At 39.9% G+C, this 144,179-nt stretch overlaps 7 protein-coding genes across 16 annotated transcripts in view; 5 read left to right on the top strand and 2 right to left on the bottom strand.

Moving 5' to 3' along the window:
- The window catches only part of LOC105429542 (uncharacterized), a 32,697-nt gene extending 10,828 nt beyond the window's left edge, over nt 1-21,869 (top strand). Inside the window, exons 6-7 of one of the 6 annotated variants that reach the window (XM_089071297.1) lie at nt 1,121-1,287; nt 4,831-5,088. In XM_089071297.1, the coding sequence (XP_088927423.1) occupies nt 1,121-1,287; nt 4,831-4,941 (278 nt within the window). In that variant the 3' untranslated portion in view covers nt 4,942-5,088. The other 5 variants (XM_089071296.1, XM_011642582.3, XM_011642583.3 and 2 more) reach the window with 5 other exon arrangements.
- An 88-nt stretch (nt 21,870-21,957) lies between these two features.
- On the top strand, nt 21,958-23,944 carry LOC148937735 (broad-complex core protein-like). The gene is made up of 2 exons (XM_089071298.1): nt 21,958-22,240; nt 22,894-23,944. The coding sequence occupies exons 1-2, from the start codon at nt 22,198-22,200 to the stop codon at nt 23,103-23,105; spliced, it is 255 nt and encodes an 84-aa protein (XP_088927424.1). The 5' UTR covers nt 21,958-22,197; the 3' UTR covers nt 23,106-23,944.
- On the bottom strand, nt 23,907-25,759 carry Nedd8 (Nedd8 ubiquitin like modifier). The gene is made up of 4 exons (XM_011642590.3): nt 25,616-25,759; nt 25,520-25,537; nt 24,788-24,900; nt 23,907-24,191 (listed from the first exon to the last, which is right to left on the bottom strand). Exons 1-4 carry the CDS (start codon nt 25,631-25,633, stop codon nt 24,086-24,088), a joined length of 255 nt encoding a protein of 84 aa, XP_011640892.1. The 5' UTR covers nt 25,634-25,759; the 3' UTR covers nt 23,907-24,085.
- Nucleotides 25,760-25,906: 147 nt separating this feature from the next.
- On the bottom strand, nt 25,907-26,834 carry e(y)2 (enhancer of yellow 2). The gene is made up of 2 exons (XM_011642591.3): nt 26,651-26,834; nt 25,907-26,404 (listed from the first exon to the last, which is right to left on the bottom strand). The coding sequence occupies exons 1-2, from the start codon at nt 26,695-26,697 to the stop codon at nt 26,164-26,166; spliced, it is 288 nt and encodes a 95-aa protein (XP_011640893.1). The 5' UTR covers nt 26,698-26,834; the 3' UTR covers nt 25,907-26,163.
- A 270-nt stretch (nt 26,835-27,104) lies between these two features.
- LOC105429545 (mitochondrial import inner membrane translocase subunit Tim21) lies at nt 27,105-28,489 on the top strand. The gene is made up of 5 exons (XM_011642592.2): nt 27,105-27,282; nt 27,401-27,596; nt 27,666-27,900; nt 28,067-28,166; nt 28,237-28,489. The coding sequence occupies exons 2-5, from the start codon at nt 27,404-27,406 to the stop codon at nt 28,384-28,386; spliced, it is 678 nt and encodes a 225-aa protein (XP_011640894.1). The 5' UTR covers nt 27,105-27,282; nt 27,401-27,403; the 3' UTR covers nt 28,387-28,489.
- Nucleotides 28,490-29,499: 1,010 nt separating this feature from the next.
- On the top strand, nt 29,500-39,750 carry Tg (transglutaminase). 4 transcript variants are annotated; one of them, XM_089071293.1, is made up of 11 exons: nt 29,500-29,684; nt 30,065-30,194; nt 36,032-36,381; nt 36,692-36,824; nt 37,032-37,261; nt 37,393-37,706; nt 37,898-38,167; nt 38,251-38,330; nt 38,423-38,567; nt 38,814-39,120; nt 39,236-39,750. In XM_089071293.1, the coding sequence occupies exons 2-11, from the start codon at nt 30,086-30,088 to the stop codon at nt 39,539-39,541; spliced, it is 2,244 nt and encodes a 747-aa protein (XP_088927419.1). In that variant the 5' UTR covers nt 29,500-29,684; nt 30,065-30,085; the 3' UTR covers nt 39,542-39,750. The 4 variants fall into 4 exon arrangements, with proteins under 4 accessions (XP_088927419.1, XP_011640898.2, XP_088927420.1 ...); XM_011642596.3 differs by having other exon boundaries at nt 29,500-29,688; XM_089071294.1 differs by lacking the exons at nt 29,500-29,684; nt 30,065-30,194 and adding an exon at nt 32,017-32,409.
- Nucleotides 39,751-58,233: 18,483 nt separating this feature from the next.
- Nucleotides 58,234-112,019, top strand: LOC105432025 (uncharacterized). 2 transcript variants are annotated; one of them, XM_011646606.3, is made up of 6 exons: nt 58,234-59,164; nt 69,893-70,295; nt 81,599-81,872; nt 93,536-93,703; nt 94,030-94,106; nt 109,510-112,019. In XM_011646606.3, the coding sequence occupies exons 1-6, from the start codon at nt 58,981-58,983 to the stop codon at nt 109,991-109,993; spliced, it is 1,590 nt and encodes a 529-aa protein (XP_011644908.2). In that variant the 5' UTR covers nt 58,234-58,980; the 3' UTR covers nt 109,994-112,019. The 2 variants fall into 2 exon arrangements, with proteins under 2 accessions (XP_011644908.2, XP_088927027.1); XM_089070901.1 differs by lacking the exon at nt 58,234-59,164 and adding an exon at nt 69,165-69,281.
- The last annotated feature ends 32,160 nt before the right edge of the window (nt 112,020-144,179 follow it).

Below are 144,179 nucleotides of genomic sequence, written 5' to 3'. Positions count from 1 at the left end.
ACAGTATTAACTCTCGAGATGCGACTTCGGATTGAGGAAAAAAAAAACGCGGATATTCGCCGGCGTTGTGTAGCTAACAATGCATGGTGACGTTGTGTGTTTGTTGTTTTCTTTGTAGAACGTGGCGCGGATGGCGACGACGACGACGCCGACGCCGTTTCTGCCAGCGGCGTCGCCGAGCTCGTCCCGGATGACGATTACGGTCAGTCCGGCGCTGCGGCGGACGCCGGCCTCTTGTTTCGCTGTAGAATTTGTTGGAAGGGTTTCAAGCACCCGATGTCGTTGACACTGCACAAGGACTTGCACACGGGCCAGACCAGATGCCCGATTTGCCAGCGCATCTTCAGTCGAAGTTACGACATGAAGGCACATTTGCTGCGCATCCACAAGCGTCAGCACACATTCAGTGTGTTCGACGTCCAGTCAAACTTTCGAAAGTGATGACGTGACACTTTCCTTGCCTCTTCCGGCTTTTCTTCCGGGTTCTTCCGCCGTTTCTCTCGCAACGGTTTTGCACAAGGTTGATCGTTACGCGAAATATCTTGTTATCGCGAGAAAGATATCTATTTTTAACAGCAGATTTCTCGTGATATTTGTAGCCAAGTGTACTAATCGACACGTTATAAGAGGCTTAAGTACTTATAATGAAATAATGAAAAAGTCAACTGTAACGTAATTAAGCTTTAGCTTAGATGCAAATAACAGGAATTTATTTCCCAAATATTTCTCAAGTTTAACAAAACGAGTTTAATTTTTAAATTAAATTTGAAAATATGTTCGCTGTCAGACGAAAATTTCGCACCGACGATATCGTACAAAACTAAATTACAACGTATACAGTCTAGTGTATAACGTTAGTATTTGAAAATGAAAGAACAAGCGAGATAGATTCTTTTGAAAGAAAAATTATACGCTTTAAAAAGAAAAATGATAAATGAATTCATTAAAAGCTGTCACAGATTACAACGAACAGCGATTCTTTCTTTCGATATACTCAGGCCAAGTGACAATATTTCATTCCGATTGAGTCGTACAAAAATCAACTTCCAAATTATTACATATAACATTCTAAATTATCATACACATAGTATAATGGTACGAAATCGTATGTCTGTTGTAGAGTCTCTAAAAGAATTGGTAATCTACCTGACTAGATGTCTACCCACTAGATCCTACCTAGATACCTACTATCTAGAAGATGAGCATCATGATAGATCTCCAAGTCCGAGTGTAACACGGAACATGTCACGTCATAAGATTCAAAGAAAGAAGGGACCGGCTAGACGAGTAAGGAAACCTTGTAAGAGGTGTTACGAAAATAACATTACGGTATTTAAAAATAATAAGACCGTCGAAGTAACAACCTTCTGTAATGATTGCCTTGACAAGCCCCACTTTTGCCTGCGTTGCTTCAACATAGTACATCACATTATGCCCGATTAAAGTTTCCTTCAAATTCTCTCTGAGCAAATAATATTCCATCATTTTGCTCCGACATATTTTTAAGATCGCACTCTTTATTTTGACACTTGATTATCTTGAGTATCTTCTCTTATTTTTAGATATTAGTTTTACAAAAAATATATCTGTTGTACTCATGCGTGAATATTTTAATTTTATCCAATGAGATGATTTATCATGGCAGCGAACATGTTAATATCGGAAATTAAGATATCTCGCTGAACAATAGCTTTTCAATATGCGCGAGAGAAGAGTTTATCCACCAAACTGATCGAAAAATATTTAACACTAAAATACGGGGTGTTCCAGAGCTTCCGTGACAACGGCAAATTCTTGAAATTATCTTAAAATAATATCGAAATAATATCGAAATATCGAACTTTAAACGCCGTTAGTTTAATAGTTTTTTAATTAGAAATGTTAAAAAAAGTTGACCGATTAAATTGTCTCATATTCACATTCTCAGACATTGTAGTGTGAAAATATAAAAGATGCCATTCATTTATAATTTCTAAACTAACTTTGATAGCTATGTGATGAGCCAATATTTGTATGCGCCAATTTTAAAGAGTTTGGTCAACTTTAAATATTTATTATTTAAAAACTATAGTCTCGGCATTTTGATATTAGAATTTTGATATTAAATTTTCATTTTGAGAATTTATTTTTTTTTTGCTATTAAAACGGTTGTCACAAAAGATTTAAAATACTCCGTTTATGTTGATATACTGAAATATTCTCTGTAGAAATAAACAAAAACAAACAGAAAATTACTATCAGGATTTAAAGGAAATCTTGCGCTTATACTATGTATAACGCAAAGGTGTTGAAAAAAGTACTTTGAAATTTTAAGAGAAATTTATATCATTTAATATAAATTTATATTGTTATAATATAAATTTATATTGTTAAATTAATATTGTAAACTATTTATCTTTTCAATATTAATTTCCAACATCAGGAAGGAAGGATTAGACTTATTTTATCTTATTATTTGTTTAACTAAAATGTATATTTATTTTTATATTTCGACACATGAACGCTTAAAAGATCTTGCCACATTAGCTCTATCGTTGAAGCATTTTACATTACCTCTTTTGAAATATTCTTTATGAAAAAATTTGATTTAAACTGATTTAAACAACGTGCCATGAGATAAAAATCTAGCGTTAAGAATTTAAAGAAAAGAATGTATATATAATTATTCCTGTATTATTCTTTTAATATTTAGGGAAATCTAGTGTTTAAAGCTGCATATACAATACTATTAAATATCCGTAAAAAATACTTTGGCTTCCGTCATTATCGATATTCTTGATTCTTTATTAATTGTATTTTATTTTATTTTTGATTTATATTCTCATTATACATTTAATTCTAAACGCGATTGTTGTGAAATTTGTCGTAGCTCACAAAGTAACATATTTAATATGATATATAACACGTATACGTATACGTATCACGTTTAGTTCTCTAAATGTGTAATGAAAATATGAGCCAATGTATTATTCAAAATTTTTGATTGAAAAATTTTGGACAAAAGTATCGGATATATTTTCTAGATTTTACAAGCAGCTTAGAATATGAACATATAACGTGTAAATTCACTGAAATGTTGCTGTGTCATATATCATCTCACGTGTGTCTATAATGATCTTGCGTCGTATATTTCGAATTTTTTTGTACGTTTGCTAAGTATACTTGTTTAAATAATGTTTAATAAATTGTGTACAATTGCGTACAATTTTGCGTATTATTGGAAATGCGATTATTTTTGGCGACACTACATCGAGTATTGCTACGAGTTTCTAATAAAAATAAATGAAACAGAAATAATTGTATTTCTTATATCAGCATCATGCGCCATCTAATGCATTAATGAACAATTGGAATAATAGCGCACAACGAACGATAAAATAGGAATAAAATAAATTAATAATATCCTGACTGTTTAAAATGACATCGACTCTGTTGTTAAAATTATAACGTACAGAGAAGAGTTTATTTCTTTATTAATGTACAGGAGATAGGATTTCGCATGTCTCGATATCCAAGCTTTTTGACATTACGGCACTCCCAAAGAATTCTCCTTTTCGTTTCTGGCTGGAAGCTTCATTGAATATGCTTATGGGGACTGTACCTACTTACATTGGTTACGAGCTCTTAACACAAAATCCCGATAGTATCAATAAACGGTACACATACTCGACACAGAATGCGTTGGCGAGTACGATGTATGAAAAGGATCGACCCATCAACTACAATTAACACAATAACAATTAGGACTAGAAAAAAATTACACATTAATAATTTTCCATCATTCATTAGTAATTAATGTTTAGTTCAAAACATAAACACGCACACTTATACGTATTACAAATGACCTATTATTATTGGTTCTTTATTAAAATATTTGAATTTTTAAAATCGTTATTGAACAATGAACAAATTGTATAATTTAATTATTGCTAAAGTAATTTGTTACAAAGAACATACTTAAAATATTCTATCATCCATTATAAATGACTTTTGATATGTTATATTGTTATTTTGACATTTTTACGATGGGTCGTTCCCCGTCTATTTTGTCGAAAATGTCCCTGACGGCCTGAGACCAAACTTTCACTCATCCACACTAAAGGGAAGCACGATTTAGTGTGCTGTAATGTACAGTTAATTATCTAAATTCAATATTTATATTTAATTGTTCATTCTTATAAGCACACATCCCATGTGCGACTTAAATGTCTTAAATAAACTAAAGAATTTATTTCTTTTTTTTTTGGACTTTGTAATTTTTTTAGATTTTTTTTTATACGCTTAGCAAAATTTTTTTGGAGACAAGAAACCTCTCTCTGAGAAATCTCATCTTTTAAATTTCTCGAAATTCTACACTCTAATATCTTATTATTTTATATTATTACCTGCTATCATATTGTTGCAATGATTTAAACAGTATTTTAGATTATCATATAAAATTATTCAGGAATCTTTAATCTTTTTTCTAGTTTTAAATTTATTTTGTATTGTTTAATTATGTAATTATTACTGATCACATTAGTATTCTCAGTCTTTAACATCTAGCATTTTGCACTTCATATATCGATGTTCCAATTATAAAAAAAAAAAAATCTATCGATATCTATGTGTGCTTATTGAGATTATCTCATTATTATATTTCCGAGAAAAAAAAAAAAAACAACAACAACTCGACATATCAAAACAACTGAAATCGCGAAATTGATGAGGCACAAAAAAGACGAGACAAGAAAAGTCCAGAGAAAAGCATCTCTTCGCGCACGACGAAATTATTACAATAGAAATATGAGATCGTGTGTGTATGGGAAACACTTTGGATTGTGTGCGCAGAATCAGAGCACAATTACGGGAAGCATCAACCGCAACTGCAACAACAACAACAACAACAACAACAACCACCACCATCATCACAACAACAACAACCACCATCGCAGCAAATGAGCCTCGTTCTTGATGGGGTCAGGCGCAGATCTAAGCTGCACTACGTGGTGGAAAGCGGTCGTTGGGTGTGCGACGTCTGTGGCCGAACCTACAATCGTGGCGATTCCCTAGCCCATCATCGCAGTATACACAGAGGCGACACGGTCTGTCCGATCTGTCAGACCGTCTTCACGCGAAAGTACACCATGCGCTGCCACATGGTGAATGTGCACGGGGTCAAGTAATAACATTCGAGCAACCGCGAATGAGGGGATGACGAGGGCACAATAGAGAAACCCGAGGGACACAGCGAGGGGGGGGGGTGTCCTTGTGCGGAAGGGATTGCACAGGACACTTTAGCGTTGTATCCGCGAAAAATTAGAGCGCCCTAAAAAGATTTAGGATGCATCTCCTGCAAAGATAGTCCATATAGACGTACTTAGATCGTCATACACGAATGTACGATCGTCGTCGATAGACGTAGCATACATTGATTTCGATTTTGAGGAAACATGACTAGTCTTTCGCGGATGGCGAATCGATTACGTAGATCGTCTGGAAGACGGAGATTGAAATTTTTGGATGATTGAACTGTATAAAAAGATCTTTCTCGATGTTGAAAAATCGCAAATTTTAGAATCTTGGTTGTAAAAGATTCTGGAGATTTGAGATTCAGCGCGAATGGAATTGATTTTTTTATTAAATATTGATTTATACAGGTTCGGATCATCTCAACACGTTGAATGTTGCATTGAAATTGTTTTTAAGTTTTTATATATTTTATAAAGATTTTTCAAAAATACATAGTATTATAAAGTTTTTTGTAGTTGAAACTAATATTGCATCGAATCAAATATATTCTGATTGATATATTAAAATAATATATAATTTTATATATATATATATATATATATATATATACATACAGGGTGTCCCATAACTCTTAATTAATATTTTAAGGGGTAAAAGAGGATGGAATTTTGAACTAAAAATTCCTTTCCCAATTTTGACTCAGACCATTATTTACCGAGTTATTAAAAAACATTATCAAAATAAATTGTTTCTAAATAAATTATTTTTTAACGACCTCTTCAAACATTGTTTTGACACGTGTCATGATTCTTACGTATAAATATTATAAAAAAATTAATATTGTTATAAATAAATTAATTAATAAATTAATTACGTAGATTAAATTATTTACGTATTCGTTAATTTCGGATTTTAAAACGATAACGCCATCGAATTGTAAGAATCGAATTGTAAGAAAAAATACGTAAGAATCATACATGCCATGTTATGAAATAATCATGAAATAAAATAAATTTTTCACAAGCAATTTGTTTAAACAATTTCTTAAAAAAATAATTTTAATTGGAAACTGATGGAAGTTCCATCGATTTCTAAAAAAAAAATACGTAAGAACCATAAATGATACATGTCAAAACAATTTTTGAAGAAATCGTTTAAATAATTTATTTACAAACAATTTATTTTGATAATATTTTTCGCGAGTCTTTTTTTTGTACCCATAAAATTTTGTAACAATAAAATTTTAATCGAAATGTACAGAAAGCGCGAGGGATCTCAAAGCATGCTACGCTTCTGCGTACTCCGGCTGGGCACAATCTGATTAATCAACTTTAATCGTTAATAATTCGGTAAATAATGGTCTGAGCCAAAATTGGAAAAGGAATTTTTAATTCCATTTTCTTTCATTCCTTGAAATATTAATTAAGAGTTATGGAACCTTCTATATATATATATATATATATATATATATATATATATATATATAAAATACATAAAATTATATCTAAATCGTGGACACTCAAGAAAAATGTATCATTGGCATAGCATAATGTGTTAAAAGTTTTTATTTTATCGTAACAAAAGCGCAGCAATAAAAAAAATTAAAATGTATAGGTGTTTAAACCTCAACCACAGAATTATTTTCTTCTACAAATCGATTGTATACAGAATCATTTTTCACGTGGGATTTTCGTTGTTTAATTTTTTCATTGATGCGTTTCGATATCTATAAATGTAACGAAATACGATATTCTTCATTCCAAAGGTAATAATTTTGACGTGTTTGATCATTTAGTCGCTGTATGGCTATTATATTAATGGTTTATACCATTCTCACGTATGTTTTGCATCGAAAAGACTTACAAGTAAACCTGTCAAGTGGGAATACTCCGATTTCTTTCAAACTTTGCACAAATCTAGCATTATGAAAAATATATTTTAGATCATATCTTTTCATTTTTATTTCTTCAATAATCGATACAGATCGTAATTCATTTTTTGCAAAGTTGTATCCGCGTTTTTCCACACTCGCGAGAAGAATTCAAGATACGTATATGTATATATGCATAATGAGTGTAAGATAAGATAAAAATATACTTCCTTTTCTTCGGCGAACGAAGCTTGCGATATACGGTACTTAAGTGTCATAGGAACATTATATTCTATGCAGCTAGACTGATCGTATTAAGTATTATCGAGCGATCTCGATTAACTGCACAAAGGAGGTTATCGTGTTACGTTGCTACACCACTACTTGGCGAAATCAGAACATCGCGAGTATCCCTAAACTCGTGTCAGCAGCAATCTTGTCTGAAGCTTCGTTAGTCTGTCAATCGTGCACAATTTATCTAGGACGACAGTTTTCTCCGAGCAGTACGAGAGTCCTTCGTCGTCGTTTAAATATAATAATGTACATTTACGGTTACACCACATTGACATCATATACATGAGGCTGTCATTTATGTGAATGTCACGTTTCCATCTCAGCGCAAAACTTAGACAATCGTCGATCGGCAGTTGGATCGATTGATTTCATTATTGTTTATTTAATTGATGTGGTTAGTTTATTGAGAAGTTATAAAGCCATCGATACAAAATAGATCGGTATATATGAGAATCAAACGTTTGTAATGTTTACTTTTGACAATCGTTATTTACAATTGGAAAACTCGTGTGACGTAATCCTCTCAAAATGTACGCAATGATAAGCAGTGACGTGCGTATTAAATTTTTGAGGATCTACCCTCTAAAATCATTTCTTATTATTCATTTTCATCTCATTGTTTTATCGTTTTGTAAGACTATAACATAATTTGATAGCAGAGATAAAAAGCAATGACATATTTTGAATATGCAGAAACGATTGTTCTAGTAAAAATTAATATCGGGTAAATCCTGTAAATGATTCAAATTAGACAAAGAAATTTGGAGAAATAGATAGGTAGCCTTTGAGTCAACATCTTGTTTTCCATCTTTTTAGAAAGAATGATTTACAACATACTTTTTAGAAAGAATGCTTTACAACATATTTTAAATGGAATTTTTTCACCAGCTTACAATGTGATAATTTTTGCTGTAACCGATATAACGTATTATGCGCAAGATAGTAGATTATATAAAAAAGCGCGGGATTATACATTTTTTTGTACCTTCCATCCTGAAAATAAAGTCATAATATGGAAATCTTACATAATCTTTTGCACCATTGGAGTGCGTTATTTTCTTACTGCATGAAATAATTGAATATTTTGTTGAGATTATCTTAGGATAATTTTCAATCAGCGACATGAATGCAAAATGAAATTTCGTATAACGAATGTCCGATAGAATGCAGCTTTTATAGCTATAGAGCTTAATGAGAAGATTTTTAATAATAAAAAAGATTTTACTTCAAAATCGAAAGATATTCAAACATTAACATAATTGGAATTAATATTAAAGTGAAAAATTCGTTATAACGAAATTTTATATAACGCTTTTAACGGTAAACCGTCTATAACTGTCTAGAATATATTGAAGATATTTTTTTTATTCCCTTCCACATTAGAAATTTGGTGAATATAGATACTTCTTTAGACATGCGAACGCCGTAAATCATCGGATTGTCGACTCCTGGCACATGACACGTCCGTTCCACGTGTGCTAAAGTATAGCATGCGACCCACGTTCGATTAATAGCGACCTAAAGAAATACATGATTGTCGGTTCACTACACACAACATGCGATTGGCAGTATATATCTCGTGACACGAATCCCTTGGGCCTGATGCTCGGCTTTCGATCACGACTCACGGATTTGGTCCTGTTCCGAACTATGTTGTGCATGAATATTGAACATTTTATATACGTGTATATTCGTTCTGTATTTTTCCGTTTTTCTTTTCGCTGTTGTTCATTATTATGCCGTTGTACATTCATAGTTTACAGTAGCATGACTGCTCCGAGAGCAATTACTGCCATTTTGTGTGTCGCCATTCTCGTGATTATTATCTCTTTCTCTCTCTCTCTCTCTCTCTCTCTCTCTCTCTCTCTCTCTCTCTTTCTCCCTCTCTCTCTCTCTTTTTCTCTTCCTTTCTGTTTGTAAGTCTCACCGTGTGCGTTGCCTTTTTTTTTCTTTTTTTTTTTGTTACTGCTGCTGCTGTTGTTTCTCAGAATCGAATGAACGAGTGGAAAAGTAGGTAGAGAAACGAGAGTGAGACGAGATTTTTTTTCGAGTGTACGAGTAGCTTGCTACTGACATGCGATTTTTCTCGATGTTCCTTCTATTTTCTCTTAACGTCGAAAGCATTTTTGTACTCGCAGCGTCACGTGCCGTGATCCACAGCGAGACATCTGTCGTAATCCTTTAATTATATTTGTGACAAGAGAATTTTAATTGTTGAGTTTAAACCAAAATGGGAAAATATTAAAGTCTGACAAAGTGCATTAGTGCACCTTTGTTTTAATCTTAATTAATTTAAAAAAATAATAGGAATATATATAGCACAACCTATATTCGTTCATTACATAAATGATTTTTATTTAATATTTCATACATATGAAGCGAGTGAGAATAGTTTTTTCATAAAAGATATAAAATTGTATCGTGGAATTTGAAAAAGGATGAAAAATGTCGCGTCGTGGATCGCGGGGAATGCTCTCGGTATTCGAGTACTCGAGTACAGATCCGGTAGCGCGTCTCGCGAACACGAGATCCGGAAAGTAGGAAGGGAGAGGGTGAAACCCGAGAGGGTGAAACCTCGTGCGTAATCGGCACGTGCGCGCGCGCGCGCGCGCGCGCGGCCACGACGTAGCATGAACGTTTGTGTCTGATTTAGATTCATACACGTTGGTCATCGAACAGCCGTCGCACACGTGCAAACTCTGCGGTAAATCGTTTTGGAATCGGGACTCGATGTATAAACACATGAATATGCACAAGGGTACGACTCAGTGCCCGGTGTGCCACAAAGTGCTCAGCCGCACCACGCACATGAAGCGCCATTTGAAGAACCGCCACGGCTGGCTCGGTGGGACACCCTCATCCGCCGCGGCGGCGGCGGCGGCGGCGGCGGCGGCGGTGGCCGCCGTTGGGATGGCCTCGGCCAGCGGCGCCGAGACGCCGACGCCGATCTCCGTGTCGTCGACCGGCCAGACGATCGCCCAGCAAAATGCCGACAGTCCGACGAGCATGGACGCGAACGCGACCTACACGACGATACGCATTAGGGAGAGCAGCGTGGAAAGAATCACCTCTAGTCCTATTCCTTAGTGCGAAGACGCCCTACCAAAGAAAGAATCCCGTCGACGCAAAGGAGGATAGACCGGTGATACCCTCGCTATCGTTTACTATCTGACGCGGTTTTATTGTACGATCACATACGATTCTTATGCGACCGTGCTAAATATAATTCGACCGTGTTTTGGTTCCCCTCGGTCGCGGTCATCAACCTGCTCTTTGAAAGCAGTAGTAGCTTGCTGGATTTGAAAGTAAACGAGAGTAAGGAATTGTATACTTTATTTATTTATTTATATCGAAATTAAATCTATTTGATTGCATGCAAAGTTAAACAGTCTTGTTTTTGAAAAATGAGAGCGTTAAAATTTTTTTATTTAATAATCAAAAGTAATTTGGAATACATAAGAAAGTATCGTAATATTTTTATCTTTCTCTGCATTTCTTTCGGATTCTTATTGTATAATTTTTATGTTGCTCAATATTCTATCAATGTTTGATAATTATACGTTAGTTGTGGTCGCGGTTGTTCAGACCATAGTGAAATAATCACGATTGAATGAAATAGTAAAAAGAGCAAATTGAGCCAGATAAGTGGAAAACGAGAAGCTGCGATCAGCCATAAAAGAGCCATTATGATTTAATTGCCAGAAGAGTAGAATTTTCGTTATATCAACATTATATTTTGGTTAACATTTAAATAAGCACAAGTGCAATTTATATACATCAAACCAATATTATGCGGAAGAATTGATGTACGATAATTTGCTAGAGAAAACCAAAGATTTTATTTCCATTTTTAGAGTAGAGTAAATTCGATTATTGTTTATCGTATTCGATAATTATTCATCGTAATTGTAATAAGATTATATATCCGGGATATAATCAGTCATTAGTTTTAATAAACAAATTCGATTTGCGTGCCATATTTTTCGCAAGTTTAATTGTTCCTTATTTTTTTTTTTTTTTTTATCGAAGGAGGAAACACTAGCAAAGATCGTAGTAATATTATTTGTTGTAACGTTAACGATGCGTTGTCAGGCCTATCCTGCTTTAGTCGTCGACGAGAAATTTATATTATGCCTGTCTTAAACTTCACAACCTAGTCATTCGTACACGTACGTATATATGTATATATATATGTATCTATATGTGTATAATGCACATAAGAAGGAACACGAAATATTTACATATGTGCAACATACATACACATACACACATATACATTCACGCACACATATAGACACTATATTCGTGTACACAGACATACATTTTTGTAACCAAAGACACGAAAGAAGAACAGGAACGATTTATTTTATCTAGTCAAATTTTTTTCAAAGTTCAGTACTTAATAGCATAAGGAGGAATGTGCATTTTTTTCGTGTGATCTATGCGATTTATCTCTGTTATCCTTCAGTTATCAATTCGAGAATGATCGACGAGAACTAATGGTCCGTGTGTAATCGTGGTAAAATTGCTGAAATAATGGAATCTATTATCTTATATTATGACAAAAATTGAATTGATAAATTTAATTGAAGTAGCAGATACAAATTTTTTTTATACATCTACTACAATATATGATTTCAAAATTATTATTATAAGTGTGTTATATTTTATTGTGTTTTATATTTTTTTTTATTTGATATATATATATATATATATATATCAAATAATACACACACATTTTCTTACAGATGCATTTTTACCATGATCGATAATTAATGCGCTGAAATAACATTCGATTTTATTGCCTTGTGCCATTATTCTTTTAGTTGAATGTATCAATGTGTCGAATTTCGATGTTTTATGACGTTTTGGCAATTGGCTGAATTTCTTGCCGTTGGTCAATACGTTTTAATATTTTTCGGAATCTATTATTGATTCCGCAGCGCGATTATATGTTTATGATATTATGCATACTCACATGCACTAGTTTTTAAGGAGACTTGCCAAATATCTAATATATTTAACTCTATATATATCTATATATATATATATATATATATATATATATACATATAGTGCATTCTCTGACTTTTTATCTTAGTTTCACAAAGTTAGTTTTATCGTACATATTATATTTCGTTTGTTTATTTTGTTGTCGTTATTGTTTGTTCTATTTTTTTATTAGCTCCGATTTCGCAAGCGTTATGCAACGAACGGAGCAATGAGCTCATTCATTTGCCATTATAGAATCTCGCAGCTCATCGATAGTCACGCTTGTGTACCTTTGCAATTTTTACATTAAATATATAATTTGACATTCTTAATAAGAAGATATAGATACCTACCTAGATATGTTTATAATGATAGCTTTAAATTATTTTATTTATGTACACATTACTCTACTGTTCATAAGTGAAATTAAAATTGACTAAAATTATTTGAAAAAAATTACATATATTCTTAAATATTTGTAATTTATTTATATAAAAGATATAAATAATATATTTACCACTTTAGAAAAAAATATAATTAAAATTATATTTGTATTAATATAATACTAAGTATATTATATAATAATACATATATGTTATATGAAACTAATATAATAAATGTAATAATATAATGCTAAATCTAAGAAAATATATTTATAAATCAATAATATATACAATAATAATAAATTATTTTTATCGATTTGTGGACAGTATTGTATGTGTTGGTTTAACTATACTATTTTGTATAGTATATTAGAAGAAAGATCGAATGCGCATATTTTCGAATGCATATTTTTGATTACAATGTGACTACCGATAAGTACAAGAGGTTCTACCGTCGTAGAGAGGCTATTATATTATTTTTCGTTTTAGAATTATTATATTTACTATTACTTTTTCGAAAACACGATATTTACCGACGACCAAATCGTCAGAATCGCTGAATGAAATGGGCATGTACAAATTGACGCTAGTTTACGAATGGGGATGCAATTCAGTGCAATTTTATCTAGTTCAAATGCTATGAATTAAGTTTTTTCTCCTTTTTCACGTCTTAGTGCAATGAGACGAACAGAATAGATTCATGTTTCGTAATTGTTTTAAGTGATTTAAGAACAATTTTCGAATTATACAAAATATTTTTAGATGCACTAAGTCATCTTTCAAGTTCCACGCGTACGAACGCGAAAGATGAATTTATAATTAATTCTTTAAGGAATATAGCATTGAAAAACTATTTATTTCAATTTTTTATTTTCAATATTAAAGTTTTTATAATAATTTGTAATAAATACAAAGAATTAAGAGAAAAAGGAGGTAGGAAGTGTAAAAAGAAATAAATTTCGTGCGAATAAATTATCCGCTGTCCCTTAATATATATTCTTATAAATTTATGAATCGACTTATCTGTCGTCTTATTTGATTGCATAATTTTCGTATATGTTTTATAATATCCGAACGTTTCAGAATTGTTTCGGATACTGTTAATTTACGTAAATAATTTTGTGTTTTTACGTAAAATTTTCTTTAAGTTACTCTACGCTGCGTCATTCGTTTTAAATCCTTTTGACAAACTATATACATATACATGTGTATATAATTATCCGTTTTTTATTTATACATTTACATATGATATAATCGTGCGTACATGTAATTAACTGAACTGCGCACGCAAACACGAAATATTATTTTTGTTATAAATGAGAAAGCGAATGTGCACATTCCTCGGAAAGCCATGAATGCGAAATAAGTACAACACCGCCAATTAATATTTGTCCTAGATGAATTGATATTCCCTTAGTTGATTATTTATAAAAGAAGAAAGAGATGAGACATATATATGTATACATAAAATATGAAAAAAAAAAAATATATATATATATAATATATCATTACGTAATTCTATGTTTGGCTTATGCAGGCTAAATAATGTAAGTGGACATATGTGTGAATAAAGTTGGAAAAACTATCAACTCACATAAGCGAGACTCTCCTCTTTCCTTCTCGAGAAACGTCCGTACTTGCGACGTCCGTACGATCGCGCGATTTCGGGATTCACCGCTTGAAAATTATTCTCGGTTTATTTCATTTTTTTCTTTTTTTTCTTTTAATTGAGCACAATTTGCACAGACTGCGCGTGAAATAACAGCGACTGAATGGAAACCGCTTTGCGCTTTCGTTCACGCAACACACACACACACACATACACACACGTGTCGAAGTGACACAGTCGGCTAGACGACAAGCTGCAGCACTGCACCACGTCACCATCTAATTCACCTAATCCATCACAACTGTGAATTTGAGGCGAGTTTAACGTGCTACTTACACGTGCTAATTTGTGCCGGCGCGCTTCAGTCAGTAATGCATCGGCATAACAATCTCGTTGTTTCACGATGTGAGGATGTGTAACTATAATCAATATCTATTAGTATGTTTGCGGTACATTATGATAATAATGTTTATTGTAATTAAGTGGTGTTGGTGTATTTTTATATGTTTTAAGCAAGATTGGGCAGAAAGTAGTCGAATTAATGATAATTCGTTATATTATGACGATAAAGTGATCAGTAATCGCAATGCAACCAATCCGAAAATATAAATATATATATTGAAAATTGTAATTAATTGGACACTTTTGGTACAAACAAAAACTTTGAACTTAATCGTGTATAGAAATATTGTATAATTCATATAATTTATAATTCGTCTATTATTTTAATCTATAATAATTTTATACCAGAGAAAATGGATGCTTTTTTGAATTATATATTTTTAGTGAATACTGATTACTTCGATCGATTCGAGGTAATTTATTTTAATTTATTAATTTTTATTTGCGAACACAATTGGTTATTTGCCCAAAATGCTTTGAATCAGAGTGAAAAAACTGAGGAGAAAGGCGATATTATGCATGGCAGTTTAGTTACTGTTGTATTGTGTATAGTGGCCGAATTCGACGTTCAGGATTCGATCGGCAGTGGGTCCGATTAATTAAGCTCGGTGAGAGCCGATTGAAGGGAGTAATTTACACATACACAAATACACACTTCGAGGAGGATCATCAGTCGATCGCGCGCTCTTCGGGGGCGTCCTACCTGGCGCCTGCTAACACATCGGCTAATACAGTGCACGTTGACCCCACACGTATATGGACCAATGACTATCAAACGTGCGTTCCTCGACACTTTGGAGCAGCTTGATCGCGCGATTTTAACCCTTTACCTGCGGCAGTAATTTCACCCACGATTCCCCACGAGACCAACAAATTGAGAAGAGCACGGCAAAATACACGGTTTACGTGACTCTATTTGATGGCTAAGGGCATTGAGATATAATCGAAACGTTCATATGTGATTAGCGAAAGGAAGCTTCTTCTCTTATGGTAAAATTTGGATGATAAATTTTAGATAACTCAATGTTACGATCAACTCCCGCGATAGTGGTGGCTTGTAAGAAAAATGTCTAGAGTCTAGAGTCGTGAGATAAAGGGTTAATGTTCGCGCCCGAGGTCTCTACACGTTGTCATCCGAGTTTCACCAGTAATCGACTGACGATCCCCTCGCAGTAGATGGCCTGTGTTAACGTGTCATCGTGTCCCCTCTCCCTCCCACCCCCAAGCTCCACCGTCCTCTCTTCCCGCTCTTCCTCCACCTGTGATCTCTCCCCTGACTGTGATCTCGTTGATAATTGATGATGAGGAACCGGCGGGTCACGTGGCTGTGTTAATGTGTTGCAGGGGGGGTGGGACGCAATCGGAAGCACGTTGGCGATACAACTGGTCAGGTGGTGATGCAGGGCCCGGGGCGTTTTCCGTGCCGACTCTGCGGAAACGTTTACAGGCACCTTGCCTCGCTGACCCAGCACCTCGAAGTGCATCGCAACCAGACTACCTGCATCGTCTGCCACACCACTCTCAGTCGTAGAACCGACCTGCGGCGTCACATGCGCCTGAAACACCAAATACCCTCGCAAAAAACGATCCACAGGCGGCGCAGCCCGAAAAGCGAATTGGACTCGTAGATCACACGCACCGCACTACCTATCTCTCTATATCTATCTCTCTTTCTCTCTCTCTCTCTCTCTCTCTGTCTGAGATAATAGATATCGATCGTCGTGGCGATTCACTATTATTATTGAACGCCCGAACGACATCGCTTCTTGCTCCGCTCTCAATCGCGGGTATCTTGTGCGTTTACTGATGCGAGATCTCGCTCTCGGTGCCGATCACGGCAGCATTTCGTCACCTTAATACTGCATTTTTCGAATCCTTTTCGCGATCGTGAATTTTAGTAACAAAATTTGATTTAAGTTTCACTCTATTAATAGAAATTTATCAATCAACTCAAAGTTAAAAATATTCATTTTTTTTTTTTTTTTCTATAAAAAGGAGAGGTGCCTATATCTTTCAACGATAGATTTGACATTGTTTTGTACTACAACTGCGAAGAACATTACACTGGGATATTTGAAAGTAGTATTAAGCTGATGATCATATCTGCAATTATTTGAAATATAATTCTTGAGGACGAGACTCTCGCAAATTAAAAATTACGCGCCTCTTTGTTCGCGAATTTCTCGCGATACATACAAGCGAATAACATTGAACCTTGGACCTGGAGAATGTGCTCTCCATGGAAGATGTATTAATTGATTCTTTTTTATTTGAAACAATTGTTATTGCTAAGCAAGGTTTACTTCTCAAGATGGAAATGAAATTTCATGATCGGACGTGATAAATACAATGCGGGATATCAATCTTGCATTCTCTTCTTCTTCAAACATTATATATTTTGAAGCAGAGATTTTTTTTTTTATAATTTTTACATTTCAACGGCACTTGATTGCACGAGAGCAGTTCAGCGGTGTATGATCATGTGCTTTGTCTGAATGTGTACACCTTAATTTAGTTAAAAATTTAGATCTGACTAATACAACGGATTTCTACTGGAGTATTAAATATTTATATAGCTGTGCGAAAAACTACGCATCTTTGTTAATGACACATTTGAACAATTGCTGAGATCCATGAAATCGTCGGCGATTCGCGTACTCGTTTATGTCTTTTGACGAGTACGAAACGATGGATGAACGAAATCGGAGGGCGAATAAGGTCAAAATTAAAATTTCGTGTTTTAGGAAAAAAAGATACTAGTTTCAGTAAAGTAGAATGATGAGATCTAAATGAGAATAATTTGGCGAGTGAATTTCTTAAATTTAAACATTCTGATCTTAATTTCGAGTTCACCGATCTTGTTCATCCACCATAAATATATGGAGTGTATCCGATCAACGATGTTATGTTGATACAAAATTTGTGAAGAACACCGTGAAGAACAATGCTTTTAGTCTGCGATATTGCTATTCGTTCTAAGATACGCTCCGTACGCCACGACTTGCTGAAAGTTAGTGGATAGTTGCTTTTTCGACATTTGATTTTTGCGAGGGGCGATCGCGGAACGCCTCGCCTTTTCTTTCGCCCCCGCTGTGAATTATTCAGCACGCGGCTGAACGGCCCCGTTTAGATGCGTTTCCGCGGAAAAAAATTGATATGTCTAGCTTCGCCGCGCATTGCGCGTATTTATCTTCGCTAAGTGTGCAGTTAACGCGGATTGGCGATTGTGTTACATTAGCGGACTGCGCGGGCTCGCGCTTTAGGCGTGTTAAGAGGCGAGGATTAAGTGATACATGTTTTAAGGATCTGAGTACCGTATACGTCACAGATGAAACGCGGAGGCGACTCTACCGGACGGCGCAAACGCGAGGACCTAAGGGGGTAGACCTTGTGCGAAATTAAGTACGGGAACGTTACGCCATTTAAGAATGCAAGAAAATCCTCACACTCAACACACAAATCCATTTTATAAAAGGATTTTCTTAAGACATAAAGTCCTACGAGGATTTCTTATCTCGCGCGGGAAAAGATTTATACTTAAAAATTGAGTTCTCGCGTTTTCGAGGATCTCTTCAGTAGAGCGAAAGGCCTTGTATTTTCATGTAGAGCCCGTAGCTAGTTGTAGAGTCGCCTTTTCTCCGGATTAACGAGAATCAGCGGTCTTGAAGAATTCTAGTCATTATATTACGGGACATTAGATTGTCGAGATCTCTATCGCTCGTTCACACAGGTCTCTATAACGGATTGAAGTTATTTTTTTATACTCCTCGACGCACCCAGGGACTGTCTCTCTCTTTCTCTCTCTCTCTCTCTCTCTCTCTCTCTCTCTCTCTCTCTCTCTCTCTCTCTCTCTCTCTCTCTTGTGGCAGTTGTGTCTTTGCAAGACATCGCTCCGCAATGTCATCCTCTCTCTTTCTCTCTCTCTCTCTCTCTCTCTCTCTCTCTCTCTCTCTCTCTTTCTCTTTCTGTCTCTGCAGCCGCAATTCCCGACACGTTACACGGACTTTGTTTACACGTTTACGTACACCACGTGCCGAAGCGAGTTTCTTTGCGAACGATTCTTGGGCTCGGTGTATACCTAAAAAGCTTACGTCTATTTCTGCATTGTCTACTAATCTTAATCTCCATTTAATTTTATCCCTTTATCTTTTTCTGATTCCTAACTAAAAAGAAAAAAATAAGTTAAACCGAGTTTAAACTACATTGATTAAAAAATAGACATTAGTCGACTGTTCTTATTTCCCTTATATCCCTTTTTCCTATCATTACAAATAATTCCATTGTCTCTCTACTGCAGTCATATGCAAGATCTATAATTGAAGAAATTTAAGATGAGATTTTGACATAGAAGGACCGAATGTAAAGAATAATTCTCAAAATACATAGCGAAGCTTTTAAGTGTACATCGAGCCTCAGCTTCAGCTGTCGAGACAGCGCATAGACAGTGCCTTATACACAAATACCTGGTTTTACATTTTACGCATTGACTTCTCCAGATGTTTACCATAGACAAGAATATATCTAGTGGTGCGAAGCATCCGGAAAGTAGCTGTTAATTCTGTTACCGGCCTCGTGTAAACATTGTCTTTGTATAAAAGCGCGAAAGCAGTGTTTCTCAATTAAACTTCGCGGGAAATCTCGTTCTTTTTAATTCTCGTATTTTTTAAGAAGAATAAAAATATAGATTTAAAAATTGATATTCACTAGACTCGATTATCCGTATTATAATTTAATTATAATTATGATCTCATTTAATTTGTTCTTTGCTTATTATTGATTTTTTGACATTTTTTTTTTCGAGAAAATTCTTAATCTAATTTACATCTTAATTACTCAGTGTGAGAATCTCTGAAATCAAACTTTCATACACTAAAATACTAAAATACATACATATATTTTTTTTTTTTCAAAAATTGCAAAATATTAACATGTGTGTCATATTTTGTCGTATTATTTGTAGCTATTATTTCGTTGCTATAATCTTTAAAAGATTAATATGGGAAACGCTGATTTCGAACGTCTGCAAACTGTGCGTCAATATACATATATCCAAAGACAGATCTGAATATAAGATGTCATCGTTACCGTTGTTGTTGTTATTAAATAAATAATATCTACATACACGGGAGCGATAGCGCAAGCGGGGATACTTTATTTTAACGAGCGCATTCAAGAGTATTATGCAACAAGTAGTACAATAACCGAATACGGCGCACAACGTGCGTTTGCATTTCGTTTCGTTTTCGAGAGTGACATTGCACTTGTGCACCTGACTATTTACTCGTAGGTATAAGTGGTCGTAATCATAATTGTTGATTGTAGCAAAAATCCGTGTCGTCGCGTCTAAAAAGTGGATGCCTCATTTAACTCATTAATTGCCATTTAGAGAAAATCGCACTGCGGAACGCAGTTAAATATGTTTTTAACGCCCTAAACCAGAACGACGTGATAATGGTTGGCACTTAATGGGTTAATGCAAAGCTAGTTGGAAGCACACAAATATCTCTACGACCATACGTGACTATCGCGAAAACTGTCAAGGATCCTGAAACTTTGAGAAATCCAACTGACTTTATGTCTAGAAGTATTATTCAACAAAGTTTTTATGTACAATAAATTTAATTTTTTTTTCTATTATTTTCTTATATTAAGAATTATTGTGTTAATTTTTTTTACGTTTTTTTGTAAAAGTCAATCTGTATCAATCTATATTATATAAAAATATCAATTTTTTACGTGTACAAAAGATATTATTTTAATTTTTTTGTATACTTTTTATTATTTTCAAGATAATATTATTTTTATGACAATAGAAGAAATATTGGATATAAAAGAAAAATTAAATTATGTATTTTATCAATATTATTATATGTACAGATATAAATTTTGAACATATTTTATGAAGATGAAATCAATTAGAAGTGAAGAAATTTTGTGTAATAAGATTTTGTGAAGTTTAAGTATCTCTGCGACAGAAATCGTGATAAATATTGCGATAGGATAAGAAAAGTTGTACAACTCGACAACGCATGAGAACAATAAAAGATGCATAAAAGATCAAGACAAATGAACTTCAGCAGAAAATTTTGGCCAACGGAGAAAAGCGTCGTACTTTTGGTAATGTGAGGCATGCAAAAATAAACGGAAATAAAAATAAAATGATCGATGGGGATAAAGTCATCGGGGCACCTAAGATACAATTTGCATAAATTGCAGTAAAATAAACATGCAACTCTTCGGTTTTAATAAGAACATACCATAATCGTGGCTCTGTCTGTGTATAGACGTGTTCGAAGTTGAAGTTTTGATGCAAAGATTCAGGTAATTAGTAATATCATAGAAAAAGAGATGTAACAATTTACAGAATTTAGTTCTGATAAAGAATATGTAGACGTGGATATACTTATATATAGCGTACAGGATACAAAATTTTCCACTCATACATTTTTAGGATCAATAAAGGTATACGAGATAAATAGTTTTTCAAAGAAAATTAATATTAATACTGGAATATCGGACGCTCATATTTTATTACTATGATTTAATATAATTTAATAAATTTTTGAACATGAAGGAGCGAATTTTACATTTTGTTTTCTCTTACAAAGTTCATTCGTCTTTATTGATTCTAAAAAGTTATTAGTAGAATATGTTCTGTATGCTGCGGTACGAAATCGAAAACGCGTTGTCGTAAAAAGCTGTTTAATCCTTCGAGGCGCATTTTTAACATACAATTTCAAAATTTCCGGTCGACCGAATCTACCGTAGTGTTCAAACGAGGATCGCAAAAAAGTGGTTTCAAAGTAACGAAACAAAAGTAATCCGTCTCGGCCCGGAAGGGTTAATTGAAGGGTTAATTAAATTTCTACAGGATACAGCGGATGTGCGTAGAATCTCGCAGCGAGTTTAGAAATTAACTGTAGATATCGTGAGACACTATTGGTAGCACGAAATTATTGCGTTCTCTATTCAGGTACGTGTTATGTTCGGTATCATAATTGTGAGCTTGTAACTTAATTAAAAGATCATGTAAGACTACGCTTTCAAATGTTATCGCAGTAATGTAAATAAAAGAATTTCTGATGGATACTCGTGTACCGTAAAATTAATACTTGATAGTTTTCATTGCGTTGCGTTTCCCTAATGTGTTAATTGATTATTTTCAGAAGAACCATAATGACCTCCTCCTCCATTATTTTCCCCCTCAAATTTTTCAATTATCAGTTTCACTTTGTTTAATTGCAATAAATAAAGTTATTTTATGATTTTAATTTATTATTTAATCGCATTATCTTCCCTTTTCTTGATGGAAAATAGTAATCGATTTCTTTAGTTCTTTGGTCCACTTTTTAATTTATGATTTTAAATGATGGCGTCGAAAAAGTTGTCATAAGTTCGAGTCGGCGAAGATAACGATGATCAGCTGGGACTTTTATGGAATCTTTTTATGGCCAGCAGGTAATAGAAATTGCTTCTTATTTTACATTATTAAATTAGCACACAGAATGAGTTATGGATTACTAAGACATTTGTAAGTGCGCGATAAAATTTCCAAACGAACTGTTGATGAAACGATACAACTTACAAAAAGAAGCAAGCGTGACTAGCAAAACTAATTATTAATCTGCAGGAATATACGCCGATATTTCCTGTTGTATTTCATTAACAGAGACGTTACCTAATCCTCGTGCAAGCTAATATCGCTATTTGTATAACATCCATTCAGAGAAATCAATTGATATTAATTGATCCATCATTCCTTCCCATTAAATGTAATATCTACCGCGCAGTTCTAACATTATCGAGGAAAAAAAAAATATATCTCTTCAATTCTCTCACATTAATTATTACAGAATTTTCGCTTATTAGTCTTTTCTTTATCGAAAGCTCACTTGAAGCTAATGAAGGAACAAGGTTCTGATATTTTGTTCGGCATTCAGCTTGCCGAAACTCTCAGAGTTTCCTGCGATTCAACGGAGGGCTCGTTCGTAGACGCGTTTTGCCGATATCGTTATCTTGGGTCCGATGTTTATAGAGTACCTAAGGATAGCGGCCGGACGCTGGTCTAGAGTAGAGGCTGCAGTTGGGTAAATTGAGGAATGCATTTGTAGAGTCAAAGACGGCGATGGCGAGCGTCAGGAGCGTCCACACGTACTGCGACAAGTGCGGCGTCACGTTCACGACGCAGCACGCCCTTCTGCGACACATCACGTCCAAACACGAGGACTCGCCCAACTCCGCGGTCTACTGTCACATCTGCCAACGTGTCTTCAAGACCAAGTGGAGTCGGGCGACGCACAACAGCAGATATCACAGAAACTGATCTCCACGAGGGTCGCGAGATGCGCCTGTAATCATGCAATAACGTGCCTCGCATAATACGTGTAGTATTAATAATAAATCGGCAGCGATTCCATAAGTTCCATCGATAAGATTAATAAAGCGTTTTGTTTCTCCGGTCCTTACGTCCCTCTCTTTATCCAGTTTTTCCTAAACTGTTAGACAAAACTTTATTAGAAAGATTTGATAGAATAATCATAAAATTTATTGTATTATTATTATTATTATGTATTATTACGATTAATAAATTATGAAATTATCTTAAGCTTTATTGAGTTATTAAAGTGAAAAAGGAATACCGAGAAAGGAAGGAGAATTTATCCTTATGCGAAATGATAATGATTTAATTTATTGTTTCTTTTTTAATTTTTTTAAAAATATACATAAATTGCCCATTTATAATTGTGATTTACATAATTATTTATAAAGATGAGACTGAATTGCAGAAATTGTAATTAATGTGTTAGTTTTCAAACATAACGTAGACATTTATTGAAATATGAATTATACATAAAAATCCTTATTTTTAATTTTCCAGAGTTCAGATCCGCAGCTTTTTTTTACTAAAAAATTATTTTTTTATATTTTTCAGATGTAATTTGCATGCTATAATTTGTATTTATTCTATTATATTTTAAATAGATTAGTTTGAACATGACGCTTTTCTTTTTAAATGTAAAATTATTTGTTTTTTATTTTTTATTTGATTTTATTATAATGAAAATTAATACATAAATTTCCTTCATAAATGAGAAATTATTTCTAAATAAAGACACATCTGTCATACTCATGATTAAATTACTTTATTAAATATTTATTTAGGTTGTAGATCACATGACTATGTTATTTCATCTAAAATAACATAGACTTTGTTCTCCTTGAGCGCATATGCATGATGATAAAAATTTATTTTATTTCTTTCTTATGCTCTCACAATTCTTCAATATCCTCTCCGGCCATTGTTTATAAATGAGGAATGTTATATCTACAGCCTCCTCTCAATGCAAGTACCAAATGCAACACCGAACCACCCTGGACTTTATAATCTTGTGCTGTTTTCTCGTCATTCCTGAAACAAAAATCATAAATTCACATCGTCTTCGATATTCTATATTTTATCATTAATCGATCATGTATCAATAATTACATAAAGACACTTTTTTTCCCAAATTTATTTTTTTATTTCTATTTCAAATCTTATATCCTATCTTTTGTTTAAAAAATTAATGAGGGTGATTTTTAATATATAATTATTTATTTATATTTTTATTCAACAGAAATTCAATCACATGTACGCATTGAGAATAATGCATAGATGTTACTGTTAAAAAAAAACACAAAAGAAAGAATGAATCATAATATATTTACTATCCAGAATATATACTTTCAATCTAGGGAGTTAAGACCTCTGCCATGAAAAAATACAATGTATGCGTATTAAAGGATTTTAGGAAAGAGACGTGTCACCATTGCATTAATTATAATGTCGGATTATGCATAACACTGTGTTTTAAAGAGTTTCACATAAAAGTGAATATATGATAAAATTAAAATATTAAAACTGCAATTAATGCAAACAAATCTAGAATTTTTGAGTTATAAAAACTTTGTCTCATGCAACTTTGTGATTACGTTTCATACAATTACAATAATGCTTATACATACATCTGCTTGCCAGAAAATATTAATCGCTGTTGCTGTGGTGGTATTCCTTCCTTCTCTTCCACTCTTTCTTTAATTCTCTCTACCTTGTCTGTAGGTTCTATATCTATTTCAATCTAAAGAAATTATGTGATATACATATTATATTAACTGATAATATATATATATATATATATATATATATATATATATATACGTTTATTTTATTTAGATATGTTTAATAGGTAAGTTAATATTAAATTCATGAGTAAGATGTTTATAAAATATTGATATCGAATAATAATTAAGAATCTTAATTATCAATAATGTAATATTATTTTTCTAATTTTAATAAAACTAAAAACTGAATAATAATCAGTGCATGATGAAATGTAGAAAAACGAAATACACAAGATTTAGAAAAATTATCATTAGGAACAAAATCTTATCAGACTGAAAGCATTAATTTATTTATTTTCGATAAAAGTTGTCTCAGTACGAAGGTTAATTTCTACTTTATTTGTTTTTATATAGCGATACCACTTTATACTTCTCGAAATATATTTTAAATCTAAAAGTCTTCAAGATGATGATTAATAGTTCCAAAATATGAGTTCAAATGTCAGCTCGTTTTCTTTTTTTCATTTTTAATCGGCGCGAGTCAAAAAATCGGCCTTTGTGATAAAAAGACTAATGTCATCTCTCAGTCATGTGTATTTTACTTGATTCTATAAAACTAATTTCCTAGATACTTGCCTCCTTCCCTGTAAGGGTCTAAAACAAAATAAAAATCAATTATTGCGACAAACCGGCGTGAGACTCGAGATGGATTGCTCGAAGTAACATAATTACCTTCACTTTTATCAACATTTTTCAGTTTCACTAACGATTATACTAAATTGTTACAGTAATATCACTGGCCGAAGTTCGCCGACGCCACAGAAAAAAATAGGACGAGCGAAAAGATCAGAGATCGTAAAACAGTCACTACTGCACGGATGACTTAACCTAGCTTTTTTTTGGAATAGCGGTGTGTCGCCGTCTACTGGCGACAAGCATAACGATTAAAATGTTGTTTACATTCGCGTACTCGTGTTGACCTTTTTATCTTTTTGATGCCAGTTGTAATAATATAAAATTAAATTTACTTAGGAAATTAATCATATTTTATTAAGTTATTTGTACATTATTGAATATATGTATTTTAATTATTAGATATAAATATCACATTTTGCGCTTTACAAAGAGTTATCTTTCTGTTAATTATCATGTACTAAACAATTATACTGCGTCAATAAACCGTTAGAAGAATGTAAGTCGCAAGAGATATAGTCATAACTTTTACAAATGTCATTATTTCAATGAAAAACTGCTGGTGATTAATGATTCGAATAAGGTTCCTAACGATCTGTCACAATTTTCAGCTTCTCTTCTTGAGCCATCAATTGATTCTTTATTTTCTGTAATAGTTCTTTCTTCACTGAGTCTGGTACAAGCGTGCGAGCTCTAGTGGTCACCGTGGACAGCAACATATCGTAAGTAATGTCATTGCCATGCTCTTTTATCAGTTCTTTTGATATCAGCTTCACCTGATCCCGCCAGCCACACTCAACTAGTCTACGTCTTAATAATTCCTTCAGTCTGCAAAGAATTTTCATAAGATATATTATTCTGTTTCAGTTATTCAAAACTAAATCAGTTTATGAATTTTGTTATAGATCAATCTTAATAATGTTAATTGTTTTATCTTATATATATATATATATTGTGTGTGTGTGTGTGTGTGTGTGTGTGTGTGTGTAGATAGGTATATATGTGTGTATTAAAATAAAAAATTGTTTTATATTATGTGTAACTTAAATATAAAATTGGCAATTTTGTGCTTACCCATCGCGATCACCAACCATAACTAATCTTTGATGTGGTGTCTTCATTAATAATTTGAATGAAGCGATATAATTAAAAATATTATTGTTCTGCCATTAATCTTTAAATTAACAATTCAAAGCAGTTGTTTCAATACAAGATACTGAGATCTGATCACACATGAATTTCATAGATGGTGCAACGGTTGCTCAACTTTAAACCGGTATTTCAATCTTTTCATTTGTCCAGAAATGGACAGTTTTTCTAAAGCTCGTATCAAACTATATTACAATTGAGATTGGATTGGAATTTGACCAATCAGAATGAAATTCGCTAGATTTGGTTCTTTTATAATGGCTGAGTTCAATAGAGAAAGTAGCTTTGTAATTGTTGTAAAAATCTTTGATATGATTGGTTTTCGCTCTTAGTTTCTGATGAATCTAAATGTATAAACCAATCATATTGAAGAATCTTACACACTTGCAAAGCTACTTTTTCTGCTAAACGCAGCCATTGGATATAATCAGATATGATCAAACTGTTATGATAATTTATTTTTAATACTATTTTGTATGTACGTTACAATGTGTGATATTGTCAAGTGTTAACAATGATAATGATGATTTAAAGAAAACAAATCAAGATCAATTACCGTACATATTTACTTTGACTTAAATTTCTTTTTTTTGTTAAAGGACCTAACCTTAACAAATATAAAATTAAATATATATTTCATAGTTTGTATTATTTTAATACATATTTATGTTTTAGAATATGGCTTCGGTGAGAATATTAAATCATATTCTCCAGAGAAGGCACTTGATTACTTATATGCAAGGTACTTCCTATTATCTTAGTATTCCTAAACACAATGCTTGGTACTCGACAAAGAAAGTGACCAAGACTGTGACCAAGACTGAATCCAATGAAGACAATAATCAGGTACAGATTGGCACTGCAGAAGTAGGTAAATTTCATATGATCTATGTTATATATTATTTTAAGCAACAATTGTATCTTTTTCTTTTTATTTTAGTTAAAGAAAACCTAAAATCTGCTGGATATCTTGGAGTAATAATAGGTGGTATTGGAATCACAGCTTTAATCTTGTATACCTTATTTTCGGAATTGTTTTCTAGTAAAAGCCCATATGGGGTTTACAGCGAGGCTCGTGTACGCTGCATGGAACATCCAAAGGTCATAGATATTCTTGGAGCACCTTTAAAAGCTTATGGAGAGGAAACTCGACGTGGACGTAGAAGACATATCGGGTACAGCCAGATAATTATTTTTAGAGTGAAATATCAATATGTTTTGTACAAATATAGATTTTGCTGTTAATAAATTATGACGATATTTTAATATTAAAATTAAAATTTTAATTATTTATTTTTAATATATAAATAATATTTACACTATCTTTGCATTTGTTTTTAGTCATATGTATTACATTAAAGAAGGCGTTAAGTATATGAGAATACAATTTTATATACAAGGAACAAGAAGGAAAGGAACTGCATATGCAGAAGTGAAGGAAGTGAGTAAATTTTCAAGCACAGCCAATAGTCGGGAATAATATGTATTTACATATTCAATTGTAATTACAGAACGCATCTGGCAATTATGAATATACATATATATATGTTATGGTGAATTATGTTGGAACGATCATAGTGAAGGATAATCGCGATACTACTAAAATGCAACAAAATCAAGAGTCCACGTTGGATCTCAACTTATTATTGGATAATCAATAATTGTGTTATATATTGATATGTAAATAATGTTTTATATCTATGTATATGTCTACTTCCTATGTTGTGTATGAAATTTTATATACAATATAATGTTTCTTATTTATTTTTTGAATTTTTATGTATTTACATCTTATTGATAAGGAAGATCGCTAAATATTATTATATCTTAAGCAAAGTGTGAGAGTTAATGAAATCTTTTTGGATACAAGCCGTAATTTATTAACATCAGGAGTTTATTTTTCTTTTTTATCTCACAATCTGTTAATTGTGTACACATTTTTTGTATTATCTAGAAAATCTTTTTCTCAGTCCTCGTAAAACTATTTAAGAACACATTTTATATTTCTAGTTTATATTTGACAGAGTACTAAGAGAAAGATATATAGACATCTTGCTATGGAAGCAGAACTGACTTACGAAATTCGAAGAACAAATTCCTACGTGATGTATTACGCGAGTGCTAAAAATATGTATTATCCTCGCTATCATTGACTTGATGTCATAACACGTCTGCGTTAAACTGCAGCTTATCAGATGCCAATGTTAATACTCGTATAACATAGCATTTCATATATTAAATTATTCGCTTCCTTTTCATGTTTATTATTTTTTATAATAATTAAATTTCATTAATGTGATATTATAATAATTTAATTATATACATATATATTAATTTAATTATATATATATATATTAAATAATAATTTTGTTGTGCAAAGAAAAGTTTAATGAATTTATATCAATTTATATCAAACTTCTAATTAATTTTTGTTGAACAAGCAATTTAAATTAATATCTTGTTTTACAAAACGATTGTTAATGTATCCACTTTTCATTATTCATTAATGATAAAGTTTTCTGCATGACCCAATTTCTGGAGACGAAGATTGATGTAACAACGCATTGCAATGTCTAATGATCGCGATTAAAACACGTAAGCAAAAAACACCTAGGAACTATGCAACAGAATCATTAACGAGCACATCATCTACTTTACTATTTACAGAGGCGTGTCTCGCAATGTTGCATAAGAGTACAAGATACTTATGTTAGCATATCATTACCGTTAACCGTTTCTTTTAAAAGTTAACTGGCGGGAGATACTATCGTACGCTATGCTGCCAATGGCAGCTGATTTTCACTGACAGTCGTTCGAGACACGGCGTGGAGACCAACACGCTGTTTTCAATCATTTCGCACGCACGCGGTCGAGATGTGCATTGCGACGTGATATCGTGCAAAGTCTCATTTATATAAAAAAAAAAAAAAAAAAAAAAAAAACATTTTTAGATTATCTTGTAGGTACGAAATTATTTCGAAAGAAATTTTTCTCATTACTGAAAAGTTATTATTTATTCAATGAGTATTGAAAAAAATCGGTGTTTTTAAAAATATTTTGTTTCACACAGTATCGAAAATTTTGTATATATTTATTTTTGATCATACATTACGATTTGCAAAAACATGATTCTCAATTTAAAAATCTAAATTAAGAAAATTAATAATTTATACAAACTATTTCATAAATTTTGCAGAATTTAAAAAAAAATGCTATTATAAAATAAAACTTATGACATTTAATAAATGATAAATTAATAAACATATTTTATGATGTAATAATTATGAATTTACAGTCAATGAATGATATATTGAAGATTTATTTTTTATACAAATCTAGCATTTGCATCCGCTGTTAATTATGAAAAAAAGGTGTTGCTCGTGCTCGTGCCTCTCCAGATTTAGGGCCGTATTCAGGCCCCATGACATCGAACCTTCAGAGAGACCACGACCGCCTACCACTGCCACAGGTAAGTTGATTTTATATTTTAATTACTAATCAATTTAATAATCAATGATAAGTTAAATGCTAATCAATTAAAAAAAGTATATATAGATATTTAAATTTGTTATATCCAGAGATATAATTTATGTATTAATGTTAATATTGTTATACATATATTTGTACATGGAACGTAAGAAGAAATTCTAATTATAATGCTATTATTAATGTTGATTAAAAAGTTCGAAGAAAGAATAACTTTTCCTGTAGATTACGTTCTTAATGTTTTCCCCGGGCGAGCTAAATATTCTTGCGGGATTACGATTATCCGCATATCTACTGAAAGTTTGGACCGCATTAAGAGAAGAGCTAAAAAATCAAGAGAGATAAGAATATCATCTTTCTTGTTTCCAAATGGTTCTTGCTCGCTTCCGGTACGTGAGTCAATAAATTTTTCTCGGTCTCTTTATGACCTTTCATCTCGTGTTACCGAGAAGTGACAAGTGATATATTTACAGATATCAAAAGGGAAGTGATCGCTCATCTGCTATTATTAATATATATCTAATAATACATAGTAATTACTGAAAGCTATATAATTATTTGCTCGGCTGTTCTTAATCGGCTTTCTTATTGTATGTACACTTTATGTGAATCGACGTATAAAATAAACTATATCTCTATGCCGCTTAGAAAACTGCAGAGTAACATAAGAATTTAATATTCCTGCAGGAATGTGATATTTTCGGGCAAATGCGATTTTGCTCTGCAAAATCTGCGATCAAACGAGTCCCGATAATGAAGGGTATTTCCAGACATATCTGACACGTAGCCAATTGACCTCTCTGAGGATGGAATTCGCGTGCGTGGGCGGGGTGAAATCAATTAATAAAGATAAGATAGACGAGTATGAATCACGAGTGCGTAAAATAATGCGGCCTGTATTTTGCATGCTTAAAAGTAAATCATCGTAAATCGGGCCGAGATGCAGATAATGCAATGAACCGCAACATTTAACGTGAGCTCCTCGTTTTCCCACGAACGATGCAAATTATCGCGAGGCGATTTTTTAACCGCTTTTTTGTCGGGATTCTTTCATTTTACGTTTTTTATGGAATTCCAAACTTTCATCTGTTAAAAAATCTTCTAAATTATTAATACATTCAAATTTGTTTTATTTGTTTACATTTATAAAAATATAAAGTCGTTAATCATTGTACGTGTAAATTAAATGAATTTTTATTTGCATGGTGATTGCGCTGCAGTCAATATGCAAAACAATTTGAATACGGCAAAGAGTTGAATAACCGTATCGTACCACATCAATATTAACATTTTAGCCAAGAAGCGAAGTACCATTTCCGGTATGCCCTAAAAATCTATTTTCAGAATATTGGTCAAGGACGATATACTGCGCTTGTAAGTTATGCTACACGTGCCGAGAAAACGTGCCTTTAGTTAACGATTTTGGCACGATAATATATTTTATTTGTAAAGTATGATATCACCACTCCGGAAGAAAAAAAAAAATCGCAATGCCGGTAATTCAATGCGTGGGTAGCGATTTTATTATCACAGATTTTATTATGATAGAATTGAACAACGAAAACGATTGATGAGATGACAATTGACGTAAGAGTAGGTGTAAAAGTAGGTCCTTATTCATTTGTCATCGTATGCTCGAGTCAAGTAAGTAAATCAGCTATGCATTTTGTTATATAACATTGATTCCTAATCTATATTCAATATGTTGAAGCAAGACATTCAATATATTTTTTTCATTTGCAGAAATTTTTTTTTCTTGAATCAATATGGGAAATTTTTTATTCGCTTCGATGTTTGAAAAATTTGGTAAAAAAAATTTTTTCAAGAAACATGAAAGAAAATATTTTTTCGCGCGTTATTTTTCAGCGCAGAATTAGCTTCTATCTTCCGACGAGTAGACTTGTAAATAAACGCGGATTCCATCATTCCATCGATACAATGTGCGATGTGTTCCCTCCTTTCAGCTGGCACGCTCGATTTATCGCGCATTCTTTCTGTTTGAGAAAATATACTCAGCCAAATGGGAAGTGTCAGCTTCCGCGTGTCTCGCGAGGCGCCGGCCTTCATTATAATTATGTGCATTTAAATGTGCAGTATTGTTCATTAGTAAAGACTGTATCGGTATTTGTACTGTGGTGTCATTTATTACGTGCCGAAGTCTGTTAATTTTTTTTTTCAGAAAGGAAAGAAATATACGTGTATGTATATTGCAATACTCACAAATCAATGTTTCTCACATTAAAAGACTTTATATATCGTTTAAAACTTGATTTGTCAAGATCGGGTCTTGAACTTGTGCATCAGCGATTGCGCATCCAAGTCTTGCGGCACGTGGAATGAAAGTGGAATTACGCAAGGAACGCGACACCATGACCGCTAAAACGGTGATGTCACTTTCGCCGATGTCAAGTCGCGTTATTCTCGGCTTTTATTTAAATAAATTTAATGTATTTGCATTATCGACTGAAAATTAATTTTATTTAAAGAAAAATTTATATATTTCAATACACAAAACTTCAGATTTCTTTCAAACTCGATAATTAATGAAAATGAGCGAATTTATAAATATTGCTGACTCATCATATTTTGAGAGAGATAATCAATTTATTTATATTCTCTTACATCAAATGCCGCGCGAGGTACTATTTTAATGAATTCTTCAGAGCTTTCCCTCATGGAACCAGAAGATTAGTCACGAAAGCTTCGTCGAATCGTGCTTTCGTAATTTTTCGTGAATTTATCAAGTCACGCTCTTTCAGATAATTTTCTTCATTGACTCATTCTCTTTTATATAAATCGTGCGAAGTTCGACGCATATATATATATATATTGTTGGACGTACATCCTTCTGCTTTTCACTCAGTCTGACAGTAAATTGATTTACATATCGTTATCGCGCTTGTAAGAGGCGTTCCTTCATTCTGTACGCGATGATTAAGATACCCAGACGTGTATCTATAACAGAAGCATCAACAAGTTTCTCGTAAATGAACATTTTACTCGCACGTGTTCTCATTACGAGATATTTCCAGCTTGATATCGATGAGCTTTAAACATTTCTATTTAAGAATAAGAAGAGAAAGAAGACATTTAACAATAGCTAATAAAATTTCATTTTTCATTTAAATAAATTTTATCAAATCAATTTTAGCTTGTTGCTAAAAAAGTTTTATTTTAAAATAATTCAGAAGAAAAGTCGATTAAAAGCAAGTCAATTTCAATTCTTCTAGTTGATTGATTTCTTGTTATTCTTGTTATTCTTATGCGAGTATAATACTTGCGCACATAGTCGTGATATATGTATATCCCGTTACTGAATCATTTGAACACCATCATTTTCATATTAAGACCGATGAAGTCAACTAATTACAATGACAAATGGAGCGCGTATTGTTATTTGTGGATTGAATAACGTATTAATGGTGATTTCGTCTGACATAGTCATTTCATTATTAAAATCAATGCCTGATAATGTGACATTTCTATTGAAAATATTTTAAAATAATTTTACTTCCTCTTTATTAAAATATTTTTTGTTTCTTTTCTAATAGATTTTATTATTTTTAAAATAATTTGCATATTAATATAATTCAAATCTTAAGCAATATTTTGCAATCGATTAACGAAAATAAGCATAAAGCCAATTACTTTCAATATGTCGGTGCGAAAAAAAGTATAAACTATTGTTGTCAGAAATTAATTAAAATCTGAGTGAAAAGCTATGATATATCACGTATTGGAAACTGTCAGTCATAAGAAGAGCATTTTTTCAAATCGTGCGTACTTAACACAAGTCCCTAATATGGAACATGTCTTGTCTTTCCGTAAATGGTAAAACTGAATCTCTCTAGTTGACCTAAAATTCTACAAATTGTTTGTTCTATCGTATCGAATTGTATTGCAACTGAAATGGCAATTGCAGGTTGGCGGTGATAAAGTGATCTCTTCTTTCTTAGATGTGTTCTCGAGGTAAAATAAGCCGTTTCATTAAAATAAGTCAAACGAATTGAATCAAGATCTGATAAGGAATGTGCGATTTTACAGAAATAGTACTTAATCGATGTTTATATTACTGTGGCAATTGAAATGCAAGAATCTCTTACGATCGTATGTTGCAACGTACATTCTAGACTAATGATCCAAGTTTTTTTCTAATCGATAATTAGAGATTCTAAGAGATTCTAATTTGTGGGATATTTCTGTGTAAAGAATCGATTATTTTACATGATTTTCAAAAACGGCATTCCTTTAAATTACAGTGAGTTTTAATGACTTCTTTTTAATAGGTGTAATTTAAATTAATGAATATAGGTTTCGCGTGCATTATTAAATTATTTGCGTAGGTGCGAATCCATAAATTAACTATTTACATCTTTGAAAACGTAATTAATGTTTGGAATATAATATTGTCTGTTGAGATGAATTCGTTGAAAATAATTTAAATGAAAGCTTACGAAATTTTATTTAGAAAAATATTTATAAATTCTAAATAAAAAATTTATAAAATTTAAGGAAAATGTAATTTCTGTGAAATTTAAGATTATAAAATAATAGAAAATTAAATAAAAGCATGCGTTGTTTAACTGACATAATATTTAAAGTTATATATTGTTGGATCAAATGCGATTATTGTTATTGTTTTAAAAGGGAATCATTACTTTGGCATTTGCAACTCATAAGTTACAAATATATCTCTGGACTAGTTATGAGAACAATAGATGTTAAGAATGACGACAGCTATGACTTTTTAAAACTGCATCTCATTATGATATTCTGGAATATTAAAGATCAGGGTGTGTCATTTTTTATTAGAATCTCTAGATCTGTGCAATTATTATAAAATTTGTATAAATACCTATTAACCAGAATTTTCAATTTGTTAAATAAAATGTCACTTATATCCCTATTGTTATAAATTTCAATATATTATTAAATTATAACGTATCATGTAAACACTCTAAAATTGATATTCAAAGAAGAATAGATGTCCAAGCTTTTATGAAAAACATTTTCCGTCGTAATTAACCGTTATTCAAGAAATTCAAGAAAATAGGCTTTAATCGAGATGTACGAGAAATCGATCGTGATTATAAATCGCCGATTAATTTATGGGAACGAAAAGTGGGTGACTCCTACTGACGCGGGTGTCACCGATGACGCCATGTATGGCTGCACTCGGCGTTGCAGCACGTTCGTCCTTGAGATCGCTCCTAGAGAACGCAGCAGCCCACCTCAGCTCCGTGTTCTTCCTTCCTCTTTGTCGTCGGCGAGCGCTTCAGTCAATCGGCGAACTCGCGTCCGACGCGTTCCTCCCCCATGTATCCAGCCTATCGTTCGTATCCGCAGCCGGTGCAGCCACTGCATCCGGACCGTCGCGGGATGTTTTACAGATTCTACGATCGCTATCGGATATTCAATGATCGGCGTGTCCGACCGTTTCCGTTCAGATTCTACTGTGAGTCCCTCGCGTTCTCCATGGATCACGATATAATTGTATAAAAAAAGACAAGACATGAGACTGAGAATTTGTGTTTATGGCATTACATTTAATTCATATATTTAGAAGAAAATTGATTAAATTATATGTATATATAATTAAAGTAACAGCGCGAATGATATAATTTAATCGTCGATTATTTAGGAAGCTTTTTTGTGCATAATTTTAATCTAAATCCCCTTCACAGATGTTTATCATTTAATTATTATCTAATACACTATTCTTTATGTCAGAACAGAATATATTTATAATATTTATTTTATTAATATTTATCTAATTTTTATCGTGATAGTTTTTAAAGATATATGCCGTCACATTTGTAGGGGAGGATTTCGGCGTTCCGGTATTGACAATCCACAATGTGGATCCTTGCATCGAAGAAAACGGCGAGAATCATCGGACATCCAGATACGAGCTGATGACCCGTCAGGATGACAGAGCGAGACTCGTCGTGAGACGTGGCCAGGAATTTTATCTGCACCTGAGTCTATCTCGAGACTATAATTCTTCCATCGACGGTATTTCTATGGTCTTTACTTTGGACGGCATCGAGAAGCCGCAATATGGACACGGGACACTGGTGGCAACCGCTCTTCTCTATCCCGGAGAGATTTCCGAAGCTGCTTGGCAGACCACCATAGACGCCAGAGGACCGCATTTCTTAAGAATAAAGGCGAGTCGTTGATGAAATATAATCGATCTTGTTAAATTTTTATGAGAATTTAACTTTGCTTAAATTTACTTGACAAATTTGTAATTTTAAAACACTTTTATATATAATTAGACTTATAGCTTTTCTGTAAGTAAAACAAAGTTAAAATGACTGAATTTGCATTTAGAATCACTGATATCTCGCGAAATATAATATTAAAACCGTCGACATTTGTCTTAATTAATTTGGAAATATGTATATATGCAAAACAAGAGAAGAATTAAGATATTAAAATGAAGGACTTCATGTTAACGAGGTACGTCATCTCCAGGTTGTGACGTCCCCAAACGCAATTATAGGCAGATGGAAAATAGATATCGATACCAAAAACAAGGAATCCGAAGGTGCTGTCAGTTACACGATGGATCATCCGTTTTACCTGATCTGTAATCCATGGTGCATAGGTACATATTCGCAAATACCAATCTTTTGTTTCCCAGCAAAGCGCCTCGATCAGCACCACGATTTTTCGAATTTTTACTGTTTTACAATAGCAACAATAGAAATTTTTCCAAAAAAACAAAGAATTTTCGCACGCATTAGGAATCTAAAAAGAAGATTATATTTGATCTTTAATATCATAATTTCAAATTTTACAATTTTCTTTTCAGATGACGTGGTATATTTGGATGATGAGGCCGAACGTCAAGAGTATGTAATGGCGGAGGACGGTTTAATCTGGCGCGGCAGTCACAATCGTTTACGACCCACTGTGTGGAAATACGCGCAATTCGAACGTGATATTTTGGATTGTGCCTTGCACCTGATGAATTACGTTGGCAAGGTCCGCGTCTCCGGCAGGAATGATCCGGTCATCATAACGCGCTGTTTATCCGCCGCGGTAAGTTTTTTGCGAGACCTTTCCTTGTAAAAGCAAACTTATTTTCAGAATTGATATTCAAAGTGCGCTTTTTTTTTTTTAACATAAGAATGAGATTCCAAAATTTTCGAACTGACATCTGTTTTCATCAGGTGAACTCCCCTGACGACAATGGGGCGCTGATGGGAAATTGGTCGGACGATTACGGGGGCGGCACACCACCTACCAGATGGATGGGCTCGCAGAAAATACTCCAGCAATATTACAAGACGAAGAAGCCGGTCAAATACGGACAGTGCTGGGTTTTCTCCGGTGTACTGGCGACGATTTGTCGTACTCTTGGTATACCTTGTCGAGTAGTGACCAACTATTCGAGCGCGCATGATACTCAGAGCAGCTTGACCGTGGATTATTTTGTGAATGCCGAAGGCAAGCTTATGGAGGAGCTCAACAGCGATTCTATATGGTAATTTGAGGACGGAAAATATTCTTCAGCTTTTGATTGCAAGTCGAGCGTAAAGAAAACAGAAAATAATAAATGTGAAATAATAAAATAGCGAAACACACAATTGGCGCGAATGGATACTTTTAAATAGAAACTAGGAAATACCGATCAACGGTGTCAGATAGCAAATTATTTGATTTTCGTCGCGAAAGGAATTTCCACGTCTGGAACGAAGTGTGGATGAAGCGGTTGGATTTGTCGCCGGATTGTTCGGGATGGCAGGCTATCGATGCGACTCCTCAAGAACTGAGCGAAGGCGCGTATCGTTGCGGACCGGCATCGGTGGCTGCCGTAAAAAAGGGAGAAGTCCTGCGTCCGTACGACAACGCGTTCCTCTTCGCCGAGGTGAACGCCGATAAAGTCTTTTGGCGTTACAATGGGCCCACGCAACCCTTGAAATTAGTTCGCAAGGATATGCATGGGTACGTACGAATTGCCTGGTATTGTCAATAATGTCGATCTTTCTCACGATCATTAAGACTGTTTGTGATGATAATTTTCACAGCATCGGCCAGCTGATCAGCACGAAAGCAGTTGGGAGATGGACGAGAGAGGACATCACGCATACCTACAAGTATCCAGAAAGTAAGTGGAATTTATATTGATATTAATGTAATATGATTTCGACTGATAATGAATATTAAATATAATGTGATAATCATTTTGAATGTTAACAGAGTCTGATGAAGAACGTGCTGCCATGTTGAAAGCATTGCGCCAGAGCGAATCTTTATTTAGCCGTTATTATCTCAACGAAGAGTTCAACGATGTCATGTTCACTTTCGAACTGCGCGATGACATTATAATTGGACAGCCATTTAGGTATTTTTATATTAATTATATTAATTTACTATTTCCAAGTGCTCTTTAAACGATATAATAATTTTCTTAACTCAATTACATGCAAGTCTCAAAGATAATACATACATGATAACATATAATAATATAATTTCGATTATCCTTCAAATTCATTTTATTATTTTTTTTTTTTTTAATTTAATGCTTTTATTTTCAGCATGTTTTATTTTATTGTAATATCTATCTAGAACCTTTTTTATTTTTCGATAGCGTTGTATTATTGATAAAAAATCGACATTCAACGATGGAGTATCACGTATCCGCAATTCTGAGAGTGGAAACAGTATTATATACTGGCCGGGTAGGTGATCCGGTGAAAAGATTGCACGTCAATAGACTAGTTCGACCTGGTGTGCTCGAGGAAATTCGCATGGACGTTTCCTGGGAGGAATACGGTCCGAGATTATTGGATCAATGTGCTTTCAATATCTCCTGTCTCGCTACCGTGAAGGACACGAACTTCGAGTATTTTGCACAGGACGATTTTCGCGTCAGGAAACCGGATATTAAAATTACGGTAATTATTAGAGTGCGTTAGTGTAAGCGAAGGTAAAATCGAGGAAAGAAATAGAAAGAAATAGAAGTGTATAATAAATAATGTTTTTATAAAAATTAAATTTTATGATTTACAGTTACATAATGAAGCAGTCGTCGATCAAACCCTCAATGCTTCGGCCAAATTTCGCAATCCACTACCTATTCCTTTGAGGAAGGGTAGGTTTCTTATCGAGGGGCCTGGTCTGGACGAGCAGTTGAAGTTAAAGTTGTCGGAGCCTGTCGAAGTGGATGCAGACGCGGAATGTACTTTTTCCATGATGCCAAAATTGGAAGGTCGTGCTAGGATAGCGGCAAAGTTTTATTCCAGAGAACTGGAAGACGTCGATGGACATTCGGATAATTTTATAGTCAAACCGGCGAAAATAGTCAATTCTGAGTGACTCGCAATGCTTTCCATGATACTTTAGTAAATAGTAATTCGGCCTATCATTTTTTTATTTTTGATTTATATTTACATTTAGATTCTTATTAATAATGTAATATTATTACTTAATTTATATGCCTGCGTGTTCAGAATATATTTATAAAGTTGCAACATTTGTACACATATTATTTTATATGCAAAGAAAATTATTCGTGACACATTTTATCATGTGTTTTTTGTATTGATTTCTGTACAACCTGATCTTCTCATTTACCGATAAATCTTCAATGATCTTCAATCATGCATTCTTTGGGACAGTTGACGTTCGGTTTGCGATCGGTGTCAGAGATCGTTTGAGGGCGCATTTATCTCAGTAAATTACGAACCGCTTAACGGACGCGGATATCATTGAAATAATGATGGGGAATATCGTCAATGCCACACATTTTGTGAGATCCCGAAGAGAAAGATCCCGCCGAGGCTATACTGTTCTATTTCCTACCGGATCGGCATCGGCACGATGACGAATGGCGGACGTTTAAGACGAAGTCAGTTACTTTTAAGAAGCAACTGCACGAATGGGGTCCAAGCCGCGGCTTCCGCGGTGGGCATCAGTAAAAAATTCAATCGACAGAGACTACCTGGCGGTCGATATTAACGACCGGCAATCGAGAGGGTCGTTGTGGCGAGTGCGTGATTATTCAGAGAAGAAGATGAAGAGAAGGGACAGGGACGGATACATATGGAACTTAATGAAATTTTAACTTTCGGGTAGGCGATCCGAATAATGTTTGGAAATATGTAACGACTGTCTGTTGCGTCCCAGTTTATTTCAAGCTTGAAGCTTTTAGCTTCAAAAATCTTAAGAATACAAAAAGAATAGAATGAGATAAAAATAAAATTGACTACAATATTTATGAATACTATGCAATATTTTTAAATATTTTTTGTATTATGTTTTGTGTTTTGCATTCTTTTGCTACAGATATATATATATATATATATATATATATATATATATATATATATATATATACTATTGATTTAGTATATATATATATATATATACTATTGATTTATTTGACATTTATGAAAAAATATAAAAAATATTCTTTTACAGAAAACTTTCTTTAGTCGCGCTTTTTTCGGAAATGCCTTAAAATTATTAATTTCAAACATAAGAGTCCTAAAATCGCCATTCGCTCCTGAGGAAGAGGAAAAAGAGGTGAAGAACCTTGCGCGCGCGCGACAGCAGGAGGGAGCAAAAAGGGGATGCGGATGATGATGAGCTCCGAGCTGATACGAGGCCAGGCTGATGCGAACGATGTATCACCATCTGGGAAATTAATGTTGAAATATGGACCTGGATGAACGATACGCGGCGCCCAGACGGGAACCAATAGGGACCAACGAGGAAGCGCGCAGTGGCGAAGAAGAGGATTGCACCATAGCCAAGAGCAGAGGGGAAACGAAATTGTTATGAGATCGATTAATGAATCGTCGGACAAAATAGTAAGGGAGCGAGAATACCGGCACAGCAAATTGGACAGAGAGTTGAAGGGATGAGTGATGAAAGGAAGCAGGTTGAACGAGTGATTGGAAAGCAAATGCGAATGCGTGTGCCGAGCTTTTGTGCCTCACAATTGATCGCGAATAAAGCTTTATTTATCTTCCCTGGAGCATCTTTGAATGGTTACGTCGCTACTAAATTGAAAACGTACGATCTTTCGTCGTATGTTGTTTGTTACAAAATTGTTTCAGTGTTTTCAAAATATAATTTGGACTTTATTGACTTTTAAATTATCTCGTTCAATGTTTCTCGCAAGAAATTTCTTGTTCCAAACAATCTTTCTGAAGAAAAGCGATTCATTAAGAATTGATGAATCCTCTTTTGCGCAAGAAAAAATCCTGATTAACGTGCGACAGAAGGACGAAGCATCAGGCGATATAAAAGAAATTGTAGGAGAAAGTTCAAGGATGCAGGACGCACAGAGAGAGAGGGAGAGAGAGAGAGAGAGAGAGAGAGAGAGAGAGAGAGAGAGAGAGAGAGAGAGAGAGGGGGGGGGGATATTCAAGATGATAGTGAGATATGTCTAAATACATAACCATGACACGTGATGGACGTGTTGCGGCCGCTGTCTACGGGGGTCTCGACGAGCAGGGGCCCGGTCAGGGCCCGCGGCACCCCGCTACGCGCTATGCATCAACACCCAGGATCCATCCCATTATACCTCATCAAAACAACAAACACGCCTTCCACGCTAAACCAACATCCTTTTGTTCCCATCGAATCCCGCGTATCCATCAGGATCGCCGCGCGAAGGGTACACGTCAGTGACGCGATCTCTTCGACGGGGGGTCCTCGCGGCGTGAGGGAGGAGGGCAAGAAGCAGAAGGAATTCGAGGAGATCTTGTGAAATGTTATTAATGCCGCGGGGTCAGAGGGATAAGCACGCTCGGGAAACGTCCTCCTGTAGATTTGTACCTGTCTTCGTCTCGTCTCGAGGAATGTACGAGGAATGAACGACGAAAGACGTTGATTCGTGGTAGAAAAGCGCATGCTGCGATATAAATAATCCGGGTGCTCGTCGGCATGCACCCGGCGAATAAGGGGGAGAGTCTCGGGTTCCTACCGCGGAACGAACGACGGGTTTGGGAAAATTGGGCATCGACTTCGGAATTCTCTCGGGGATGAGTTATCTCGTCAGGGCAAAATCGTTCAGTCATTTCAATTGATTTCAATTTGTAGAAACAAAGAGATTTAAATCATTCAAGCAAAATATAATATAATTGTACAAAGATATGATAAGAAGATATGATGATTAATAAGAGATCGTAGAAACTGACAGATGTACCAGTGCAATTAAATGATATTATTTATAATTTAAAAAATAGTTATTTAACATTTGATTTTTAGTGAGTATAAAATATGAATGTATAGATATTTATTAATTTTTGGACATCGATTTAATAAATAAATTTTTGTTTTCAATTTAATTGGTTTAATTAATTTTTTTGGTACGTATGATACTGATGTACTTTAGTATTCTAGATCGTTCCTAGATGGCAGCACGTGATACTTACAGGAAAAATTGTAACTCGAAATTGCTACAATTATGAGAATTTAGATTTAACTCTAGTAGTAACTCCTAAAATTATCATCAACAATTTAATTTCAAGTTTACAAAATTGCGATTACATGACTAGCGAATCTTTTGTAAAAAATTTGAAATTATAGAATATAATTGCAACATATTGTTTTAAATATAACAACGTACGAAGTTTATAGTTTATCTGGAAAGCCAATCTTTCCTAGATAATCACGAAAATGGATAATCACGATTTTACGAGCGCTCCTGCGATTTCTCGCGCTTTCTCACGCTCTCTTGTGTATAAAAGAGAAGAGCGAAATGGCTTCCGAAAGGCTGTTCGAACGGAGTCGATCGATCAACGATGAGGCACGGTTGTATCGAGAACGGCTGACAGTTTATTGCCAATCATATACAACCATAATCGGGGGATGGCATCGAATGCGCGTGACCCCAATAATCCATAATGGCTCACTCGCTACGGTCGACATGTCAATCTGGCCACATATCTTTTGGCCACGCATTCTCCTTCCACCATTTATTAGACGATTAGCGGCACTTCGCGTCGCGGCATTTCCACCTTTCCCTATTAAGCCCTTATCGCAATAGCTTCGTTCCGCATCTCTCATTCTTTAAGATTTTTATAATATAAGCTTAATATTATGTAATACATAAGTCTCAATGTAGTATATAAAAATAATTTGTTAGAATATTCGAGTTCTAAGATCGTAGATTTGAAACTATTAATAGCGAAACTCCCTCCCGTCTCTTAACAATCAAGGAGACAAGCACGATTTATAGGCAACATTCACGATCTCATTAATATTCAAGGATTCTCCGAGAGATAACTCGTGGAACATCGATAGTGCAAAAAAAGTGCGTAATCGTGTAACTCAACGAGTAGCGTGGAAATTAAGCGCAATTGCTAGCCGATAGCTTTAAAGAGAAGAAAGAAAGACAGGATAACGATAACGTGAGACTGCAACCGGTCATTTTTCTTTCCGATCTATCACGAGTGCTATCAAGCGGTGCTGTCCATTTTATATTAAAATTAAAATATTAAAAGCGCGTGACACTTCGTGGCGAGATAGTTACCGTAGTGATCGCGCGTGTGACCGATGCTTCCCGTCATCAGGAAAACTCGTTGCAGTAAAACGTTGTGAAACGGAGATCGTCCGATGCTTTTACGTTCCTTTCGTTTATTTTTTAGGTTTGCGCTGCTACGCAAACTCATTCCTTTAGATTGCAATAGTGGCTGCAACGTTGATTACGTTTCACTTCTGAAATTATTTATCTTAAGGGAAGCGGAAATCGGATATTAAGAGCAAGATTCAAATGCAACAGCATAATGATTCAATGCGCGGAATTAATCCATCGATTGATATTAATTGCATAATATAATACATTATAATTTATGATAACGTATTCTATAATAAATAGAATAATATTACGTGTGACACCAATATTAGGCAATGTAATAAATAATTATAATATATATATATATATATATATATATACTTTACGCAAAGAGCACGAACCTTTTATCTTGCATATTTTTTTCAATCTCTATCTTTTAAAAAAAATAAGCAACAATTTATACATATGGCCTGCATACAATTACATTTCGATCCCTTTGAAGCGACAGATATGCGAGATCGATTTTGGTTCCCGTTCGTTTCCTGTCAATCTGCCTTCGCTACTTCGGTCAGCTCAATGACGGCTGTCTGACACTTTATTATTTGCACTTCTGCGCTTGCACGGTGACATCCTGCCACAGCGTTTGTTCAAACAAAGGGTGAGAGCGAGTCGACTGCATAATAATGAAGGGTGTAGTAATTTGACGGATTAGAAAATAATATTCCTCGGCAGATCCCGTGGAATTGAAATTAATCTAGGCAAATCTACGTATGTAAAGGGACTCTTGGTCCTGATTACAATAATTTGTAAATCCACGGTAAACATTAAAAAAAAAAGTAATTATCTAACTAAGGCATCATTTTGCAATTCTTTATTTTACAATTCTTGAAGCTGTTGTTGAAGCAGTTCGATCGTAAAGAGTTAAAAATGCATAACGCAACAAAGACAACGCTTCCTTCCGCGTATGCAAATTCGCGGCATCGAATTCGGCGGTTCAATTTCCATAGACGCATCCGGATAGAGGAATGTTTACATAGGCAAAGCCGGCAGTTGCGAGCGTATTATTTGCACGAGGATTTCCCCGGGCGAATCGAGCCGCAAGGCGAATTGGATACTCCGTCGACTCCGTCCGTATCGTCGACGAAGGGCGGCGGCGAGTTCGGATAAGGGTCGTAGGAGGGATCTTCGTCCTCTACGGCGGGGAGGGGGATGAGAATAAAAAGGGGGCGAGAAATGGCGCGGATGCTTCATTACGCATGCACCCCGGCGGAAGGGTCCGAGTGAGTGAGTGAGTGACTGACTGACGTACCTCCTCGTCACGCACACACTCACGTGCGTGAGCCTGAACACACGTGAGCGGACACGCCTATTTTGCCGAGTGTTAGGGGCTCGCATACAGAGGACTCGCGATCGTTCGGTCGTGCACACGGTGTGTATTTTGTGGCAGCGCCGCGTCGTCGGTTTTCATCCTCACGCGACGCCAAGGGGTGAACGAATTCTGTCTGGCTGGAAGGTACAGAAAAATCTGGCTATGGAAATAATGGAATGTGACTCTGATTATCTTGCGGTAATTGAATATAAATTAATCACATGTATGATTTTCAAATATCAAAGCTATTAGAAATAATGCAAAAGAACGCTTTTTGTACCAGGCATCGCGGCATTTTTAAAAACGATGTCATTTGATCGTTTCATGATATTTTGCATTTTATGTTCTCCATACAGTTCGTTAGTTTTTATCGCTTAGATGCGTTTCTGCTATGTTGAAGCAATTAAAATTTATACTGACGTTAACTTCTAAATTGTATGGCATACATGAGTATTCAGAGATAATCTTTTTTTTTTTTTTTCAGAAATCATTACACATATATATTTTTACTTGAATCCCGATGTAAAAATATGAACGGCGTGCGTATATACCAATATCGATAGAACCTCCATTAAGGGCGCGTCGTGATCCGCCCTCTGTATAAACCTCCTCCCTTCTCCCTTCTCTGCCTTCAACCCTCGACAGTCTTCCTCACCGTTTCCATCTCTACCCTCACGGCGCCCTAATTGCGCCACCCCTGGCAGCTAGTCACTTTACCATAATCTCCTGGGTAATGGGGTCCCGGTGTACGCGAGCGTGCTCGCCCCCTCGACAATCTTCCGTAAACGCGCGCGCGTTCGCTCGTTCGGGGTTGTGTCGCGATCGAAGACTCGCTCTTTGTCGACTCCGGCAGATTCTCGCGGAAATTGTTTCACCGCGCGCAAACCTTTTCACCCCGAGGGTGGAAGTTACGGACAAGTAACGCCGCGCGCGAATCTTTCTTAACGCCAATTACGCACGTTGAAAGACATTTTCTGACATCGCGAAACTAAAAGATGAAGAGCGACTTTTTAACCTAACAAGTCTCATAAGAAAATCTTTATGTCTGAGACTTTTATTAAATCGAACGTCTACGTTTACGTCATCGCATTTATTTCGATTTAGTCGAATCTCTGCAAGTTATGTAAAGCTTTAATTGAAGCTAATTTATATACAATTTATATATACGTTAGAAAAAGAAGAAATTTATACAAAGGCCTTAATAGAAACTTGAGCAACATACAATTTGCTTTTAATATTATTTGGTTTTATAATAAATATAAATTAAGTATTTATATTTAAATTAAGATAAATTAAAATAGAATTTAGTTTCTCTTATTTTATTAGTTATTAACATTAAAAATTTAAGATTTAAAAATAAAGCATAAAAGTCTTTGTTAATTTTTTGTTAAAGATTCTATATTACAAATAAATATAAATTCTAAATATAAATTAGAGTATTTGACTGGTATATGAAATAACTGACATATGATTACTAATTATTGATATAGAATGAAGTATTAATGTATCAGATATGACAGCATCTGGAATGACAATAGCGTAATACGTGCAACAATAATAATAGACTGTCTGGCGAACGTCGACGAGATTAACAGGCCCTTTAACAAAGTAGCTGATGGACCGCCAAATGTTTCTTCGTCGGCGTCTGGGCTTTTTAGAAAGAGGATCACTTCCTAACTAGATGCCTGCAATTACGACCCAATTACGATGTATAATGGCGACACACGGTGCGCGATCTAAAATTGGTGGCAATTTGGGGCGACAAACGATTAGGACACGCGATCTATAACGGAAGCAGCCACCACGTCACGCCAATTATATCAGCCATTTTCGAGCAAGCCGCGAAGGACCATTGTCGTCGGATGGATAAAAGAAGAAATCGGGGAATTTTTTGCGTGTCGCCCAAATGTGCCGGCAGGCTGTCAAAACCTATCATTTCGCGTTCGCGAGCCTAACCGGCTTGGTTCCGGCGTAATAGGGCCCCGATCGACAAAGATGGCCGACACAATGGCCGCGAATAACCGGCCGCGCAGCCTTTCGCACGGCTGTTTAGCCACCTTAAACGAAAATTTGCCCGTCTGTTAAATGCCGACACGCGATTCTATGGCATCTGCTGACCGTCTCCCGCCCAATGACCCAATGACTAGAAGAAGCCGCCCTTTGTCGGCGGCGAAATGCAGTGAAACTGCAAAACCGCGACATAACACGGGGTTTCGGGAATATCGAGGGAGTCTTTAGATCGAATCCTGTGAATTCGTAATACATTGGAATCCTAGTGGAACCAGTGGAATCTTAGATGTTTCCGCACCCAAACCTTCAAGATTTTAAGAATTTTAGATTTTTATGACTTTTGGGTGCTCGTTTTGAAGTTTTAATTCATAGATATTTTTAGAAAGGAGTAATTTTTATTTATTTTTTTTTAAATTATATTATCAAATAATTTGTGAAATAAATTCAACATCAATGACATCTTGAAAAGATCATAATAAACCCCTTATATTAATTGGGACGTCTCATTTGTTTCACCCGACAGTCTCAGTCATTGAATTTTTTTCACGGCGCATTATACTTTTCGATAATAATTCACGGCAGCTTTCACGTGACTATCACGGGGATTTGATGTCCCGGACTGACTGGGTCCCGGATTTTATTGCGACGGTAGAGGAATGCAGTGGTGCACGTAAATCCACTGGTTAGGAACAGGTCTGAGGATCAGTCTGAGGGTAGCAGTAGAAGGTGCGGATTGAATCTGTCGAGGTTGTTGCTCTGACTGACTTTGAAAACAGATTAGGAGATGGTAGTAGTGTAAGTTTTTATTATGCCTTGGAAAGGTTGTGAATACCACTTTCTCTCACAAGAGATAGACGGCAGTACGTAATAACAAACCTCTAATATTCCATTGTTTTTATCTAAAGAAAAAAAGAGGAAATAATTTGCCTCTAAATTAGTACGCTTGTGATATTTATTATTAACGCGGGAGGATTTGACGATGATCTGATTCGTTATTTCTCTCCTACTCGCAGAGGATCCAATTGCTGAGCTAATTGCAACCCCTTCGCGCGTGATTACACACGGCGACCCATTAGCGGCAAATTGATCGATACGGCGGTAATAGACACGCGCGACCGCTAAATCCTCGTAAAGTTCGGCTTTTCGGGATCGTGGACGCTTCAGAGAAGCGCGCCCGGTGCGGGGGAGGGTGGCTTTCGGAAATCGCGTCCGCTCGTCGCTTCGTTCTCGAGGGACATTCGACGAGGGTTCGGGAGTGAGGGGAACGGTTTGCACACTCGGTTGACATCGAGATCTAGCGACGTGTCTAATTGGAGCCACTTTAACCACGAGGGCGGGCAGGGTGGGATAAGCCGTGAGCCATCCACCACCGTTGGGATATCACCCCTTCCTCTCCCTCTGGGCTTATAACCACCCGGGAGATCTTCCACGGACCTCTACCCTCGGTGGTTACATACATGAAACGCTCCCCTTTCCCCCGGTAACATTCCTGGCTGCCTCCCCGCGTGCCGTTGTGTATCTTACGCCGAATCCGGCGTAAATAATGCCGATTATCCCCCCGGCAATTGTTTTATCGACCGGACTGTCCCGTTTAAGAAGGAGTCTACGGAGAGGGTGGCAAAAGAGGGAGCAGCAGGGTCGAAGTGGTTGCTGCTTCCTTCCCCTCGAACAGACCGTGGCACAGATTTACGAGTAATTCTAAACGGGGGTTGGCGAGGACTCGTAAAGTAAATTTCGCTTGTTTTCTCGTTGGTTCGAAAAAAGCCTGGAGAGAGGAGGCGAGAGTTCAAACGGCGGTGTGGTAACTGTAATTTCGCTCGAGGTGGAAATGTTCGAAAGGGTGCGACTGCTCTTGCAAATTTATTACGAGAACTGGAAAGATGTATAATCAGCGGATGCTCGTGGAACGTGACGTGCATTGCTTAATGGATATTTTCTTAAAATTGAAGTACTTTTTGAAAGTTTTTAAGATTGTCCAATAAAAACAATCTTAATTTTTTTTCGAGGTTATTAAATAACTTAGTAACAGATGAAAGGATTCTCTCTTTCTCTTTCCCTTTCTCTCTCTTCTTTTGATAGAAGAGTGTCTTTTCATAATTCATTTCGCATTTTTTTGCATTCAGTCAAAGTGTCGTAAGATCGCATTATTAATTTTCGAGATCCTCCGGTTTTAATAGTCCCAGTCCAATCGAGGCTGGAGATCGTTTGATGGAACTCGTCGAGCTTCGCTCGCTTTTTGCCTTCCGCTAATTATGAAATTACCTAGGAACGTCCCGTACCATCGAGCTCCACCTCCCAACCTCCTTTTCCATCTTCTGAAGCGATATTTGAGCGCGAATTATGCCGGGTACTCTCTTCATCCTCCTCATTATTCCTCTCCCCGTCTTCCTCCCCTTGTCGTCCTGCGGACCGACCTCATCCTTCGTGACCTTTCTCTCCTCGTCGTCCTGCCGTCGAGAAACTTATCCGGTTAATGGCCCGGCCTTGTTCCGTAACATTCGTGAAATTCACAGACTATTTCGGGCACGGCCCGGCGAGTTATGCTAATTGATTCACGATTTAAGCTGTAAACAAGTCGCGTCAGAAATAAACGATTAATATCGACTGACAATGGACATTTTACAAGATTCTATTTTCAATGGACATTTTACAAGATTCTATTTACGATTAACGAGTATCTAATTTATTAAATTATGAAATAGAGAATCAGATGAGATTTTACATATGTTAAAATTAACATTTTTAAATAATTAAAAAGCTTTTATAAAATACTGTCATATACGTAATAAAAAATGCATTTTCCTTTCATTTTTCAAGAGAAATAAAGAGAAAATATTAAGACAAATGACAGTTTCCCAATAACGAAAATAAGTATTTCGAAAATATTTATAATTAATGTAATATTATGGTTATATATTTCTGCAAACCCACATGATTTATATTTTATATATTAATTTACATTTTGCTCATAAACATAAGAAATTTGATAATAACACAGTACTATCGCATACTTTTTGTCTTAATACAGGCATAACGATACACAATAATTACAGACCAGCGAGATATTGCATGTAAAAAGAGGGCAACCGCTTAAATAAAAAGCAGATTGAGCAGGTTGAAAAAAAATGAACGAAGGAGAAAAGTCGAAGTGCTCGTTCGCATCATCCTGCGTTCTTCCCTCTCTCTCTCTATCACTCGCCCCTCACCACTCAAGTCTTAACGACTAAATAAGTCCCCTCAATTAAAAAACTAATTTCGATTAGAGTCCCCGGGCGGCCATTTGGCATCGTGTAACTACATCTCGCAAGATAGCAATAGCGAAGGGTTGGTAGGGATAGAGGGGAGGTCGCTGAGTGCGATATGCCCCGGGACGACGAAGGGAGGAGAAAGATCGGTGCTATTTTTTTACTCCGGGACTTCTGTCCGTCGTTGTTGCGTTTTATCATCCGCTGTTGTGGCGTTCTATTACTGGCATTCTAACAGCAGGGACACCTAAATTTGACATCTTGGAATATTCATTGTATTTTATTACGATATTATTCAAAAGAGACGAAAAGAGAACGTTCGAAGCTTTATTTGCTTCATCAAGAAAAAATTCTTTGATATAAAAGATGTGAAATAAAATATTTTACAAAGAAGATAAAGAAAGGTGAGTACCTGTTATTTGAATATGAGTAAAGTATTATGAAATTAACAACTATTTTTATAATAAAATAATCATTAGAATACTTTAACATTTATTTAAGAAATTTTTCAGCGCCTTATTTCAACTTTAGTAAAATCTGATAAAATTTTTCCGTGTTATAATTTTAACGTTAGAAGATTATTCAACTGAGGGAGTTATTTAATCCAAATAACAATTTCTATAGAATCTAATCTCTTTATTCATTTTATGGATTTTTATAAGCATTTCTATTTTATTTCTGAATTTCTGTCGGGATGGATTTTTATAGGACTTATGAACTTAATCCTGATGCAAGGCAACTTCTCACAACTTTTCCTCCGCGTTTCCTCTTTATCGCATTCCCTCTAGGGACTACTCTACGCAGAATTTTTCTTCGAGCTACGAAGGAGGCGCGGTATATATATATATGTGTGTGTGTGTGTGTGTGTGTGTGTGTGTGTGTGTGTGTATATAAGCATGCACTTATTTATGTCCGTATTAGTATTTATGTTAGGTGTGTGCACCTACGGCACCCCGTGGCTCTCAGGCGTGGACGCCTCAGCCGCCATTTGTTATTCTAATGTCGCATTATATATTTGTTTGGGCGTGGGCGGGTGAAACCCAAAGTGTGAAACACGTTGTAACGCCGGTCCTCCTGGAATTCCATCCTCTCGTGGATGCTCACCCACGTGACCGTGGGCTTTGTGCCCATTGAAAAGATTTTCGTCGATTCGGTGGTATCTATCTGCTCAGCTCTTTCGCTCTTTCTATCTTTTCAATAAAAAAGCGGATTTATCATTGCTCCTATCGTTCTTCGAATTTTACTCTTTTACGATTTATTTTTTCAATTCAAAATATTTCGCTGGAAACCGTTTCAAACCGATGGATAATATTTTATTTTAATCGTTTTTCCTTTTTTCTTCACAAATTAATATCTCGATAATATCTCTAAATTTGGATATAATATGTAATCTTTTTTTTTCTCTCTTTTTTTCATCTCCTTACATTAACAAAAATTAGTACTGCTATTTTTCATCACTCTTAATTATTTTATTGAGTATTTTTTATCCAGCATTAATCTTGATCGCATAGTGATCTTTATATTGTTTTTGGTTCTTATTTGTCTGCGCATCGGGTGTCGGAGAAAGATTGTGAAAATGAGCGAGCCTACCGGCGCGAAGTTTATTTTTGACTTGCTCATAAATACGCAGCGTGAAAAATTCGTTGTGTTATTTCCGAGATAATCGTCGCACAATTTTTGCCGATTTCGTATAAGCTGTGACGGAGATAGTAATAGGAACGGTACCATTTTCGACGTTGTCGTGGAACTTTAATTCGCTCTTATTGCGTGTAAAGCTCACGTTCTATACAGGATTGAGGGAAACGATAAAAATACTGTTCGGGTAAAAATATTTCCCATATATTAAGAAGTATTCCATAGACCTCGACTGGCAGTTGAATTTCGATATAATGTTCTTATTAACAGCCTATGTCTTTTTATTTTTAAGCAACTTACTAATTTAGATTACGTTTTGTAATGCTGTTTAATTGCATTTAATAAGTTGCTGTTTGACATATTTGTAATATTATTAGATGCGCGTCCCAAGTATATTTTACTTAATACACAGAGAATAGTATCAACATAATTAAGTAATCAATCAATAAAAAGCATTAAGAAATTAATGAATCGATTAAATAATCGCGCTATCTTTATAATGTCCATTGCTCGTACATTTGCCTCGTATATTTACATCTGTGTGTGAGTCAGTTTGTACGCGCACTAGTGGACCTAGATAAGCATCGTACGACGTTTAATACTACACTGGGCCCCGTGTGCGATCGTCGTGGCAGGTAAACGGTTCCGAATGGGCCCAAGGCGATATACCTACCGGCGTGTTGCGCTCATGTATCAGCAACAACGCCAGCAGGTAGGTAGGTGTGCTGTGGTATACGACGCGGTCCACCGCAAACTTAGGCAGGTATTTAACCCTTTCCAGTCCAGCGATTTCGGTAAATGGAAGCTTTGCTTCCGAAATGGGAGAAATAAGAGTTAAGAGTTTTTTTTTAAAGAAAAACTTTCTTGATCCCAAGCATCTAATTTTAAAATAATATAAATGTCCAATGTTTTATATAAATATCTGCCATTATATCGTCAGTCCTTTTGTGTTAAAATTAATTTCACTAATAACTATGAATGAATGAAACTTTACTTTGTGCTTGTGGATTCTATTTTATTCGAATAATAAATGTGGCGAGAGGCTCGAGCATCAAGATTCATCGATTCACGGCACATCGCGAGTCACGATGGAAGAGGTTTCGTCAGCGTTTTTCCCCAGACACTTCGGGGTCGATCTCGTCCCCGTGTGGCGAACCTCTCACCCACCTAGGCCGAGTTATGGCAGCGCGTACGCCTCGATGGCTCCCATATATCCACATCGTTCGTCGCTACGTCAATGCGAAGTGAGCACACATAGTGCCACCATTCCCCGATATGATTATGGTTGCGGATATACACGAAAGCGAGCGTTCTGTATGCGCCCCGTCATGAGTTATTCATGGGATACATAGCCCGGTTCCTGCCCCCTACACGTGTTCTTACGCCCCATCTTCTTCTTCTCCCGATTTACTTTCTCCTTTTTCTTCGTACTTTCTCCGTTCTTCTTTTGTGTTCGCTTCTCTTGAACGTACTACCTATCGCTTTTCCGCCTACATAGGAACCTGCGAAGAAAGAGCGGTCGAAAACTTTATGCGCGTGATTATCGGCTCTTTTGCTTTGAAAGAAAGTTTCCTCACAGTGTAGAGAATATTCTATAAAATATGATAAAAATGAGAAAGAATGAGTAAAAAAGTATTAAAAAGTTTTTTCCTCTAAAATTTAATCCACTTGATTAGCACATTATTTTAAATAATATATTTTTGAATTTAATTAAATCAAGTTTCAGAAATGTAAACAACGTTTTATATATTTCATTACAAAAGTAAATTATATTATTATAATCGTATTACATAATCGTGTTTTCTTTAGAAATTAAATAAAGGGCCTATGGATTTATTTTTTTTTTTTTTTTTTTGGAACCATAGTTTTCTCACGGGAGACACATATTTCTCTGAGAAATATGTAGACGAGTTCTCATTTTACATGGCGTTATGTTTTACTTTCCGGGGACTCTCTGAAAAGGGCTGGCGCCGCGACACTCTCAAGCAGAATTGAGTCCTCGATCTTAGCGACCCTCGAGTCGTCGGAAGCCCGTGTCTTTCCACAGGTCGCCGATGTTGTTTCTTTTTCTACCCTCCCGCTTCCTTTCGTACCTTCTTTCGTCTCTCTTTTCCTCTTTTTGTCCCTACCGACAGGATACTCAGTGTCTTTCTCCGACATCGTCTCCTCGTTATCGCCGCAAACGGCAATTTCGTCGTTATTATTAGGATTGCCCGAGGCTGGACGGGGGTGGCCTGGATGGAAAGAAACCGTATGTTTACCCTCTCCAGAAACCACTCGAAAGAGCAGTCGAGAAACTCGTGCCATGAGAGGTTGGAGTTTGTAACTCTGCTTGACTGGTTTCTGGCGTGCGATCCGTTCGGGGGAGGGGGAGGGGGAAGAGGCCCAACCGTGGGCAAGACTGATTTAAGCGTGACTGACAAAGTAACGTCTCTTTATTACTCAACGCGGAAAAATCCTAATGTTGGGATCTTTGATCTTAATTTTAATATCACATTATTTTCAACTTGTTTGAGATTCAGAACGACTGTATACGCGCATATAACTATATAACTTTCTCGTCTTATCCTCAACATCAGTTATATCGCGGACATTCTACCGTAATATAATTCCGAGTCACGCAAACATAACGACTATTAATATTTTTATTTCAACTTATGCTCGTCGGATTTGGACGTCTAGCCAACATAGAAGTTATCATCGTGAATTACGGTTCATGCACGGCTTCTAGCCAACACGAAAGTTGTTAAATAATTTATCAGAGGCTTAACGGGCGTCGCGTAACACGCCGATCACCTGGCCACGGCGCCAGCGGTACGTAGAGAACCCCGCGATAAGATCGGTCTCGCTGGTGTCGGTGTACTCGGCTTCAGAATCGCCACCGAACCCGATCGTTCCGCGTGGGTGGCCTTCCACCTCTTCCAAAGCCGGAGCCTTCCACCACCATCGGCCGTGTGGTGTGATACGGTGGTGTGTTCGCGCAGGCTTCTCTTCTCCTCGGATGATGAATGACCCCCGCGTACCCCCTCCCCCTTCCTCGCGACTCGCACCCTGTCGTGGCCCTACCGACTCTCCGCGTCCACCTTCGGCCAACGCGTTCGTTCGCCCTCTCTCTTCCCTCCCTTCGCGCCATTCCACCATGATATCCACCTTCCCCTCTCGCATCCCCCGACTCCGTCATCGAGCAGCCTCGCTCTGGTGGGTTTCGCCCGCTTCCTCTCCTTCCGCCAACACGCTCGTTTTATTTCTCGTTTATTTTTTTTCCACCCGCGAACCGTCGAGATGCAATTTGCATCCGAGCTGCTGCTGTTGCCGCCGTCCCAGCCGGTTGCCGCGAGCAACAACCGGCGTAGAAGCGAGCGACTCACCACTAGGGGAAATTATTTGTCAGTAGGAAGAAAATTTGAGCAAACGTCGATACAAATTGTCTTATTATCTTTTCGTTATAAAGTATGATAAAGGCAATATCGACGGCATTTACTACACATTATTGACAAGCGATTGTTATTGATGTGTGGTATAAATATAATTTATTTCAATAACACTCTACTACATTAACATAATTTATTGCGGCAATATTTGAAAAAAATAGTGGATATGTGATTTGATTTTTTTAATAGTACGATTATGTTATTTACATTTGACCTTCATGCGAAATCTATTCATAATAATCCACCAAAGAACCTCCCTGAATTCGTATTGTAGTCACGCGGTCATAATATCTGGTTAACAACGTGCTTTAAGTAGATCCACACGACTTTCGGGTGCGATCGGCGCGCGCATTTAAGTGGATACAGTCGTATAGTCCGTTAAATGGCGAACTTCGCCACGGGTGACGACTGTGAAAGACGACGGTGACACATCCCGGCAACCGCTTCAAAAAACATCGAGGAGAGTGCTGCGGGATGCGGGGAAGAAGTGGGGGATTGTTCCGGGGAACTGGCTTGTTTCTGCGGTTCACGATTTGACGACTTGCGCGTGAGCTAGGCTCCTATCCAGCTACCTGAAAGCGACTGGAAAGATGAAGGAAGAGAGACCGAGAGACTGCCCGGGCTTCATATTTTATGCTTTTAGGGGGCCCTTTATGTGCTCGACTACGGGGGCACCCAGCGTATCGAATAGAATTCGGAAGGCTGGGCATATACGTGATAGGTATTTTGACATGCCCGAGAAATTAGTATAATAAAGGGGCTAGGTAAAGCGTCTAAGTGCCTAAACACACGCCGTAAATCTACCCTCCCCCTCCACATTTCTCTGTTCGTCTCTCGATTCTCTCGTCGATCCGCGAACGTACCCCAGATCACCGGATCGAAATTGTCTCGTCGAGGCCCATTTTGTGGCTCGTTTGATCGATCGAGATGCATCTCAGACGTCGCGGACGCGGCCTCTAACGGTCCCCTTTGCGTCTTCGACGGTTTTATTACCGCTCGTCTCTCCAAACCTTCTATCCCTCCGTCTCATCTCGGTTCTGACGATAATGCTCGCGGAACTCTATCGTATTCTACCATTCCCGGCGAATATTCGTGGTACGTGCCTTAAGTAAAAATTCACCGCGAAACAGTGGAGCGAAGACATCCACTTGCGAATATGGAAAGTTGACAATGTCATTGATGATATCCATTTTTAACCACTAAGTATATAAATTAATATAATTGTTAACGAATACTGAATATAGATATTACTGAATATAGAAATATATTTTAGAGATTAATATTTTACAGATTAAATGACAAGATATTATTCAAGAGAATAACCTACTTTTATTCTCTTATATTATTCTTCTTTTTTATATTCAATTTTATATTTAAAGTAGTTTAATTAGGAATAGTTTAATGGCATATACACGGAAAATAGGTTTTATTCAAGTATCTAAAATATCTAAAAATTTGGCTAGATACACATTTAAGAAAATAGATCTAAAAATATATATTAAATGTTTGTACATAGCATAATAATCATGTTTAAGTAATAATTAATTGGATGATCCAACAATATTATTTTCAGATCTATATAAGATTAACTTTTTAGATCATCAAAAGCGTTTCTTTCATTGTAAATAAATATATTTTGTGTAAAAGTAAAGAGAGACAAACCTTCTAATCTCTAGAAGACAGGAATTGTGATGAGGCCATTAGATATTAATCACGTCGCAAATGATGGAAAAGCTGGTGTAATTTCTGGCGGTAACGGTGGAATGTGAGTTAGTGTCAAACGAAGGTAGAAAGAGATACGAGTATTACACTGGTCCAGATAACTCTTCCTAAAGATATGATCTTTTTCACGCAAATTAGAGTGTACAACTGGCGTACAACGGATTGCGCATTGTTGACGGTTATACCCCTCGGTCCTCATGATTATTCTCGGCACAAGCAACCCTCCTCGTTTTTCGGAATCCCTCGCGAAAGCTTTTAGCTACGTATTACGTGCCAGCGCGTATCCCATCGCATTCGTGATTCTCGGCTTAAATAAATTCTCTTCACGCTCTATCGTTGCCTTCTCTCGGAAAATCAACGCGAGTACATCTCCATCGGAGAAGTGTAACTTCATAGCATCGCTCGAGTTGGCATCGCTTGGCAAAAGACTTGAACGTTTCCCTCAAACAGACTGTATCCGGTCTTATCTCACGCGAATCGAATTTTCATGCTCGACAAAATAATGTTGAAACACTCGTTAAACAATCCTCGTTAAACGATCCTCGGTTGCATGATCATCACCCCCCAAGCGAGGGCGCGCGCGTCCTCCCGATGTTTGCCTTGCTCCGATAGGATAAATCGTCTAATTAGAGAGCATCTATAAACCGCGCGCGGTGGTTTTAAGTGCTCGCGTTAATCAACAGACAACGAATCATGCGATTCTCGTTCCCCACAGCCTCGTTCTACGCCACTGCGAGAGCGGCGGAGGTACATACGTAGATACGAAACGCGTACGAACGCCGGCCATCCGGCGCGCGAGAGGTCGATCGATCTCTCTTTCGTCGTTGCGCGGCCACCGTGTCGCTGCTACGCCACTCCGAGATACCCACGTCGCCCCGTCGTCGCTGTAGTAGGGGAGGTCGGTGTCAGACGTTTGACAGTGGTGGTGGGATAGTCGCGGTGGTAGTGGTAGCGATAGTAGTAGTGGTAATGACTGCGCTGAATGGGGGTGTTGTTGCTGGCTCGCAGGGTGTGGTGAGCGAGGAGAAGTGCCTTTTCCTCACGCACCGCCTTTACCGTCACGTGACCCGGCGGCTGGCCCGACGGTTCGACGGGAACAAAGAGAATGAGAGGCCCGAATGGTCGAGCGTCGCGCTGTCAACCGATAGGCTCCGCCTGCGGAGCTGGTCGATACGTGCGCGCGCAGCGCTCTCTCGTAATCGTCGGCTACGCCACGCTGCGCGAACCGCCGTGCCTCGCGGTAACGTGGTGGGGCAGTCGGTGCGCGTGGGAGGAGGAACGGCACGCCAGTGGAGTCCGGGAAGTCGAGCAGCGCAGACGCGTTGTGCGCCGTACGTTTCTCGTAAAGTCCAGCGACAGTAATCGACAACGACGATCAGCGTTGTATCAGTCCAGGGTGGAGATACGAGAGTGACAATTCGCCGCGGGACTTCGAAAAAATTTTCCGCGCTAACAGATATCGCATTCGCACGATTACCCCGATTACCCCGAGGGGAGAGGTGGAGGCGTCCCCGCTCGCCGTCGCGAGCCAATATGTCGATACGAAAGAACGTTTGGTGACAGAAAAAGGACAAGGAGGAGACAAGGACGAAGTGAGGAACGAGAAACGTAATAATATGCCTAATTGTCGCGAGTGAGGGTGAGGATTTTCTCGGCTTTCCTTAAAAAAAGAGAGGAAAGTGGAGGACCCTGGTGACACGAACCGTCAAAAAAATCGTGACAGAGAGAAAGAGAGCACGAATCGGTCGGAGTAAGAAGATCGGAGTAACAAGAGATCGGACGCGTACGAGTAAGTGTCGTCGCGCGCGCGAGGAGGGATGCCTACGAAGGGGGAGAGGGGAAAAGCGACGGACTTCAGCATCGCGGCCATCATGGCGCCCAGGGGTTCGTCCTTCGGGCATTACCACCTGCAGGGCATCGGCAACGCTGCTGCCACCGCTAATACCAGCCTGGAATGTTCAGCCGGCAATGGATTCGTTGCTGGATCGGCATTGGATCACCGTGAGTCTCTCTTTTTATGGATATAGAATCCGCTAGTAATTTCTTCGAAAATACCCATTCTTAGCTATCGAGCTAGGCAACCTTGTGTGGCAGACCTGGCAAAATACCTGTTTCCGCACAAGGGGAAGAACAGTTTTGCCGGCTTTATCTTAAAATTTGACCAGATATAGATCTGAAAATTATTTTGTTTATGTAGGACGCTTCAGCATTATTGCAACAATTTTTGATATTTTAGCAATCAATTTGAATGTCCTACAAAATTTATTTTAATATGGTTCGATCAAATTATTTTCAGATCTATATCTGGTCAAATTTTAAGATACTTCAGCAAAACTGTTTTGTCCATACGGAAGTGACCAGTCACATTTTGTAATAACCTGTGTGAGAGCTAGGATTATTCATAATTTATTGATAACAATTATCTGGATAACAAGATTAATCCTACAATCGTTTGTTATTGAATGCTGACATAATTCTAGTTGAACGATAAGATAAGGCAGTTGACAAACAGGAAGTCTTTAATTTTTTTGTAGATATTGTAGATATTGTAGATATTGAATCATTTTAAATATTATCTAAAAAAAAAAAAAAATTGACAGTCACTTGTTTTCGGTATTTTATTAATTTTCAACGAATACTTCGATTCAAGATGGAGTTGGTAGCTCCTCCGAAGTCGGTCCTCCTTCTTTCGTTCGCTTTGAGACATTTAATATTTGTGGCATTTATACCTTGACATTTCCGTGGCGCGATACGACAATGGAAAGTGTGAGAAATAAACTGTCGCAAACGGAACGCGGACGCAAGAAGAAACGAAGCTGATGGAAATGTCAGACGCTGAAGTGATAAACGCGAACGTGGCTCGTTTCGCGCATCGCTGCCGGCAGCGATGGTCGTAAACGGTGGAACGCACTTTGCAACATCCTCGTAAAACAATTTAATCGTATCTTCACGGTGTCGTAAGGTCTCGTAATGTAGTCCATCACGAAGACAGGTCCTAATTCCGTACAGTCAAAGACGAAAATATGCTCAAAAAAATTCGTTTATCTTCATTTTCATTGCTATTGCCGTCTCCTTCGTAGTGAGTCAGCGTTTTCATTTGCGATTATCAATAAATTGACATCAAGTCTTGTAATATTCTTTTTTTTTCTATGGAAGAGTAACAATATTTTAAATGAATTGTGCAATTCTATACGAAGAAATTGACGATAGCAATTTTCGAAGAAGTTTCTTACATTTTTTAAAACTATATCATATTGCATTATTTTTATTTTTATAGTTGAAAACACAAAAGATATACAGAATTGATTCATTTATAATGGAAAATTGAATTAAATTAAATGTCAGCATTTGATTTCAATGAATATATAGGGCATTTTGTTCAAATTTTCACCTTGATTTGTTTATGAAATTAATTTTCTCTTCATATATTTCTCTTTATCTATTTATCTTTCTCTGTTAAAGATTATTCTTAGTCTCAACATCTTAATTCCAATGATCGTTCGTATTTTTGATATTTTGAGAAAGAGACATGTGCGCCATCATGTGTCATCACAGAAAATTCGATTTAGCGAATCAAATCATCTCTCGTGGTTGTTAGCGCCGCAATAAAAGTCTTTTCGGGTTACAAAAGGTTAAGTTACGGGTTCATCTTAGGGATAACTGAGTTTACGACTTAACGAGCTTATTTAGAGCTTGTTAGTGTAAAGTGTACAACGCTTCTCGGTCTGTCCACATTACGGCGTGCTTTTCTATCCGACGGCCTGCGCGATTCGTCCGAGCGAACGGGTTGTAACATTTTCGCATCTATTCACTTCAACATTTTAGCTATTAGAGTACCTATTAGGGAAACATGCTGTTATATTTAAATACATAATTATAATTTATTTCCGATAATGTATCCGTAAATATTTTCACAAATGCAATCAACGTATAATTATTATCTACTGACTTAGGATTTAGGCAAATATTATTAATAGAAGAAAATTTGCTAATCAAATTTTTAGTATCTCGAATATATCAATCTTATTTAATTATTTTTTTTTTTTTTAATCTTTGATTTTTCTTTTACGCTGTTTACGTCTTTCAGTAATTTTGGATAATTATTTTTTGAAGCATATTTAAATTTCAAATGAAAATTAAAATCTGCGAAATCGTCTAACATCAGGCCAGCCCAATCTTAGCCTTCGACCTAGAACGGGAGTGTTGATCGCGCGCTATCCCGTTAATTAGGAATACGCGATTCGTCGGGCGAGCATGTCGGAAGAAAAAAGCGTCGTTTGGCAAGCCGAACGATAATTAGCGTCCAAAATAGCGTTCGCACTCATGCAACGGGAACGCTAGGCCACGGCTGCTACCGGCGAATCGCTGCCAGCAAATTGCGCGTAAATTTTACCTGTTCGCACCAGAATTAACGAGCGTCCATTAGACGTGCTAAGCAGATGGTGATCTAGCGAGATCGGAGTCCCCTTCGCAGATTTATGGAGCTTTTCGGTGACGAAAGAAACTCGATGCAAATTGGACGCAGGATTCGTAGCCAAGGAATGTACGTGTAGAACTGTGAAGTTACGCAACCAGCACTTTGTCATTCCGCAGATTAAACTGGACTTGTTACAAATATCGTGAAAGATTATTTGTCTCACAATAATATGATTCGAAAAATAAAATTACCTTTTATAAATTCTTCTCTGTGATGATGTTGTCTTTCTCTGTCTTCTGTGTAAAAAAATGTATGATTGAACTTGAATATTATGATTAAGACCATAAAATATAATAAAAATGGGAAAATGAAATAGAAAAATATGAAATGAAGAAAGGAGAAAATAAGAACAATAAGAATTAATACGCGAATATGTAAATCATGTGAAATTATACAATAGTAATGATTAAATCAACAATTTAATCATTCGACGATTGATTTGTGACGATTACATGATTGTTATTACATAATAAAAATATATAAAAATGAAATTCAAATTTAAAACCCTAATATTTATTTTAAAAACATAAATAAAAGTTATAAATTTTTATGTGTCAAAAACTCATCAACGCTGATAAAATAATAAAACGTTCTACAAATGTTGATAATCATACAAATAGAGAAAGATCGAACAGTTCTTTTAGAGAGTTAAATGAAATTTCTGCTCGAGCTTTTATATCTTATTTTTACTTAAAAACTTGATTAACATGTCAAGAAACATAGAAAAGCCAAATATATCGTGCATTATGAAATGTAATAGGTTTGTAAGAATGTCTACATCTCGGAGAGAAACTATGTAGTATAAAATTCCACGATAAAAAATATCTGAGCTATAAAAATTCCAAAGTCTCAATTAAGCGTCTTAGAAAGGTTGAAGGAATCGTGTTTTACGGCGCAGGGAAAATTGTGCGTTTAATTATACAAATTTCTAGACTGCTTGTTGCGACATGTGAAAAACAATTGGTTGTTGGAAGATGCAAGAATATAAAAATCAAGTAATGCGGTCATCCATAGCAATTGTCTTTCGCCATTGCGAGACTTACCGCTGTTACACCTGCACTTCGTCGTACCTAATATCAGCATTGCGCAATTATTATCGCGTGTGTATTCCTTCCTGTGAATGCGCTCGATGTGTATAATACGATCGATGCGCGTAGCGTAATTATGAAATTACGAGATAAGAAACGTGTTAACATATTCAAATGGAGATCGCGCTAGTTGGTGCGCCTTATCACTTCATTCTTTTTTCAGTGTTCCTGAAAAATATTTATAATTTTTTATTTTTAAGAAGAGTTCAGAAGAGTTACGCAAACACAATTCATGATAATACAATTTATCCAAAAAAAAAAGGAACTCTTTAATCGCAAAAACAAAAGATTCTGGGAAACAGAAATAGCGATGGCGTGCGATTATTCGAGTTTGAAATAAGCTGAGGTAAAAAAATGCGGTTTATGATAGCACTTTTTTTTGCTAATACTATTTTATCTCGCTTGTTCGTCGGATAGCACAAACTCGAAGAAGCGCGTCAGAAAGCGCGATGAGAAAAGAGAACGAGATGACGCGGTGAGATGAAAAAGGCGCACGAGAATAGCGCGTTTTTCCGTGCGACCTGCATTTTTATGCCGCTGGCTCGAACGTAAATCGCCCGAGCGTGTTTTTGTCGCCGGAGACTCGTCCGACGCCTTTCAGCCAGTAATCACATTAGCGCACTTAACGACGCCATTACGTTCGCCGCCGGCAATCCGAAGGATTCTTAATCGTCGGCCGCGTTCGGTCGAAGCTCTCGCTGTCCCTAGTGTAGTGGGCGGGCATTAAATACCGGCCGCGGTGCAATTAGAGATTCATGAGATCCGCGATATCACTCCGTGAGAGATCGTAATCATTGTCTCTGGCGAAGTCATTATTCCGCGCGCGAGAGCAATGCAAAAAGAGTCGCGACGCCGTCGCGAGTAACGATCGCCCCGGCTTAACCCAGATTTGAATTGATTACGAGGCGAGGCGAGCCGAGATGAGTGAGCGAACTTCTTGCCTTTTCCTTCCTCCTCTCTTTCTCTTCTCGTTTTCTTTTCTTTTCCTCTCTCTCTCTCTCTCTCTCTCTCTCTCTCTCTTTCTCTCTCTCTCTCTCTCTTCCCTAGCGCATCGAGGATCGAGGATCGTGTCCTTTTTCGTTATTTTCGAGATCGCGCCGAAGTATGCGCTTCCTGCGTGTGCGCGAGATCCGAAACCGGTTCGCGTGTACGAGATCGGGGCGTGTGTTGTACCCCCGCGCTTCCTCATCTAATTTCCCAGCTAGCGAAATCGGACTCGCTCGTCCGTCTCGCGCCGCGAGATCCTTGCATGCGCGAAATTAGCGGATCCGTTACAAACCGGTTTAAGCCCTTTCCCGCCCGAGATAGATGTCCGGAGAAGGGCACTCGGATTAAGGAATTACGTAAAATTCGCGCTCCGAGTCTCCGATAAGAGATTGCCCACGCCTGTTCGCGTATCTCCAACAAAGTGTTTTACAGTGTCTTTCGAAGGGTGCGAGGGTTTTGACGGAACATGAATGTGACCTCGAATCTCGGATAGTCCGGTTTTACATTATTCATTTGAGGAACGTTCTCTCTTTCAAATACCTCGTCGTTTTTCTGTACACAATTATAAATATTTATAAAAAATTTATATTTAACGAGCGAAAGAACCAAGAGAGGCGGAAGTACAATAAAATTAATGAAACTTGATCTTCGATCTTTCTTCAAATTGTTTTTTGACGGCCGTCGCAATTTCTTTACGTTTCGATTGATATTGCAAAAAGTACAAGGTACATTCTGAATTAGCTCAAAATCCACTGAGTTTGGTGTGAAAGTACATGACGCGAAAATAACATACTCCAAGAATAGCTCGCGCATAATTTAATTGTCATGCGGAATCTCTTAAAACTTAATCCAATCTTGATAGAGGAATGCCACATATATACTCTAAACTCTCCATCTCCGTTCGGATTATAGCGATGTAATTAGCCGCGAGACGGAGTTGCGTTTGCGTGATCGAGTAGCGGCGTGTTTCGCGATCTAAATGAAATGCAATTTATTTTTTAATGCGCTTCTCTCTGTAATCCGTCGGCAGTAATGGCGTCGTGTTGACGGTTCGTTGCGAAACCGGGGTATTGCCACCGTTTTACACACGCGCTGGCGTTTTTTGCGCCGTTTCCGTCGATGCGAGTCGATTATTTCTTTTAAAGTACCCTAATTAAGAGTCATCACACTTCGCCACCGGATCATATCGGCGTCGAACGTGAGTGCAAGATAATACGCCGCGTATTATATTTCAACCATAATTATCGCAATTTTCTATAGCGTAATCGCAGTATCACACGTTACGCACTACATAACGTGAAAATCATTTTTCCTCAGCACGGCGATAATTCGCTAATAATTATGACAATCAGGTCGTAGATCTAGTTAGGCATCTGAAAATAGATCGAGACGATTAATCGAATTCGTTACACACATCCGAAGATTACCGAAATTAGAGCAGCTCGGCTCGCCCAAGGTAGCTGCACGAAATTCACCTATTCGATTTCTAAATCGATATCCCTCGCCCGTGCCGAGATCGGAACTCGATCTCTCGTACCTGCGATGGGCACGTTTCTCTTTTCCGGCCTGGATAAAACTTGGCGATTCCGGTAACGCGATCGTCAATCGGATTGCGCTTATACGTCGATCCTCTCGAACGGGGACGTCCTTCGCAGCGGGGCCTGGGTGGTGACAGGATTCTGGGTGGTCGGTCGTCGGTCTCGGCAAAAGGAAGCTTACGTCAGTAGCTCGGTCATATTTCTTCTGGTCTTAAAAGATCACATGGAGCATGGGACCACCTTCTCGCACACATACGCGCGCGCGCGCGCACACGCACATACACACAATGTGCGAGGCTATCCCCTCTTTCTCCCCCCCCCCTCCTCTCTTCATCTCTCTCTCTCTCTCTTGTCCTCTCCGTATAACTCCTTCTGTATATTTGTCCGGAAAGCTTCCGGTCGAGCATTCATCCTACGCTATGGTGTCGCTTTATGCGAGCGTGTGCCTGTATATGGGATTCAGGCACGCTTTAAGTCCATCGGGACCCATGTTTTCATGCGACACGCCGCATGCCTCATGCGACCTCAAAAGTACGTCTGTATTTGCCTTTTATTCTTGTTAACGCTCGAGAAATGAAGAAGTCAAAGGAAAAACTTATTTGTAACAATTTTGATTACATTCAAAAATGCATGCTACAAACACTTACGGTAAACCATACAAAAATTCACGATCCTACAAAGTTTTTAAATCTGTATCTGGCCAAATTTCTAAATACTTCAGCAAAACTTCTTTTTGAGTGCGTGTAATAAAAATCGGATATATTTGTATAAATCTAACGTGGACTTTTCTAAATTTTCTTTTGCACTACGCATTGCGTGCAAATTGTTTTCTTGAAAAATTTATTATTATTAATCAGCAATTATGATACAACTTGCTGCTGTTCTATGCAATCTTCTTGACTTTTGTCATCTATCTGTCTATTTATTTATCTCTCTTTCTCGGAACGGCGGAAAACGTATGTTCGTTATGAAATAGCAAAGATTTTTAATCGGACAGTTGATTGTTCGCAAATTAACGAACGACGCCGAGACGCGTTGCACATCCGGGCAATTTCGCCGTGCGTGACGTCGCGGAAGGCCGGCGACGACGCATTCGCGGCTCACGCGAGAGACGCGTGTGTCGAAGTGTTAATTTTAACGCACCGGGCTCTTTTTTCCCCCTATCGAGCGCACGTCCACCGGCTGTTCCCCGCATTCGCGCGAGAACTTCTTTCTACCAGAATCGGACAACTTGGCGACGAGAAAATCGAGGAACATTTCGAAAAACCGCGGAAAAAAATAAAAACGTGTATAAAAAAAACGTGTATGTGTTCGCTCGCTCGCTGATTCGCGCGCCTTTTTACACGTAAATCGCGAACGACATGACACGCGTGCCGCGACGCGAACGTGATCTCAGTAGCGTATTATTATTAGCCAGCCGCGTGTGTGCGTGCGTGCGTGCGTGCGTGCACGCATGCACGCAGATGTACGCGCACGCAACGCACGAACAGCACGCGATGCGCGTAACTACGGCGCGCTTCTCCTCCTGGCCCTGCTAGCGTGGTTGGGTATCTCTTGAATTTTGCGAAATTTGTGCCCGTCTCCCATTTCACAAATATTTCATGCGTGTGAAGTTAATGTTCTGTTTACTTGCTTCTTAATTATTTTTACTTAGAAGATGGATATTAATCAACGTAGCACTTAAAAACGCCTTCCGCGTTGGAGTTATGTAAGTTAGAGTTAATTAATTCTTAATAGACACTTTAATATCTTGGAGTGGTAAAAACTCTTTTGGTAGTAAATTTTCATGAATTATACTTTAAAAACGCTGTATTTTTCCTCACTTGACTATCCTATATAAAAATTGTCTAAAAAGATAAAATCTAAGTTTCTCGTATTTTGAAATTAAGATGATATAAAGTTCTTTATCAAAGATATATGGCTTTCTATGAATTTCAAGTAGTGAGAAAAGATCGTCTCGAGTCGATTAAGAAATCCGACGGCAGTCGGATGGCGAAACCTTGTGAAAGACTACTTTAGGTTTCATCTAAATGGAATGCAAATTGTTAGGTTTGCGCGCAACGGCATGACGTGCGAACGGCAAATGTAATCGCCGTTCGCAAATGCGTATCGTCGTCGTCGTCGTCATCATCATCGTTTTCGCCATTATCGTCGAAAATTTAGCGGAACCGGTTTGAGTGCGTTCGAGAGCGCGATGAAGGGAGAGATGAAGTCAGCGTGGTGACCAGAAGCCAGAAAGAGAACTGGAAGCGACGCGTCGAATTAGTGTCTGCAATCGAGCGATCGAGCGATCATCACCGTGCTTTCTGGCTTGGTGAACCACGCGAGATACGCAGTGCGACTCCTTTGGCCAGAAGCTGTTCAATTAGCATTACCCATTGAAAAGCAGAAGCTCACTTCTTCATTTTTCATTTCTGAACGAAGCAGAAATAAACGCGCTCGATAACTTAAGCCGTTAATCCGGAAACGAAAAGACTCTCGGGTATTCGGCTGTTTCTACCAGGGAACTATCTATAAACGATAAATATGACAGGTATACTACTTGTACTGATAATTATTTCTTCCTCTCTGTCTCTTCTCTCTCTCTCTCTCTCTCTCTCTCTCTCTCTCTCTCTCTTTTTTATTCTTTTGAAAATACTTTAGAAATATTTATTGCGTTTTACTTTACGTTAACATTGCATGCTATCTTGATGCTAGGAAAGTAAGACTCGCGTTCATCAGTATTAAATATGGTTTCTCGGATTCTCCTCAACCTTCCCGATACACGATTTTCACATTAAGCGAATAAATTCTCGTATCAGACAGCCGTATCAAGCGGTAGATGCGGCGCTAAATGGAAATAAGAATACAGGCCGTAATAGTTTTTTCCGTGTGGACAGGCAGTTTGCGCGGAAGAGGTGAAACCGCGGTGGCAGCCGTTTCTCGTTTCCGACGACAACGCGTCGATAAATTTTCCCGGTGTACGCGCGTACACCACGCACGTGCGTGAACGCACTTGCGAACAACGCGGCCGGCGGATCCAATTTGAGATAAACGCGCGCCGGAAGACGCATTGTTCGCGCGGAATAGTACAAATTAACAGATCGATATCGCGAGCCTGCCGCAATTAACATTGTGTACACACCGGCACACCGGCGGTGGATCGGCTTTCTTGAAAATCTGACGGTTTAATTAGGCGCCGGCCACCATCTTGTGGCAGATGCGGAGCCTGGTCGATTAATTAACAGGCGGCGGCTCTCCCCAATATCGTTCGGGCTCATCTCGCTCATTTAAATCGACGCGGTTCGCGATAATCGCGCGCATGCTTCGGGGATTTCGTTTCCGCGTTTCTTCTTACACCGTGATCGTTGGCGCCGTTATTTTGCGATAAATCTCGGCCCAATAAGCCCCGATCGACGCTCACGATCTCGCTGGAATCATTCGCATAACGAGAGTTTTAATCTGAAACAGACTTGTGATCGATATTATGCTTATGATACAAAATTAAAATTGTCTACTATTTAGAAATTTAATTATCCAAATTTTGTATGCAGGAGAAGTTATCGGAAAACTTTTTGGAATCAATCGGGCTCGAAGTTAAGATTTTTTATTATCCGATGATGGCTACTATCTCTCTCTTTCTTTCTCTGTGATAATTATATTTTTTTATTGACAGCTCATTGATAGTTCTTTATTTCCTATATATAAATCTTTTCGTGAATTTTCTAAATTGTTTTAATTCCATCGTTCACAATCTTCTACAGTATTGATTATATCACTCTTATTGTATTTGTGTTTCTAATTTTATATTTCAGGACTACGTGCGCGAATGTAGAATTTAGGAAACTGCGCATTGTTTCAGTATCGATGAGCATTGAAATATAAATAATATTGAAACATGTGTTATATACGTTTATAATAAACAGTGGTGATATTTGTATTTGTGTTTAACCTGTATTGTTATTTCACGATTCAGCGCATGTTTCAATGTGATGAATCATTAAATCCAGTTAACATGGGTCAGGAGATATCGCACAGTATTATACCAAGTAAGAATTTTCGATCAGTATACATTACAAGAGATTATCAATCCTTTGTTCTCGATTTCCGATTTGTTAACAAAATCGAACTTAATTTCGATGTCAATTTACCATCCGTCGCTTCCGTATGTGAAAGTGAATTTGTGTGTGTGTGTGTGTGTGTGTGTGTGTGTGTGTGTGTGTGTGTGTGTGTGTGCTATCGATTTTGGTGACTGTAATACTTCTGTTGCGTGTGCAAAATTTCGTCACGCTCGCGACAAGATCTCCGATCGATCCGTGACGAGATGTTTGTGTGGCAAGATCTCTGTTTTGCTCGCGGCAAAATTTCCGTTATTCACGACAAGACTCCTGTTCCGTTACGAAAAATCATTCTTGCGAGCGATCTATATTCTTAGTAATAACTAGGAAACTTAAGTTAAGACGATGTCGTATCGTCTTCCTGTGAAATATCCTTCTATGTAAAGTTAGTAGTAATTTCAAACGTCTGTTAATTACGTTTAATTTTTTTTATGAATAATTTTATTAATAGCTATATTAATAGATCTCTCGTATTTTTTATTGTAAGCTTCAAAGTGTGTCAGCGATATGTCAAATGCGATAAAGAAAGAATTTTATTACAGGAGGTCAATCGCCGGTAAACATCGTCGCGACAGCGACGGTGGTAACGGAGGAGGCTCTCCTGGGTGACGAGGAGACTGAGAACTGCGAGGGCGAGAGTGAGAGCACCGAAAAATCCGCAAATGAGGAAGACGAAGAGGTGGACGTTGACGTGGAGGAGTGTAGCAGTGTCGACGACGGTCCGGTTCATGGGGTGCTGGCTGATGACTTGACCGGGGTCGGCACGCCCTCGCGGAAGTGCAACGTGGATAGCGGTTGCAACGTGGATGAAAGGAAGCAGCAACGTCTGAGGACCAGCTGCAACTCTGACGAGCTGCGTGATATCGAGTGCCACCTCGAGACCAAGGAGCTCTGGGACAAGTTCAATGATCTCGGCACGGAGATGATCATTACGAAGACTGGCCGGTAAGTGTCGATCAGCGGGGATGCGAGAATATATTGAGAGAAGGTATACATTGACGTGCGGAGAAATTTGATACGAGACACGAGTTAGGCAGCTCGGCACGAATTTGTCAGTCAGTTGTTGCTGGAAATGACAACGAAGCTTGAAAGATGACAACGGATGTTTTATGTATCTAAAAATTTGATGTAACAAATTATTTTCAAATCTGACCAAATTTTTAGATACCTTAACAAAACTGTTATTTCCACGCATCTTTTTCTTATTTTTTAATTATATTTGTAGCTTTACAAGGATATTAAAAATATACGTCAAATGTAATTTATTCATTTCAAAAATTTCCATTTTTTTAAAATTTTATGTATTTTACTAAGACTGATCGCAATTTCTACAACTGAGCAATTTCTACATTTATTTTCTTTATGATTCTTTCGATATATCTGCGAAAAAATTTATATTCAAATATTTTTTTTGTAAATTAATGAGATCAGTCTCAGAGAGATTGTGACGAGAGAGATTGCAGTTTTAACGCAGACAGAACGGAGAGGTCCTCCGGGTCTCGCTCTTACAACTTCGCCGTCCACGGCGCTCAGCAATTATCTTTACGATATCGTAACGCGACTTCGCGGGCACTCATATTCACGTGCTCGTTAATCGGCCGTATTTAAAGACCGCAACGCCGAAACGAGCGATTTTAATTCGCGAGCAAATAGCGGGAAAAGACACGCGCGGGCAAGAACTCCCGGACGTCGATGTTGTCGGTAGCGAGCAGCGACCAGCTACGTCAGCGTACCTGAACTAATGGATTTCATTGACTGACGTTTTACGAGATATTTAAGGGAGTTCCAGAGACGTAATTTATCGCGCCCGTTTACGCGCGGACGCACGCATTTTTATAGGTATGCTAATAAAGTTTGGCCGGCCCCGCGCAGCTGCGGTCGAGATGCGTGACCACGTCGGAAATTATGAGATATTCGTGCGCACGGGCACGAGGGTTGATCGAGAGAATTAACCATCGGCTATCCTAAGCGCGTGTGCGTGTGCGTGTGCGTGTGCGTGTGCGTGTGCGTGTGCGTGTGCGTGTACAAGTCCGAGGCCCGCGCTGCCGCGATGATCGATGCGCAATATTATCGCCCGAAGTTCGCGATCGCGCGATCGGCGGAGGACCCGCGGAACGCGCGATTGCGTCTTTAGAAATTCCCCGGAGATACTGCGATCGAGATAAGCTTCCAGGCTAATTGCGAAATACCGCGCGCGTCTAGTAGATCAGGTTGTATTTCCCTCTCGCCGACGCCGAGATGCTTGCAATCCGGATGCGTGCTTTGGTTATTATTATCGATAAGTGCCAGAAAGTGTATTCCTGGTCACGATAAAGAAAACGCCTCGAACGTGCGTTTGCAGCGGAGTGTGTTCATTAATTTAGAGATTTGAGTCTGTAGCTTAATATACTGAATTAATAATCACTTCTGCGGAAATTAATGTTTGATATTCTTTCCAATGTACCTCTTAGTATTACTTCTGATACTTTTGCCAATATCCGACTCCTACCCTTCCGATCACGGCAATCGTAATTCTAAAGCCAACCATTCGATGAAGTTTCCTCTTGCCGCTCCTAGTCGTTTCTATAACTTAATTTTTACGGAGCAAATCTCATCTAATTCAATTTAACTCGCGCACTCTTATTACAATTAAAAGTGCATTAATCATTCGCTCCGCTGGACACCGTTTTTATTTTACGCAACCAGCGTTTGACCTTGCGTAGTGCGCTCTCTCTATAATGCGATGTGTACCAGTGGTTTATTTATGCGGTGCAGAAAGTAGATGATAATCCGATAAGCCACGCGGTTGTAACTGCGAATGTGATTGCGGATAAGCCGCGCCATGAAGCGCGATTACGAAGCGCGCTTCAAAAATCGCGTAAACAGGTGCCTCCGATCGACTTTACGTAATCCATTTGTAATACCTTTCGGGATACGATATTTCTCAAAATATCTCGCATATTTGAGAGGCTCAAGAAGTGGCTCCACTGATAGGAAACATCCTATTCAAAGATTTCATCTTTCTGGCTTATGTTCGTTTAAGACGCTCGTCAAGCATTGGAATTACGAGATCGGGAAACCTGAAGCTCCGCGGCCTCGAGCGACCGTTTCAGATTGCCGTCTTGATAAATCCACCAATGCGATCCGAAGGTATTACGCGATTTAATTTCTTTCTATATGAATGTGTACTTTCTTATTTCTCCTGCGGGCGCCCCGCGGCTCGCCGGACCGTGTTGGCTGTTTGTCGGTAGAAATGTAGCTGTTACCAAAGCGCAACCTTGAGGTGTTACCGAGCGTGATCAATGTCGGGTGTACGCCACACGTGTTTGTCCAGAGCACGCTCGGATATATTAGATAAGCCGCCGGATAAGCCGCCTCGCGCGAGGCCATCCACCATTAACGTCTACGATTCCTCCCCGTATGCGCAACAATGTGTGACATATGACACGCGCGGTACTATTACGTTGTTGAGCGAGGAGAAAGCCGCGGGCGTTGGATAAATTGCGCGCCGACTTGTTTGACTTAGTCATTGCTCTTCGATCGCGAGAGCTCCACCGATCGACGAGGCGCTCACGCGAATATCGTTATCGCGGTTTCAGGATATACAGCTACATAATTTCCTCACACGGATCTCCAGTCGTCGACGTAACGCATACGACTTACGAACGATATCCTCGTGTCACGGCTGATTGACGTGACACGCTTCTCGCCGTCTTGGCGTCCGCGATAAAAGACAGAGAAACCATGTAGAGAAACAGTTGAAGTAGGAGGAGGAGTAAAATAGAAGGTAAAAGTAAAATGGGAAGAGAGGAAGGGGCGGGAGAGGAGAGTGGGGGAGGAGGAGGGGGAGGGGGGAGAGGGCTTCACGCGCGCGCTATGCAGGAGGTAGAGATGATAATCGATAAGCCGCGTGAGCTTGTAATCGAGAGTGCGATTTCGGATAAGCCGGCAGGTCTCTAATTACGAAATACTTAGCGGCTCTCGGGGAGCCGGGTAATTATCGTCGTCGAATGTAAGGTGTCGGGTATGGGGGAGAGGGAGAGGGAGAGGGAGGGCCACCTTCCAGCAGGCAGAACCTTCAGAAGGCGATCGGGTGAACTGCTATACATTATAGCGCCCGCGAAGCGTGTGTGTTTACGCCAGCGCGCGGAAAGCAGATGATAATTGGATAAGCCGCGTACGTACGGGATGATTTCGGATAAGACGGACGGCGCGTAATTACAAAACGCCGCGAGTGCCTCGAGCGGAGTGGAGCGATGATCGCCTGAGAATATAACCCGCCGCAATCCGTGCAGCCTTGAGACGTCGTCCCGGGGGAACACGTTGCCGCGTTATCATCGTCGGCAAGTTGGAAGGCGATATCTCAAGTTCAGAATTCATGCACAATGTTGCCTAGAGCAACCATTAAGGAAATCGAATCGTAATTAAATTGTAAAAAGAAAATGTATACGCAAATAAGGCAACAAATACCTTACTCGGCTAATGCAAAATCCAAAATCGAGATGTAAGACCTCTAAAAAAAAAAACATCTTAAAGGTATTTTTGTTAGGGACGGCCTTGAGATGTCTAGAAGATTGATTTTGCCTCAATTTTGCTCGCTTAGGTAGATTTTCCTTGAAATGGAATAATAAAAAATAATAGATTATGGTACATTGAACATTTTTATCTTTTTATTAAGCCGAAGCGAATTTTTAGCAGATGTGGCTTATAGATTTAAATGATCATCAAATGAATACTAGGTACGGGAGACGTAAAAAAATTGCCTCGTTGATGGCGGTCCTTGGATATACGATAAAATCCTGAGCTTTATTTAAAAAAATTTGGAGTAAGCACAGGGTGTGCCGCTGTTCTTCGTGTCCTCGGCCGGGCAACGACGATCGATATATCAAGAACTTGGCGATGCACGAATAGCGTCGTTAGCACGAGCAACTTAGCACGAAATCCCAGCTGAGCGAGCTGAACGTCAGTCTGCCGAGTGACAATACGAATTCGTATTCTACCAATCAGGTGGAATTGTCTGGCCCTACGGGGTGCCGGGACCGAGAACTCCTTTGGTTTCTTCTCGAGCATCCCGGGGTTTCTCTTTTCCCACGTTCGCACCCGATACTTTTTGGGACGTTCTGTCCTCTTTTCCTTTATTTATCGTTTCCTTTGCATTTTCCACGGTCATTTGCCTGTTCGAAAAATGGACAACTTATGTATAAATTTGACTAAACGATAAACATTACTAAAGGTCGCCCAAACAAAAAGAAAGATCTTTCAACGGCGAATCAAAGAGATTTGTACGATCACCAATTTATTTAAAGGTATTGAGAAAAGAGATATAGAAATTGGATAATCAAGTGGAACTTATTATGTCATTGAAATCTATCAAAGGTGACAGTTTTCTGTTTCTTACGACATTAAATCTAATATTTGTTTTCCATTTCGTTGTAATTATATCAGACATTCGTTCGAGCGAGTCGAGTTATAACTTTTTTTTGACGTGTTTCGTAGACATGTAGCGAAAAGCGAATTTGTTGTACGAGGAAAACGGCGCTGTCGCGTTGCCGTTGTCGTTGTCGTTGTCGTCGTCGACGCGGCTGTGCGTTTTTTTTCCAACGTTTAAGTGGGTAACTGTGGACTGTGAACCGCACGGAATAGGAGGTGCGGACGAGCAGGTCAGGAGAGAGACAGGATACCGGCGGATAGAGGGTACTCGTCACGCGAACCCTTCATCAAGGTGCCAGCAACCTACATTATACACTCACACGCGACCCGGCTTGGGACGATCGTGTGCACGTTACACCGCGGAGAACATGCACAGAGAGAACAGCATGTCGAGAGAGAAAAAGAGAAAGGGAGAGAGGAAATAAAAGATAGAGAAGTCGAAAGGAGCTGGAGAGATGGGGGGGGGGGGGAGAAGAGAGAAGGGGTAGATAGACATCTCTTCATTTTAGACCCCGTTTTCGCGCGGTTACACGAAGTGCACATAATAAATACGCGGGGTAACAGCCTTAGAAGGCCTCCGAGTGGACTAAACACACTAATGCACGTAACGAATACGAAAGATAACATCCGCAGAACTCACCGTGGATTAAGGATGAAGACTGGCGTCTCGCCATCAGGTATATCAAAGAGGTATATCGCGATGAAGAACACTCGCGTGCTTGATATATAGCTCAAAATTTCATTAATAAGTAAGCAGAATTTTACGAATTTATTGTTATTATGATTATTAAAGCGTCAATCCTGTTGAACGTCCTGAAAGTTACATTACTTTCAAGCAACCGATATATGACCGATATTAGAAAAACTAATTGGAGATCGTGTCAAGTAATTAAGCCAATTTAATGAATTATGTTTCTGCCGTATATGGAATATTAACATTCTCGATTTATTAATTTTCAGACTTGTTAATATTAATATTTTTAATTAACTTTACTTCCACCATTTCCGAATGGAGAAGCACACCGTTCTGACACCTTTTAAATATTGAACAGTCCAAACTCCGGGCATACACCGTCACGAAGAGTATCGCTTTCTCCTCGTCTCGTTATTTCTTTCTTTCTTTCTTTCTTTCTTTTTTTTTCGCGGGAACAGGGATATCCTGCTGGGTGGTGTCACGACGTCAGGACGTGAAACGTGCGCGACAGCCGCGGTATAATTACAATAGGCTGCGACCCACCTGGCGTACGAAGTCGTTAGCTTGGTAAACACACTTTAGGCTTGACTCCGACTCGGGTCGGATCGGGCATAATATCCAACGCTTCCGTAATACATTTGTATTAACTCCATCGGCGCGGCGGGCGTTTCCTCGGGCCCTGGTCTTGTGTCTCGTCGCCCTCCCCCCTCCCCTCCCCGCCCCTCGCAGAGCGGGAAAGATATACGAGTAGTTCAAGAGGGTTTCGTGCGGGTAGAGGTGTTTCTGCGATTACGGCCTCGTTAGCCACGGGCCATCGAGGGCTTGTTTGTTCCCGCCTAATTTGACGAGGAAATGCGCCGTAATGTCGGACGCGAGGCTTACCGGCGAATTAGAGGTGGACGATCCTTGTTGGCGTTGGAATCAGAAATAAATTATCCGCAGGTGAAATTACGATATTATCGCGATTGTGAAAAGTGATGGTGAAAAACACTCGGTTCGGTTAAGCCGCGATAATTTTTTTTTTTTTTTTTTTGTAAGAAGCCATGTGGCGAACGAAGACTTCGTTTTGTAATTGTAGTTATTATTATAATCATAATACCTGAATCCATATACGACGATGATGTAACTGATTGTCGAAAAAGTTAATGTAGAGAAATTAACGCACATTTATCAAGCTGGACGTCGCGAGTTAATTAGAGAGCTGTATTTAATATATTATAAAGTTAACGGAAGTTGAAGCGAATTAATTTCGAGGCGAATGAATTGAAAATATATAAAATCTCCATCTCGTATAAGTATTACAAACAAGTTTTATATATCACGAGATCTTTAATTTTTGGTATTTCATTTATTCGTGATTCCTTTCGAGCATTATTCTTTGAGCAAAAATTATTTTCTTTTTAAACATTTTATGGATTTATCGTTATTTTAGAAATGTAAACGGGGGGGAGGGAGATAATACTTCGACATGGTCGCGGCAATTTCGATAGCGACACGCGCCGCATGAATTGACTCGTTTGCCGCGCGAGATCCTCGTAAAAACATGAGTCACTGAGCACGGGATTCAATGGGGTACAAGCGTAATGCGCGATAAGGATCACAAGGGTGGCAAATCTCGAGGGAGAGGCGTCGATCGGTTTGCCGTCGATGCTTAAATAGCTGGCGCGCTTATCCGGCAGGTTGGTCATCCCTCCGCCACCCTAATGGCAATTTTCCGGATGATTTATCGGCGTCGCACGCCTGAAGTTCACGGAAACGCGACGATCGTGTACAGCGCGTATTTTTAACAGAGATACCGGCGAAAATGGCACTCTTGCATGTATGCACGATTTGCGAAATTTATTCTTAGCATAACACGCGGACTCGCGCGCGCGCAGCAGGTGAAAGTCGAGCACCGAGCTCTTCGGAGGAAACGTCGTCCACGTCAAGGCCGGCGATAAGCGAGTTAGCTGCAGCTGCCTCGGGGTGAAGGCAGGAGGGCTGAAGGAGGTGTAAACGACCCTGATGATTTTATAGAGTGTCAACTCGGAGTAATTACGATAGTACCGCGCAACCGCGATGTTTTTTGATAATGTTTTTTTTTTTTTAATACTCACATTAGGAGCGTGTGAGGACACACAGATGATTGCTGTCCATTTCGCGATGCGCAAAATTATATCAAGACTCGAGACATGAAGTCTTGAATACTCGACACCTGTTCTGGTACGCGAATAACAAGTATAGTGTGCAGGAATAAACGAAGAGCCCACATTGTATTGAGAAAAAAGTCACAATAATCTTCCAAGTTTGAAGAAGGAAATTCGATTTACTCCTGAAATTGCTGGCTAGATTACTATTACGTGCTTAATGCCATATTAAATTACGAAAAAATTTTTTATCTCTTTGTTATTTCTAAGACTGATGTTTTGCCATTTATAACTGCGCAGTTTCTAACCATACCTCCATACTTTGCAGTTAAACTTCTCGACGATGTCGTCGGTCGATCGCAGATAGATTTAGAGTTTTATGTATCGAGTGTCACGTCGTTATCGTGAAATTGGGACGCAAATCTAAATCTTGCATATAATGCGAAAAATGGAATTGAATTACAAACGTGAGAGAAATACAACGTGATTTTTCGCAGTCCTCCGTCTTTCATCGGCTCCGCGAATAGAGAGCTTGCCTCTCGCGCATCAGAGATGCCTGCGCATTTCGAATGCACCGCGCGGTTAATTCCTCGCCTAAAGGGCCTAAAGGGCCGACAATCGTGTCGTTAAGGTGTGTCGGGGCCCCGGGCGACGTAACGACGATACTATTCAACGCGGTTGGACAATGCGCTTGTTAAAAACCGCACGAACCTAACCGAATGCCGTACGTGCCGCGGAGAAGGGAGGATCGTTTTCGAGGAGCTCAAAACCGCAAAACCACTTCTCGAGAGACGAGAGGCGAGGTTCGCGTCGCGGGGGGCCGTCCTCCGGGGGTATTGGTGCCCCACGAATAGACCGCGGCAGGGCACTCGCGTGACACACAACCGGGTTCCTTCTTATCTGCGCCCGCTTAAGGATCCCAATCTCGTTTCGTCCAGGTCCATCGTGAACGAATCTTGCGGCTTCGGGTAAGAAAAGGAGAAGGACGCCTGTCATCGGATAAATAGATCTAGAAAACCGCGACAATTATCCTTGCGGTCCTGTCGGAGGAGCAACCACGAGTGATAGAGGCGATCGGGACAAGGCGTGAACAAAAGCGTGTGCCTTTAGTTCTTTCAGTTCGAGAAGAATGTTTTCTTGAAAATTGTCGATAAATAGAACGCAAAACATCTTAATGGGGACTTATTGTATATATTGAACAATAGTGAGAGATGTTTAGTTTTTGAAAACACACACATGTATATTCTCGAGAAATATATATTTGTACATTCCAACCGAATATCTTTACAATTACAGAAATAAGGAGGCGAACAAGGAAAAATGGAAGTTGTTCCAGTAGCAAGACTCCATTAATCACGGTATTCTTTAGTATAATCAAGACACATTGCCGACTCGATCCCCAGGCTTTTGGTGTCTTGATGCTCAAATATAATCTTGCTGGGATCTCCGATACTCATATTTCACGCTTCCTAGGTCGCAGAACTCATCAATTTAACGCCGATCATCGATTAATTAATTCTCACTTTAACGAAAGTTATCCTCCGTAGCTGTTCCACGTGTATGTAATTGTGATGAATTGGTATAAGACGGTATATGTCGATCAATTTCGATATTTGTCCGGCACCGCATTATCTTCGTGTATTATCTATTCGTGCGGCTCAGATTAATATCGTGCCGGTCAGTCGCCATATAAGAAAGGCGAGGACTCCGCAGATCTGGCTGGATACGAAAAACTTGTACGCAGGTGTTCGCCATGTGATTACGGCCAATAATATGTGTATTCCCGCGTAGATCAACAAGATCGTCAGACACAGGAAAAGACGCGATAGCGTTAATCTGTTCAGCCTCTCCATAATCGCGCATTTCATGTTGTTCAGAGTTCTCGGTGCCGGATATGTCGGTGTCTGCGCAGCTGGTTCCTCCGGACGGGATATTATTTTTACCGGAGTCGACGATTCGATTTTTCCCGCAAGTGGCGATTCTCTCTTGATCTTCTCGTTTTTCGGTCTCGATGGTTCTCCGACCTCCGATCTTCCCTGCGACAGGGTTTGTCGTACGACTGCGGGGACGTCGGTTTGTTTTGTTTGAGGAATTCTTGGAATTTTGATCAAAGCGAGCCCGGAGAAGGATGACGAGATTTTGGAGATTGATGTATCGTCCGTCGACGTCACGGAAGTGGCAGAAATATCTTTCTTTAATCTTAAAAGCGTTATTGGAGAAAATTCGTTCGGCAAGGATTCATCTTTTCTCGACGACGTCTCGACGACGCCAGTCATCCCCGGTTTCTGACGATGATGATGATGATGATGATGACGGTGGTGATGATGGTGATGATGAGCCTTTAGTGGATTGCACGGTCCTGGACATACCAATGGTCGATCTCGACAGGGATGTCGAGGTGGATCCATCATTCTCAATCTTCTCTATTGGCTCGATTAAGCTTGCGTCTGGCGCGGAACAGTTATATCGAAAACTATAATATCCACAGACTGTGCAATACTATTTAGAATTACACGTATGCAATAAGATATTCTTTTAAAATAAAGTTAAACAAAGAATCTTAAAACTCGAGTACAATGACAGAAGTAAAGAATGACAGGAATAAACAATGACAGGAATAAGCAATTAAACATAAGTAATTAGGAATAGAGAATTAAATTTCTACATATGGGAAACCATGGCACAGTCTACAATAAAGTAATTCCTTTATGTTGAAATTTAATTCTCAATTTGTAATTCTCCGTGTTTAATTTAATTCCTTATTCCTTTCATTGTCTGGGCTCTTACGTACACCGAGTATTCATCGTATCACGTTTCACACACACAGTTTGCAATTACGTAATAAATATTACAGAGTGAAAAATGGCACTGGATTGCGTTTTAGAGAAGCGTGTTTCTCTATCCCTTAGGTCTCGGCTGCACAAGCATTTTCAACGATAAACTAACTGGAACCCAGTTTGTCATTGTGAAAAAATCTAACTATTGACATATCTGCCATCATCAGATCGCAGAAAATGCTCGGCGCGTAAATCACAGGCGTGAGTTCAGTTTGCGTGCGGGGTCGCGACGAGGACATACATTGTGGGCCGGGTGAAGGCTCCTCTGTCGGGAACTCGGGGGGACGAAGGTCAGGCTTTAGTTTTCCCTCCTACACCAGCGGGAAATTCAGCATGTCTTTGCATCGTCGCGGGCGCGTGCGTCCCAAAGTGTCGAAAAGTCAACTGTGCGCGTCGATTCAAGGCTGAAATTCGGCTTTTGTGGCAAAACCTCGAAAGATCGAAACCGACATTTCCTTTGATCGAACTGTCTGCGGTCAACAGAAAATTCAGCGTGATTGAATGAACCGTAGCGGGAATGAATTGTAGCGTAGAAATATGAAGAGATATAATAATGGTGACGAGTATGACAAAAAGATTGGTGGTTTACTTGTTTATTGACGAAACTTTCATGGGTTGCACTACTTCAGAAAAAAATATATACAAATCATAAAATTTAAAAATCAGTTAAGTGCGGAAAGTTATACTGTACGCTTACGTTAAAATGTTTATACGCCGAGGAAAACTTGTTGCAGGCACTGTTCTATAATTAATAACTTCTACCGTTGCGAGACTGCAACGATCGTGAAAGCGGTCACGAAGTACAAAGGTTTTACCTTGATTTTGCTACGTCATTTTGCGACTACTAGGTTATATGCGCCAGATATCAATCCGTCACGATAAAAATCGAGACTCGCCTTTGTTTGTCACTTTGAAGTATGGAATTCACGCAATCACGTTCCGCAAATATATAATTACATAATTATGATTATATTTAGATTGTCTTTAACGATACAAGATTGTTCTGCGCATTTGAACTGCAATTAAATCTAATTAAAGATATGATATTCTCATTTCTATTTGTAAAATAGATAAATCATCAAATTATCAAGTTTTTAATTGTTCAGATAATTATCCTGATTTATCGCAATTGTTATTCGCTTATTATTATATTGCTCCTATTATATATGCTTTCTTTCGCAGACGGATGTTTCCGACGTGCCGGGTATCCTTCACTGGGCTCAAGTCGGAAGGCCGTTATGCAGTATTGATGGACATTGTGCCGGTCGACAACAAGAGATATCGATACGCTTATCATCGTAGTTGTTGGTTGGAAGCCGGCAAAGCGGATCCGCCAGCGCCAGCACGACTTTACACACACCCAGATTCACCCTTTACCGGTGAGCAACTAAAGAAACAGGTCGTCTCTTTCGAGAAGGTGAAGCTAACGAACAACGACATGGACAAGCACGGGCAGGTGAGAGGATTATCTAAATCTATCACTCGTAATCAACCACCGTACTTGATTACGGAGTGCAGTTCAATATATTCAAGCGATAATATTTTTCAAAAAACATATTTTTTAATTGTGAAAAAGTACTCAGATTTTTATATTCATTTCAATCATCAACATAGGATTTTTTTTTTTTTATATCTAAAGTCACGATGAATTGAAAAATTTTTTACTGCTATTTTTTAATGAGGTGTATCTTAACGGGCGATTTTTTTTAAAGATCTATCACGCGATGTAATCCGATATCGGGGGGGGGGGGGGGAGGGAGTCAATTTGACATTTAAACGGTTTAAACATTCACGCGTCGCCAACGAAGCGTGCAAGATCGATCTCCGCGTAATCTTCGTCCTGTGGGATAATTTCGCGCGGTCAGGATTTTCCTCCTCCTCTTCCTCCTCCGGCGGCCCGCGCCGGAGAAATTGTCGGCGATAAGGCGCTTCATGCATCCCGGCCATTACGCCGTTCTGTAATTTGCGCCTGCCTTTCAGCGGATGCGTAATTCCTGGGCCGCGGCGTATCTCCCCTTTATTTCGGAGTTTAGCGCACAATGGCCGCCGGACGCAAAATGTCGGAATCGTTGGACATGCTACCGCTATTACGTGGGGAAACCTTCTTCCCTCCGCATTTGAATCGCTCCTCGAGGATATATAATCCGCGAATATAATACCGCTGACGATTATGTACGGATTTTATAAATAAATTTCTGACTTTACGTACGTGAAATGAAAAGGGGGGGGCTTCTCCAGCTTAGAGGGACTTGGAGAAATTTTTGATTGCCTTTCTTTTTTGCGATTCTTTAAAATATTCAATTTTACATCTAGGACGCTCTAAATTAGAATGTTGTTAAAGTGAGAAGCTCGTTTGAATGGTCGCGAAAATGAACGCGAAGAACTGTAAACTCGATGGCCGAACAAGCGAACTTCGGATCGGTTTAACGTACGGCTAGCGCCAAGCGAGCATCGGAGATGTTCGCAATGTCGTTTTTCACGCCCTCATATCAATTCCTTCTTCTCGTTTTTCGCTCGCGTGATCGTTGACGAGTCCTCGAGTGGCCGCGCGCGCCGAAAATGGCCTCGTAAAACGAATGCGCCGGGACATCACCCCCATCAGGGTGGGAGCGTGGGCCTGTGTGGGTTATCATCGACGCGGGACGTTAATCGTGGGCGTTGATATTGCCTACAGAATGTAATATTCCATTCTCGCCGTTGTCGTCGTCGTCGCCATCGTCGCCGTCGGCTGGCCGATGACGAACCAATTTTTCCATCCGCGAGAACTTTATTTATTTAATACTTTTTAAATATGTCATAACCGGAAAGTGGTGATTCGAGTAGAAAAGTTTAGAGAATTTTTCTACTCGTAATCACTGGAGAGGCAAGACGGGCAAATCGTTTTACCTACATGTGTGAGTATTAAGCGAACGATAATTCCGTCGCGAGGTCGACGTCGCACGACTGTAATTTCGAGCATTTACGCGCAAAGTCACCGCGCCGATAAGCTGATATCGAGAAGAAAATTTGAGACCGCGCGAGCCGGCACGGTAATAAAACGCCATCTCCTTTCCCGATAAAGAGGTATCATAAGCGTGCGATAATGAAAAGTTGAACTTCATGGGAAAGAGGCGGAGTAACGGCGCTCGGCGGCAGAACTCAGAAATTACAACGGGAAATGATGTTAATTGAATGGTCTTAGACAACGAACAGTTTTAAATTAAATATTATATTGATCTATAAATATTTTGAGCACATAGAGAAAAAGAAAGAGAGAAAGAGAAGGCATTGCAGATTCTTTCATATCTAAGAAGTATTTACGTAAAAGGAAATGGGTCAGATATAATTTATACAATTTGTAAAAATATAATTAACGAATTATATAGACGTCTTAACTAATATAATATATTACGGCATCACGTTATTATTAGTAGAATTCCAACATGAAAAATTAATTCTTGTCAGCTGAATTAGAACTCGCGTTATACTGTGAATTATTTCAGTAGCAGAAAATATTATCAAATTTTTTCCAACATGTTTCATTTATATAATACATAGACTTCAATGAACACTTGTGTTATTAGAGACGATCGCATGTAATGAAATAATCGCTTTTAGCGAAAATTTGGGAGAGAATACGTTTTGTGATTTAATTCCCGGATGAATGATACGCGCTGATACGTACGTCAATTCTTCGTCGACGTGTTTTCCTGCTTATTAACGTGGGAACTCGAAACTGCGTAGAATAAATGCGCGAATTTACGGCGCGATTCCCGCCTTTACCGCGAGATTGGCGATAAACCGCGCGAAACTTAATATTCCGCTATCTCTCCCGTCCCGTTGTAAACGTTCGATAAAAGTTAATCCTCAGCCTGAAATATCTCTTTTATTCCTTAATTGGAAACACGCGTGTCCTGTACGGCAGGACATGGGCGAGAAACGATCCGGAGATTGCTAAATCCAAGACATATCGAGTTCCTTAAAAACAATGATGCTCACAATGTTCGTTACGGATAATCGTTAACTGCTGCTGAAATATTTTCATAAGAGATAATGTTACATATTCAATTTCTTATCCATGAGACCTGCCACGTTAAATGAAAATTTTTGTATAATTTATTGTAAATTTTTATCAATCCCAAAATACAATAATAACTTTGACAAATAATGATAACAATCGCCATCTTATTTTTAATTGTTCGCAATTCGATTTTTTATTAATATCTCAATAAAAAAAATTATTTTACTAGAAAGAAAATCAAGTTTTTCTCTTCTTTATATACATCTCACTCTGTTTATCACAAACTCACTTACCACTAAATACCGTGTTAGGGGGGTTAGAGTCCTCGAAAGAGCGCACCGTAGTCTTCTACCCCCGGGGTCCAGAAAATGTCACGAGTTTCTCGAAACCGTAAAAACCGGAACTCTATGGGGAGACCGACATCGTTCGCCTCGGGAGGGTGCAACGGGCCACCGGGCGACAAGAAGGGAGAAAAAGGGGGGGTCCGCGCTAGCTTGGGAGCATGCCCATAATGTTGCGGGTATTATAGGCGGTCCGTGGCCGGTGTCGTAGGTGGTGTATAGTAGGTAGTACGAAGACGGCGTTGCCTATAAGCTAATAAATTGAACGGATGTTTGCCCCGAGCTTTTGTCATGATGATCACGGGTAGCCCACGTCTGGCCCCGTCGAGCACCTTTTGAATCTCTCTCGAGACGGCTCGGCTGTTTCCAGCCTCGCCTCGGCGTGTTTCTCCCTCACAACGACCGGAGGACGCGTGTAAACGCGCGCGTGAATGCTTTTCGGAGCTTTATCCGCGAGAGGAGGATAAATCGTAGAAATGATAATCACGATGGGCGATTTCCTGTCTCTCCCGCTGTAAATATATCCCCCTTCTCTCTCCCTCGTCTTTTACTGCGATTTACTCGGATGACTCGGTAACCGTTGCGATCGCGGCACTCAAGCGGCGTAAAATTGCGAAAGAAGCGTCCCCTCCTCCCCCCCCCCCCCTGTTAATGTATTTAATGCCACGCGGGCTATTATTAACTTTGCGAGATCTAGCGAAAGATTGTGAGTTTACTGCTTTTGATGAATACCTGGAAACGCATAAAAGATCTCCAAACGATTTTCTATGTAACTCTCTATGGCGTGCTAAGGCATCTTGAAAATTATGCAAGAAGAAATTTAAATGTTTATAAGGAAAAGAAATCTTTTTTAAAAGAACGAGAATTTCTTTGTAAATCACCACTTCGAAGCATTTGTTTCGTTTAATACACTTTTCATCGAAGATACCCATAATCTTCATGTAACTGAATACAATTAGTCGCGTTCCATATATAAATCAACGTGACATTAGATAGCCGAGAGGAAGATTATTAACAGTTCTCGCCTGGATATTGCCATTTCAACCTAATGCTCTACACATGTATTATCTTTAATGGCGGTATCGCCGCCAGAGTATCGTAATGCTCGTCGCGATGTTCGCTCATTGATACCGCTCGTAAAAGTAGTCATAATACGCGTCAGTATATGAATTCTACGGGTCGTCTCCCCGCGTCGAGTGGGCGAATACGCAAATATAAACTGTCAATAAGCATAAAATAACAAGTAGGTCCGAGAGCGTTTCTCGGACGGTTAAGGAACCGAGTATAATTCTCAACGACCGACGCGCTTCCTCGAGAGGTTTGAGGTTCAATCGTTCTTGTAACAATCCTTTCAAAGACGTTTTGATTCCCCGTCACGGTCGATTTGCGTTAAACTGCGATCGGAAACAATTCGTAAGTGCAGTCGGCTTCGTAGGGGGAAAAAAGAAAAAAAAAAAAGAAAATGAAAATGAAAGGAAGAAAGAACGAAAAGGAAACGAAAGAGGATTGCTCTCGGGAGGGAGAAGGGGGGGGGGGGAAGATCAAGAGAAGATCGAGCCGAGCTTCGTGACTCGGGGGACTCGTACCCTTTCCCGGTTGTATCCGGCAATTGCCAAACACCCTGTACGCGCGCAGAGAAACACTGGCGAGGAAACGAAGAACAGACACACCGGTTGAAAGCGGTCGGTCGAGCCGGGCGAACCACGCAACGCGCCAGTCAACTCAACTCGACGACTCGAGTGGTAGGGAACATTCCTTCGCTACGGCCACTATTTCATCGTTTCGTATGACGCGATATTATAAGACCCCCGCCTGCGCGACTCGGCTACTACACGGTGGTCCAAAAGCGGTCATCCACCTGCGTTCGCGCGACCCGCGCGCGCGCGCGCGCGCGCGCGCGTCCTCTCCCTCGTCCCATTTTCCTCCATTGGCATTGCAATTCGCAATATCGACGAATAAGACACCTCACCTTTATTTCCGCACGATTGTCGTTATCTTTTTGCTTTACCAAAGTTACCGTTATTGTTACTTCATTAACGGCTCTCTCAAGTAGAATTTATCCGCGCAGCTGTCAGTTCGAAGCGTGTTTTACTTTACCGTGGAAATAGTAGTATTAATCCTTTACTTCCGATTTATTCGTCCCCGTTACACGAAGTACGGCGTGCGCCACCGTTACTCTCTGTATTTTATGAACAGAGAAAAAATAAGTAAAGATTGCATTCTCTCCTTTATATTTTTCTTCATGCAAAAACATGAATTCCAACAAGTATATTTTAAATTTTACTTCTTTACACAAATATTTTGATTAAAGGTAAACATGCTTCGATTTTTTATCAATAAAATAAAATTTGTCAATCAAGAATTTGAAAAAGCACGCAAGAGCGCACGAATGTGGGTGTGTGTGTGTGTGTCTTTGAGGCTTGTAGAAAACAACATCATCATTGTACAATAATACCAACGATTCCCGATTCATAATCGTACGCGTAAGACATTGGGAAGTTTTATCTCGCCACCGTCCCACTGTCCAATTTTGAAGAAACCGGTACTTCTTCGAGCGCGGAAAAGAAGTTACCGCGGGAGAGATGTAAAGTTAATCTCCTTGAAATATCGTGGACGAGAAGGATTTGCCGTAATTACCGGTTGCTCGGTAAACACGCGGATAAAGTGCAACGCGGTACAACGCTGATCGACAGATGGGAAAAAGTAACAGCGCAATTGTCCTACACTCGTTTCTCGAAACTCACGTTTGCTATCTCCCCGTTCCCGTCCCTTCCTCTCCTCTTTTTCTCTTTCTCTTTCCTTTTTTTTTATCGCTCCTTTTCGCAGTCTTGCCACGAGGAGAAAGTCATTTTCGAGCGACTGAATTTTTACGACCAAAGTGTATGAGCGGGCATTCAGTGTGTATTCAAATCCGCAGTACATAAATAACAGCTTATAAAATACGTACCAACGATGTGCCTATCCATATATTGTGGATAATTCAGATAGTTCTGTTGACGGCTGCGTGAAAGCTAATGTGGACAGGTCGATTTTGCAGTGATAAATCAACGAAACGGTAAATTACGAGTATAGAAAATTTAAGTTCCCAAGACTGGAAGAATTCGCGAAATTATGGAATTTTAAATCTGATTTTAAATCTCCAGTTATTTATGAAACTATATATTCAAAGATTAGAACTTGATTAGCAATATCCTATATACATTTATATTTAATTTTAGAGATGTATTAATGCGCTGGATGAATATATTAAATAATTTATAATATTCAATGCATTTAATAGTCTGTTTATGTCATAATAAATAAATTTATGTAGCCGATTATTGCATATATATATATATATATATATATATATATATATATATATATATGGAATGTAATATGAGTGAATATTAATTTATCCCAGATTTATATTCTATAATATAAAATTGTCAACATCCTTGAATAAAAAAGTCAATGCTATCGTAGCTCGTTAGCGATATCGTATATATAACAATATCATTCTGTTCTTTTTTTAGACATTTAATTTTATTCAATGTGATTATTACATGGTGATAGATCTAAAAATAACGAAAGAAAAAAATCGCATAGAATAAATGTAGCGATCCGTTTCTTACGCGCATGATTGATTCGAGGAAAAAACGTGAAACCGAACGTCGCCGAGAAATTATTCCAGCTCGAGAAAAGCGTTCTCACGATCTGGCGAGAAATAGCCCTCTCGCTTGAAGCGAAATATCATTTCATTTCCTCGGGAATGCCTATATGAGAATTGAAGTTGAAAAATTATGTAGAGGAAGAAAAAAAAATATGCGTAACATAGTGCGTGTCGCGCTACTCGAGTTTGTGTCCACGCGTTTGCGCGCACACACACACACACACACACACACACACACACACACACACACGTCGCGTATGGAAAGGACCAAACGGAGCAGAGCGAATTGTCGTTCTGACAGGTTGTCCCACATGCGGCAGAAAACGAATAGGAACACCCCGGGATTCCGCAACGCGATCGCCTCTCGCCATAAAGCTGCTACCTTCGGAAACGACTTCTCGGCGCCGTCCCGCTGGAAGCCAGTTTCCTCGCGGGATTGGAATTAAATTCGGATCTTCATTCGCGCCGGAAACATTATTCCAACGCCTCGCGGTGCAAATAACGATATTCACGATGATACACAGCCCTTCGTTCGGTTCGATTATATTTATCACGTTGCTCGTTCTCGTTCTCTTTCTTATCGTTGCTTATTCAATCGCGATCGGAAAGCTGGTAAGAATTCCTTCCATTAATTCCGAGATAAGAAATTTTATGCAACTAACTCCTTTCCCGAATTTCACGTTCCGAGCATATCTTTTTGTGCAATATTCTCTCTCTCTCTCTCTCTCTCTCTCTCTCTCTCTTTTTTTTTGATCTTGATGTCTAATTCAAATGAGAGGAGAATTGTTATCTTAATGCGTGACACAACGGGCAGGACAAAATCGTTGACGGAGGGCTCTGAAACGCGCGATAGGCCGACACAGCGAGCGCGATTTGCGAAATCGCGCGAATTTAACGCGCGTTATAATCAATGAAATGGCACCTCTCCGCGAGCGAAGCCTCGTTCAATTACGCCCCTGGGCCGTTTAATTAATACGGCTATAATTCGCGGCCTTTGCGTAATTATATACGCTCACATTGTGGGTACCTGCATGTAGATCCGGATAATCCACGGTCTACTCTGCGAGTCTGCTCTTGTCCGATGAAGAAGGACGGGGAGAGGGAGAGGAAACAGGGACGGAGAAGAAGAAGAGTGCGAGATCTCTCTGTGAGAAAGGAGGCAAAAGAAAACGCGAAAAATTTCCGCCGTCGACACAACCGTGCTCGCTTTCGCAAGCATTCCAGACGCACGTGTGTGCGTGTGTGTGTGCGTGCGTGCGTGCGTGCGTGCGTGTGTGTGTGTGTGTGTGTGTGTGTGTGTGTGTGTGTGTGTGTGTGTGTGTGTGTGTGTGTGTGTGTGTGGTGTGGTGTGTGCGCATACTTCAGACGTCGCGACGCGACGCGTTTGTTTTTCGCCTGGTTGCGGAGATCGTCGCGATAAGTTTTTTTGAAACTGGTTTAATGCTCGTGACAGCCGAAGCACGCGGGTTTGTTTCTGCCGAGGTACTCCCGGTAATGGCGACATGCACCACCACCGGCGAATCGCGTGTGTGACATTAATGCGAGGTTACCGAAGCGAGCACGCTCCATGATAGATTCCATCCGGCTGTATCCTAAACACGACTTCCTCCGCGATTCCGTCCGTCATTTATTCCGCTCGAAAATTTTTTCTGGTATCGCCAATTTGCATTATGACACTTTCTCGCGACAATCCGGATTGTAATCGAATACAGAATCGTAAGCGTAGCTTCGCGTTTGGTATCCCATTCGTTTCCAGCATTTTCAGAGTATCATCGATTATTAGAAACTTCGTGAGAATTTACATATTTTGTACATTTTATAAAAAAGCGTTTGAATTTTAAAAATATAGCCGTGATTCTTAGATTCTCTTCGCTTCTATTTGAATTCTCAAATCCTTAATTTATCAGACTTTTGAATCTTGTATTCTTGATTTTTATCGGATTTTGATATTTATAGTCCTTTAAATCATCGAATCCCCGTTGCGACTGATCTTCCTTTTTCACAACCGTTGATATATTTAAATTTTGACTTTTGCTACAAATCGCATAGCCACTATCTTCACATACGCACACACATACACAGTATCTTTATACAGTAATATATATCTAGAAGAAACACGTTCGTTAATTGAGACTCGGATTAATGATCGACCTGGCATTCCATAGTGATTGCTATCTACCGGGTGTAGGGAGAAAAATGCCAATAAATCGTCCGTGTAATGCCGCTATCAACATGTATTACGTGAATGACGCGATCTTTGATAAATCGCCACATGCAAATCACATCGGAGAGCGGATCATTTTCTCGGTAGCCTTTCGTGGTTAATTATTACAAATGGTCTCTAATCGATTGAATGAAAAAGGGAAAAAGGTATTTGCGTCGTATTACGGCACGCAAAGCGAGATTCTTTTTTTTTTCCGGAAAATGTTTTTATGCGAGAAATCTGACGACGGCGGCCAAAAGGGAAACCTCCTGGAACAACTGCATTTTTCTCTGATGGATTATTTTATATTGAAATTTAAGCTTATGGAGTCTCTATATAATTTGTTTTGTTTTAGAATTTATAGATTTACTTTTATTTTTTCAAAGTTTGTTATACTTTTAATTTTATTAAATCTTCACATTTTTTTACGATGTTTTTTACGATGTTACGTTTTACGGAAAAAGTTTTCTTTCGAGACGACAAATATTTCTGAATATATAATTATCGTTAAAACCAGGTGTTTTTCGCTGTGTAGGAAAATTGATTGTTATCGAGGGAAAGATACCTTTTCATTTAGCTATCAGCTGCCCATCCATAATAAATTATCCATCGTGTTCGATGCCGGCACAATGTATTTATGGTTATTTATGTATTTGTCTCGTGCGCGAATGATCATGGTGAGAACATGTCCCATCGACGAGGTGCGCTCTTACGATTGTAATCTACAATGTGTCGTAAACTCCTACGGACACAATTCGCTGGAATAAAACGCGTGCCCGCATCGAGCCGTCGTCTTCCCGCATCATGCGCGACGATGAATAAAATAAACATGCCGAAGGCGGAATTCACGCTCCACGAAGGCACTTTAATAAAAGTTCACAATCGGTCTGATTATGAATCGATGATAATCCAAAATTGTAAGAATATCCAATATCGCGTTCGTTTGTGGAATAAGAGACGACGAGAGATCGCTCGCTTGACAATAGCGATTTTCTCGAGCGCGGGCAAAAGATCCGTCCGCGTTGTTCACACGCGTCCCGTTTCCCGGCAGATCGAGATAATCGAGTTTTCCCGGTTTTAAATCGAGAAATCGAAAAGCCGCGCTCGTCGGAATTATCCGCTCGGACGTACGCGCGACAGGTTTATCGGATACGGCCGTGTCGCGGATATACGCATACCCATACGCGCGTTGCGCGTAATGCTGCGCATCGATCTACATATTACACGTGGGACCGTTGGCCCGCGTATGCGTGTATGCGTAAGCTGGGGACCGAAGCCGGTCGCGCGAACGGGACTTAAAAGTCAGGGCCGGCGAGAAGGGCCCGAAAATGCCCAAAGACTCTCCCGGGCAGCCACCTGCAGCCGTTAAGTCTCAACAGTTGCGGCACCGCGCAGCCGCCTCCATATTTCATATTAGCGATAATATATAAGTCCGTCGCTACCGTCGCACTCTCCCTTTCTCTCTCCAATTTTCTATCTCTTTCCTTCTCGCGCGCGCACGCCTCACGTTCGCCAGTCGCGTTCCATCCGCGAGAGGCTCTCGCCTCTCTTTCTAGGATCATTCCCGATCCGTATGCTAACGAGCCCGTCCGACCGGCTCGATTTTGATAATTAGCGGCTCATCGTTCATCGCCCGGAGGCCTATTGAATTCACATTTGTGTTTCCGAAAGTGTTTATATTACAAATGCGCACGCGATAATGTAATTTCTCTTTAATTTTGGGATTTCCCTCTGGAGGAATTTTGGGTATTCTCGTAGCTTGCAAGATACCACGTTTTATCCTCAACGTCTAATTATTCTCTCTTCTCTCTCTCTCTCTCTCTCTCTCTCTCTCTCTCTCTCTCTCTCTCTCTCTTAGGAGTTAATTTTAATGCGAACCATCCCCTAATCCCGATCACTCCGTATGTTTCATCGTGCAGATTGCCTCCTGAAAACGGCAAGGCGGAGGCAGACATGGGTCGCGATGCGCGCGCGGTTGCTCGCGCGTTACATGATACCGTCGCGGGGAATTTGTTTCGTCGCGCCACATTGTTCCGGACAGGAAATCGATACGGAACTTCGCCCCGGCCGTAGCGCCGCGCGCTATCTACGGTATCTACCTACGCGACAGAGCGTTTCTCCGCGAAAGTGGGATTCCCGCTTGAAACTTTAACCCACCTATCTGCGCGACTTCCAAGTGACAGCTCCGAGCTATTCGAGAAAAATTCCGCGCAACAACGAGATGCTCGAATCCGTTTTTATCAAAGTCTGAGCGAGTCTCGAAACTCGATTGCTCGATGTCGAGTAAAATTAAGAAATTCTGTTCAGGTTTTATTACATTATAAATAACAAGATGATTGCCCTCGCTTAATTACGAGTTGGAGTTTTGCGGTCGAAATTTAGCTCGAAACGAATTTTCGCTGAGCCGAGTGAATCGGCTTAAAATTCGACTATACGTCCACGTTGCTACGTCATTATATAAGTTTTCTCGGCTTCTGTATTTATTCTTTCTCTTTCTCTCATATCCATTAGGAAGATTACACCGTGGACCGCTGTGACCCATTTCTAGAGACGTAAAAGTCAGACGAATGAGATAGAGGCATCCTACTTTCCGCTGATAATCTACTCGCGATAACTGGAGCCGGCATCCCCCATTTCTCGAATGCGAAATATGTTAATTCGCAATTAAGTTCCGAGACACATACGCCAAATAATTACCTGGTAACTTACGATAATCGGCGACTTAAGGCGCGCGTTTATGCGAACCATCGTCGCTGATCGCGGCGATAATCGTATTTTATTGTTATTAGGGATATCGCGATGCGACCCGTACGCGCAATCCTGTTCACGGAATTCATTAAGAGGAGGCGCGAAATCAATTTTTCGCCTTTAATCCCGCTGAGAGGAGCGAATAATCGAACGGCAGATCTTCCTGTTATTGCAGATCGTGCTGAACTCGATGCACAGGTATCAGCCCAGGATACACTTGGTCCGCTGTCGACACACCAACGACAGCAGCTTGCTCATCACCGACCTCCAGAAGGAGGAGCACAAGACGTTTATCTTTCCGGAGGCCATTTTTACCGCCGTCACGGCGTATCAGAATCAGCTGGTAAGTCCAGACGTCCCGTCAAATAACAGTCGATTATACAATGTAGCGTTAAGTCTTGACAAGCGGACGATTCAAAGATACCGGTAGGTATTTGCACCGCGAAATTGAGGCCATGACTCTTGACATTGGGAAGAAGCTCTTGAGGCTTTGAATTTTTTTCATGACGTTTTCTAAAAAGGAAGGATCTTTAATTGGTCACGTTGAGCAGTATATTTTTTACAGTATATTTTTTTTTCATTATTTGTTACAATTTTATGTGATGATAAAGCATCGCGCTGTGTTTTGAAAAAAAAATGACAAATTTAATAAGATAACAATGCTTGCAGATAACGAGACTGAAGATTGATAGTAATCCGTTCGCCAAGGGATTTAGAGATTCTTCAAGACTCACCGACTTTGATCGGTAAGTTCAAAGACACGAAAATATTGTAATATTTTTCTTGGATATTCTGAATTGAAAATTGAAAATAGATAGTTGATATTTTCTGTTTAAGAAAATTGGCGACTTTTCGCGTCGTATCGGTAGCCGATCGAATAATAATTCAAAACTCGATTAAAATATGCCTCGGCTGGCTAACAGCTAATCTATCTGCGCCGTTCCGTCTCGCCTCGCCAGGAGTTTGAAACCGTCCGGTCCCGACAAACGCTTTTCTGCATAGCGGTGTAACGAGCAATCATAGCGTTCATTTATAACGGCCGGACGTTGATCGAGCGGCCGCTAAATTAAAACCTATATTTTCGAATGAAATATCTATAACTCCCGTGTCGGCACGGCGCCGACGTCCTACTGGAAGGGGTTAATTAAAATGCGATTAGAGTGTCAGCGCATACGTCATCCGGCCGACGATTTCCTCGATCTCTTCTCACGCGAATCATCCCCGAATCCGAACGGATTAATTGCCCTCGAAACTCGAACGTGCTCCGAACGAAATTAGCCAGATAAAGAGAGGGGAGAGGGGGGCAACATTATCGACCGACAACTTCAAGTCGCTGTTGAAGTGTCGAAGGTGCTTCTTTTTTTATATTTCTCTCTTTTTATCTCTCTCTTATATTACATGTGTTCTCGTTTTCAACTAGTCTTCCGCCTATTTTATATTTCCGGGACGAGTTTTTGCACGGTCATCCGGCCCGCTTCTCGCATCGCGTTTCGTATCGCGAGAGGATCCAACCTATCGACACGCGGCTCCTCTCGATCGTAGCGTCACGGGCGATCATTACATCCCATTAGAACGTCGGCACCTTAATCGCGCGCCGCGCCGACTAAATTATCGCTTAGATCTCTTGCGTTCGAGGCGGAAATTTACAACAACGTTAAACGCCGAGTGAGTAAGATCGACGCCGAAATGGACGCGCGCACGCGGCCGATTCCGAATTATCCGCGATCATCTATCTGCATGAATGACGACGCACCTGCCTGCTTGTGCATTCCTTCTCTCTTTCTCTCCTCGTCGCGCTTACACGCATGACAGAAAAAAAAAAATATATATATATATATATATATTTATGCGAATGTATATTCTTTTTATTCAACGCCGCCGTCATCGCGAGACCATCTTTATAATGATCTGACATCACGGCTGTTAACCAATGGCTACGATTAATCGATTATCAACGTTGTTCGCCCGTCATCGAATTTGCATAAAAAAAATTTGTGAAAGAACATTTCGTTTTTCTTTCTTTTTTTACTTTCTTTTTTGTTGTACACATAATTTATGATATTTCAGCAAGATAATCAAATCTTTTGATCTTGATGATTTAAGGACATTAAGAATTATTAATAATATTTATTAATTTAGATCTTCAAGATTTATTAATTCAAAGATCCTAGAGTATACATTCGGACTGCAGAAAACATGAATACGTATAAAAATGATTTATACGTATATAAAATGATTTAGAGCCACAAAAAAAATGATAAAAAAAGATATAGCAAGAAACGGAGCGTTACAAAAAATTAGGATGGACAATAAATTAATTTCACGTATAATAATTCGAAACGATATTGACGCCGAGAAAAAACAAGATATTGACATTAACATCTGATATTGTTATAAACTACGTCAAGATCGAAGGTTTCACGTTCCACTTGAGCAGGTCTCGTCGCAATCTTGCGTTTAAAAATTGATTAGCCCGAGAGAGAAGGCAGGAGCCTTCGGTCGCGGGGTCTCGGATTCGGTACCATATTTTACGAAAAACCGTCTGGTGCCCGCGCAACGCCCACCGATCCTCAGAAATATATTAAGGAACGCGGCGCGCGTTAAGCCAAGCAGGACTCTCGTCACGCCTCTTCCAATTTGCACGTGATCGCAGCTGGGCCTCTGGGATGCCACTTTCACGAAAACTCCCGGTCTGAAGAGGCACCTATCTCCCGCGCGAGATCGTTTCGCGATTAATTAGCTCATATTTCAGAACGCCGGCGCTCGTAACTCCTGCAATTAATGCGCCGTGTTTTTCGGACGGTCCCCCCCCCCCCCGAAAAATCCGCGACGCGAAACTCCGAAACTCCGAAAGTCCAGCCGCATACGCCGTGGTATCGTTAATGACTCTCTCGATCGGCACCGAAAGCCCTAACGGCGCATTTAAGTGTCGCGATTACCGCCTCATTACGATCGGATAAACAATTTAATTGCGTTTCGCCTCTCGCGGAGCAGGTGTCTCACGACAGGTACGCGGTCGGTCTCTCGATCGCCAAAGCGATGAAAAGAACAAACAAAAAAATGAGAGCGCCCGAGAAAGGGAGGAGAAAAGAAAGACGGAGAAAGACGCAATTTATATTTAATGTCCTAAGATCAATTTAATTCCCGAAGAACATGCGCGATATCTTAGATAATACCGATAACTTAAATATAATAATTTTGAACGGAAATTTGTTCGCGAGCGAAGTCTTAATTTTCAGTTATTAATTCTCTCATGCAGAAAGCTGCATCCTCGAACCTTTTTATCAAATCTCGAACATTTAATTTCAGGATTATTCTCGAACATTGAGGCTTGCACTCTTGCGATTTTCGACGGTCTTCGACTTTAAAAGCGAGAAAGATGAGAGTGCGTATCGTCTCTCAATTACATGTGCTATATAGCGAAATACATAGTCAAGTAGACGCGTTAAGCGAGCATTGATACGACAATAACCAATCTTTCCCGGGGAATTACGATTATTCGAGCAACAGAAGTAAAAACAAGGAAACGAAGAAGAAACTTGAAACGCCGCGAAGAACGAGAACTCGCACATTGGGAAGGGAAGAGACGACTTTATTGAGTGTCCGTTATCGATTCGCGGACGTGCCGATATACACAGGTCGATTTGCATAAAAACCTTGCATCGCGATCCCGGGAGATCGCCGCGAGCCGACGCCGTTAACAATTTAGTGGGCGTGCTCGCGTCGATGCGCGCTCGGCTACCGTGTCGTTCTTACTTATTAAATGAGGCCGAATAACCTCGCCTCGTCTCGCGAGGAGAAGTCGGTCCGCGGCGCGAAGACGACCGGCCGAGAAAAACCTACGAGCCAGTCAGCGAGGGTACGTGGAGAGGGGGGGGGGGAGGAGAGGGAGGTAGCGCGGGGGGAACGACGATATAAAGGTAACGTGCTTTTAATTACGGACCGATTTCAGCACCGTCGTCCCGCTGCGCGCCCTTGGAGCGAATATTATTAAAGCTCTCTTCTTCTCCCGCGTTTATTGTCAAGTATGCGCATCGGATTATCGTTTCGCGTATTTTTTTTTTTTTCTTTTTGCTCTCGTCCGCGTCTCTCCGGCATCCTCTTCTCCCCCCCCCCCGTCTACCGCCGCGCGCTCCTCATCACGCCCTGCTCTCGGGTCGGTGAGGCTGGTCGTTAAAAAATTAAGTCGCGCGAGCTTGTCCGGCAAAAACACGCGAACTTCTCGTTTACGATTATTAATAGCCGAAGCGCGCGATCTTCCCACTCGCGAACCGTGCTCGCCACTCGGACGATCGCGCGTGGCGCGCAGAACGAACTTCTGTGATGGATCGAGCCGTACGTGCGATATTTTCCTGTACGAGTGCTACCGCCCCGGACGTATATCAAAGCGAATTTATGCCGCTTCTCTATTAAAAGGAGGCGTGCGTAGGAGTTCGACGAGGAAAAAGGAGTCCAAGAAGCGCGAGATACAAAAACCGAAGGTCATGATGAATTTATGGGGGGATGGTCCCCGGGCCCCGTTGAATGTTAAAAGAGTTTGGGTTAGTCTCCATGAGATTCCCAAAGCATATGAATATTTAAAAATCGTTATTTTTCCACTAATTATTTTCAAATTTTTTTTAAGGTATCCTTGTATCCTTCGTGATTTTGACAAATACGAGAGATACATAAGTTTTATTGCGCTTTTTGTTCGCCGCAGTTTCGATAGAACGATGGAAATGTAATATTGCTCGGATCTTTTATTTCCCTTCGAAATTTATTATAGTTAAAAATGATTTAGCACTGATTATATAATTTTCTGATAATGGATAACCGCGAGATTTTTGAATGATTTACAATCGATATGTTTGCGCATGCACTTAACTTCGTTCCGTCAGAGCGATTTCACGGCGAATCAAAGAACAACGGGCAGTGTGTGCATTTTAATGAACTCCGCATCTCGGTTGCACGGGCATGATCTCGCCCCGGAATCACTGCCACACCACGACCCTCCCCAAATCAGCACCTGCCTAACAGGCGGCCGCCTAAATCCCGCAACGTCATTCTAAGACTCGTCCGTTGACTCGTCCGTTATCTCGAGCTCTCGAAAAGTCGATCGGTATACACCGCTTTGCATTCCGGCGTCGATGAAGAGAGGGCCGCCATCGGAATCGTCGAGTTTCTCCGCTACGACCCTATCCCATCGGGAGTTATGTTCCTCCACTCTCTCTCCCCTCTCCATCCGTTTTTCGAAATTGCTGCACATAGAAACGTCCCCCCCCCCTCCCCCTCCGTAAAACTCACTCGAGATAGACTACCGTGGGACTGTTGCCCCGATAAAATCTCCTAGGGTCACCAATACTCTCTGACGGCGATAACGCCGTCGCTCTTGGCGCTGGGTGTGCCCGCTTGGGATCCTAACTTTGTTGATTCAGCGGTGCTCGTATCTGGTGCTGGCATAGCTGATCAGAAATTATCGATAGGCGAAAATCATTCCGGGCGATCGGGTTATCGCGAAACTAATTTGGAATACGGTAGTTCGACTTCTTTCTTTATCAGTTTCGGTCACCTTACACCGCTCGCCAACAATGCTCGTTCAGCCACACTCACTCGCGCAGAGGATCTACTAACTTTCGAGTTAATTATGCGAGGTTGTTTAGCGATAGAATTAAATGAATAAAATTGCGTTTGGACAAGCAGGTTTATACGTATCATTGTTGCCTTTTAGCAGCAATTTATAAATGTATAAATTTATCGATTTGGGCAAATTCTGTAGATATATCATCCAATAAATGTGTACTCGTGTCGGATGACGTATACCTAAAAGATATACGAGTATTAGGAATATTTAGCGATCTATGAATCAAGATGATTTACATCTCCCAAGCATGCTCGATGAATCTAAAAATTCATGGATCGATCCCTGCGATCGATCCTCTGTCCACTGAAATTACGAGGTAGGCGATCCACGAATCTATAGACGACGTTAACAATCAGCAAGGTGCGAGTTTGTTTCGACTGGCTGAAAGAGACGTGTTCGGGATGTCGGTCGAGGGAGAGGAATTGTGAGACGCGTTGCGTACGTCGGAGATTACGATGGAGAACTCGCGCGCGCGTTTTCGCGTTCACCATCCAGCCGATGACACCAGTCATTGCCGCGCTTGCTCCCGCAGATGAGCACGTACGGCCGCGAAGATCGAGAAGGCCCCGGCCGCCTCGACGAGGAACGCCGGCAGTCGCCCTCCACGTTAGCCGTACACGGATGCGCCGCTTCGGCGGTGTCCGGAGTTAATGAGAGAGCGGCCGTACGGAGCAATACGGCGCATGCACCCGCCCACTTCACGCCGGCGCTGATAGATAGATGCCCCTCCGGCCCTCTTTCTTTCTCTCCCTCTTTCCCCCTTCGCTCTGCCTTCCCTCCTCGCGCTCCGTGCTCGGCCCTCCTCGCCGGCGTATGTGTGTTCGCGCGCGCACGGCGTCGCCGTCAACGTCACGTGAAAACATCAGCAGCCGAGCCGAGGCTCCGCCGGAACCGCGGCTGCCCGTGCGAAAGCGCGATGGCGGCTGAGAGGCGCCGCTTCGCGGTACAGATTGATGGTTCAGGTCTAGGTAAAGTCGTTAAGGTCTCCGGCGAAAGTAGACTCCGAAGTTGAGTGATGTTACACCAGTGTTGCCTGGAACGATGGTATTTAAAATCGTGTTGTGTTCACTCGGAAAAATTCTAAAACGCGCGGTAACATACCGCGTGCGATTCTTTCCCACTTATATTTTTATAAGTCCGTGGACTTATCAAAAGTGCAAATTATAAAAAATTTTTATACATTTTTCTAATGAAAATTCTGCGTTAAGACTTCACATCGAAGGAATCTTTCACACCGAGGAATCTTTAAGACGGTTCATCGAAAAGTCAATTCTGAACATAAACGTATATTGGTCGAGATCTTGAACTTCGATTGTTCATTACATTTGATTCTATTTTGTTACGCTTTGTAGTTAGGAGACATTTGCCGGCGCATCTCGTACATTTCGATTCTACATTTCACTATTCGCAGTTCTGCGCGCCAGTCGCAGTTTCAGCCCCGGTCGTTTGGGCTCGCGGTTCGTCGTGGAAGCGTCTCAAAGAAAGAAACGGGTGGTAACGCGGGAGAAAGAGAGCGATTCCAAGTTCCCCTGGTTCCGGAGGGCAAGAGAAGGGCAGGGCATTCATCTATATTAGCTTCGAGAGCGGACGGCCTGTCATTACCGCTGCCGCTCTGGCCCTCTTCCTCCCCCTCTGCCTCTCCTCTCCTCTCGAAGTCTCTCTATCTTTTCCGTCTCGCTCGGTCTGTCTCTTCTTCGCAGCTCGCACCTTCCCTCTGTCTTTCCTCCTCACTCTTTCTCCTCCTTCTCCTCCTCCTCGACACAACTACCAGCATCAACCCCGGCAACGCAGACACCTTCGACCGATACCGCCAGTCTCCTTGCTGGCCCATTAGCGGGCCGCATTATCAAAGTGCCAGAGGGAGACGGACAGAGCGAGTCGCGGGGCACGTCGACGGACAAGGATGAAGAAAATTCTCCACGGAAGAAGAGATAGAAGAAGAGAAGAGCAGAAAGAGCTGGAGGGAGGAAGGCACGGGAGGTGCCGGGAGAGGCACAGCATCAGTGGCCGTGGCTGCGCTACGGAGCTAATAACCGCCGTTTAAAACGCAAAAACAAAGGTCTCGCCGTGCATCATCGGGGCTTTAGGCCCGGCCGGGGATACCCGCGGGAAGAAGAAAGAGGAGCAGGAGGGATGGTGGAGGGAGGAGACGGCGCAGGGAGAGAGAAGGCTCTCCGACTCACGTACACACGTGCACACACGTAACGTACACACACGTATACACGTATGCACGCACACCAGCCGTGCACCAGCCGTGTATCAGCCGGCCATCCGAGGCGTCAGGGTCATTACCGGATCATTACCTACCATACCTACTGTGCGACGACGATGATGGCCCGAGCTTGCGAGCACCACCGACGGACCCTCCTCCTCACCCCCTCGCGCGTACACACGTGCGCGCACATCCTCGTACATGTAAGCAGCGTTTCTACTCACATCTAGAGCTCCGACTTCTCGGCGTTAACACGTCTCTCGCATCTTTCTATGTGGGTGTTCGCTCGGTTGTGCGTGTACGTTCACGTGTACAGGTGCACAAGTGTGCGCGCACTCGCTCCGCTCGACGCGGCGGCGATCGCGCGTCGGCCCGCTCGGCGGCAGCCGGGTAAATTACAGGCTCGACCGTATTTTGTGTTGTCTTGTTGTTTTTCAACGCGCCGAAAGGAAATGAGCGAGCAAACGCGTCACGCCACCCCGAACCTGCTAATTTCTATTCATATTTTATGGCTATTAATTTCTTCGCTGTTACACTCGCTCTCTACCCGTTTGCCCCCCCCCCCCCCTCGCCGCACTTCGCTTCACCTCGCTCGCTCCATCTCTCTTTCTCTCTCTTTTTTATCTTCTGTCTTCTCCAGCCCCGTTCTCCTTTTCTGCAATTCTTTTCTTTGCCTCTCCTCAATTCGCGTTGTACCCTTTGCCTCCTCCTCCTCTCCCTCCTTCTTCTCCTCCCCTTTGGTGTCTCTTTCTGCCGGCTTCTGCCCCCGCTTCTTCTTTCCTCTGCACTTTTTTTCCTCTCCTTTTCATCTACCTTCTAATATTCTCCCTTAACAGCATTCCACGTCGAAGGAAGAATCCGCGAGACTTTTTTAGCTCCGAACTTCGTCTTCCCGTTGTTGGTTTCTTTCTTTGTCGAAATCTTCGTCGTTCGCAAAGACATCCAATACGCCTGCAAGTTGTTCTTCTTCTTCTTCATGCGTTTCGCTTTTCGTTTCTGTTTATGTTCCGTCATCACGGAATCTCATTCAAGATTCGTGTAGCGACGACAGCTCGCTGTTGATATTATGACCAGAGGTCGTAAATCTCTCAATAATTCCAATGTAGCTTTCTCATTTCCACTCCTTTTTTCTCTGAATTTAAAGATTTCCGACCTTTTTTTCATAGAGAAGAGGAAAAGAGAAACATCGGTTCACGAGCGCCAACGAGACACATACATTATCAGGAGATACTTTTCGAAAATTTTTTAGTCATTATAAACTTAGCTTAATGATTGATTTTTTGCTGTAATAAAGACACGGATATAAAAAGATTAATTTTATGGTCGAGAAAATAAAAGTTAGATTAATCGTTTTAAACATTTAGATAAGTAAGTTTAATACCGCTACTGACTTTTAATTCGAAGAAAATATCTGTAAATTCTTTTTGCACCTAATCGTTATCAAAATTTTCAGCAAAATAAAATTCGAACACTATTTAATTCGTTTGAAGTTCGTTCGTCCCGAGCCGATTCCCTGACTTCTAGAATCGCGACTTTTGGTATCACCAAAACGGTAAGGCATTCCACGAGAGCTTGATAGTGTCCGTTGGATGCGTGCGAGAGGAACCGAGATGAGCCAAACCGCAGCATTCGATGAACTACCTTCGGCCATCAGCGGGGTGTAACCTATCATTATCTACCACTTACCTAATGCCCTGTGTCAGCCCCAGGGTAGGCGGAGAATAACAGGCTCTTTCCATTCAACGGAATTCTCCGCGCTTTAATATCGCGAGCTATTTTACGTCGCCTGAGCGCGCCGCGCACGATTTTTCGGAATTTATCGACTAGTTATCAAAAAGATGATCAATTAAGATAAAATAATAAAGTATCGAGAAGCGCGAAGTACGTTAACTACGCGAATCAAGTACCTGTGATGATTAATTATTATTATATTACCGTTTACCATCCGTTCTCCATTTTAATATAATCTTATGTTTGTTCCTCAGTGTTGGTAATGTTGAAATATAAAACGAAGATCTCAAGAGAAATTTAGATCCTCGCTTTAGGCCGCCTTACGTGATCAATGCTGAAAGATAAGAGTTAAATTTCATCGCACGTACTCGAGCGTTCGCTGAAAATCAGGACCTTATTTTAATTCGGAGCTACCTGCTGTAACTAACCGAGGATAATCTTCATGCGCGATGTAATCACAGGTAGCGATTCCGGGCAATTAACATCGGCTCGGCGGCGATCACCGGCGCGTATAAATAATTGCATTCTTATGCTGGCCGGGCGTAATTTTATTATTTGCACGCGCTTACGGAGCAGGCGTTGCAAATATTATGTGCGAATTATCAGTGTAAATGTGCACGATTCTCGCGGCGGAGACGAGACGAGACGAGAGAGGTGCGGCCCGCGTGTAATTGGATCGTTAATTAAATTACGTTCGAGGTTCTATCACGCGATAGAGCTATGAGTAAAGAGCGAGGAGCAAGGACGGCTTCGCGTCTGTGCTAGACGCCACCCAGCGCGACGTCCGGGGGATTTAAGGAGGTTCGCGTGAGAAAGAACGGCGGATTTCGTTTCCCGAAAAGAGCGACCCTCTCCGCGATGCCCATGCAGCACTTGACCGAGGGCACCGCGGGCCCTCGGACGACGAGAAAAGGGCCCCCCGAGAAATTACGGGACATTAAGTCATGCGAGAATATACCATATTTCCTTGTCAGAGCGGTTTCGAGGAACGAGGAACAGATACGTTCGAAAATTACGGATGCGGCCATTAAAAGCCGCTAAAAGCCATCAGTTTTGCTCCAATTAACTCTCCACGGAGAGTAAATTCTTTCTTTTTCCTTCCCGATAGAGCGGACGCTACGCATACGATATTACGAGTAAAAAATGTTTTATTGCCTTGCTATGCCCAGGAAATGTTTCTTCTTCGGCGGTTAAAGCCGTCTGCTACCTCATCCAATTCCAACGTTTCTGCGATTCTGTGAATCAATTAATAAACATTCGTCAGGTACATTAATTTGATGAATATATAATATTCCCGACTATATTTTTAAAAAACTTTTCTGAATTAAGAATTTTAAATATTTAATGCTTCCTAATCTTTCTAGTAAAAATTTTTCTACAAATGAAATGACTCATATTCGATGATTCATGGCAAGATTATTAAAATTCAAGAGAATCATAAGAAAGAAGAAATATATTTATATTTTTCGAGCCGTACTTTTATTCCTACGTTTTCGAGGAACAACTTGAGATTTCTTCAACGCTTAACCTGTCATCGAGTTTGTGAAGGAGCGAGTGGGTTCTCTCTTTCTTTTTTTCGAGCGGCGATCACTTTTATAATTTATCCGAGCACGAACGCTGTGACGGCGTAGCCGGGAAAAAATTTGAATCCACCGTGCCGGAAGTTTTTTTTTTAACTTTTTTAATTTTTTTTTTTTAATTTATAGACTGGTCTCTCTTTCTTTCTCTCTCTTTTCTGGACGGCGGCACTCGAGGGGTGTAGCCGCGAGAACGTCATGGACATTTTAATGGGTAACGGCAGTGGCCTCTAATTAGAACGTTTCGACCGTAACCGCGCCATTACGGGGGGAAAACGCAGACTCGTCAGATCGATGAGGAATATTTATCGCGGTGTAACAATTACGGGAGCCCCGGCATAGCGCGAATAGTAATAGGCGGCCGGCCCCGGAGGCCGCTCTCTCTCGCCCGGCGAACGACTGTAATTAGGGCTTTTATTGTCTGTACATAAGGAAGCTTTATGAAAACATTAAGGATATAATTCAAGGCCGGGGAGAGGCGCAGCGCTAGCACACTCCGTGAATTGCAGCCTGGGCCTTAATGCACAGGAGACCGCATTGCCGGCGCGCTGCGTCATTTCCGTTTTGCGTATGCACGTACACGAACGCGCGATAGCGTGAGCCCCCTCCCCCCCCCCCCCTCCCTGTATGTGTACGCGACGGGGACTGCCTACCTGTTCCTCTTCACGTACGAACGTTGTAATTTGATTTCTGGATTTTTCAGCGAGTCCCGTGTGATTAAGCTATTTTCGAGACTAAGAGAGATAGCGCGCCGCTGGCGGATGATGATAGCGCGCGTAACGTCTTCTACGTCTTGGATATGCATCTTCTGCCTCCGTTTATCCGACAACTTTGACAAAGCTTTGTGAGAAAGCTATAATTTTACTAGCGAATTGAGATCAAGAACTTTCGATATTAAAATTATACAACGAACGAATGCTCAATGAGAATCGGTTGCCTCTCATTGGCACATTAACGTTACTATTTTAAAGCGAGCATTGATTTTTTTCTTCTCTGTTACGTAAAATTTCTTAATACACACTTAAATCACACGTCGGGACTATTAGGACCGCTTCGCGAAGTCCTAACACTTTCGTAGATTTAAGACTTGCAAGCTGCGTTTCGCGTAATCGCGATCGAGATTCACGTTCGGGATCCGCCTAAATCACCGGCTCGCTCGTCCTGCCCTACTCTCCTCCGCGCGAGTCTGCTATCCGCAAGATCTCGGATCACGATCGATCCGAGCGAATCGATACCGAGGCAAGTATCCGAGCAAGAACTCGCGGAACTTGGCTAATAGAGTTCGGGCCCTTGACAGCGATATTTCACGAGAACGAGAAGAGGAATGGCCGCGGACGGACGCGCCGGTGTGTGGTCCGGCACGTCCGAGTGGACGGCGATTAGCCCCAGGCCCCCCCCCCCCTCCCTAATCCCTCCCTTGCTCCCCCGTCGCCGGTTTCACCCTTTGGGGCCGGGCTCCTTCCTTTTCCACACAGCTTCTTCCTCTTTCAAAGCTTATTTTCAGGCGTCCGTACCATCGCGTGCGTACGTATGTCATGTGTGTTTGACTCTATAGTACGCGCGCGCGTGTGTGTGTGTATGTGTGTCTGTGTGTGTGTGTGTGTGTGTGTGTGTGTGTGTGTGTGTGTGTGTGTACGCTCGTGCGCCTCCTCGGGTGTCGTGTTACGTGCTAAGCGGTACGGTCGAGCGGTAACCGAGACGCGAACTGCACACCGGACCCATTGTTCCCGAGGCCTTTCTACGTCCCGTCTGCCTGCTCCTGCAGCCACCGTGTTCCCTCATCCACCCCCGCTTCATATTCGTCGCGCTCCTCAGACTGGCTCGCGAGTGGGTCTTTTGGTCCGAGTTGATTTGCTCTTCGCCGTCTCGCTTCCTCACTCGATACTCGTCTCTCGATTCGATCGGGTGTCAATACTACGCACGCGATATGGAATATTGCAGGCACCGGATGTGAAGCTGTTAGCCGTTGTATTGTGCGCCAGTGATTCTTAAGTCAGATCGAGTTTTCTGCAACGATGTTAAAAGATAAAAAAGCGCATCAGCATGACACATCTACTAATAGTAGTTTTTCCTCGCACGATTACTCTTTTAAAAACATGCTTACACGATTTATTAGTGTCTTAGCCTAATCTAATGTCTTTAGAAAATTTCTTGAAATTATTTCGACTTTACTGATAATTTCAGTAAAAATATAAAATTTAAAAAAGGAAACTGGAATCATTGCGATCGAGTTTCTCGTTCAGCAGACTTCATTTCTCGCGACTCTCTTATTTTTCGTGCGCTGAGTTCTCGCGCAGTCACGGTGATTTTGTCTCGCCCTCACACCACAGTTTTACGATTTTACGAGCCGAGGCTCTCGTCGTCGACGTGCCGGCTCGCAACTACCGAACGAAGGCTGACCCTTCTCTCCTTGACTAAGTGTCGCTCGCCCCGATGACCCCCAGGGGTAACTAGACCCGCGAGAGTCAGCCCCCGGTTCTGGTCCATGGAGACAGAATCATTATGAGTGTCGGTCGGGATTGAATTGTATGGTCCCAGCGACGTCGGTCGAGATGATGAAGTGTTTCATCGCGCCGAATATCGTTCGTGAACCCGTGGTGTAACAAGGCTAATTCACACTTTTCTACGAAGGCCGCTAATCTTTCTCTTCTAATCTTTAAATAATTCTCATCTTTCTACCCTTTAAATAATTTTCCACGAGACAATGAGTCTATTGTTGCATTTTTTATATCGTCTGCGAATCAAAGACAAGATCCAGAAACAGGGACGGGAACAAACATATCCCCGAAATCTTTTTTATTATGCACGCCCCTAAATTATTTCATGCACGAAAATGCCGAGTTATCGAACGTCATGGGCGTACGAGGGGTAATCTTTGACTATCTCGACGGCTGCCGGTTCGCGGAACTGGATGATCGATAAGAGGTATCATTCGTGGGCGGCCCGTGCCCAAATTATCTGCCAAGATACTAATATCAAGTTGTCTCTCAACCACTTGACTTCCGAGAAGCACGAAGAACCGGCAGCCACACATCCATCGACGCTGCGTCTTAAGTTCCCAAGATCAGACAACGAGATTCGTGACGAATTATAAAATCTGGCAGGATATTAAGAATGAATTCCTTGTTTTACGGATTATGAAAAGCTGATTTTAACAGGAAGAATACGATATCTCTTTCTTCAATAAAATATTCGTCAAGTTGATTGTTATGAACTGACGACATTGGATGTTCATGACACTTGATATACTCTTTTTATATCTTTCTTAAAATCATCCAAATGTATTATTGAATTATTCATTTCATTCACGACCAACATCAGAAAGATCTTAAAATTAAAAATTATACTGAATATTATAATGAGATTAAAAACATCTAGTTCGTCTCAAGTTCTGTGGATTTACGCTGGCTGAAGGGAAGACAAGATTCGGGGAATGTCATAGCCAGTCGGGAAATCAAACAAGTGTAAAATTCAAGTAACGAAGCGGAATATTGATTCGAAATTTGCTAATCGAACAAAATGAACAACTCCTTAGCGTTAAACCGATTCGACTCGTTCGCTTTAAACGGCAGGAAACGGCTGGGGCTCCTTCGGGCCACGTCGGGAATTCATCAAGCATTCTAATCCGCGCTCCTTCGGCCCGCTTTATGCGATCGGTCTTACCTCGTCGGGCTTGAAATCGAAAGTAATTACGAAGCGCCGCCTCGCGTCTCGGATTCGCGATATCGTAATGAAGTCTCAATAATCGAGATGGACTGGCCGATAATCGGCGTGTCTCCACACGCCGCTTCCGCGCGTAATCACGAAAGTAGGAAGTGACTCGCCGTGATTCCGCGCGCAATGAGACTTCGTCGTTAATTATCGTCAGCATAATAAGGAGGAGAGAGAGAGAGAGAGAGAGAGAGAGAGAGAGAGAGAGAGAGAGAGAAGGGAAGAAGGGCAGGAGAGACGCAGAGGTGACCCCTCTCGCCATTCGCGACGCGTTCGGCCATCCGTGATCGGCCAATAATCCGCTCGTTAGCGTTTCTGCCGCAATAGTAACGAAGCAACGAAGGCGCGTCCGCGCACAATCGCGCGTAATTAACCCTAATTAAGCCCGTGCCTAACGCACGAAATCATCCATCACGCTCGTTGCTTTGGGGGAGAAAGAGGTTCTCGCGATCCTCGTTTCTCCTCCTCCTCTCCTCGCGCACGTACGTTTCTCTTCTGTAAGAGAAAAGCTCGTCTTAATTACCCGCCATTCTCTCTCTGTCTTGTCTCTTTGTCGACTCCGCGTCCGTGAAGGAATCTCATTGATTTACTCTCTTTTAAGTGCTATTAATGCCGATAACGTCGATCGATTAATCAGCCGGCCGGCGAGAGCCGCCTCTCTCGCCTTAAGGACGGATGATTTTATCTCGCTCTGTCTCGCGTTCCCGCGGCTTCAGGCACGATTTATTTGCTCGTCCCGCCGCCGATCTTTGCCGTTTCGGTCGATTCGCCGCGCGCAGGATCGCGACCTCTCGGCCGCACGATTGCGCGCGGCCGCCGCTCGTTCGTTCCCTCGTCTAATAATCCTGGTACCGAGCGAGCGCTGATTCCCAGACGATTTGTGTGCCAGATCTTATGAATAAATCTTTTATCCAAGCTGCCTATTCGATTACTCCATTAATATTATTAACGACGTGCGCGCACGCGCTCGCGATTAAGATTTTCTCTCTTACTTAATTTCCGCTGCAAAATTACGTTTTGATATTACGTTCATAAATACCGCGATTTATAATATACATTTATACATAGAAAACTGAGAAAATATTTCGAATTTCCGACGGAGCGGCGCGATATAATTCAATAATTATAGACAATACAAAAATTATGTCGTTAATTAAAGTAAATTAAAGTAATAAACATTCTTTTCTATGATATACGCACAATTTGGAAGAAGGTTGGAACAAACCTGCTCTATTGCTTGGAATATATTTTTCGTCTGTTTCGCTCGCTAACTGTATCATCCGGCCTTATTATTTCAGAGATCCTATGGAGCTTATGGAGCAGCAACTAGTGAGATGTGGCGTACCTCCAGTGAGACTTTACGAGCACCTCGCCATGTCATCGCCGGTCGTGGTGGCCGCTGCCGCAGCCGCGACGCTGGGCGCTCAGCAGCAACAGCAGCAGCAGCAGCAGCAACACCACCAGTCGTCCGCACAGCAACAGCAACAGCACGAGAGCGGCGGACACGCGTTGACGGCCTGGCTGTCGCCGTCGACAGCGCTCTTGTACGGCACTAGGGGCGCAGCCGGCTCGCCCTCGCCCTACCCCACCGCTGCTGTCGCAGCCACCCCCGGTTTCCCGTATCCGACGACGCTACCGTGGCCCTGGCAACCACCACCCCCCGTCGCGATGATCTCGCGACGGTCCTCGCCCCCCACCGCAACCAGCCTGAGGTACGTGCCCTATCCACCGACGGCCAGCACACCCCCGCCGCTGAGGACACGCCCGCCCTCCCCCAATTAGCGTTCCCCGCTGACGTTGGCGACTCGGCGACTGCGGCAGCATCGTTCCTTCTCCCTCTGTCTGTGATCAGGTGGAATCAGCACGAACATCAGAACTGGAATCTATGATGTCTCGAGATGTTTTTATCTCATAAGGATACAATAGCGCGCGTATATACGCGTATACGCGTGTTATCGTCATAGACGAATCGGGTTAATGGCATGGATGACGATATAGAAGTAAGTGACACCTCGTTGCACTTTAAGTTATTATAGCCGTGAAAAAACGTAAATGGAATTAGATTTTAATGATGATGAAATGATCATGAATTATTTGTGTCCACGATGTTAGAAATCGATCCGAGATCTCGAATCAACAAAGGAAAAATTCACAATTGCGGTGATTATTGATTAATCGTATTGATTAATTGAAAGTAACTAAAAGTAAAAGATTGATCAATTTTTCGTTCGTCCGAAATCTCGAATCGATTTAGCATTATATAAAATTTAATACACAAATAAAAAATAAACACTGATGAATCTGTGCAATAGATATACATTAATATGAATGGAGTTTTACATATTGTTATATGTTCCTTTGAATATTTATGATTATTCTTCAAATTAACTAGAAAATTAAATTTTCTAGTTAAATATATTTGAAGTAATTAATACTTACATATTATTTCTCTTTCTGAAAGATGTGAATCTTATTAATTAAATTGGAAATTACATATGTTATCACACATTTACAATGCCGCAGATGAGAGTAACGAGATCTATCATCATTGAGCTAATATTCTACTTTCTTTTAATCTTTTGGAGTCTTATTAATTATACATGTTAAATTATATGTATTCATTTTAATATGAAATAACGTTTGGCATAAATGTGCTCTTTTTGTTAATCAATTTTCAGAATTATTATTATTATGTTATATTATTGTAATTATATTTTGTTGTGTTTGTTAATAATACTATTAATAATTGTTAATAATAAATGAATGCATATTATTTATACATTCTTAGGCTAGATCATTCTGAAGAAGAATATTAGCTTCAAGTCTATGATTTTTCTCAATTGCTCACATTCTCAATGGGTGTCACTTAGTCCTATATCGCATAATATGTAATAAGGGAGCAACGAAGAACGATAGATCGCAGTGCGTCTGTGCATGTGACTGTGAACTAAACGTGTCCGGTGTTCTTAACGTTCATGTTTCCCCGTAACACCTAGGCAGCCAAAGAACTATTTCTAGCGTTTCCAGGCTGTTAATCGCGGACAATGTGTGTAACGCGTAGATATTTATAATATATAAATGTAATTCTATGTATACATGTCGTTTTTCATTAATATCACGTGCGGGGCGAACGTGTCGGCGGCGGCTAAAAATTTCGTATCAACAACGCTAGACTGCTCAAAGTATCCGAAATACGCGGAATCTGGCATCTCAAAAATTACAGATTTGAATGTGAGAAACGTGATTCTGAAAGAAGCAACCGATTCATACATTGGGATATATCTACAACTTGGGAGATGCACGAGATCCGAGCATTCGGATGCTCGAGAATCGAATTTATTTGTATTGATGTCACAGTGTTGTAAATTTCGATATCTCACCGTTAAATGCAGCTTAGCGATAGGACATGTTTGACCGCATTGCGGGCTTCGCCCCGCGTTCGCGTAATATCTTATCATAGATATTTACGAGTATCAGAGAAGATCGCCGAGTACGCGGATCTTTGTATTATGGTTTTCGATCTCGACTTGTAAATAGTAATTCTACGCTCATTAGAACGGATAAGTATCTGTTGTAACGTTGATTGCGCGTGTATGCGTGCTGTGTTGAATATAGAAAGAAGCGAGTGTATAAATGCATGTGTGAAAGAGAGAGAATGTAACTGTATTATATACCGTGATAGTATTAAACGCGCGTTTTACCATAGGACGGTGTAATTTGTATATAAAGGAACCTCTTATGGTAGCGAGTAGCTCAACGTCGTATTTCTTCGATGTAGCCCGACGAAAATAAAATGAATTTTCATTAATTTCGGCTTCGATCACTCAATCGTCTGTACTTTTTGCGTTTCTTAACCATCTATTTTTTTCTTTATTTATATTTGTATTTTATCGTTTATAAATAAATTATTTATCGTTATTAAGAAACGCCTAATTGAGATTGTAAATGTTTTTTTTTTAATTCAAACCTTAAAACACACACACACACACACACACACACACACACACACACACACACACACACATATATACACAGAGAGAGAGAAAGAGACATTAAAGCATTATTATAAAGAAGATTATTGTAAGAAACTCCTATGATAAAATTCGGTAGAATTAATTACTAATTACACGTGTGAGTTCTATGTAACAGATTTTAAACATTTATTTGACGCACGGCATGTTATATCACACAAGAAAAATTAATAGTAGCAAGTTGGATTACTTTCTTTTCGTTTGATTCCTTTTACGAGGAAGGACGCGTGTCAATATCGTTCTTTATGCCCACTCACTGGAGTTTTGTACCTTTTGCATTCGTTTCGCGGACGACTCTAGAGTACAAACGCGGGTCTGTCTCGTCACCAAGCCTTTTCTCACCCGGTATACATTCTCGCCACGCCACCCAGGCTTCATCGCACTTCCAACTACCGTGTAATTCTGTTATACCTATCTGAAATTAAATAAATTCATTTCACGGCCTGTCAGCGAGCAATTATTCTCAGATGCGGCCGCTTTAAGGACTCGGTTCGTTCCATGACTAACACCTTCCCTCTTTCTCCTTCTTATTCTTTCTGTCACTCGAACCTTCGGTTTCAACACCAGGAGCATGTCGCTATCGCCGTAGTCCTCTTTGTCGTGGCGATGGTTGCTTCATGTCGTGTCGTTGGGCGTTACACCATAACTGTTTCGCGTGATCGAGCGCAACTGTGTCGACGCAAAACTCTCTTTAATTTTTCTTTAAAACGAACGTTAAGTAATTAAATCAAATGCCAATAACGAAAAACATTGTCTTTTATGTGATAACACTCCCAGCCATGGTAGGTAATTCAATCAAAAAAAAGGAAGCAAGCGACAGTGATATATAATACGCATTGATATTTTCCATTTCGCTCATTATATTTTATATTATATTTTATCATTGTATATTAGCTAGAACAATTAGTTATCAAAGTGTTAAACTCTGAAATAAATTTATTTTTATTAAAAAGGATTTCAAAGCTATTTAAAAATTTCTATAAAGATAATAACTTCAATATATCTTGGAATTAACAAACAAAAAATAAAAAATCTTCAAGCATGAAGAATAGCTTAATTATACTTTTTTATTCGTAAAAACAAAGAACCCGAGATTAAACATCTAAATTGTATGCAGGGAGTTTGCCTAGTACTCCAAAGACATTCAACGAGTACTCAAGAAAGTCTTTTAAGGACTTGTTGAGGTCGCGACTGAGGACGCAGCGATCAGGTAGAAGGAATCCATGATCGGAAGAAACGCGATAGGAGCAGAAGAAGAAGAAGAAGACGAAGAAGAAGAAGAAGAAGACAACGGAGGTTCCACCGGGGCGCGAAAGCGATCGTGTGTTACGTCGTGATGGGTGGAGCGAGGTGAGAGAAACAGAGAGGCGGCTCCCGAGCTTGTAATTATGTTGATACGAATGATCTGCGGCTCGCCGCAGACCAACGAAGAGCAACAGGAGAAGAAGACGAAAAGAAGAAGAAGAAGAAGAAGAAGAAGAAAAAGAAGAAAAAGAAGAATACGAGCAAGAGGAGGAGAAGAAAGAGAAGGAGAAGAGGGTGAAGCCTCTAGCGATGCTCACCGGCTGCTATACATGCCCCCATATTTCTTCTTTCTCTTCCCCGCTTTCTACCTCTCTCTCTCTCTCTCTCTCTCTCTCTCTCTCTCTCTCTCTCTCTCTCTTTCTCTCTCGTCGATACTTTCCTCCCCTCATTTTCTCCCCCCTTCTCTCTTGACACCGCGTGTAATGTTCCCTCTGTGCATCTACCGACGCGCATTGCTCATCCCCACGCGACGAGAGGGAAAGAGAAAAAGAAAGAGAGAGAGAGAGAGAGAGAGAGAGAGAGAGAGAGAGAGAGGACCGGGCTTTAGGACCGTGGCGAAACCAGTTTAAGTGGTTAAGTGTAGATGTAATTGATTTCCATTTTACGAGGCTCTCGGGGAAGACGCTCCTCCACCCGCTGCGTTGCATCCACCCCCATCCCCGAGCAGTTGCAGCCTGTCCTGCATCCGCGCCTCTTCCTCCCTCGCTCTCTCTCTCTCTCTCTCTCTCTCTCTCTCTCTCTCTCTCTCCCTCTATCGCTCTCTCGCAATCGCGCTTTCTCTATCTCTTCCTCTTGTTCCCGACTATACTTTTGTTTTCCTCTTTCTCGCGCCAGTCGCACACGCGTGCGACGCATACGCGTGCAACATTGAACGCATAAATACGCATTATAATGTATCGGCGGGTGCCCCTTCGACGAGAGAGAGCGGCCTTGCCGAGTATAATCGTTTTCTCACGCCTCGTTCCGCGATGATTTCGGCGGGAAGGATGGAGGTGAGGTATTAACCCTTGCCCACCTCGTCGTACTTCGCACGGGAGAGACGCGTTTTCATCCTCCCGCGCGCTTCCAAGTGCGGAAGGGTTAATCGTCAAGATTGCCGGTGATTAACCATGATAAAATCGCGATGAAGTCGATACGACACGAAACCGACGACGAAATTAACAACCATTTCCTACTTATGTTTTATAGAAATTTTATAAATTATGGGAAATATCTATTCGCGTGTATGGACGATCTTTGAAAAATAATAGAAATTGTAATGAAATAAAATTGCGATTACAAATCTTCATATTTTCTAATACTTAATTACACTCGCTTTTTTACGAAGTGAAATATAAGCTGGAATAAATTTTTTTGAAATGCGTGAGGAATGAAAGAAGACGCGTTGATCAGGGGTCATAATGGGAAAACGAACGCATACGTGTCGATGCGGAAAAGATTACAAGCTACGGGATTGATCGATGAACATTGAAGGTGCTTAGGTTCATAATGAAGGCCCGTCGGAGCGGCATGCAATTACGAGCGCAGTGATAAAAGTTGGTAACGAATTAGCGGTTTGTAAAAATGACTCTCGCCGCTTCTGACAGCTCCGAGGCGGAGAAAGCGTACGATGGGGGCGAGTTCTTACGAGCTGCTCGTTTCGCGTCGCTACAAGTTGTTCTCTCGGGGGCGAGCGAATTTACGATCGATACCTTAATTGCAATCGTGCGAGCTATTTCGAGGGCCGACAAAGGTTAATGCACCATTAAGAAGCGCGTTACGGAAGGCGGTGTCCACGCTTGTTGCCTTCGAATTCTTTTATTTCTTCGTGACCGACCGAATCCTTTTTGAATTAAATCCTGATTCTCCGTCATTTCCCGTAGTCGAACGAAATTGCGATTTGGGCGAGCGTCACGCACATTTGAAGCCAGAAGGAAAAAAGAAAAAAGTCAACCTGTCAAGGAAATCTCTAAATAAACATTTCCTCATCTCACGCATTTTATTCCTTTTATTCGTTCCAACTTCGGCAACATTTCAGCTCGCCTGCGCCTGCTAGCAAACGAGTCTTTTATTTGACGTAAAATATCTCGGTAGCTGCACCGGTGTTGCGTAGGCCGCACGGGAAAAGCAGAAAATTCGAGGAAGGAGTCATAAGAGAACGATGCGGCCGAACGTAGGGGAGGAAGGGGTGCAGCGATGAGAAAAGAGGCCGGGAAGAAAGAAAGAGAACGAGAACGCGAGAGTAAGAGAGAAATAGAGAGAAGCACTCGGCGGAGAATATGTAAATTAGGAACTCCGTGTGAATGCGGAGATTTATAGCGGCCCGTACACATTTCTGGGCGCAATAAATATCAGTAAGTAGCGACGCGCGGGACCGCGTCCGGATCGGGTCCTCCACGCGTTTCTCCTCTCTCCCAGAGGAATATATATATATATATATATATATATATATATACACACATACGTCACTAATATCACTGTCCTGCTAATGCCGCCACCAACCGCGGTTCATCCGCGTGGTGCGCAAGATTGCTGAAGAAACATTTCAGAAAAAATGATTACGGTCGATCACCAGATCGGTGAAGACGGAGATGGGAAATTTGAGTTCCTAAATTGTATTTTTGCGTGCAGCTTGAAAATATTCTTCCAGATAAAAATAATCTCTTCTTGATTTTAACACTTCTAAATTCGAGGAAAAATTCTAATAATTTATAAGCAATCGTCGGACTTTTGATAATTTTTCCGAGAGACGTAAAGATAGAATAAGGTATGAATTGTGAAAAATGCAGAAAAAGAAAAGAACACTTGTCGTGCTTCCATATTTCTCCAATAAAAAAAGTGGAAATAGCGAAATAGCATACATTATGCATATGTAAAAATATATAATACGTAAAAATATGTAAAAATCAGAAAGAAAAAGAAATAATCTTTTTTTTTTATCTAATCTTTTCTATGAATTATTTTTGACATTCGGTTTATCTTTGTTACATCTTTTCTAAAAAAAGAAAACATTAAAATTCCAAAATCAAAACACTTGACTGTCTCAATTCAGGATTATAAATTAATTTTTTTTTTGTCAAATGAAGCTACATATAAGATATTCACAAAAAGTAATTTATATAATAGGAAACTAGGTCAAACCCTTGATCTTTCTTGGTTTTGTAAGTTTGGCTTTGTTAGTTTCGTCACTTTCGGTTTCGGCACTTAATTTCACTTCAATTGTTAGTGGACAATCTAAAGAATTAGACGATAGCATGTAGGGTCCGAACGGAAACGTGGGTCACGAAAAGGCCTGAGGAAAAGAGTCACCGAAGACTCTCGGTGGGTGGCTGCCGAGAGATCTCCCTTTTCTTTTCTCTTTCTTTTGCACGCGCCTACAAAGTCGGCAACGTTTCTCTTAACGTATCCTGCTACTTAGGTAGGTGACTGTATCTGATATCTCTCTCTCTCGCTCTTCTTTTTGCTCAAACGCAAGCCGAACGCAGCTGTGGCAAAAACTGCGTAAACAACCGCAAATCATGGGATGAATTTGCAGATATGATACAATACGATATTAAAATGGAAATTGTTTACTTTTTCACTACAATTCTATTCCTTTCATTTTTGGGTGATAAAATAAAATAAAATAATGCGACAAAGCAAATTTTTATATTATTTCATTTTATAAAATCCGACTATCCCTAAGTGTTTTATCCCGCTGTGCTCTGTTTTTTTTTTTTTAGTTTTTAGTAACAATTTACGTTGCACACATATTACGAGAGTATTTCTTGTAATTTTCAGGAGCACACATTGTTGTAAGGTTTTCATTGCGGCACAAATGTAGCGTTGCAATAATAAATGTGGACTAGCAAACGTTTCAAAAAGACTTTATTACTTCTGTATTATTATACGTTTTACGAGCCACGATATATACTGGGTTTATTTTCATCGCCATCGTCAGGTGGTTACGACACATTCTTTCGCGCTATAAAAGTAACCGTGAAACGCGATCAATTACAATCTGGTCATGCTCTAACCGCAGAAACCCATCGTCGATCGCGATTACGCGAAATCGATAGAAATTTTCGCGCCAATTTATCTAGTGAATCTCCCTAGGAAATATTACTGTGTGTTTACCAAACAATTTTTTAAATAGAAAACCAGTGTTTCAGAGAAAGCGAAACGCAAAGTTTAATTTAAATGTTTTTGGAAAGAAAAAGAGGGACAAGCAAGAAGAAGAAAAGAGGAAACGCAAGAGAAAGAACAAAAGAAGGACAGAAAATAATCCAGCAAAGTTTGCTACTCGGTCGAGGGATTATTAATCACACCCGAGCTCGCTTAAGAGATTATATTGTTCGAACGACAACTTTGGAGGACCGATGGAAGATGAAGAAGAGAGAATAACGAGAGTGACGATTAACCTCGTCGTCAGCTGGATCGTTTCTTCGCACCTGCTTATACGAAACGAAGAAGAATTAACTGTCCCCAAAATCAACCGACTATGATAATCGGACGAGCTATAATTTAGCTACGTCTAGGCGAGGCAATTGCTTTTATCATAGATCAAATTTTTTGGATTTAGTATGGCCATATTATTTTTCAAAGGAGATCCATTTGCAGCGGAGGAAACGGACACAATGATTTTAGTTAACAGCTGCAGGCGGATGGATCTGAATTTTCTAGGTAACATCGATGTTACACGCGTGCTTTGTGTATCGTTATAAACGAACAGTGGATAGATAAATCTATTTTGTAAAGAAAAAGAGTTCTATAAAAAAAGGATACTATGAATAGTTTAAATTTATATCGCGCGAAGATTTTCTTCTTTTATCCTATTCGTTTCGTATCCTACGCCTTCCGCGTAATAAATCATTTATTTATAAATTAACGACCGTCAATTTCTTATGGTAGAATATTCTCTTAGCGAATTTCAATGAAGATTTCTATTTTTCGTGTCAAAATACGAAGAATAATTGGGTGCCTGTTCGCGGCAGTCATTGAAAGACAGAGTGCTAAGTAGTTGCGTTAAAATATACGTTAATAGTCAATTACGGATACTCCATCTAGATTTGCATTAGCTATACAGTTAGCGGTAAGAATGTCTCTCTCTCTCTCTTCAGCGACCATCTGTCAGGATCAACGAGTCGTTGTTGCAAACCGTGTCGTAAATGTAGATTTTCTATGATGCAACTATGTGACAATAATGCGCTTAGCGCAACCAGATTTATGGCCGCTTATAGGATTTAAACTCAACAGATTCGAGCGATTTCAAACGCGCTCGCGTATCCCTCTTCCCGCTCGATACTTCTCTGGCAAATTCACACATTTATACTCAGCACGAATATACATTATTGCGCATTCCGATAATAAATAATGACTGATGACTGTAGCACTTGGTCACGATAAATTAGCTTGATTTAAAGAATGCGGAAATTTTTCATACGTTATATACGTCGTTGATTTTATAATTTGCTTTATAAATAATTTTTATACAACTATTATGAAAAATTTATAACTACACAGAGAGAGAACGATTTCTTTGGATTTAATAAATTTTATTAGATTCAAAGAAATTTATTTTTTGAAATAGTCCAAACAAACCAATTATTGATCCAACAAATTCGATCGCTTGCTTTTTCAAATAATAAATTGCTTTAGTTTAAATAAAATATTTGTTTAATAAATTGTTTTTAAAAAATAACGCTCTTTATCATATGTTTCAACAATATCAAAGAATCTCTTTCTTTCATTGAAATAATATTTAATCTAACCAAATAAAGTATTATTTAGTTCAAAGATAAATTTTACTTTCTTTAAATAATAATATTTCTTCTATTAAACAACACATTAATAAAATAACAAACTCTTTATTCAACAAAATAATGTTTAATATAAAATTATGTTGTTTAAATTAAATAAATTGAAATCAAAGAAATAGAATTGCTAAATCTAAAGAAATTTTTTTCTCAGTGTACACAGAGAGAATGATTTCTTTGGATTTAATAAATTTTATTAGATTCAAAGAAATTTATTTTTTGAAATAGTCCAAACAAACCAATTATTGATCCAACAAATTCGATCGCTTGCTTTTTCAAATAATAAATTGCTTTAGTTTAAATAAAATATTTGTTTAATAAATTGTTTTTAAAAAATAACGCTCTTTATCATATGTTTCAACAATATCAAAGAATCTCTTTCTTTCATTGAAATAATATTTAATCTAACCAAATAAGGTATTATTTAGTTCAAAGATAAATTTTACTTCCTTTAAATAATAATATTTCTTCTATTAAACAACAAATTAATGAAACAATAAACTCTTTATTCAACAAAATGATATTTAATATAAAATTATGTTGTTTAAATTTAAATCAAACAAATAGAATTGCTAAATCTAAAGAAATCTTTTTCTCAGTGTACGTACAGATCTATGAAAATTTAGAGAAACCAAAAGAACCTTCTGTGTAGCTCTTGACAGACTACGTTTTTTAGGAAATCGTATCATATATTTAATGCGGACGTTAGGTCGATGTTAGACATCCTATTGTCAGTTTTTTTCGTTTTTTCGCTCTCGAAAAAAAAAAATTAGAACTATAGGAACAAAAGATTACACGTAGGTAAAAAAAAAAAAAAAAAAATAAACTAACTGTTATAAATACATAGCGGTACAAAAAGACGGAAAATTTTTTAGAATTCCCGGAAGTTTCTTCTTTTTTTGGATCCGCGCGTATTAAAAAATTGATCTTTAAAAAAATTGAAAGATGTGCAGATTCAAATAATCCATGTGATCTTTCATGCTCTCACACGACGAAGTTAAAAAATAAAGAAAATAGAAAGAACTTGGAAAGAAACATCTAATATCGAGATCGGAACAGATGAGAAAAGGGATAGCGAGGGTGGGTGGTTAGAGGTTCTTATTTACAGCAGCCTGTAAGGCGTGTCACAATAGTATTGCGGGTTTCCTCTTGAAAGTCCAACAATGTGAGCGGGATTTACGACAGTAACTTTCAGCACAACCGTCAATGGGCCCACACAGCATCGCCTACGCGTCGTTTTACCCATAACGCGTGAGAATGCGCACAAATATTTTCACCATAAATCTCACTTTTTATCTACCTGGTTGGGTTTTATTTACAGTTTCTCTGACCTAATCCGTCCCCATATGCGGCGAATCCTAATCACATTATGAATGGCTTTTCTTCTCCGTATCTTCTCTACCTGCCATGTGTACAGCACGATTTGCTACCTTAACCATGGATTCGTCAACTACACTTGATAATAACTGTTTTTTTTTCCATTTTTTTTTATCCTTTCCTTCTGCTCTGGAAATCGATAAGCATTCCAATATGGCAACGTTGAAAACTTGGAAAATAATCGTTCTTTATAGAGCGATAGTAATATTTACGAATTTTTTTTAATTATTAACCAAATTTATTATAAATGAAAAATAAAATTGCATAAATAAAAAATATATATTAGAATAACATTTTATAATTATCAATTTTAAGCTACACGAGACTAGATTAATAACTAAATGGTTTTCATATTTTAAGACAAGAATAGTGAAACCAGTTTTAAAATATGTATCTTTTTTCGAATTTACGCATTTATTTTTTATAATTGCCATTTAATGCGACACATGTTTCAGAATATTTAACGACTTTTTTTTTCCGAGCATAATACTTTTCTACCTTAACGGTAGCATGGTTTAAGAATCCATGAAATGTGTTCAGCCTTTCGACACTTCTTTTGAAAAACTAGAAGTCTAAAGATGCTGAATCTAAGCGCAGAAAGCGAGAGATAAAATGGTAAAACTCAGGTCAATCATTTTTGTCTCGACTGTAACATGATCTTGTATTACTATTATTATTATTGTTACTATTATATTATATTATTGTGTAAATCATATTCAAAATTTATGAACCTTGTTGAAATTTTATCTCTTATTTAATCATTAATCTAAAAATTTATACTATATTATGTTTGTAATTTATATTGTATTATATTTGTTTGCTATTTGAATTGCTCTTACTTTGCACTTGAAATAAACAATAATGAACAATTTTCTACTTTCAAAGAAGGAAGGAATTTTCCAATGGAATTTTATGACTTTAAATAAAGTTTAGATGTAGTAGATGTTAAATATCGAAAAGAGTCGATCTAATTAAAATTAAAACAGATATAAAAATTCTGAAAATTGACTTTCTTTCACTGAAAAAAAAAAGAAAGGAAAGTTAAGTAGTCGAGGATTGTTAGATGCTCGATAAATTGTCTCACAACAATATGGAGCTTAACAGGCTAATCGCGATGGATATCTCTCTTTCGTGAAGATAATCGTGCTGTTCCCTTCGCGGACAATCCAACGAATGGCGACGCTTAACCACCGGCCCCCTTGATAGCGGTGGCGGTCGAATAATTCGGGATGGTCGTTAGTATTTGCGATTAGCTCGCTCCGGCGAACCGGAAGGGGCGATTTTCTTCTCCGTGGGATTTTGCGCCTAATCTCGGTCGGATCGGCAAAGGCAAAGGCTCATAGGTCCCCGGTCAGGATCGCGGAGGTTGCGCAACGCAATTTAGATCGATGATTTAGATTCGCGTCCACGATCGGTATCTTTTCGCGCGGTTCTCCATCGCGCGGCGCTCTCTTCCGTCATTCGGTGGGAAAGATATCGACGAGATACTGATACGGATGTAACCTTTCCTTTTAAAGCGTCCGTTTTTGTCTCCTGCACTTAGGAGGTCTAAAACTGAAGTGTAATCTGTGTTACGTTACAAATCGAACTATCGTCAGCCATAAGTGTGTTAGTAATGCACAATTACAAAATACAAAAATTTTTCTCACTTTCACCTTAAGAAAGTTTTTGAATTTTTTCAATTATTATCCTTGCTTTAAATGTATTGTGAACTATAACATATTCATAAAGTGCTATAAGTTTCTGAAGGAAAAAAAGTTGTCACTAGCTTTATTTAAGTGCTTAAAGAACTGCAGTAACATAGGTAATAGAAAGTGAAAGTAATATATTAGCTCTAAGCATTTAATGCCCTCTTTTTTATTTCTTCTTATTTTTTCTCACTTTTTTTATATTTACTTTTTCTTATTTTTTATTTAATCTTCCATTGTTGAACGATGACAAATCAACGTTTGAATACCTGTTTATGTTTAATGTGATTATTATGCTACCATTATTACCTGCACACGACATCAAGTCGCTATTGTATTGAGACAAGCCGAAAGATCGACCTGACAGACTGGAGGAAAAAGTAAAAAGGAAAAGAAGCAAAGCAAAGGAAGCGTATTGTTTGCAGTTAGAGTCTCAACTCAGAACTGATAGACCGCCTATTGACTTTTAAACTATTGTTAAGAGAGAAACTATCTCTATATGGATTCATCGGGAGCCACTGGAATTCCATCAGGTAACCATTTTTCATGATACTCAACACGTGAGAAAAATGCTCCTGTTCTGTCCTCTTGTTTCTCGACTTGCAACTTTTATATTGTATGTTTATATGTATTAAATTTTATAATCAATAAATACCTAATTTTATTAATAAAGCATATTTATTATTTAGCAATATGTTATTTTCATAAACAATTAAACAAATAAACAAATTAAACAAGTTAAAAATCATATAGGATATAAAAACAATTTGAATTAAAAAAAAAATGATTCTCTTAAAAAATTTCTCAATAACAAAATTTTGCGCAAATTTACTCAAAAATATTAATAAAAAAATTTACGAGCAAAGCTCTCGCAAAAAGTTCAAAAAAATCTTTGACTCCGCAAGGAGTTTTTTCCTTCGCATGTTTTACGATACCAGTGTTGCATGAACAATATAATATCTACGCAATTTAGACGATCTATTTGAGCATGAATTTTGCGATTTTATGGTATTTATGCGATTTAAGTTCTCCTGATAAATTCATAACCTCTGATTTCGCATTCAACTGATATTGTACAGAGAAAAAAAAGAAAATTAGAAATATGTATAGAATATGTTATGAAAGATCTTTTGAATGAGCTAAAGGTTTTCAAACCGAAGACTTTCACACTTACTATGGACGGGTATAATACATGAGAAAGAAGTATATAGTGAAGTATATGTAAGAAATATGTTCAGGCATAAATTATAAATGTAGGAATAAATTAGAAGAAATATCTTTTAACAGATGTTTTTAAAACAATTTTAAAAAATCAGCTGGATATTACATTAGATACTTAATATAAGATAGAGTTTTACTTCGTTCTGCTACATTTGCAATAACTAATGGAATTCTATTTCTCAGAAGTAAATTTCAAAATGAGTTTTAAGCATGATTTTTCAAAAAAATATTTTTAATAAATTTATAATTCAGGAATGAAATATTAAATAAATAGATTATTAAGTTTTTTTTTACTCTTCCTTAACATTTGAACGCTGCATAAAATAATGCGAAGAGAAATTATAAATATTATTCATTTTTCGGAGAAAATCTCCAACCAGTAGCCCGTAATTATTTTCAGGACAAAAAGTTTTGGAAAATACATACAAAAAGAAAATATCTATTAAATTCTATTTTGAAGCCGATCGTTTCATAAAATGAAAAATGAGTTAACAGGGGAACTACCGAAATGTTAGTTGACTTTTTAAAATTTCGTGAAAAGGCATATTTTAGTTCTCATGATTTATAGCGGGAAATGTAAGCGGCTTTTTCGAAGAAAATAAAAGAAAAGCGGTCAATGTTAATAAAAGCTAGTAACGTTCCTCTATAAATGTATAAGCTATACATATTTAGATTTTATTTATATTGTATATTGTAATTTATTGGAATCTTAATTTAACATTTTCAGTATATTATCCGTCAACGTCAGCGAAGAACCGAGAAATTCGCCATGACCGTAACTTTAATAGAATAGAATAAAATGAAATAGAAGGAAAAAGAAAGAGAGAGAGAGAGAGAGAGAGAGAGAGAGAAAGAGAAAAGTTTATTTTGCCTGGAAATAACGCGCGCGTTGCGAGATACCGTTGAGAATTCGAGATTACCCTGTCGTCCTTCGAAAGCCGTCCAATTTCGCGCAAGCAAGGATTCGAGAAAAGGCGCGGGGGTAGAAGATCTTCCGGCATTTACACACACACACCACACACACACACACACACACACACACACACACAAAAGGAATCGTCATAGGGGCGTAGAAACTTGCCCTCTTATTTCGCCGTATATCGTGGAATAACGCATGCAATTGCGAACATGCGTCCGTTGCACGCGTTTTATCATGCTAATATTTTTCAAATATATATATACAGCGTACAGATGTTATTTCAATTCTATTTATTGAAATACGTAAAATTTGCACGTCGCACTGCGGAAGAACTGTGCACGAATAGTAGATTTCTTTTCTAACTCTCGTCGTGAATTTGAAATCGGCTTACCCATCCTCTCGTCTCGCCGAAGCTAGCCAATTTTGCGAAACGGGACTTCGCGAAAGAATCCCCCGCACGAAGATAAGCGCACGTCCCCGTAATGCGGGGGGAACTGCGAATTTGACAGTGTGAAAACTTTGATCGTCACTACGAGAAATAGATTTAAAAAAGTTATTTCGCTGAAATATGGCTTTCCAAAATATTTGCCTTTAACTTTTATTTCGAAGATCTTTTACCGATGAAGAAAGATAATTTATGATTAATGAACGTAAGATTTAATAATATATATTATAAGATAGTGTTAATTTCGCTTTATTTTACACTATGAACATTTGGTGTATATTTATAATTTTTATAATATTTTTATTTTATACATTTTATATTTTTCCTTGTACTAATAGATATTCCAAAATAGACAATCTTTTTCTCAAATGTAGTTAAATTTTTTATTTAAGAATTTTATTTAAGAATTTAAATTTTCGAAAGTATAAATTCGATTATTAACAATGTTGTTTTATAGATAAATATCTTTTATTGTGAGCTGAAGTTTTACAAATCTTGAATGCTCGCTGTCTTCTCGTGGGGCATTTTGAGAAAAAGTTTGCGCACGAAATTATTTGCCAACTTTTACGAGCGACGATCGGCGAACAGATAAAGAACCTCCCTGCGAGAACCGCGTGATATGTCCGCGAATTATTCGAGGAGACAGTAGTAAAACGGGGGTTGGCGTTTAGAGACGCCGCGCGAGAAACCGCGCCGGAGAAGCAGCAGAAGGAGAGGGAGACGGAGGACAAGGCAAGAGGAGATGGCGAAGGAGGAGAGGAGGAGTGTTGCTGGCGTTGCTGCCTCGCGGTGGCGAGAACGCGCGCAAGAAGTGTAGTAATGTCCGCCGGCGGGCAGGCGGCAGACTATTACCACTGCATGAATATGAATGAGACGAGGACGAGGACGAGGACGAGGTGGCGGAGGCGGAGGAGGAGGAGAAGGAGGACCAAGAACGGTGGCCGAGGAAGGACGACGATGGAGAAGGACGTTCGCATAAGAGCGTAGTCGGGCCTAACGGAGAACGTTGCTAGTGGCAGAGAGGGCGAGAATCCGGGGGAGGGGGACCGCGCGACAGAGGGGAGGGACGATGAAGCCCGAGAGAGAAGCGATCGGCGAGACGAGGCGGAAGGCGGGGTGGGAAGGAGGGAGCGCGAGAAGAGGCAGCGAGCGGAGAGAGCGCGAAAGGAGCGGCATTCAATTAGTCTCCTAGTAATTAGCCGGGAAATCTTCGGCTTTGTCGGCAAGATCCTCTTCTGACCGATACCCGAGACCCGCCCGGCCGACCGGCCGGTCGGCAAGCAGCCGCGCGCGCGCGCGCGTATATTTGTATGCGCTTACACGTGTACATGCGCACGAGCAATATACGTCTCTCCCGTATGTGTATTCACATCGCGAAACGTGCACTCGCGCGTGTGCCCGTGTGTTTCACGTTGCGTACGTGCGTACGTGCCGTAGGGCCTATTCGCACACGAGACCTGGCGAGAGATGCGAGCGTGCTTTTTATGCGGAACTCTCGAACGGCCCCGCCATGGAATTAGTCGTGTACCCGTGTATTACGCTCGTAAATTGATTTCCGCGCAGCGAAAGGTGAGGAGGCGTCCCTTTAAGGCCCGCGCGCATCCGGGCCCTTTAAAGACACCGACGGCCATCTTGTCACTAGATAGAGGAGTATCGTAACCCCTTCATCGTGTGTTCGTCAAAGGGGTTCGATACTCCTTTGATTACTAAAATTCTTATGGCGTATCGTGGCGTAGCGTTCGGCAACTGTCACATTTTTTTGTTTAAACGTTTTGTCACACGCAAGTAAAGTCCACTCGAAAACGTTAACTCATGTGGCTCGCTTAATAGATGACTATATAAACCGGACATGTGTTTATAGCAATGCGAATACGAAACGTACGTTACGAAAGCCATTAATATCCCTACATGACTTCACGAAGTCTTCCATGGAGACAAAACGGCCGTTCCAGCCCTCCGATATTTCTCGAAACGTCCCGTGGTTATTTCTTGAAGTTCAAACTGTGGTAACCACAAAAGGCTGGACCAGTTTGGACACACAGGATGCATCTTCCACGAGGGTCGTTGCAAGCTACTTTGTCAATGCGGGGAATAAAATAATCATTAATGTGGGGCCGCAGATAGCCGCGCTATAGGTCGGCCAGGGGTGGTCTACCCTCGGCCATCCACGGGTGGCCCCTTTCGTGCCATGTATCACGACAGGACGAGCCTAAATAGGTACATGCAGCCAACCGCACACGCACCCACATGTACATCCGCCTCTCTCTCTCTCTCTCTCTCTCTCTCTCTCTCTCTCTCTCTCTCTCTCTCTCTCCGATCTCTCTTTCCTACCCTTCCAAGTGTGGGTTTGCTACATAGGGCTTTCTCCGACGAGCCCCGCGCTAACATAACTTCACCCTGCGGCGCGCCAGTAAATCACCGCTAAAGGCTGCTAAATAGCAGCACACTCTCGAAACCGAGGCGTATCCGCGCGCGTGCGTGTGTGTGTGTGTGGCCCGCTCGGCCTGCTCGACAACTTGATGTCCGGGCTTCGGATTGTGTCCGCGCGTCTCGGGTAGCCATTCGACTAGCGCCAGGTCAAAAGCACGCCCAGTGCACACTCGGGGGATGAAGTACTGCCATCGAGAAGAACGGCTGTTAAACTCATCGAATGAACGGCCGATTCCGTTCGGCCGACTCGTTTCCTGCTCCAACCGTGAAACGAGAATTAAATCGCGGAGGAACCACGCGAAATGAGACTTTCGGACTTGACAGCTTCGATCCACGACACGTTCGAAGAACACCCTCTCTCGTTTCCATTGGTTCTTTTGTTACGATGAGCGAGGAAAGATGTTTTAATTCGAGTTTTCATTATCACTGTAATACTTTAATTCAACAAGAAGGTTTAACTAGAAGAATTTTAATTAAGAATGTGGCTTAAAATTTTATACTTATGACAAAACATTTTGTTATATATTTTGATAATACGTTTACATTAAATTTATGTTATCAAAAATTTTTCATAAAAAAAAAAAGATGAGCATTCTATATAAAAACAGAGAGAAGTCATCATAATATTTGGACAAATATTATAAATAACTATAGAAGTGGAGCTAGTAATTATAACATTGCTTGTCTTATATCAAATCATCTTTTTTATTAATTTACATCTGTATCAATTTTTCCATTGCAAATTAAAAAGAAAAAGAAGCTGAAATAAAGATACTGAAACTGTTTTTAAAACCTAATAAATGACCTTAATAAAATAACTAACGAACCCATAGTCTGTCATTATTAGTACTTTATAGTACTTTATACATCAGGAACGCATCTGGAAACGCGTCGCCGATCGACAAACAGGCTTCCCATGGAAGCGGAACGGAACAGTCGGAATAGTTCGTTGAGAGAACGAGCCGACCCGCGTTAACGACCGAAACGCGCTACAGATGCGTGGTAATTTACAATGATTATCGGCGGGGCCCGATCCCGGGGGGTGGTTTCTCTCTCTCTGGCGAAGGGAAACGAGGGTGGGACGACGGCACGAGACGCGGCGATCGGTGTTGCGTTCCCATGGCTTTGGATTACGTCGCCCGAGCCGCGTCGAACCGAGTTTCCCGATTTGTGTGGAACCTGATACCCCTGCGAAGGGTCGTGAAATCAAGATATATCGCGCGGCAGAGACCGAACGGGCGGGCGAGCCACCCCCTCGACGCGTCGTACTCGTCGACGTCGATGTCGATTCTCCTTCGCCGTCGCTATCAATCGAACGTACGTCACTTTTTCCATCTTTCAACTATATTGGATCGGCCGCGCGGTTAGTGCGATCGATAATGTAACACGCACGAGACGATTATCGGGACAGATTCTCAGGACAATGTGATTTGGGGGTTGGAGTTTTCATTCGAGAAGAATTTTCGTGTATATATATATATATATATATATATATATATATATATATATTTCACAACAACTATTAATAAATAATTATGTAAAAAATATTTTTTGTATTTAATTCTTGTAGAATTCTATTGTGGAATTTTAAATGCTATAGATTATCTTTTAGCCATCTCAAAGTTATTTGTATGTGATTTTTAATTTAATATTAAAATATTTCGTAACATATTTTATATAAAATTTTCTAAAGCTTACTCTAATTTTGTAATTTTCCAATTTTATCTAATGATCAAAGTAGACAGCTCCAATTTTAACATACATTTTCCACGTCTTTTACGTGATCAGATTAGGATGTTTCCGCGGATCAAGTTCCATCGACAAACGCGGTGAATTGGGGTGCCATCAAATTTGTTAGTGCCCCTCGTTAAATCCGCATTCACCCTCGGCTTGCCACCCCCGCCACCGTATCACCCTCAAAGTTCGACTAGAAGGCTAATAAATATCAGCCGGGATACACTTGCTCCCGGGTTTCTCACTCCGCGGACGACATCGGCACGTGCATTGCGTTCCGTCTCAGATGACACCATTTTTATTGAGCGACACTTGCCCCGTGTTTAAGACAATCATGACCCATGGATAGTGACGCCTCTTTGAGAATATTAACCAAATTCGAAATGAATTCACGGGAAATTCGTCGATTCGCCAACTCTGATTTCTATCGCTTCTTTTCTAATCGTGACGTCTGAGTGAACTCTTCGACAAATTAATGAATGAAAAGTAAGAAAATAATGACGATATTAATTTTGTTTCACGAACAATACAAGTTTTACAAGAAACAAAAATGAAAATTTTTATTATTTAATTATTAAATATGTAAAATTAACCGAAGAATTTTTAATTAAGAATTGCAAAAGTATTTTAAGAAAGTTAGAGATTTTTCTATGAAATTTATCAAAATTTATTGTTATTAAGTGAAGGACAACCATGCGAGAAGTAATCGAAGAATGAATCAAAAATCGACACGTCGATTTCCGCGCGCGTTTAAAGATAATCTTTCTCGCTCGGTGTTTTGAGCTCAAATGACAGCGGCCGGTTTATCAAAAATTAACTTAACGCGCCACACGTGACGGTGCAATATGTGCAATCTCACAAAGTGAATTACTGACCGGATACGTCAGTGTGACGTTCACAATGGAACGTGATGCGTTCTCCTTCATTTTCCTGGGCGGAGGACAACCGTAGAAATTATTTATCAGGCATGCGCCAGGGCAAATGCCTATAAGTGGCTATAAGTCACCCATAAATGATTACTTATAGCACAAATTATAAATTGCATTGCTATCCGCTAATCGACTGCCGCGACTTATTTTTAATGCTAATTTAACGCACGTGTAACCGTCATCATCATCATCATCATCATCGTCGTGAAATAATCGCCTAACTAATAACATGCTTCTAGGCAATGAATACGCTTGTTTCAACGTCTACACGTTTTCATAATAAATTGGCTTTATTGATTCAGCCTTCTTTGATATTATATTTAATATTTAATCTTACACGTATGACTTTTCCATAAATAGTACTGCATATATGTTACATACAATAAGAATAAAATATATAAGTATACAGTTTTAATCAATCAACAAATTCAAGAAGAGTACAACAATCTTTTAAATGCATTTTATGCATCTTCTATTAAAAATTATTTCAATGGAGGTTTAATATTTTTTTATACAGCAGCTATATTTTGTCGTTTATCAATATTTGTTGTAGTGCCTTTATAATTATTTCGCGCAGCAATAATTTCGATTTTGGAGGATAACGTGAGGATAATGCATGGTGAGATGACGCATATTTTAATTTTGTGCTGAATAAATCGGGGTGACAGTCATCTTATTCCTAGAACTGGCGGTACGGAAATAATGATTCCATTTGCCGTCACGAGTCACAATAGATTCACATTCCGATCCAGTGAGCCTCAATATCAAACATCGGACCGATCACTGTCTTTGCACGCACGTCTATTAATTCTGATTTAGCACGAGTTTTATACATTTACAACGGTAATCGTGTCGTGGGACAATGGAAAAGGCACGATGGAAAGGAGGCGAAGGTGACAATAATCAGCAAGGAAGTTAGTTTCTGCCCTGAAACGATAGTTGTGCCGGACTATAAGAGAAAGTAACATTGAGCCGCGATCATTTACTTGTCACAACTTTAACGCGTGCAAGACAATTCGAACAAACTGTTTGCAAACATTGCTTGCGTACATTGTGTGAAAGCGGATATATCTTTTATCATTCCGCGCGTAATTGTCGATTTAGAAAACACCCAGACGATATGCAGCCCGGTAGTTTTATTGTACAATCCCTTGCAATTCCTTGCATATCGGGAACGCGACATAGAAATTTTTAATAATTTCACAGCGAAACTGGACATTCACTTTTTGCGTATAACGTACCGCTCGGCACTTGGGTTCTTTGTGCATAACTCGCTGCTGGATATCTATTTTACGTGTAACATGCGGTCACAACGTGTCGTCTTGTTATTCGTACAGTCAGACTCGAGTCGATAAAGCATCACTAGGACCACCATTCCGGGTGTCGCATTATTTTGTCTTCGTCGCGTGACAGGAAGCACAATCGCTTGGCGACTCATCAATATCCATATATGAAGAGTGCAGATCGGGAAATGCCGTACGGATTGTTACTTTTCCAATTTTTAATTACATTTAATTACATTATGTACTATCAGAATTTTTCTATTTTAACAAATTTCATCAGTGGGCTTTTGATTGTGAAGTGATAAGGAAGACAATTACGGTCGACCTTTCGAAATTATTATCGCCACACATACACACATGTAATGTATGGTTATTTTTCTGCTTAATGAATGCTTCCATTAGCTCGTGTTTCGCTGATCAATGACTGATTTCAACCTTGTACACTTGTAATCTAGGATCGAGGCACGCACGTGGCGAAGGATTAAGGTTCGTGAGTGGCACGAGCCAGGCCAATGAAACAAGGGTGTCGTCGAAGATCCGTTGACACTTGACTCCACTTGGCCGAGATCGTACTCCGGAAAATGCTTCAATCTAAATGATTAACCGCAGTTCGAGTCACGTGAACCTATTCTCAAATTACATAGGGTACTTTGCTTCGTGCAGCCGATGAGAATTAAATTGCCATCTGACATTTCTACATTTTATAGAAAAGCTACTCTACGTAGTTTATATGACTAGCTACGTTTTACAAATTTTCATTTACCGCAAAAATGCTTTAAATCTATGAAATTGCAAAATTATCCGGTGTAAATACAAGTAAATGAATTTTTAGCCTCGCAGCCCGCGACACGCGACAGCAATATCTACGTCCGTGTCGTCATAAAATATTTAACCCCATTACGACAACTGAAACTCAATTTAAAAAACGGGGCCATTAGAGTTTTTCCCGGACAAATTTGTTCGGGACGGTTTTTACCGGACGAGAGCAAATGGGATTGAATTTCTAAAAGAGTCGTCAGTTCTTCCTTGCGGTGGAGCTCAACGAGCGGAGGCACGTATTCATATTTTTTTTTTAATACTTCACCGACGGCGGGACGACGGCGACGCGGTCGCGTGAAGGCAGGCGTGGAAAAGTGTGTATCGTGCAAAGTGAAACGAACGTTACGAAGCGCGCAGCTGCCGATGTGCCCGGTCGATCCTGTACACGTATTCGCGAGCGAGTGATTTCCTGTCGGAGGACGGGAATATCCCACGTAAATCCACTTACGCGCGGTCGCGGCCTCGCCGCCTCGCTGCAACTGTCGTGACAGGAAGAAAGGGTTGCGCCTCGCTCACTGACATTTATCGTGACACGAAAATGAGGTCGTGTACGGCCAGAAGTCAAGAGCTCTCGCGAAACTCCCGCCGGCACGCCGCCACGCCGCCACGCCGCCACGCCGCCACGCCGCCACGCCGCCACGCCGGAATATTTGACGCGGGGCTTCCATCACGACCGCGTCGGCCGCATGGGATGCATGTAACTTGAACGTCCGATCACCGTAATTGCATCGCATCGCGTTCTCCTCGGTGTTCGTTAACGTAATCGTGAGGATTGCGCGCGGCTGTTGCATACGTCGACGATACGTCCTACATGCAAATTTCTCTTACGTAAAGTCGCCTCGCGTGTGGGTGATACTTTTATATTATCTTTACTTATATTACCGCAACCGTGGAATTGATAATCTGATTTACGTTGTAAATAAAAATTTTTACTCTACGACGTATATGATCTTTATGTAATTATTATAATTGAATGAAAGATATATATTTTTAGTTTTTATTAATATGTCAAAAGATATACATGTATTCTAAATACATACCAGTAATTACAGGAACGCCAAGTTTCTTATGGGAGACGCTTTACTTAACACTCGTTAAAAAAAGAGATAATAAAATTAGTTAACCGAAATTTCTCAGGATTTAAAGAAATACTTCTAATACAAGAAGAAATATTTCAATCTATTCTTTTAAGAACTCGATTGTATTCAACAGCTAGCGTGTACACCTTGCCTATCAATTGTACATTTATAATAGATGAATGTATTTTGATAGGCAAAAGGCACTCTTCGGGTTCTATCTGTATAAGTAATATGGAAAATACGGAAAAATATACGTGCGTGTTAAAAGGGCGGAGAAGAGCCGCGACGAACGGACAGATGGCTCCCACGCCGAAGCGAGAGCGGCACCTTGATTTGTGGTCGAGCATTTTTCAAGCCATTTGGTCGGTGCCGCCTATAATTTCCGCCGTTGGCCGTTCGCCGGCCGTTCTGGCGTGTTTTCCTGCCTTCTGTTTATTTTCTTAACGGCCCCGAAATAATAAGCCCTCGCAACCGCCGTCGCGCGCCACGCCGACACACCGGCCGCGTAAGTATTTGCACTTGCAAGAAGCGCGGCGGTAAACCGCGCGCACGCGTGCGTACACGCGTGCCGTGCGCGACAATGCGGCACGCGATCGCGGAATCAAACCGCTTTTGCTCGCCGTAACGGTCTGTTTCCGGCCGAAGATGATCGGGAACCGCAATCTCACGGTCGCCGCGCAAATTCCTTCGGCGGCAATGAAGAATGCGATCCGATTGCATCCCGAGCGCATCGATTTTTTTTCATTTTAAATCCTCAAGTCTTGTACAAGCTCCGCGTAAAGTAGCAGTCTGCTGGAAGAATGTTCTTTCTTAACAATTCATAATGAGCACAAAAGACTCTGGCGATAACGCAATAAAATTACTGAAGAATTGTCTGCACGCACTGCAGCGAAGATAAATATTCTGTGCCAAAAACCGATCAAAATCTAATTTTGGTAACGTGGTAATTATATTTATATTTTTATTCCACAGTTGACGATCCGAATAAAAATAATTGATTGCTAAAATATTTATCGACAAAAATACGTATAACGTATGAATCAAACGGAAGTTGCTTCACGGTTGCTAACTTTTATTCGAGAGGCCTCCTATCCGAAGCCAACGACCGCGGAACGCCCCCGTCTGAAATTTTCGAAACGCGCACATTGGCGCGCACTGGGTGGCGCGTCTGTTCCCCATGAGCTGTCTGGAAGCGCATTCAAGAGCGGTCCATTGATACCGCGTAGAATCATTCACGGACGCATAAACATCTCGTATTACACGCACGGAGCGAGGATGGAGTCGTGAGTCCGGATGCGCGAAGAGCGGAGTCATGGTCGCGCGGCAGCGCGGGATCGCCGCGCACATAACAACCGTGTTGCACCGTCATCCGCAACCCCGCGGCACTCCGCCACCCCCATCCCCCCCCCCCTCCTCCTCCAGTGCCACGTATAATCATGCCGCGGCACGTCGAGGAACGCCTCGCGCGTCACTGTCTACACGCAAAATCGTTACGTGCTAATTAACGTTTGGACATGGTGCCGTGCCGAAGCTTCATTGCCTCCAATCAGGCTAATTGTATTGCAATCGTTTTGCCGCGCCGTCGTTTCCCCGCATCCTCTTTACGTGCAATGCACGCCTCGGCTCGCGGTCGCGGCGAGCGTCGATTATGCTATATCCGCCGATAATCAAGCGTGCCGTTTCACGGCGCGCCGGCACCGCGGTGCGTTTGCCACCTCACGGTTTAGAGCGATTATTCATAAACGGTTTATATTAAACTGGAGAGGAGAAGTTCCAGGAAGGCGATATGTAACGCCTTCTTGGAACGCTACGCGTTAAAAGAAGCGGAATCTTCAAGTAGTATCTCCAAGCGATTCCCGAGGACGATCCGAAGATGAAAATTCGCAGGATTTCAAAACACGGTGGAGAAGCCACCTTTCGCGCTTTCATGGAATTTACGATTGAGGAAATAGGAGAGAAGGAGGGATTCGACGTCATTCGACGAACGACGAATTTGGTCGAATATAAAGGCCGTTCACTCCAGCAAGGCAGCTCGAAACTCCTAATACGCAAAGAGAAGAGGGAATCCTGGAGGATCGGACATTTACGTTGACCAAACAGGGGCGATTTAAATTCGTGCAACGCGCGACATATTTTTTCGTAAAATGCATACCTCATCCCCGCGTATATATTCGTAAAAGTTTTACATGGAATCGCGGTAAAACGCTGTCGGGGACCGAAAGATACGGCGAGCATCCGGCACCGAGGGGGATGTAAAAAGAAACAAAGGGCACGGACGGGCTTCCGAGTGTTATTGGACCGAGCCCGATGTCCGATTGCCAATAGTTCGCATCTGTTCGGTCCGCCTGCCCTCCGGGAGCGCCGCCGGCGGGTGCTCGGCGTCCATCTTGACCCGAAAGTTGCCAAACTGATATACCCGAATCTCCTATGCTGATACCAATAACTTGAAATTCCTTTCGTGAGCGGAATTTTAAAACGGCCGCGCAATCCCGTCGGCGATTTGGCGATTTTTATTGCGACGGCATCTATCATCGTGTCTCTCCGCAAGGACGGAGTTATAGTCGGACAAATGCGTCGCACGGTCGTAAAAAAACTACGATGATTTAATTGGTTTCGAAGGAGATTTGAAGAGACAAACGAGACTGAGGACGATACGCGTTCTCCGACGATCTCGGCGATCTTCTTTGTCCCCTGAGAACGAAGCATAACGATTTAGATCGGGACAATCGCGCTCGACACGATCCGGCACGTGGCACCGCGACGCTTCTATGTAATAGTATTACTCCCAGGACACAGGAGCATGCATAGTTTCCCTACCGTTCTCCGATTCCTCCCTGCTCTTTTTCATTTCCTCTTATTGTTGGTCTTAACTCTAAATTTGACAAAATAAGGAAAATAGAGGCAAGGCTTCTAATATCACGTTAGATCTTTTGTACTAGAGATAGATTTGAAGCTTTTGTATTTCCTCGATATCATGCTTAGCGTCATCTTCTGATATTTTAGATTAAAGAAAAAAATGTATTACATTATTAAGTATTCAGAGAACTCATATGATTATGTCATTTCTCCTCGTAAGAGAATTAATGTTGGATAATTTCAAACGGGATCAATTGCAAGCGCATTAAATTTTAAGAGAAGCCGACGAGTCTTCTTCAATGTGTAGACCCCCCCCCCCCCTCCTTTAGATATGTCTCTTCAACCCCCTTACAAATTACAGATAACACGCGGGCACGTGACCGCCTCTGTTTCTCTTACTGGCGACACGCATGCATCCGCCCACCGGATTCGCAAACAGCCTCGTAAAAGAAATCGACTCGGTACCGGCGTAGCGACGATCGGGGATGTCGGGAGGGTGCGAGTCTTGCACGCGCCGACAAATTGTTTGGGCCGAGTCAGTTAGTCGCGCCACAATGGAGTGGCACTTGGCAGGATCCCCGGCAATCGTACTGCCTGTGCGCCTCCTCTCTCGTTACAACGCATTACATTTATCTCTCATCCGCGTGTACCAGCCCTTCATCCCCCGCGCGCGCGTTTGCCGCCACCCCTGGCGGCAGGAACCTGACGCAACCTCGAGCAACTGCGTCTCTATGGCAACACGCGGGCTCGCAGAAGGCATGCCAGGTTTTCCGGAGCCCGGGTCACTTTGATTTCGTTGGTCACCACCTAAATGAATCATTTTTCAAAAGATAATTAGGTGTATGAGAAATTTAGCTTCCAGCTGACGCCTGGTGTGAAGACCAGGCGGGAAAGCTTAGGATCTAATTAAGTAACCAGTCGCTAGCGGTAACCATTAACATCGATCAGGATAATAAATATAAATTATAAATCATCCATTTTACTTTTAGAACAAAGAAATTAATTAAGCCGCTAGTCGACAAATTTAAAAATATATACGAAGAAATGATATTTTTAAATTTATTTTAAATGAAAAATTCAATGTGGTGACTTTTATAGGACGTGACACAGTAAAACCAATTTTTGTTACTTTCTCATGTAAACGTATTATGTGAATTCTCCCTTTTTCTTTTTCTCATTTCATTTTATGTATCGATGTTTGCCCTTGATTTCAAAATTGTTCGATCTGTACCGGTAGCTGTCATACAATGATCGATGAAAGACGAATTTATTTAGGAGTCATACTTTATAAGTTCATCAAATCCCTATTCAATTTGAATGATTAATTGATTCAACTCTATCTTAGATCAATATATTTTATATCAAAGATGCTGTGTCACAACTTAACATGACAATGGATCAAAACCATGACGAAGGATGGATCAAAACTATTTTACTTACACATAGAAATGTGTAAAAGCAGAAGCGTAAAGCATTATTCAAATGAAGGAAATTTCCTTTTAATCCTTTCAACGTTCGAATTTTTCTTCTAACTGAAAAGTCCAGACTCATTCTGACGAAAGTATTGGAGATTTCTCTCTATATAAGAATTTGACAATGAAGATTTTAACAATGGGAGTGATTTATGAACTTAATATCTCTATATTATGTGTTATTCATAGAATAATCACATTTGTTAATATAATAAAAAAAATTTTTTTTTAAATAACTTATTTCTTCGTTCCATTGTAATCGTTAACGGTAATAAAAGCGCGAGACAAATCGACGAAGGAAGGAACATCCGGGCTATCTGCGGTGCTTCACATTAAAAATCGATCTATTAAGATAACGCGCGATAACTCGGCTCCGCTTCCGAAAATAACGGCGGCAACGTGGCCCCGTTTTCTCGATTAAAAGGAAAAGGGAACGAAAAGCGGATCGCGAAATTATCTTTCCGGACCGCGTCGTTTTATCGTCGCGGACGGCTTTTGGAGCACCTTTCAAAGGTCGCAGGTCGAAAGTTTGGGGGTCACGTATTCCTCCGAGAACGCGGGGGGGAACGTACGTGACGCCGATAGCTTTCTTCCATTGGCGCTCTCTATACGACCATCTATGTCGCGATCAGATAGCGAAATCCGCAATTATTTCATAAGAGGCCCCCCCTCCGCTCGCCCCCTTTCCGCCGCGCTTCGCGGCCTTTCTCTTTCTTTTTCTCCTGCCGGGGCCGCTTCCTTTCTTCGCGAGTAATGATGGCGGACCCTGTAATTCACGCGGCTTTTAAATTGCCCGCGGCCGCCGTCGTCGTTGCTGCTGCAGAGGACCGTTTAGGCAGGTGCCGTGATTCGATCACTCTCGGCGTTACATTTTTTTCGAACGCGTCTTACCGTGACGCGTGTGAGTCCCGGGGGGACACGTACGAGACCGGGGACATGTCCCAGAAACTGTTTAATCCTTTCGAGGGATTCAAAGAATTCCGAGTCGATGTTTATCCAACATTATTTATAATCTTCATTATATATTTTTTCTTATTTGATTTTCTTATTTGATATTGAGAATTATGCTTTAAATCAGAATCGAAATAAGTTCACTTAATATTAAATAAGTCGAAAAGTGAAATTTCTTTTCAATTATCTATTCTGTTTCATTTATCAAATTTTTTTCAGATATTGTTTAAAAACAATTAATATTGCGACCAATTATCATTGATACTCTCATTATTTTAATTTTTAGTATTCATTTGATCACTTCCAAACATGTTTACCTGCACAAAAACATATCTTTTAAAATACTTTATATAAAATAATGAACGTTAATCAAATCGCCGTGGGGATGCACGATTGATGTGACGGGCATGTTGCTTAAATTGCATCAGAAATCCGGCTTCGACGAGATGATATATCTTCGCTGATACTTAATATCGGCTTAATGTCGTCATAATGACTAGAGATAAGATCGCATATTTTTTTTATTCACTTATAATTTAGGCTCGTATTTCAAATTAATTTTATAACTCCCTTTAATTTATAATACCATTTAACCGTGTCTTACATTGACTTACCATGACTTTCAAGAAAGTATGATCTTTTAAAAAAGTATTTTTGTTCAATTTCGGCGGTGTAAAAATTTAATATTGGTAATAAGACAAATTGCTTTATTTTTAATTTAATGACTTTAATAAATAAGTATTATTAAATTTAGGTTTAAAAAGACGAACGGCTACCAAAGTATGATAAATAAAATTTGAACGCGTTAAAAAATAAAAAAGTTAAAAAGACATTGCTCCGAAGGCGCTGTCGCTCGGATGGTTCGGCCTCGTCGAACATTGCTTTCGGCGATTCTCAGGATCCAACTCACACCGTGCTGGTGAAATTATACGATCAGAACATCTATCCCAGTGCCCGCTCCGGGACGGAGATTTAAGACGCACCGTCGTCAAAACGGGGAATTTAATTCGGAAATTTATGACGCGAGCGAGATTTCGCACCAGGCACGACGGCAAGATCATGAAAGCTCATTGTCGGATTAAGAAGTCGACCGGGTTGACTGCACGAGCAGGTGCAACCTGCCTGTTTGCTCGACTGTCTGCCTGCCTGCCCGACTGCCTGCCTGGCAGTCGCACGAATTCCGCCATTATACCGGATGCCTCCTGGTCTTAACGAGCTCAATTATACTTCGCTTAGGGTGATCCGCGGAGTCGATGATCGCGACACAGACGAAGTACGAATTAGGATCACTGGAGTCAGCCGAAAGTTCGAGCCGCTTTCCTCTTACTCCCCTGCGTCTCTCCCTCTCTCTCCCTTCCTCCCTCTCCCCCCCTTCTCACTCTCTCTCTCTCTCTCTCTCTCTCTTCGTCATGGAGGGCACATCCAATGGAGGGCTGATCATCGTCGTTAGCATGTTGTTGTAGTTGGGACGCAATTTAACGATCATTTTCACGTCGCAATTTCGTGCACCTTTCCGTTCCCCCTAATGTCTTCATAACGCACGGTCCGCATGAAATCCATCAACGTCGCTCCTACGTTTTATAACGTGACGGTCGCGTGTCCTGGCCGCGAGCGAATTGCCGTCCAAGTCCCGATGTGCCTTAGTTTTTTAAGCGTGCCGCAAAAGTCTCTGGCGAACGCAACTTCGGGATTTCGTTCAGCGTCGAGTCGAATCGTTTTGGATGAAGTCGGGTCGCGAGGTGATTTCGTCACGCTTTCATAGCTCAATTACGACGCTTATAAAATACTCTTTAATCTCGAATCTTCCGATGATTTATTTAAACAGGATTTACGACAGTGCTTTATAAATTAAATTTCTATCGTAATGTCAAGAAATATCGTGTACCTCAAAAAAGATTGATCGATCCTGTTAAATGGAAAAAAAATACGATTAACGATTTATTACCGTTATCTCCTGAACAAGCTTACGACATAACCTGATTTCGATTTATTTGATTCAAATAGACTCGAAAGTAAGATCTATTTTTTTTGTATTTATTGGTTTATCCTCAATAAAGATTTCCATTCGTAATTTTAAACTAATTTCACGTAAATAAATCATAACAATCAAGCAAAAAAAAATCATATGTTTGAAGTTTAAATTTCTAAAGTCAACATTATTATTGTACATGTACAGCGTACTGTACACGTGTGAGCAGGTAATGGAACGTGGAAGTTTGTACTCGTGACATGGAAATGACTCTGCTCGAAACAATTATCCTCGGGACACTAATTTCAGCGGGATATCAGGGCCCGAGTGTCTTTGCCCTCTGACCTCGAGATTCCGGAGATACTTGTTACTCAAGCCCTCCCGTTCCTCTCGTTGGACACATTGATTCCTTGGTTCTGTTGTGGGCGGATCCGCGTGTGTCGAGAGATCAGTTCGGATCTCCTCTTCTTTGTCGATCTTGTCTTCGCCGGCTCGGTACGATGGGCATGGCGCAATGGTAGACCGGCCGTTACCATTATCCGTAATTATCATCAAGTCCACGTCTTTCGCTTTTATCGAGAGACTTGACTCTCGGTGCGGCTCGATGATGGAAGCGAAAGTCGACGCAGGCTCGCGTAAGCGATAAATAATTTTATTATAAAAAATTTAAATAAATCAGGAGTTGTTGATTAAAAATTTAAATTTTGTGAAAATTACGAATTCCTAAATAATCTCGCTCGTTAATATTCTCGATCGTTGGTCGACGATCGTGGATTTGCAAATTAGTATCGTTCGGCGTCAATAACTCGGACTATCCGCGTGCGGGTGCCCCCCCCCCCCCGAGATCGTTATCCAGGAAGAAGGGGATGTGATAAAGCCCGAGGACACGTTTCATTAGCTTCATTAGTCACCGCGCGCGAGGGTCGAATTTTTACGATGGAACGAACCGGTACGAACCGTACGGATTCCGAACACTTGTAGATCGATCCGGGATAGTGTCAAGTCGGACGATAACTCGCCTAATTATCCGGACCGTGGAAGTCGCCCGGTACTTCGGTGTCGAGAGACGCGCGCTGGAATTTCGGCAGATACTTTTACACGATGGCGCTCAATTTATTAGCCGCGAGAATGGGCCCTGTTGCCGGTCTTCTCCGTTCGCTTCTTTCCGGGCCCCAAGAGATTAATTACGGACCTCTCGAAACGTGTTTGTAAATCCATCCATGACAGAGATCAGCGTGATCGCGCTGATCTAGGCCTAACTTGGCCCTTTAAATTCCCTCTGGCGCCTAACGCTTCTTCTCGTTTCCTTTTTCCTCTTTATCTTTCTATCGTGTATCGATTACATTACGTGTTTCTTTATCCTAACTAAATTGCAATATGTATTTAGAATTAATGTAAAGTCTTTTACTCCTGATAATGAGTTAGTAATGTGGATCGAGTACTTTTTCAATTTTTCGAAAAGATTAAAATTAATAGCATTTTTTAAATATAAGATTAAGTAAATTTGAAGAAATTAATCAAATTTAATTTCTTTCGTCTTGAAATTAACTTTGTTATTCAGTTTCTCGTGAAGAAAATAATGCGCGCGTATTTCACCGAAAGGGCAGTCCCAATTTCGAAGTCGGAAGCCTACCGTCGGAAGTCAAGAAACAGCTGACATGGCCCGGCTGTATCTACTGATTCCCTTAAGCACCGAAACGGCTAACTGAGACGTTGAATCCCCCAAACTTTATCGGGACAAGATCTACGGCCAGGTTCTGACCAGTTGCCATTTAGTTTCCTTATGCGAGCGAAGACGATCCGCTTGCATTTGGATACCTGATACATTGCGTGAATGTGGGTTCGATTCGGTGTTTATTGATTAAAGATTTTAAGTACTGTCGGTTTCTTTTTGTTAATTGCACCTATGTGATAATTCAATATTCTACATAAAATGTTCCTACTTCTTATTTCATCCTTCTTCCAGTTTTAATACAAATTTATAATAATTTCTTTATTTCGTCTCCATTTTCCTCCATTGTCTTCAAATTTCAAAAATAATAACTACAAATACGAAATAAAAATAAGAAGAAGAGGAAGAAGAACAAGATTATCCACTAAATTGGCTCATAAGTAAATCCAATCATCTTACCCCGAGCTTACCCCGAAAATAAATCTTTTATATACCGGGTGAAGTATATCGACGTGCGCCTCACTGGTGTTGGTACAGAATCATGGGCCGCGGACGGTCGTCGAAGGGGGGCAGGGTTCGTCGAAGCGGGGTTGCGGGCGAGGGTGAGGCGGAGGGAGAAAACGAGCGGGCGGATGTGTCTGAGGTAATTGAGGCTACGGGTCATCCGGGTCGCAAGAGTCACGAGTCACGAGCGAGCGGCCGCGAACAATACCGAGCGGCTCTTCTTGTCCGTCTTCTTCCTCCTCCTCTTCCTCGCCACCTCTCTGCTGTTCCTTCTTCCTTCTCTTCTTCTTCTTCTTCTTCTTCTTCTTCTTCTTCTTCTTCTTTTCCTTCCTCTTCTTCCCTTGAGGACCTCTCGTCTTTTCCGCCGTTCTCTAACATCCGCTTTTGCGTTCCGTACGAGCGGGCGATACCGCCGAGCCAATCGCCATCGGCATTGCTCCGCGTCGCCTCTGTACTTATTAGATTTGATCCGAGCCGCAGATTAACATTGAAACAAACGTTATTTATGACGCGCGGTATCACTGCGAAACGGGCCCCGGTATGATGACCCGCGATATTTCGCGCCGACATCGTGCTCGCATCGGGGCCCTGTCGGGGCCCTCGCGCTTTCTCTTTGCGGGCGGCAGCAGAGACGGGAAGGGATGAGAGAGCCCCGAGGGAGGGTCGAAGGCAGAGAAAATTTCCTTTACGGAAGAATGCGGGAACGAAGAGAGAAACTCTCGAATAGACCCTGGCACACATCCGCCTAATCCCCTAATACAATCAATAACGGAAACAACCTCAGAATTGAATTAGATTGATTGGCCGGAATTTTGCTGCTATTGTAAAACTTAAATAGAAAGAGATGACAAAAACTATTTCTAAAATTCATTTAACTTTTTCTCAATTCCCGATTTGCTCATTCTCGATTGTGATACAAGTGATACACGTGACGCGAGGACTCTTCAACTGAAAAACCGGTTTAATCCGAGATAATCCGTAAAAATACCGCCCGCTCTTCCCCGAGATGACAACGAGATGTTGGATGGGAGCGAGGGACAAACGGAATCTCCCACGCCGGCATGAGGTCCGGCGTAGCCGAGCAATCGAAGACAAATTAGCGTTGCGTGATGCGCGTTGATTCTCTTCGATAGCGGAACAACGGTTACGTATACGCTCGATCGACTCGACGCCCAGCCGCAGGACTCGTCCGTGAACGAGCGTCTGCGCGCGCAATGAGAACGTATTCTCTAAGATGCGATACACCTAGGTGAACTCATGTTTAATTTCAAGCGTCAGTTTTAACACTGTTCCCAAGCTGAGCGCGAAGATGTTCGATAGTGAAAATCGATATGCTTGGAAGGACAACCCAAGTGACAAACAGACAGTTATTTGTCGTCATTTTGATGAGGAAAGTGATGTCGAGATGACGACAAGTGACGTCAGCTTGCTATATCTGGGAAGCAATTTTTGTTAAAAAAATTAAATTTTAAATTAACTAACATTTTTTCACTTAGAAAAAAAATGCCTG

This window comes from Pogonomyrmex barbatus, unplaced genomic scaffold (assembly GCF_055798465.1).
Source record: "Pogonomyrmex barbatus isolate J1 unplaced genomic scaffold, ASM5579846v1 scaffold11, whole genome shotgun sequence".
Classification (NCBI taxonomy): Eukaryota; Metazoa; Arthropoda; class Insecta; order Hymenoptera; family Formicidae; genus Pogonomyrmex; species Pogonomyrmex barbatus.
The sequence above is the reverse complement of the archived record's forward strand: the minus strand, read 5'-3'. Positions and strand labels throughout refer to the sequence as shown.

What these genes read in the sequence shown, in the direction of transcription:
- Tg (XM_011642593.3), top strand. Translation starts at nt 35,528, where the DNA reads ATGTATCCAGCCTATCGTTCGTATCCGCAGCCGGTGCAGCCACTGCAT. An exon ending in GTTCGCAAGGATATGCATGG is followed by an intron (nt 38,168 to 38,250) that starts GTACGTACGAAT and finishes TAATTTTCACAG; the next exon opens with CATCGGCCAGCTGATCAGCA. An exon ending in ATAATTGGACAGCCATTTAG is followed by an intron (nt 38,568 to 38,813) that starts GTATTTTTATAT and finishes ATTTTTCGATAG; the next exon opens with CGTTGTATTATTGATAAAAA.
- LOC148937735 (XM_089071298.1), top strand. Translation starts at nt 22,198, where the DNA reads ATGATCAGCTGGGACTTTTATGGAATCTTTTTATGGCCAGCAG. An exon ending in AATCTTTTTATGGCCAGCAG is followed by an intron (nt 22,241 to 22,893) that starts GTAATAGAAATT and finishes ATGCATTTGTAG; the next exon opens with AGTCAAAGACGGCGATGGCG.
- LOC105432025 (XM_011646606.3), top strand. Translation starts at nt 58,981, where the DNA reads ATGCCTACGAAGGGGGAGAGGGGAAAAGCGACGGACTTCAGCATCGCG. An exon ending in TGGATCGGCATTGGATCACC is followed by an intron (nt 59,165 to 69,892) that starts GTGAGTCTCTCT and finishes ATTTTATTACAG; the next exon opens with GAGGTCAATCGCCGGTAAAC. An exon ending in ACATGGACAAGCACGGGCAG is followed by an intron (nt 81,873 to 93,535) that starts GTGAGAGGATTA and finishes CTGTTATTGCAG; the next exon opens with ATCGTGCTGAACTCGATGCA.
- Nedd8 (XM_011642590.3), bottom strand. An exon ending in ATATTTTCTGGCAAGCAGAT is followed by an intron (nt 24,192 to 24,787) that starts GTATGTATAAGC and finishes TTTTTGTTTCAG; the next exon opens with GAATGACGAGAAAACAGCAC.
- LOC105429545 (XM_011642592.2), top strand. Translation starts at nt 27,404, where the DNA reads ATGGCTTCGGTGAGAATATTAAATCATATTCTCCAGAGAAGGCACTTG. An exon ending in GATTGGCACTGCAGAAGTAG is followed by an intron (nt 27,597 to 27,665) that starts GTAAATTTCATA and finishes TTTTTATTTTAG; the next exon opens with TTAAAGAAAACCTAAAATCT. An exon ending in CATATGCAGAAGTGAAGGAA is followed by an intron (nt 28,167 to 28,236) that starts GTGAGTAAATTT and finishes TTGTAATTACAG; the next exon opens with AACGCATCTGGCAATTATGA.